This window comes from Poromitra crassiceps (assembly GCF_964638095.1).
Source record: "Poromitra crassiceps genome assembly, chromosome: 11".
Lineage (NCBI taxonomy): Eukaryota > Metazoa > Chordata > Actinopteri > Beryciformes > Melamphaidae > Poromitra > Poromitra crassiceps.
In genome coordinates, this window is record NC_139643.1 from 31,163,823 (window position 1) to 31,308,001 (window position 144,179).

Sequence of the window (144,179 nt, forward strand, 5' to 3'; positions counted from 1 at the left end):
GTTTTCACAGAATGGTCAGTCCTGCACTTTTATGTTTTGTCCCCCTTTTCTGTCCATAGCAAACACTGCAACAGGAAAGGAAGTGAGCTGGGGTTCAATTTAGAAGGTTTTTGTTGTCAAGTTAAAACCGTCTATACATTTTCAGACGTAAAAGACTACATGCAGATTTAGTTAACTGTGTTATTACTCAAGATAGACATGGCTGTGTAGAGTTACTCCAGGCCAGGGTCAGAATGACTTTTCAAAACAGCTACAGATCATTTGGGATAATGACTTACTTTAGAGGTTTAGTCTCCTCCTTCCAATCGTCTTCAGTCTCCGGTTCAGAAGAGTGTGGAGTCTTGTCATCACTAGTTGGCTGTAAATGACTAGCTGGATCTAAGTTACTGTGTGGTTCTGATACTCCACAGTCCTCTCCATCAGCTTCTGTTTTTATCTGTTCAGTTGAGCTGCTGGCCAGAGGCTCTGCCTCTCTGTTCTCCTCAGTTTGGCTTTGATGAAGCTGTGACGACTGAGGTTTCTCTTCATCATCTTCACTCTTTACAGGGACAGGAGTGAATGGGAAGTCGGTGATATCAGCCTCCTCCTGCTCTTGAAGCTGCTCTCCCTCCTCATTGGTGCAGAGTTCCTCCTGTTCCTCTTTGATGTGTGGGGGCTCTGGGTCCTCCTGGTCCAGACTGGGGCTGAACTCCTGCTGCTCAGAGGAAACCTCTTCTTTACAGACAAAGAGTTGCTGGATGGCTGGAGGGATGAATGAAATACAGACATACACACATTAAAGAAGACAAATTATGCACAACCAAGGCCTACACTACACTACATGACTGGGTGAGCAAACAAAATACTGTATATCAATGGTAGACACTTCATCAATACAACAAGAAAATAGTTTGATATGTCCCTTGATAATAGTGTGCTACGAGTGATACGCAAACAGACAATCAAACAGACAAACCATAAACTTCCCACCGGAACCGCTAAGTGGCGGACCAGACATTTCTGTTTACTCTCTACTTCGCACTTTGAGCGCACGTCACACAGGAGAGAGGGACAGAGCAGCTTAGCCCAGGCTAGCGAACATCGCTCGCCTGTCAACCCCTGGAAGAGTGTGAAGAAGTCAGCGGTTTGTTAGGCCGCCGCCTGTCCTTACAGACCGGATCGGACTTCTCTCCACTCACCACACCATTTCCCCTTATTCACCATTAAGCCCAATTTATGCTTCGTCTGCCGACACTTTTGAAATGGTCGCAGACAGAAATGAGGACTTGAGTCGACACTTTCAAGTGTCTGCGAGCAGTGTCTGCTACCTGGTGAAATGTCTAGTGTCGCTGACTACGTCACATAATGTCGCGCAAGTCTGATTGGCTATATAGACGGGCACGCGCGACTTCCTTGTTTTAGTTTTCGCTGAAATGAAATTAATGAGCGTGTCCCCGGTATTTTTATCAGCCTGTCCTTGATGTATGACTACGTGAAAATCACAAAGAACACCGTGACCAACTTCCCAGAGAGAGAGGAAGTGATTGTGTGGTTGTGTGTCGTTATATGCGGCGACGTGGGTTCACTGACAGCATTCCCTCTCTTGCCTGTCTGCACTGCACTAGTTCTCTGCCTCCCTCTGTCTCTAGCGTCACGTGACCGTTGCGCCGTGGAGAGAAGCATAAATGCAGCAACATGAGCGACACTTTATTTTTCGTCTGCGACCATGTGCTGAGCGACACTTCATAATAAGTATAAATTAAGCTTTACACTCCACTCATCGGCCTGGCCAGTGGCCGACCATTCACGGTTATTCACGGTTGCCTGCTACCTCGTCTGAACCGGAGTACAGGAGGTAACACAGCCAGACACTATTAGGTTTTCCCGCAGAAAAGTACACAGCTGCAACACTCAATTTAGGTGTTAAAAATAAATATACGGTAGGTCATTTAAAATGATAAATAATTATTGATCGACTGATTTTAAATATCTTATCCTGTACCAATACATTTTTTGTCTATAACACACCAGCCCTATGCAGTTTATTAATGCTATCTTTATGCTGTACACTGATTTGAGTTATTGAGAAAGCCCTAATGTATTATCATTGTTATAAACCTGTGACGGTCACGGTATTTTAACCTAGTACGCTTTTTACCATTACTCCATAATGTTAATGAGGTCAATGATGCTAACTTTGCAGTTACTCACAGCAGAAATGTGATGATATGTGTATGAGTCATGTGAAATACCAACCTGCTCTGTGTAACCTCACTACAGGATTTAAAATGACGAGAAGCTTTGGTAGTCGGTTGATCTCCTCTTTTGAACGAGAAGCTTCCTTCTCGTACTCTGCTCTCACTCCTTCAAACAGCCCAAATATCTCTTCAACAGCTGCAGTTAGTCGCTGGTTCATCAACTCTCTCAGGTTCTGGACTTTAGACATTTTCACACACTGACAGCTTCTGAAACATAGAAGTTCAATTCACTTACAGGTGTTTCTCCCCTCTGTCAGTTATACAGGGCCTCCACACTCACTTTTTCAACTGCTGCTGCAGTCACACATTTGCTGCTGCAACATTTTGCCATGACATCGCATATTGAATATATTATTTTGCTATGAACTACAGATTTGTTATTATAAAGTACATAGAACGGCTTTGGAAAGCAGAAATAAGGTGCAACACTTCACTCAACTATAAAGTAGGCCTATATCTTTTAAACATAAGATGCATCACAAATCAATGTGCAGAAGTCTACAGTATTTTCCTTAGAAGCCTCCCTTCCTATAGACGGTTTTCACAGAATGGTCAGTCCTGCACTTTTATGTTTTGTCCCCCTTTTCTGTCCATAGCAAACACTGCTACAGGAAAGGAAGTGAGCTGGGGTTCAATTTAGAAGGTTTTTGTTGTCAAGTTAAAACCGTCTATACGTTTTCAGACGTAAAAGACTACATGCAGATTTAGTTACCTGTGTTATTACTCAAGATAGACATGGCTGTGTAGAGTTACTCCAGGCCAGGGTCAGAATGACTTTTCAAAACAGCTACAGATCATTTGGGATAATGACTTACTTTAGAGGTTTAGTCTCCTCCTTCCAATCGTCACTGTCTTCAGTCTCCGGTTCAGAAGAGTGTGAAGTCTTGTCTTCACTAGTTGGCTGTAAATGACTAGCTGGATCTAAGTTACTGTGTGGTTCTGATACTCCACAGTCCTCTCCATCAGCTTCTGTTTTCATCTGTTCAGTTGAGTTGCTGGCCAGAGGCTCTGCCTCTCTGTTCTCCTCAGTTTGGCTTTGATGAAGCTGTGAGGACTGAGGTTTCTCTTCATCATCTTCACTCTTTACAGGGACAGGAGTGAATGGGAAGTTGGTGATATCAGCCTCCTCCTGCTCTTGAAGCTGCTCTCCCTCCTCATTGGTGCAGAGTTCCTCCTGTTCCTCTTTGATGTGTGGGGGCTCTGGGTCCTCCTGGTCCAGACTGGGGCTGAACTCCTGCTGCTCAGAGGAAACCTCTTCTTTACAGACAAAGAGTTGCTGGATGGCTGGAGGGATGAATGAAATACAGACATACACACATTAAAGAAAACAAAGACTGATAATAGTGTGCTACGAGTGACACGCAAACAGACAAACCATAAACTTCCCCCCGGAACATATTACCGCCAAGTGGCACACCAGACATTTTTGTTTACTCTCCACTTCGCACTTTGAGTGCACGTCACATAGGAGAGAGCAGCTTAGACCAGGCTAGCGAACGTCGCTAGCCTGTCAACCCCTGGAAGCGTGTCAAGAAGTCAGCGGTTTGTTAGGCCACCGCCTGTCCTTACAGACCGGATCGGACTTCAATCATGGGAGGCCAGTTGGTAGGATTTAACAAACTTTATTTAGCAATCGGCATGCATGGCAAATACTTTGGCGTATGACTCCATTGGACGGTGGCGCTCCTCTTGAGGCGAGCATCTGCATAGGCTAGGATAGGGAATCCCCCCCCCCCCCCCCCGAGGGGGATGCAATATTTTTTTTCCCATGATGGCGAAGGCTAGGCGAAGGCATGACCCGCCCCTCTCTGCCTCTGATTGGCTGACTGTACTCGACTGCTCCCACCTTCTTTCCAGGCGAGCCAGAAGTATCTCAAACGTGAGCAGCAGGTGCAAAACAATCATTAAATGAACAAGCATGAGATACTTGTAATTTTTTCTTGTCATTCCAAATTTAATCACATTGTTGCTCTGATTAAGTAGAAGTACAGTTATTAGAAACTCACGTCATATTAATATAATTCAAATACTATTCAACTTAAAAGGTCCCTTCAAAACATATTTTAAGATGCATAAAGACTATACTTTAATCTTCGACTATTAATCACTATGACCCACTAGCTCAGAGTTGGATTGCTGTCTAGCAGTTTGGTGCTTGTGGGTTTGAGCCTCAGTGACTTTTGAGGTTGTGGGTTCGATCCTCAGTCAGTTTTGAATGTCGACAGCCAGAGGAAAGAGTCATTTAAAGCACTGAGAAAACCTCATGCAATCAGTCTGACTTGGTGGCACAGAGAGTAGGCTTGATGGCAGATTGTCGGCAATATTGAGACCTCAGCCACTTTAGCGGTCGTGGGTTCGAGCCTCAGTCAGTTTTGAATGGTGACAGGCAGAGGGAAGAGACAAGAGCGCCCAGAGAAGAGCTGTCAGCGTGAAGGGCAGCTGGTGGTGTGAAGGAATAATACACACAGAGACACCGCGGCCAGAGGTTGTGGGTTCGATTCCCGCTCCGCTGCCACTACCTGGAGCAAAGGGGGCGGCAGTTCTCCCCCCCTGACCTCTGCAGAGACATGAGCTGAGGGTTATGAAACAGAGAGCTGAATTTTTACTGACATCGGAAGTACGTTTTAAGATTGTGATGTGAGTCCTGACTGCCGCTAGGCGTAAATATTACTTTTTGAAAAAAATTCTGTGGATCTGTAGGAGGCGCTGTGTCGCTATGTGTATCAGCCTGTAGGAGGCGCTACGCTGGTGATGTTAAAGACAGGGCAGTGCTGTAATGTCTCCTCCATCGGGAATCGAACCAGCAGTCTACCAGTCAAACAGGGACAGTGACACAGCCGCTCAGCCGACTGAGCTATGAGCTGTTGGCAGTTATGCTTCTGATTTCTACACACTGTATTGACACTGACAATTACACCGAGCATAAAGAGTGAGACAGGTGAGATGTGTACCAGTGAGTTGAGCTAGAGTCAGGGACTGACTAGTCTCCTTCATCAGCTTATTTCTATCAGTGTTCAAACTACTGGTGATGATAAAGAAGGATCACTGCTGCAGCTTATAATGCGAGTACTTTTTAAGAAATTGCCTGAGGCTGGGATTGAACCAACAACCTTTGCATAACACACAACATTCACATGTTTATCTGAGTGAGCTATAATCCACTTTCTCTTAAGCTCTTATCATATTTTCAGATTCAGATTCATTTATTTAAAGAATGGGACATTGCACATTGATGAACAGTACAGCCTTACAGTAAACATGCCAGGTTATAGCCCAAGGGCTAGTTTCCACCTGTAGTCCCATGGCAGGTTGATGTAATCTTAAAAAATTAATAATACAAAAGGTTAGAGAGCGTAAACCTGAGTAAAACACACAGAACATGCAACAAAACATGACAAGCGACATGTCCCTAGGAGAGACTCACATGCATATTACATTATATAAAAAGATTAAAAAAAAAGACTGAGAAAACAGTTAATACAGTTAAGAGAGCAAAGAGGACAAGAAGAAGGTTAAGTATGATCACATTGCTGGTTTGATCTGAGCCATAGTTTCAACTGGCCTTTAAAGGTGGCGAGACTAGGGCATTCTCTAATAGAGGGAGGTAGATTATTCCAGAGGGTGCTTCCCATGAAGGATAAGGTCTTCTGACTAAAGGAAGTTTTTCTAAATGGGACCTCACAGACCTTTTTCGTGATGGCCCGGGTGACGCGAGTCGAGTTGGCGGTCGAACGATATTTAATGAAGTCTGCAAGAGGAGGCGGCGCCAGTCCATGTAGAACTTTGTATATTAGACAGGCAGAGGTGAAGTTTCTAAAGTTCTCAAAGCTTAGCATGTCATATTTACGTATGATATGACAGTGGTGATGAGAGAGGGGTTTTTTATCTAGTATTTTCAGGGCTTTTTTATAAAGTAGTTCGGCTGGTTTGAGAGTGGTTACTCCTGTCAAAGACCAGCTAGTTATACAATAATTCAGATGCGAAAGGATCATCGAGTGTAAAAATAAAAACGCAGCATCTGTGGACAAACAACTCCTTATTTGTCTGAAATTACACAGGTGGAATTAATTTTTTTTGGAAATCATTTTAATATGGTTGCTGAACGTTAGGTTGGAGTCTAGCATCACGCCTAAGTATTTAAACTCATTAACCACGGATAATTCCTCCGACCCCAAGAAGACATTGGAGCGCGGAGGTGCAGTGTTTCTTTTAGAAAAGAACATACAAACTGTTTTTTTTGCATTCAGCACGAGACAAGATTTAGTTAGCCACGCCTGGATATGAGAGAGAGCTAAAGATAGGACACGTGCCGCCTCCCCTGGGTTTTTAGCCCTTGCGAAGATGACTGTGTCATCAGCATAGAGCTGAACATCTACATTAAAACAGTAATCAGGAAGATCATTAATATACAAAGAAAAGAAGATTGGCCCCAAAATTGACCCTTGGGGGACCCCTACTGGACAGCTCAGGTAAGGGGAGCTGACACCGCCAACCACAGTGCACTGTCATCCTGATTTTATTTAGTCAAGTTTTCGTCGACTACCGGTAAGTATTTTCATCTCATCTTAGTCAAAGAAAACCATAACTATTCATTAGAATTTCCAAACTTATTGTACATATATATTAATCTGTTATTCTGGAATTGTTTTAAGGTTTGAATGTGCAATACAGACACAGATGTTTAACTTCTTCTTCTCTTCTGATTGGATCTTCCCAATTCGTCCCTCCCTAACATTTTTAGTCTAGTTTTCACCAGTGAAAATAGGTAGTCGACTAACATCTTTCCTCATAGTTTTCGTCTACGAAATCAACACTGCTATGGATGCATTTCTCCACCTAGTGGTGCACTCATCTTCCAAACTCACACACACTTTTCCACAACTACACCATGTATCTGAAACAATGTTTACTTACTGTCAATCTCATCAAAGTTTCTGAAGACCATCTCCAAGTGATCCCACTCCATAAAGCTGCATTTCCCAATGAAGGGCTGGGCAAACACCACATACTGATACATATTTCAATTCAAATACATGCCACTCTTGTGTTAGAATGAGTAAATGGGCATTGACACTGTTTTTATATAACCATTGATCAATTCTCATTCATCTTTTATCTTTTCTTTTTTATTTGTCTGTAGGCTACATACGTGCACTGCCAAGAGTAGCGGCAGCATTATAAACCAGAGACCAGACTATATCAAAAACAAAAATACACAGTGGCCTCTTTCATGCATGCTAGCAAGCGAAACTGCTGTCTGTCTGACCACAGACTGTAGAAAGAGACGCAGGATAGCCAAGCGAATGTGATTGGATGAATGTTTGACGCTAGGCCAATCACAGGCAGAGAGGGTGCCTCCAGCCTTCGCCATCATCTGAAAAAAAATATCGCGTGGGGGATCCTTCAGGAGTCAAGACTCGTTGGTGGCGGACTGGGGAGGTGGGTGGGGCGAAACGACGCTTCAGAGGACGGCTTCAGCTGCCGTGAAGCCAGCTGCTGCTTTAATCTGCCAGAGAGAGTCGTATCTGACGTCATACTTGGACTTGACTGACGACAGCATAGAGCATACAGTAGCTGACGTCATACTTGAACTTGACTGACGTCACGGGCTGATCAGGTTATGCACATGTGGCCTTCTGCTTGAAATTTGGTCTGGAAACCTCACTTCTCTTCACTCACCACACCATTTCTCCTTATTCACCATTACACTCCGCTCATCGGCCTGGCCAGCGGCCGACCATTCACGGTTATTCACGGTTGCCTGCTACCTAGTCTGAACCGGAGTACAGGAGGTAACACAGCCAGACACTATTAAGTTTTCCCGCAGAAAATTACACAGCTGCAACACTCAATTTAGGTGTTAAAAATAAAAATATGGTAGGTAATTTAAAATGATAAATAATTATTGATCGACTGATATTAAATATCTTATCCTGTACCAATAAATGTTTTGTCTATAACACACTATGTTATAACAAACATATGCAGTTTATTAATGCTGTCTTTATGCTGTACACTGATTTGAGTTATTGGAAAAGCCCTAATGTATTATCATTGTTATAAACCTGTGATGGTATTTTAACCTAGTACGCTTTTTACCATTACTCCATAATGTTAATGAGGTCAATGATGCTAACTTTGCAGTTACTCACAGCAGAAATGTGATGATATGTGTATGAGTCATGTGAAATACCAACCTGCTCTGTGTAACCACACTACAGGATTTAAAACGTCAAGAAGCTTTGGTAGTCGGTTGATCTCCTCTTTTGAATGAGAAGCTTCCTTCTCGTACTCTGCTATCGCTCCTTCAAACAGCCCAAATATCTCTTCAACAGCTGCAGTTAGGTGCTGTTTCACCGCCCCTCTCAGCTTCTGGACTCCAGACATTTTCATAGTAACAGCCTCTGAAACATAGAAGTGCAATTCACTTTGTTTCTCCCCTCTGTCAGTTATACAGGGCTCCACACACACTTTCAACTGGTGGTTAAGTCACAACATTTGGTGGCACATTTTGCCATGGCATCACACTTAAGATATTATTTTGCTATGAACTGCAGTGGCCTATATATATGTAAATATATATATATAGTGTAGATTTGTTATTACAAAGTACATAGAAAGGCTTCGAAAGCAGAAATAAGGTGCAACAATTTATTTAACAATAGTGTATATTTATTTCAAACATAAGAGCATCTTGACAAGTCAATGTACAAACAGTATACAGTATTTTCTTAGAGGGGTTTTCAAAGTCTGAGACTGTGGGCCTCCCCTCAGACAAAGCTTGTGGACAAAGCCACCCACCCCCACTTACCGTGGTTTTGCTAAATTCCTGGATGCCTTTGGGATCATTATTATGTTATTTGATCCCATAGAAACTCAACAATTGAGCCAAGATAGCCTGATATTGCTGTTTGACTAAAAAATATAAAAAAAAAGTTTGTCTGGACGCATTTATTAGTTTCTGTCTCTGGGAAAGTGGGGGGAAAAACAGTAAAATTCCCCAAAGCTACTGTATCTCTGAACTATCTTTTTAACCAAATCACACACATTTCGACTGTTATCATGTGATCTCCTTTTGATAACTAATGTTATGTTTTTTCACTTCCATTCACTGAGCCTCCCCTGAAACTGTTTGGAGCCCCCCTGGGGAGGCCTGCCTCGGTGCCTCCCACTTTGAAAACCTGTGCCTTAGGCTTAGAAGATCCCTTCCTTTACATTTTCAGATAAAAGACTAAATGCAGATTAGTTAACTTTGTTTGACTCAAGATAGACATGTAGAGTTATGCAGTCTCACTCAGAATGACTTTTCAAAACAGCTACAGCTCATTTAGTAAATTATAATGACTTACATTACGTATATTGCTTTAGAGAGCAAAATAGAGCAAGTAAAAATGCAAGTAATTGGAGGTCACTATCACAGAAGAAAAACAAAACATTTGCTACTTACTGTACTGTAGCCATACCGTATCTACCACTTTATTGGTTCGTTCAAGCACACTCTACCTGCAATGTTCTGATGGCCTTATGATTATTTGAATTTGCACACACTGATTCTGATTAATGGTTACTAGCTATCTACAATAGCACATACCACTGCACTGATGCAGCCGGTTATTTTGGTGGCACTGCAAGAGAAATTGTCTAGTCTCTGGAGCCCCAATAGAAAACACAATCTGGACAATATCAAACAGCTAATTTGAGTCCCTGTCTGTAGCTAGCGTTGGCTACGCTAACGTTAGCATATCGTAGCTATGCTAACGTTAACTTTAGCGCTTTGTTGAGAGGTGAAGCGGAGGGAAAACTGATCATAAAACCCATTCAGATGGAGTTAATACACACAGTCGTTGGTTTTCATTAATGTTGGTGATATCACTTACACGGTAGGATCAGCTGTTTGTTCGTTGGTTCTGCCTTTGTGAACAGGTCCATGGTCTGTCTGGTCCAGACGAGACCAGACCTGGCGCGCAAGCACCAGTACTACTAGGTATGCTGTCAAGGCCTACGCAGTTAGACAGGCATACCTACTACAACAACCTACATAGGCAGTTAGACATACAGGCCTACAGTGTTCAGAGAACACAGGAAAAACAAAACGTGGCCTTTGAGTCAAGACAAAGATAGAGCACGTCACGGTGATGACAGGCGGCTGCGGAAAGTCATGTCAGCTCTCGCCAAAAGCACATGCTAGAATGAATCGGCAGGAGGGACATGAGGATTGAGGAGTGATGATTGGTTGGGTTTGAGGTCGGCTTTACGCATGGGGAGCGACGATTGGTTGGGGTTAGGGTCAGAGGCTGGTTTAGGCCTTCCGGCCGATCTGCCTGCATGCATCATCATTAGCAAGATTAGCATGTGGAGAGTTTGAGAAACGCTACACAAGTCCCTACATTTAGGGACAGGTGTCGTGTTCGTCTCGCTTGCTAGACTCAAGTCCCATGGGCTAGAGAGAAACGCAAACCAGAGCAATTTAGAGAGAGAGTGGCATTAGTGGAGGACCAAAATGCGTGACTCATTAGCCAATGAACAGCTAGGAAGGGGTCTCGTGCTACTTTTCAATGCTAAAATAAAGCTGATAATGTAGCTACAATTTGATTCTTATTTTTTTAGGACAGCACAAAACTGTCCATTTTGCTGCAACTCGACAGTTGCTGCTTAATCCAGGACCTTACTTCCTGGAACTCTTGAGAGTAACAAAAAAAAAAAAGGTCCATTGGAGTGAATGGAGATGTCGTGACTCTTCTACATAGCTCTGACGCAAACATATCCTGCAATGATGAGAGAAAACCACCTGTATCTTGAAGGTAGAGTAGCTTACCTCCGCCAAAGAGTTGTCTGTCTTTGTCTGTCTGTCTGTACGTTTGAACATGACCAGCAGGTGGCTCACAGTTTGCTGTGTCCACCAATTCAGTTAAAAAGTCATTTCTACAGTCAGACAAAACATAATTACCACAGAGAAATGAAATGTAGGTGAAAGCCAATACAGGTTTAATATGAATTTCGGCTTCATATTCATAGCCTCAAACCCCCAAATTCATATTCTCTATCATCTCATTCTCTACAATCTCTATCACTGTTCACCTCCATGCATAATTAGCACAAGTTATAGATCCTAACATAATGCACTGTACACACAGGTGTAGCCTACCTATTATTACGGGACTATTGAATGTTGAATTATTTTATGGAAATACGTTCAAAGAAATCGCTAAAGTTATACAGCTTTGTAACTAACTATAACAGTAACATTATTAACAACAAAAAAAACGTTTTCTAGTGGCAAATGACCCTTCTCCAGCAGTGAAAGCATGTGGCCTAATCTAATGGATAAGGTGTGTGATTTTGGATCAGGAGACTGGGGGTTCCAGTCCTTATGTGGTTGGCTGAAAACTAGAGTGCAGCAGAGTACATAGTAAACCTTGGGAAGTGCTCTGAAGGCAGTGTGCAATGCTAGATATTATTATACTATACTATCTATGCAATGACAAAACACTTCCAACCTTTGGGGTCTAATAAGCAATTTTTTCCTATTTTTGGTCGATCTTGTCTCCTTGTGTAATAATGCTTGTATAACCTCAACCCTGTAATGCACAATCAAGAGATATGCATCTCTTTTTTTCCAGGAAAACCTGGACTATCATAATATGTATGCTGCAATGATGACATGAGTGTATAAATTATTATACAACGATAAAAACAAAAGAAAAAACAAAGCAGAAGTGGAATCTCACAGAAATGTATTCAAATCACACAGAGAACAATGATAATCAAGGTTTTTGGCAATTGAAAATTGTTCTCCCAAGTCTTAGTGATCATGGGGGTGGGGGGGGGGTTAAACATTATAACTTTCACAGATCAAAAACTATTTACATTTTTCACAAAGAAGTCATTTACATTTTTTCACCCAATAAATTATTAGTCTTGAAAAGGACATTGTAGTTCAAGGATTACAAAGCTTCTGAAAGGGTTGCCATCACACTGGAGCCCTCCGGCGCAGCCCTTAGCTTTCAGAGGAAAGTGAATCGGCCATAGGATTCCAGAGACATTCCATAACATTCAGAGTATCTTTTTTTTTATGTCAGATCTGGTATCGCCAACCCCTGAAGGGCAACTTCATCATGTGTTGGTAAACTTTCAGCTGGGCAGGGCTTCATCCTTCATCATAATAACCACCTCCTTACAGCTCTCTGGAGAGTGTGTGTGGGGGTGGGACACGCCCCCATCCCCCGCAGTGGGAATGGTTGATGCAGTTACTGGCAGTGAGTGGAGAGGGAATCGAGCCAGGGTCCGCACGTTCTCAGACGAGATGATGGACTCATGAACGACTCAGGGACACACACACATACACACACACAAGGTTGCTGCCTTTTTTTTTTTTTTTTACATCATGACCATTTTCTGGAAATGGAATTGATTCAAAGACAGGAAGAACATTGTAAACGATATCCATTTATTCTATGATATTCCAGAGATAGTTTGATATAGCAGTTTATTCTGACATTGCATGTTGATGTTAACAAAGAACAACTCAAAAGCACATTTTCTCAAAACCATCTTTATTCTCAAGAGCCAATTCACATTAAGTGCAAACCTCATCAATCATGAGCATCAAAATAATTTTCTCTTTAAGTGCAACTTCTCTTGTCTTCCAGGGTCAAGCCAAAGCACTGTCCAAACCTGTAAGATGTCTTTTCTGGGCAATGTCAGTACAAAGCCGAGTGCAACATTGCAACAAAACTCAATCGTCTTTTCCTCCGCAGATTCACTCATTAACACACTCTTATCTCACTCCCTTTCTCTCCATGACAGTTTTCCAGTACGTGTTGAACAAATAAGTTGAACGAGAAGACACTCAAAACACACAAGGAGAGAAATCTGTGTCGCCAGTGGATTGTTTTTCTCATGCTGGTAATGCATCGACGAAGAAGTTGGTCTTACATGTATTCACGCTGTGTTGTTTTGTACTGACAGTAAAGTACAGCTACAGTACAGTATAATAGCTGATCCGTTATCGTAGAACTTAATGCTGCACTAACGTAAGTGTTTATGATTCGTAATGTCTTGCTCATTGTTCTTCTTTGTGCAGAAGTGGAAACAGTATTGTTTTAGTTTTTTTTGAGAGCAAGTTACTGTATTCTTAATGTTATGCAAAACAATATAATGTTCATTATGCGAACAACATCTGTAAAAAAAAAATCTGCAGTCTGAAAATATACATCCTTTTTCCTTTGTACTGTAAAATAGCTTTTCTATGTTATTGGTTTGTAACTGAGTAACCTGAAGAGTAACAACTCTTAGGAGAGATAATACCATACTGGTGCCTCTTGAGGAACAGCTAACATTTTCTGAGCCAGTGTTGAACACTGGCCATGTTTACATGCACAGAGCTATGTTGACGTTATTCGAGGAACACAACTTCAGGTCGACATGTAAAATTGGTAACTGGGCTAAAATGCCTGACATCCTCCTATACTGATCAGGTTAGTGGCATGGCTGCTTTCGGCCCTGGCGTACGAAATTACCGCATGACATCATTTGGCGAATTGTCACATCTTTTTGAGCAGCCAATAGCTAGTTTCCTTGGAGAAGAGTTGGCAACACTTGTTTAACCTTGTCGAGCTTTTGCACCCCAAGTTGTGATGAAGCCCTTGCGTGTCCAATAGAAACGCCAATTAGAGGAAAACAAAATAGGGAAAATTGATTCTAAATGAGAAGAATTTTAGATTTCGCATTACACCGAAACACCTAGTCAAGTGTATGAAGATATCCTACATCCCTATCCTATCTGAAAAAAGACCAGTAAACTCATACTCTGATTATGAGCAACCTGGGTAAGATGTCGGGCTTTCTCCCATATTAAGGCCTTTACACACCAAAGAGCGACACGGATAAAAGTTAGGAAAATTCTGAATTATTCGCACCAAATGTATTCACACCAAACCCGATGCGATTTTGCGGTGAAATCAACAAACCATCGTGGCACGAAAAATAGAGCAGCGATGACAACATGCTTTTGAGGAGAGGAGAGAGCATGGAGAGTTACACTACTTTCCACTGCCTTCAGGATGCCTGTGGGACAGTTTGAGTCTAGCACAGAGGCTAGCTGTTTGTCTGAGGTAAAATATTAGAAGCAATAACTGAAATAGGTCCAGTTTTAACACAGTACCAGCGGTGCGTATTAGGCGACCTGGGGGCATTTGGCGAGCTAAGTTGGTTAAAAATTTGTGTCTGGAGTGGGATAATGGAGCTAATATAGCGTTTTATAATTGAAGAGAGAATCACTTGGTGTAAGTCTAATTCGTAAGGTTACTCTGATGTCACGCAAGCAAGGGAGGCAGGAAGGGACCCGGAACTGGGGGTAACTCACCATTCAAATCAATGAGCGCTGATGTGAATTTTGTAAATAAACAAAACACGTACGTGGTCTGAGCTTCGGTTTTTAGCCCAAATATTACAAAAGACCCCACTGATTCATAACAGGTTTAAATTCATGTTATAGCGGTCGGGCGCACTTGGTGACAAGCAAGACAACAGTAAAACTGACAGGTTTTTGTATTGAGTTAGGCATAACCCATAAGGAAGTAACTCCAGAGTAACCTTATGAATGCGACTAGGTCGGTTACCAATACGAACAGACTAATATAAACTTTGCCGATGCATGGTTGCATTGACTGGATATAAGATCGAGAAATATTGAGGTGCGAATAAATGGCACAAATAAATCTTGGTGGGTAAGGGCCTTTAAACACGTTACTGTGACATGGAAACATCTTCACTTTTGGTTTTCGCCGTCGCAAACTCAGACTCGCACGGCCGGCATTATGGAAACATTTTGATGTCAACAACAAAAAAACATACTGGGCAGTGGGGCAGTACAGTACGGTTAGCACGATTAGTTCTTTCCCTGTAGCCTATTAGAAGTAACTTAGTCTTCAGTCAAACAAAACATACTTTTTTGTTTGGCGGACCATTTTATATGTGGACAGGATGATTGTTAACTGGTTTATTCGTGGCAACTGGGAAACTCAATCACAGGCTATCAAAAGTTCATGTAAACAGCTTGACCTGACTAAGAACTTAATGGGCGTATGGGCAATAGCTGTGCATGTAAACATAGCCAGTGTCACTTTTCTAAATGGCTCTGGCCCACATGTAAATCGGGCTGTCTGCTATTATTCTCTCTCTCTCTCTCTCTGATTGTCTGTGCATTGATTCTTTTGAGTCTGTACAGTTTGTGAGGTGTGTGTGTGTGAGGTCCTGGTCATTCAAACACTGCAGCAAGTCTATTGCTTCGACGAAAGGCATCACTTCACAGAATAAAACACAAGCTGCTTTGAGGAGTAGTGTGAAGCTTGAACGAGCGAGATATACAAAGCAAATGTTTGTCACGTCGCAAACGACAATACCATATCAACGCATGAACAAAAACAATAAACCATACCGGCTAAAATATGAGAACGGAAAGAGCGCTACATTATCACAATCTCACCAGCTTTCCCAATGTACCTCGCCGATGATTTAGTTGAATTCATTTGGGCCAGCCAACGTTTACTTGGCGTCAAAATCCCACCGACCGCTCACAGTGGTGTGGTCTGGCCCATATGTCATCCAGGCACATGCATTCGTACTCACGCAGCACTGTATTAGGAACACCTTAGTAATTCTGGGTAGATATCAGCTTTCAGCTCAGTGTCAATCGGCTACCACAGTGACCTCCACCTGAAGGTTCTACCACAGTGACCTCCACCTGAAGGTTTGACGTCTTGTGCTTGTGGACATTTTGCTACCAGTTAATAAAGTCGTTAAAACACCGGTGTTACCACTGTACATTTCATAAGAGGAGATATTTACTGGCTCAATATCTGTTTTTTTCCCCCTTCTGTTTGTGTCCGTTTCTCGCTTTCTTCCACCGTGAAAGATCATACAAGCTCCTCAGCTGTCCTGATCTTTCATTTAACTGCTCTCTGTCCAACGCAGCCGTCAGGGGAGCATGGATATTATATTTTTCACAAAAGGTTCCACATTTCCATTTCAAAGTACATTTCCACAGCGCGGCAAGCCTAACTCAACACCAACACCAACAACCAATGTCACTGAGATCACATTTCCCCCCATTCTGATGCTTGGTGTGAACATGAACTGAAGCTGCGGACCGCTATCGGCATGATCTTATGCATTGCACTGCTGCCACATGATTGGCTGCATGAATAAGCAGGTATACAGGTGTTCCTAATAAAGTGCTCGGTGAGTGTATGTATAGTGTGTGTGTGTGTGTGTGTGTGTGTGTGTGTGTGTGTTAGTGTATGCGTGCCGTCCTAAGAGTGGGGTGGTTCTGTAAAAGGAATAATTTTCATTTCTGTATGTAAAGAACAATTAAGTTCATTCAGCCATTTCCTCGTCCCTACTCACCATTAGCACCATGGCGTCAATGTTGTAACATACAGATTCCCGTGTTCGGGGAGTAAAAAATACAAAATACAAAAATGAAATTGTTTTACGGTATATGGGACTAGTGAGACTTCGTGGAGATGAAAGAATTAAACCCATACTGGTTGTTTAGTAGAAGCAGCTCTTACAAAGATGAAGACGCACGAGTCTCGGTCACGACTGCGTGCGAGCGGCATGCACTAGCAAGGACAACCAGTCACATCTAGATATCGCTAAGTAACCCCATATCGATAAGAGAGCATGTTGAGTCATTCATGATGTGGTTTTGGCACAGCATATGTGGCATTCTTACGAAGAGAACAAGTACTCTATGATTGTCTTTTCCTGACATCAGTGTCATTATGTGCTTTAGTTAGTCCTGACGAGTCTCTAGCACGAGAAACGGGCTCGTTTTCACGCTGTCGCTGTGTTCCGTTTGAAGTCGGAAGTCTGAGATCCCCTGCGCTCGTAGGTTGTACTTCCAGCTCGGAAAATCCAGGAGAGAAGCAAGTCTGTTTCTTTGCTTAAATAATATTCCCCATGCAGCAGCTAATGTCAGTGATACTCAGCAATGTTACCTAGCTAGTTAGCGCAGAACTTTGCAAATCAAATTGAGATGTTTAGCCATTTACCACACAGCTGTTCAATGCTGAGAATCAAATGCAAGTATATTTTGAGGGTTATAAACACGCTCAAAGCAATACTGTGTAGTGTTTACTGTGTTATGCCACCATACTAATGTGATGTCAGATAACTGCATCTCAGAAACCTGAAAAGGTTTTGTTATTTCCTCAGATTTTTCCTGGTAGGAAATCAGAAATTCCGACTTTCCGACATGTTTGGAACGCAACATATGGTGACTTAACGTTGTGGTGTGACTACGCAGAAACTCGCGAAGGCTTATAAGTTGGTGCCCATGCGAGTGGGTGTGGATGGTACGGGTCAGGTCACAGTAGGGCAGTACTGAACAGGTCAGACTGGATGGACGACGACATGAGATCTACTATATTAACGAGCAAATGGTGTGTTAAAGGCGAAGGTTGAGGGGGCGGGGGGAGGGAGGAAAACTTGCTAACGGATTGCAAATGTGTCTTGTTTTCTATTTAACTATCAAATCAGCAGCCATTTTGAATTTCCAATATAAAGGAAGGAAAACATTTGCATGAGTTCTAATGACTGAACAAGTGTCGACAAAATCACGAATACGCCAACTGTACAATCATCAACAACAAAAAAACAAACTATAGTAAAATCAGAGGTGAGAGGTTACATCCACAACAATGACAACAACAACAACAACAGATAATAATAAGAACAACATGCTATTCACATGTACCCGCATTGTAAGGAATGGTTCCATCCAAAACTAGACCAAAAAGCTACTCCTAAGCTATGGAATGAAGTGACACTCAGTAGTGCTAAGAGAAAGTTCATTGTGACGGCCCTTCGGCTGGTTCAACCCGAGACCACCAGGGTGCCCAGGTGCTGACATGTGCACACAAACATACACACACGCACACACACTCATACATACACACACACACACAAAGTCATATACACACACGCAAATCCGTTGGTCAGTCCTCAAAGACCTCCAGGAAGAGAGGAGGGAATAACTCGGTGGGACACTCCACCTTCATGTGAAGGAAGCGGCTGGCGTGGCACGCCCCGATCATCCGCAGGTCTGTCACCTTCATCAGCAGCTTGGGCCAGAAGTGCGCCACCTTGTGTTTGCGGTAGTTGATGTAATGTTCAAAAGCCAGCAGGAACTCCTCTTGGCAGCGCTCGATTCGGTCCACGCTGCTCAGGCCCGGGCGATCTGACGATGACAGGCAGACAGACAGGCCAGGAAGAAAGGATCAGACAGTGTGCTGTGATCTGTGTTGTTGATTTAGTATGTAACTTAGTATCTAGTCTACACCACACATGGGCAAAATACGCCCCGAGGGCCGGTCCCTGGACCATCTTAATCCAACCCACCATGTCCTCAAAGGAAAACAAAACGACACCCCAAAAAATCAATTAAAAGCCACATTATGTTAATAAATCTCAAGGCGAATGACTACAATGAGTCTGTACTGCTATTTAACCCAATTCCAACAGAAGGCGCACATATTCTCTAATTGGGATCATTTCTAGTCAATTAAGTTTGAGTGAAATACAACTTTTATTCATTTTGCTGGCAACCCCCTCAAGAACCCCTGCTGGCACCCAGACCCTACTTTGAGACCATCTTTGACCCCCTAAATTAAATATCAGTTTGCCAATATACCCAACCAATATTGATATTTTATAAAAAATAAAAAATAAAGTACCAATGACACAATGAGGGATGATTAGGTGGCCATGATGGAAGGAAGGCCTGTGTGGGAATTTAGGTAACACCAAAAATGGATTCGTAGCATATTGGATTGGATCCCTGCTCAATCTTCTTTCCCGGTTTTAATACCATAAGCCAGATATAGCAGAAGATTTACAGCAGGATGGGCATGTTTCTATATAGTTCAATGACGTTCATCATGTCTTCGTAACAATTAGACAGTTTTTGTTTTCTTGTGTTCAGACCTATAGGTTTATTAGATGTTTTTACCTTGACAGTTTCGGCGATAGCTCTCGCCTTCCTCAGAAGCAGTCTACTGACAGCTGGGTATGACGTGTCAACCAGTCGTTTTTACACGACTGGCCGGGTGCCCAGCAGAACCGCCAGGTCTGCCGCCTCGGCCACGCCCACTGTGACGTGTCGTGGCCGTACTGACAGACCCGGTGGCCCCGCCGGGCACACCGTGCGCTCCGCCGTCAGATGTCCTCTGGAGTAGAGTATCCCAGGTGCGGGAAAGCATGTAGGCCCCCTCGTCCCTGTTGATGGTGCCCTCAGCACGTCTCCTTATTTCCATGGCCTCCTGGATCCAACGTTTGTACTTGTTGTCCTCTGTTCCGATGATTTTAGCCCCATCCCAGTCCATAATGTGGTTATTTCTTTTGCAGTGGTCTGATATGGCTGATTTGAGGTTTTCTTGTTGCGCTTTTTCTTTCTGTGTTCTTGTGAGTCTTGCTGCAGTTTCTTTATCACATTCCTTTTTATGCTCTTTCTTCCTTGTGCTAAGTGACCTGCCTGTCTCCCCAATGTAAGTTTTATTGCAAGAGATGCAGGGAATCTCGTACATGACATTACATTTATTGTCTTGTGGGATTTTGTCTTTTGGATGGACTAATAGTTGCCTTAGTTTTGTGTGGGGTTTTATTGCCGTACCTATATTTTGTTTTCTCATGGCCCTCACGTCATACCCAGCTGTCAGTAGACTGCTTCTGAGGAAGGCGAGAGCTATCGCCGAAACTGTCAAGGTAAAACAACATCTAATAAACCAAGAAAACAAAAACTGGCATGTTTCTATGATTGAGTCACCACTGTTAGTTATTACTGATAATCACTTCCATCGATGGCCTGTTCAAAGACCAGTAAGAGAATGGTTTAATTTGGGATTATAGGTCTCTATCCTTCCTTTGTACAACAGCTGAGTGAATCAATGCTTCCCTGTGTACCACTCGCCTTGCCATCTCCAAGGCACCGCTTCAACTGGAGAGCATTGATCTATTCTCCTGTGCACAGATTGTGCACATTGGCTTTTTGTCATGTAATCGATGGCAAAGTACAGTTCAGTCTGCTAATCGTAATCATTTTCAGAAGCTTTGACCAGCTAGCTTGGTTTTTAGCTCCGGCACACTTTTTTCCTTGTGGCGCGCGGCATCTCGAGATCAATATTGAGGTGGGGCTACTAAGGTGGGGCTAACCTGCCCATCTGTGTTCTGTCCATGCAGTTACTGTTACAGTACGCCACTAGGGTTTGACTGTAAAAATGTATTGACTCAAGCCAATACAGTTATTTATTTTATTTATTTATTGGGGGGGGGGGGGGGGGGGTTAAAACGGCCAATAGACGATATTCAGACAATATGATTAGTTTTGTGCCAAAAACCTTCAGTATTCAGTGTTTTCCATTCTATTCTTGTCAGGCTCTGAAACAGTATTTTAGACCACAGGAAACCCCAGTAAAACTACTATAATACAATATGTTCAAACTATATTTCTCAAAGAAATCTTTGAGGGTGGCCATTATATACTATTGTATTTATAGTAATCTAATATTAATACTATACTTACTACTACTACTAATACATATTCATGCATACTTGTGTGGAATCACATTGAATTGTCTCATTAGAATCAGTTCCGGTTAAGGTCTTATCATACTGACTACTAAATCAGAGCAGTATTGATCAATTATACAGTAAATTGTATGATTAATTAGTCAAACTGCATCATATTTATCATATAATGGAAATGGATCACACAGACTGGCCGAAATATATACATTTTAAAATAAGAGGCCGATAAGCCGCTCGGCAGAATCTGGACAGCAGCTGCTTACCGGATGAAAGGAGGATGACTGCCTGTAAAAGAGCCACCTCAGAGTCGTCTAAGTTGAAGGACGACAGCGACACGCCAAGGTCAAAAATGGCGTCCGAGACCACACCCAGGCCTCCGTTCTTCAACTGGCCGCGGGTGACCGCCATCTCCCCGTTGAGCGTGAGGGTCTCGCTCTCTGGGTCGTAGCGAACGGCGGCTCTCAACGACATGATCTCCATGCAACAGCCTTTCAACAGGATGATCTGGTCTTCACAAGGCAGCTGAGTGTGACAGAGAAGAGATAAGTGTTTAGTTCACAGGATTATATGGCTAAGCTATGGATGGCATGTATGGCCTAGTCAATTGTTCAAAACGGACAGCTGGAGATTCAGATCAGTTCAAGGACTTAACTAGCAAGCTCAACATTTGCACTTAAAATTTGAAATCTAGCATTTAACTTACAGAGGGTCTCGGCCTACTACAGCAGTAAATTCAATACAATGTGAATGCAGCATTCGAAACACAACCAGCTGAGGACCTTCAATATGGCTGCCAGGGGGTATGTTACGTCACCTGAAAGCCTACTCTCTCTCAATCTAAATTTGACGAAACTTTGTAAAATCCATGGGTGCACTTACCTCACAAAACATAGGCAGTTTTTTGGCAAAGTCCACCACACGGGTGATGGCGGGGGTGATAATTTTTGTAAACTGACTGAAGGCTTCTATGTCCACTTTGTTTCCTTCAGGTGTATTTACGATGGACGCGTGACCAATGTCCTCGGGCTGAAATGACATGGAAGGACAGACATAATGACTGAACAGTCTGCCAGTACGAAAACACAGTACATTCAGTGAGGGGGGGGTTCCTAACCTTTGACTGGTAGTGTACATTTTTTATGGGCTTAATAAACAGCATTAATGATATTGGTGATAAAACACTTACTGGAAGAATTACTGTCTCACAATTTCAATAAATATTTTTGTCCACTTACCTTAGTTTCCTTCACCCCCACTGCGCTCTGGTCAGAAGTATAGAATAAATTACATGTTATTTCATTAAGTAGCATTGCATCCTCGACCTGTTGGATAATCAACAGGAATCGTGAAGTTTCAATGAAGAACCCGTGTCAGGCCAACTAAAAAGAAAACAAGTTAAACAGAGGACAGAGGAAAGAGTGTGCAGAGAGAAAACAGGTGAGCACAGAAATGCAAGATGCCGGGTTTCTATGGCGAGATATGCGGTGCAGAACCACGGCCTCAAATGGGTCCTCAGAAAACTCAAAATGACTCTGCCGCGCGTCGCAGTTCACAAACGAGGTTATGAGACTATTTAAAACAGGGTTCCCACTGTGGCCCTCGTGTAAAATTACATTACTGTTTTTAACTTTCCATAACTAAGTAGGAGTGCTTCCATGCTCTGAAAATTAATACTTCTTGGGTTTGTTTTTCTAAAGGTGTAAACAGTCTGGTTTGTTGAATGAATGTGTGAAACAAGTTTGAAACACACTTCTGTAAAGTGACCCAGAATTCCAGAATATTCTCTGACTGACCAGTGCGTACCTCTAGGGGTGACCCCAAATAGTCGACGATTCGTTCGAAGGAGCCTGATTCAACTGCCAATCTCACAGTCGAATATTCGCAAAATGTGGTAATGAAACAAGGCTCATTCCATTCTGGCTATATGGGGGTGCTGAATGTCTGATTTTAGATAGAATTGCTTGGTTTCTCCCAATTAAACAAACAAATCAAACAATCTCATATCAATGGTTTTTATTATTGCCAGATAGTCTTATTAAAAAAGGAAGAAAAAAAAGAATAGTTGAATATTCATATTGAACAGCCAAATCTGATTTGACTGACAGAATTCTGAGTCAAAGACCGCCCTAGGTACCTCGTTTACAAACTATACCCAATTAGCCCAAAACCCAGATAAAAGAAAACAAATTTGTCAGTTACACGCCTTGGGGTTCTTTATCATCTTGCCATATAAACCCGGGATAAAGTCAAGAGTATGGACTTTCAATCTGGACAGAGCAGTTAAGACTTCCAGAAAAGAAACCAAATTAGTCAAAAAAAGGTAGGACGTGAAATCAAAAGCTTCAAACTGACAGAAAGAGGAGAAAAATGAAAGCAGCACGAAAAGATCAGTTATTAGTACTGGCGATTAAGGACGTTGCTTGGCGAGAGATAAAAAGAAAAGACAAGGAAAAGATGTTCCGTTATAAATTAGTGTTGTTGCGCGGAGGAACACACTTTCTCCATCGTCCAGCTAATTCTCCCCACTCTACAAGGAGATACAAAAACAACAACACATGGACATATTAACACAGGGAACAGTGGAACAGTGGTTGTGGTGGCGGGTGGATGGAGGTTGGGGGATAGGATAAACTGGGCTGAGTGATCAGTACAGTGGAGGCTGTTGGCCAGGGAGGAGGAGACGTCTCACCAGGAACTTCCGCTTCTGCCTCCAGTGGTTGCCCTGGGCGTTGGTGGCCATGTGGGCGTCAGTCACCATGCGGATGAGGTCCCACTCGTCGTGCGTGGGCTCCAGGCGGTCCCACACCGTCTTCTGCAGCTCAGACTTCCGACGCCGCTCCCGGTTTTCCTCAATCAGCTTCCGCTTGGCCAGCCGCTTGCTGTCATCCAGCACCACTGGGGGGAGGGAGGGAGGGGAGTGGGGTGAGGGAGGGAGGGAGACAGCCAGGGGGTTGGGAGGGAGAAAGACAACAAACGCTGTAAGAAAGTTGCGATGCGCTTGAAAATACAGGGCAATGCTCACTTTACTTGAAGTGCTTTGTGATGCATTAAAGCAGATTATAAAGCCATTAGAAGCAGATGTAAACTTTTCTTACAGTAATATCAGACATGATATATGGCACCGTAAGGCATCATAAAGTGCATTATAAGCCTAATGTGAGTGCCTGATTATAATTCCATTAGCAGAGACAAACGCTTTTGACAATATAATCATCAATCAAACATCAGCAAATTATCAGCAGGATATCTCAAAAAGTTATAAAGGGATTTGCACGAAAACTTTGTAGAAAAGTAGATCATGGGCCAACTTAGAACTGGTTAACTTTTGGGGTGCCCTGGTGGCTCACCCCGGTAGAGCATGTACCACCAAGACTTACTGTAGGCCTTCCCGTGGCCAGCCCGGATTCGAATCCAACCCGTGGCCCTTTGCCGCATGTCATCCCCCCTCTCTCTCTCACCATATTTCCTGTCAAACTACTGTTCTATATAATAAAGGCAAAATCCCCCCAAAATAATAAAAAAAGGAAAAAAGGATTAACTTCCCACACCCACTTGCCAAAAAGGGGCGCCGAACTTCCAAACAGATTCACGTAACACCTCAAAGGTTGGCGGAGGTATGCACTCTACCGAGCTGCAGTGCCCTGTAGTTTAGTATCATGTCACTAACTGTAGAGTATTCAACCCTCATTGTGTTCATCATGCTTATAAAGGCATTTAAACAAATGCAAAGTATCATTCCAGGAAATGACACTCACACACCTCGACTAGGTTAATTTGTTGTACTGTCTAAAATAAGCAAAGGGCACTGACTTACAAAGACCTCAGGTTATAAGGAACATGTTTAATTATTATTCTTTAAGTTCTTATTCAGTCACTTTAAGCTGCTTTACCAATGTGTGTTGCCGCCGCGCAAACCCTAACGTTAAGTTTATGAACAGAAACTATGAAGTTCTCAGAAGCTGTCATACTAATGCCATTGCAGAAGGCTTCAGATTCACTCGGGTCGTGCACATTCTTGGCACGCAAAACTTACAATCGGTCGCCATTCCAACTGCGATGCACTTCTTGAAGCGACATTCCTGGCACTGGTTTCTGGTCACTTTGTCGATGATGCATTTCCCCTCGTACTTACAAGCATAGGTTGGGTTGAGATTCTTCTGGATCGTCCGCCTGAAGAAACCCTAGAGAGCAGACCATCACATGGTCAAAGCTGCTTTGAAAATGTTACACTACACTAGTTTGTGTAATAATAATAATAATAATAACAATAACAATAATAATAACAACAACAACAACAACAACAACAACAACAACAACAACAACAACAATAATAATAATAACAATACTACTACTACTAGTACTACTACTACTACTAATAATAATAGGAAGCCACGCTCGTGTTACCTTGCAACCCTCACAGGTAATACAGCGATAGTGATAGCCTGTAGCTTTGTCCCCGCACACTACACATAGCTCATCCTTGTCCAGGTAGCTTGGTATGTACCCTAGAGAGTCAAGGTCAATATGGTTAATATGACTTTATTTTTTATTTTTTATAAATATCACTGGAGTAGTAGAAAAACAGAAAGGTCTGAAGAAAGACATGGAGATATTTAAATTCTAAAATCAATGTATAAAAGCTTTGAAATAAAAGGTAACTGGGCCCTGTCAGCATTATAATGGAGAGAGAAAAAAACAACGCACAGTCAAGTCCTATCTCCAGCTTTGAAGCCACTATCCACATACGGGTCAACAGTGTGACACCTAATGTTAACTTAGCACCGACCTCCCGAGATACCAGTTGACCTCCCAAGTTAACTCCATCCTTTATCTGTTGTCTTTGGAGTTCAAGCTTAATGAGTTCAGTCCTTTGACCTCTCGCAGGCTGCAGGCCTGGACGTTCACAAACTGATCAATACTCTGAAGAGAGCCATCATCCAGCCTTCTGTTGCCTTGTCTGTGGGCTGCTGCCGCCATCACCATCAATCAATATGGGCCCGCCAGCTCTCCTCCCCATGAAAACACCCCAGCATACACTGCTCTGCCACTGCATGATGCATTAAATCTGGGATTTACGCTTATCAGATTAACATGAAGATCCCAGACATCATTGATTCATTGATCATGGAGGAGGATTCATCACTAATTACAAAAAAAGAAGAAGGGGAAAAAAACACCCCAAGACTAGCGGCACGCAACAGACCTCTAAGTAAGTTAGTACACATTAGGTTCCATAGAACCCCATTTGTCTCTCCGACCCAAATCGGAGAAGTGAGAACATTATTATTGTTAGATATGATTTTGTCCAGAATTCCATAACTATCTGTACTGTAGGTAGAGAGATATCAGTGAAACTATGATCAAAACAGTCATTCTTCTACAGTCTCTAATTGTGTGAACTTCTTTTTAAATGAAATAATGGTAAGGTTTCACAATTCATCAATTTGCTGGGGACCCCCTGGAACCTCCTCAAGGACCGCTGGTGGTCCCCAGAACCCACGTTGAGAACCACTGCTAAGACAATTTGTGAGGCAACCACACTAGAACAATGTGTAATTATATAATTCACAACTCAAATGTAATAATAACTAGGGGTGTCACGATACACTCAGTTCACGATACGATACGTATCACGATACTGGGTTCACGATAACGATACGATACGATACGATTTTAACAATATTTTTTTAAACTTGAATAATGACAATATATGACTGGAAAAGTAGTATTTTATTTGAAATGCACAAATACAAAACATGCTGTTGTGGGAAATTGTTATTACAATAACAACTAGAAAAAACATGAGATTGGAGATAAGGCTTATCTTGAAATAGAATGAGTTACACCGTCACTTAGATTTACTTTGAACTAAAAGGTTTCTCAGCAGTATAAATTCTCATTATGCATCTTCAGTTTTTCTTCAAACTCAAACAACAAGACTTGCATCTTCAGTTTTTCCTGTCAAGTAAACAGTTTTTCCAGAAACTCAATTGAATGGTTTCTCTCCTGTATAACTTCTCATGTGTCTCTTCAGAGACTTGTTCAACTGAACTACTTTCCACACATTGAACTTCAACAAACAAAGACGTTTCTTAGTCTATTTTTTGAAGGAAAAAAAAAAAATTTTTTTTTTTTTTTTTTTTTTTTTTTTTTTGCGATATGATATTTCATCTCAACGATACATATCGTGACGTTTTACTATCGCGAAATTTCGTGGGACGATATATTGTGACACCCCTAATAATAACATATTGCAGTTATGCACTTGAAAGTGTACAAGCATAAGGCAATTCCACCAACTTTTTTTTATCAGCTAACCAAAAAAGCAAAAACCCAAGTCTTGCACCAAGAATAAACTACAACCTAGGCCTTCTACAAAATTGTTCCCAAATGCAAAATTTCCAAGAGTCAAAGAGGAACACAAGGCAAGAAGACACCAAACCCAGGTTGGCACATTTTAACAGCAGCAAGCATTGGGAGTAGACTAATACCCAAGCTGCAACGCTGATCTGGAGGTCGTACCTTCCTTATGCTGCCCCTGCATCCACTGCAGGTGGAAGAAGTCGGACGTTGACGTTCCCTCAGAGAAATACTCTGGCTGATGGCGGAAATGACTCAGAGGGATCTCCATCTCCATGCTGCAAAAGTCACTTTTAAAAGCCGGCATGGCACCAGCGTACTCACAGGAGGAGCGCTGGCCGGGCGGCCAAGCCTGCTCCGTGCAGGGCGGGTGGTGTGTCGGCTGGGGCTCGCAATGTCCGAACCCCGGCCCTTCACCCGGGTACATGCAGTATTCCCCGCCGCCCTGCGCCATGTAGCCTCCGCCCCCACCGTGAGGCAGCTCATACAGGTCTGATATGTAGTAATTCATGACGAGGGACTACAGGAAAGTACCATCAAAAGTTAGAAAAACTCAACAACAAATTTCCTCGAGGTTGACCAAATGAACCCTTCATCCACCAAATCCCCAGACTATAGCAAGCAATTGTCCCACCCGTCTCCACCCGGCCCAATTGGGAAGCAGAGATTTATGACAGTGCAGGGCTCTAATCTGACACTGGACAAATCCTAGAAGGGCAGTAGACCAGTGGTGCTCACCAGGGGTCCTTGAGGGGGCTCCAGGGTGGTCCTTCCCCAAGCATATTTATCTATTGTTAAACCTGACCTTTATTTCATTTACAAGAAGTTAACGCAATTAGAGAATGTCGAAGAATGACTCTTTTGATCATAGTTTCTCTGTTATCTGTCTACATACAATGCAGACCGTCATGCCATTCTGTACAAATTCACATCGAACAATAAACATATTCTCAGATTTGAGTTGGAAACAAAATCTCACCAAATGGGGGTCTGTGGCCCTAATATGCACTAAATTAGGGGTCCTTCTGAAAAAGGTTGAGAATCCCTGCAGTAGACAGAGGCAAATGTCACAGATGCTTACCCCGGCCTCAAGCCATAATTGTATTTGAACATTTGTACAATAAAGAATACAAAAAAAAAGTGGTCTTTAACCTTTGCAGGTGCCTCATACAAGCACCCTTAGGTCACTTTCATTATTCCTGTCAACACTTTAGTTCAATCTGCATAAATGTTGCAACACTAAGAAGATTCCATTGTTTGTGGTTGTGACACATTTATAACCAAAACACCGGAGGTTTAGCCACCTTCATCAAAAAGAAACCAGCTTACAAAGAGCTAACACTTTTTAAATCAATACTAACCAAATTAACAAACTAATTCAGATTCAGGATTTATAGTACGTGCTTGATATTTTTAGATAGCAAGGAGAAGTTCTGTCTAAAGACAAGGACACGCATCTAAAGTGCAATAACACCGTGAACTAATTAATATTGATTATTGAAATATATTGAAATAATGGACTCGAGTTTATCCATGCATCACATGCTATACTAAGTATTAAATTGTACACAATAAAAATGAGTTATTAGTTAACATTAAACAATTTTCTATGTAGCTTTTGCAAAATCAACCCCCACCCACAGTGGAGACAGAACAAGTGACAAATGGTCTGATTTCCTTCAGATAATACACCTATTATCCTCCACACCAGCTATACTGGGTCATATGTGTCCTAATCAATAAGGATAGGCTCAGCCTTATGGCGATGCGTTTCTGTTCTGATTCGTAATGCCTTCTCTAGCTAAGTAGAGTTCTCTTCACTATAACTCCACCATAACATGTTATTCCCACTTTGCTGTAAAAAGTGACACTTATAAAATACAACTACAAATAAAGCATTTACATCTAGGCTTTATATTGAGTGCAGCTCACAGATGAAACATTCGATTATTTTCTTAGCTGTGGAATAATTCTTCTACTGACATATTTAGACTGAGAATTTTGTTTAAATGATTGACTCCATGTCCAGGCACTACTGAACCAAAGGAGCTTCAACATTTGGGGCACATTTGGGGCACGGTGGCGCAGTGGTAGTGCTGTCGCCTCACAGCTAGAAGGTCCTGGGTTCGATTCCCGGCTGGGACGTGCACAGCGTCCCCAGTGTGGGGTTTACCAGTGTGGAGTTTGCATGTTCTGCCCGTGCTCCCATGGGGTTCCAACATCGATATGGACCCGCCCCTCCCCCCCGTAAAAAAACAACATGCAGAAGATCGTCATCTAACCAGTGACGACAACATTTGAAGTTGGTCCCCGGGCGCAATATACAAGAAAGCTCCTGGCCTGCCCCCCGGAGGAAGGACAAGCCCGGATGGGATAAATGCAGAGACTGTGTTTCACCGGCCACCGTCAGCATGGGTGTGTGTGTGTGTGGCTGGCCACATGCGTGTGTTGGGTTGTCGTGTGACAAATAAAGACGGGTTTGTCCGTCCAGTTCTTCTTCATTTCCTCCTATTGCCACACTGTTTTACACTGACAATGAATCAGTGCTGCTTATTCCCCTCTCCTCACTGAGACAAACCACTACTGAGATGAAGCTGTAACACATCAATCACTCTGGCAGTCGTATTGTAGTATTCAACTCATTATGCTTTTTTTTTTTAGGTTTTAGGTTGAGATGAACCTGGACAGGATATTGTCATTGTCATTTGACAATCATTGAATAATATTGTGCTATCAACCCTGTTCTGGATTAATCTAAGGGTGTATAATAATCTAATAACTGCATTTAAGATTTTACGCTTAAGATTTTTACAATTTACAAGGCTATTTCTAAGACCCAATGACATGTAGATAAGAACATAAATCTTGTATTTGTATAGTGTACATTTTTTTGTTCTGAGGGCCAAAGCAAACATGGGAAAAAGCTTTGAGCACTTGTTCAAGTTCAGCGTGACAGATCAGTATTCTCCAAAGAGGGTAGCAGGGATGATGCATTACCTGAGTCATCATGCACAGGTCTGGCTGATTACAGATCCAAGCTCATCTGTGACACACAATGCACCCAAAACCTCTATGTGGGAAATTAGTGTCTGCATGACCAATCAACACTTCTTTAAAGTGGCAATCCGTGACATTTCCATCCAAATAAATGTCTCTCCATCTGTAACACAATAGTGACTCAACCTACAGCCAGTTCATGCAAGGACGAGAAATTATTCAAGCCTATTCACAAACAATCAGGCTTCTATAAGAAAGAGAAACTCATATGACTTTGTTGACTGAGGTGTCCCTGAATGCACCGCGGAGTCTAAAACCTGGTATGAGAGACCCCCAGACTTGTTGTTTGATATTTCCCTTGCTGTCCAATGGTCATGGAAATTTGTGCTAGCTTTATCATGTTTTCATGCTATCATAGGATGCATGGGAAGCAGAACACACAAGAACCTCGGGCATTTTTACAGACACTGACTGATTGATTAATTGACTGAGTGACTGATTGGTTAATTGACTGACTGACTGACTGATTGAGAGAGAGGTAATACATCAATCTGAAATATAATGATAGTAGAGTAGTTCCAGGCTAATTATACAATTCAATATAATGTTAATCTGCTTTGCTTGATCAGTCTCACGAACAGCTTCACACGCTTTCCACTGAATGACAAGGAAAAGCAGAGCCTGGTGGATTATCTCTGACAGAGTATGTTGCTGGAGGAAAAAGTCCCCAAAAACATGAAAAAGGAGAGAAAATGAACCAGTGGATTTCACCACATTCTCCCGAGACTCACCAAATTACCTTATCTAATCACAATGAATCCTCTCAGTTCACCAGTGTAAGTACATTGAGAGCAACGTATACTGGAGTCAAATGTCTACATACTGTACTTGGCCAATAAAGCTGATTCTGATTCCCAATTCCAACATGTAAAGCAAAATGTGTCCAAATGTGAAGCACACTGAGTCTTCTCAGCGCCCCCTACAGTTCCCCCAGACCGTGACAGAGAGGAGGAGGAAAGGCAGTGTGGAGTGGGAGGATAAATATTACCATTTTGAATGGCCTCATCTTTCCAGCGGGGGGAGCATTTGTCTCCTGGCTCTAAAATAGATGGAGAGGCACTTTAAAAAATATATATATATTATATATGTAGCTATTCTCTCGGTGAAACACACCAACATTCCGAACACAGGCTCATAAAACAGCAGCTTGAAGTGTGAAGTGTGAAGTCCTAGGAATGACAGGATCCGAAATATCACTTGGTGTGGCAGTGTGTTGTGTGCTGGTGTGGCCTTCACTGTCTTGCTCTTGAGTGAGGTGATTTGGGGTCTCATTTATAAAACGGTGCTTAGAATCTCAACTTGAAATGTTGCCTCTACAAGTGGACTGGACTGGATGTCTCAAGGTAATACATAATAATGATGCGTCTGACCCCTGAGTCAGAAAACGAGACTGCAGAACGTGTCCATGCATTTTTTTTTATTCATATCTAATTAATGTGAAATGTTGAGTGCGTGCTTGTGCTTACGTTCACTCTTTCCAAAAGCAAAAGGCACATTTATGATAGCTGGGTCACTCACTCGTCTCATCTTCCTCTCTAACGTGATGTCAGGGTTACGCTGTTTTCCTGGCACAATGCCAGGAAACACGCTTTCCCCCGGCCCCGTTACCGAGGTGTAACGTTCGTCAAACGGCCGGTGGCGTGGCTGACACACTGTTGCTGCACAGCAACCTGTATATTCAACCATTTATTTTTAGCTGCCACCACCAGCAGCTCTAAAGTCACTTAGCGGGCACAGTTTTCATCCTAGGAGGCTGAAATTTGGCATGCAGGGCAAGTGTGTGTGTTTGAAGGTGTGTGTTTGTGTTCATGCTTATTGGCTAAAAGGGGGGCGGTGGGGGAGAAAACTTTGAAATGCAGGATGACAGAGGACTGAAATTTGGCATGGAGGTCAAGTGTGTGTGTGTGTGTGTGTGTGTGTGTGTGTGTGTGTGTGTGTGTGTGTGTGTGAAGTTGTGTGTTTGTGTTCATGTCAATTGACTAAAAGGAGGCGCGATTGGGGGGGGGGGGTGCAAATTTCAAAATGCAGGATGGCAGGGGCAGAGAGGGCTGACATTTGGCATGGAGGTGAAGTGTGTGAAGGTGTGTTCATGCTAATTGGCTAAAAGGGGGCAGTGGAGGGGAGGATTTCAAAATACAGGGTGGCAGAGGCAGAGTTTTATAAAGGGGTTGGGCTCTCTGAGCTGCAGCATGAAATACTGCTGTGACATTTTGCTACTCAACAAAGTGTTTCTAGTGACGCCCGACTTGATGCCAGCGGGGAAATGTCTCTTTTCCATCTGGTGCGGCTTTGCAGGAGTTAAAGGATGGAGTAAGAGGCTCGTGCACGTGTGCAACATTTCAAGTTGAGATTCTATGCACTGTTTTACAGACTGTTTCACCAGAAATCTGTTGCTAGGGAACAGTTTGGACTCTCAAGTTTATTTCCTGTCAGTTATTGTATTAGCAGATACACACTGCAACAGGAAGTAGGGCCAATTTAGAATGTTTATGTTGTCAAGTTGAAACGGTCTATAAATGAGACCCCTGGTTCGAGCATTCAACTGTTTTGTGTTATACACTATATTGATGCAATATATCGAGGGCATATGTGCCGGGGTCGCCCGAGGTCGCCAGCTCGCCTCCTGTGCTATCTCTGCTGAGTCAACATGGGCGGAGTGCTGTGTGTTAAACGTATGGGCCCACCTGCCTGTAGAAAGCCATAAAAGCCATACAAGCATGTCTGGCATGTGGTGGTGATGACGCCTGTTCTAAAGCGGCTTCCTGTGTGTGCAGAAATGCACTTTCCTGTCCTGTTTCATTTACATATGTTTTTTTTGCGTGCGTGCGTGTGTGTGTGTGTGTGTGTGTGTGTGTGTGTGTGTGTGTATTCTTACCTGACATACTGGTGGGGTTCAGGGCCAAGACTTCATCCTCAGACCCTCTACAGACATCTGAATACCTGCCTACACAGACAGCCAAAAAAAAGAAGAAATCAATAAGTACATATACTGTATACAGTAACTACAATAACACTTGACAGATTGTTTTGCTTTGAGCTTGTCCAATCCTGCTCTGCCGTTTAAAAATAAATCACCTAAAATCACACGAATAGAGATATTGTACTAGTAATTGGTCCTCAGCTTGAGAAAATTGTCTTTGAACTGCCTGCATTTTATCCATTTGTTAGCATCTCAGGGGACGCTCAAGGACGCAATTAACACCGTTTCTTTGCCTATCAAAGGGGATTTTGCACACACATACGTGTGTGTGTGTGTGTGTGTGTGTGTGTGTGTGCGTGCGCGCACACCCACACACACACACAGGTGTGATGGCTCTCATTCAATCCCCCCCCCCCCCTCCCCTGCAGTGTGCAGGGTGACATCTAGTGGCCGATCCTCCACTTCCATTGCATTTCATAGACAGAGACAGGTGTTTTTTTTTCAAATGCCACGTCTATGTGTTTAGGGTGACCAGGTGTCCCGCTTTATGCGGCACTGCACAGCATTTATATCCCTTGCCCAGTGTCCCACATATTGAGACGATATCCCGCGTTTTGATTGGCTCTAGTTTTCAAAAGTGAAACCACTGCAGGGCAGATGCTTTTCTAAAATCTGGCTTTTATCCAATCGGCTGTGAAGAAAGCAGGGAAGGCTGTCATCACGGGGCTGCGGCACACATGGGGTCAAGTGCAGGTTAACCTGTCACCGTAGTTGCTCCCTACGGCTATGGCCAATGGGGAAAATTGCGAGTCACTATGCAGATTTTGATGGTGATGGTAACGACGACGGGAATGAAATGCAGCAGCTACAACAAAGACTGGGAAACTATGCATCAAGCGGATACAAGGCGATTCTCAGAGAGTTCTTTTTTGGGGGGAGGGGGGATAGCGTATGACGTGACGCGACACAGTACACGTGAGTCTCACAAGAAACGTGTGGATCAAAAAGAGATCGATCGATGTATGCATTCCTACTGAAACCCAAAGATGATTGCCAGACAGATAAGCTAATAGCAGCTGAAATAACTAGCGTTTACCATGATTACCACCTGAGAGAGAGAGAGAGAGAGAGAGAGAGAGGTTCAGTATGGTTCTACTAGTTGTATTCAACACTGCAACTTGAAAAGAGTTCCTATCAACTCTTCCTTCCTATATGACATATAATTGATTTGTTTGAACTATATCGCCTACATAACACAGTTGCAAAAGAACAAATACAACTCAAGCCAAAAGAAGAGCTTAATTAGGAGGTGTTGCTTCTCTGCACGCCCATGTGTGTATAAGTGTGTGTGTGTGTGTGTGTGTGTGTGTGTGTGTGTCTACAGTACTACAGTAGATCTCATATCAGCTCTCCACATGACCTTTAAACTTCACTCTGTCTTGCCCTGATTATCTGTTCAGTCAAAACGTGAACATGCGTTGCCAGTAAATCTCTTTATTATATCAGAAAATTTGCTTCGTGTAAAAATGTGCATCATCATGGATTGACAAACCGAGATCGAACACACTGGTAGTAGACATGACAAGATTCCCACAGTGACGTTGATATTATATTGCTTGCCTATTCCGTGACTTTCCATGACTAAGTCGGCGCACTTCCATGCTATAAAATTTTATAGACTATTTTATTACATCATAAAGAAATATAATAAAAAATCTAATCCAAAGCACTCTTCATTAAAAAGCTTTAATCAAAGGCTAGTCGATAAGAGAACTGACAAAATCATGCCAACATGTTTCGACCACACACGATCTTCGTCAGGGCATAACAAACGCCATACGAAGGCTGTGGTGGCATGATTTCATCTGTTCTATTATGAACTAGCCTTTGATAAAGCTTTTTAATAATATTATGGAGAGTGCCTTGGATTTGCTTTTTTTATTATTGCTATTTTTGCATTTCCCAATTTCTCGACCACAGAGCACCTTCTCACAGCTTTGTATTACCTGCCTTAGTTAGGACACCATAGCCCTCCTACTAATATCCTATTTTATGACATATTATGGCATATTTGACTATTCTGCTTTCCACTATAGTTGGGGGTGCTGGGGAGGAAAAACAGCTGAAAAACCACCAGCTGATGCATGAATGTGCGAGACAAGCTGCATAATACATCCTGCTATAGTCTAGTAATGTGTAAAATCCCCCGATATTCCCTCCACTTCCCCCGGAGACTGCATCCAACTCCCTCGCTTCACGTCTCCAATACGCCTCTGCAAATTCCACCATATTCCAGCGTGTCATCATTCATTCAGGAAACATTGCCTCGGCTTGTGTGCATCCTATTCTAGCAGCGTCACACAATCCAGGAGGGGGGGGGGGGGTGGGGGGGCGGCAGCAGGGCATCTGAGGCCACGGCAGCATAAACGCATTGAGCCGTTTGCACCACAGGGTGGCGCCCACGCAGCCGACATCCACTGCCTCCGCCTGACTCACTCTCTCTACATGACACAGAAGCATCTTGTGCCTGAGTCACATTGGCAGTGGAGCGTGGAGCCTGGCACTGTAAACGGACTCGGTGAGCTGAGAAATCAAGCAAGCTGCACTTAAGACTCTTTAAGACCTTTATAATACCAGTTACAGTGACACAAGGCCACGTTCACACGTGGGGGGGGCACAAAAAACATGAAAACTGTCAGAGTCAGATTGTAAAAGTATGTGTGACTGGACTGATTTCTCGCCAGAACATTTTTAAACACCTTAAAGGCATTTAAGACCATTTAAGGCCTTGAGTCGAGATAATTTAAGACAATGGAACAGTTTCAGGAGCTGCAGAAACCCCATAATAATGAGAAAACTGTCTAATTAATCAACGGACTTCCAACCATTCACTAGGATTTCCGTTTTGTTAATCAGCGTAGAAGTTTAAAAAAAGAATCACTGTCAGGAAGGTCGAAAAACAAAAAAAGTAAATGCAAATGATTACAGCCTTCGTAATTCCCTTCCACCGGAGAACAGCTGGCTTGAAAAGCATGACGGGCAACTCGGCTTTGGTTTCGCTGCCTTTTCCCCCCTAGTGAGCATTTAATATCCAGACAACAGCTGGGGGAAGGACCAAATCCTGCTTCATCCATACAACAGGTTTGCAAGGCTCTAACGAGGACAGAAGCTTCATCCATACAACAGGTTTCCAAGGCTCTAACGAGGACAGAAGCTTCATCCATACAACAGGTTTCAAAGGCTCTAACGAGGACAGAAGCTTCATCCATACAACAGGTGTCCAAGGGTCTAACGAGGACAGAAGCTTCATCCATACAACAGGTGTCCAAGGGTCTAACGAGGACAGAAGCTTTAAGACACTCTGGCTGAGAAAGAACGAGACGACATCAAAAACATGGTGGTATAAAGTAAATCCATAGACAGAAAAGCTCAGGGATTGCCATGAAATGTATTTAATAAATGGCGAGTAAACGAAGCCGGCGTTACATGGTGAAACTTTTTTTGCAACTAAGTTTCATTGGAGCTACACTGAAAAGTAAACTGAACTTATTGCAACTAGGTTCATGCAACAGCCAATCAAAATGCTGCTGACAATTTGCATTAGTTTTGAGTCAATTTGTCCACTGAGTTATCCATATACTCTAATATGATGTATATATTATTACAATACCTGGGTGCTACACAGAAAGTTGTATTTTCAGCTCTATTTTAAAACGTTCAGTAAATTATGTAGAGTATTGCAATATATTGCAAAATGTATCGTATCGCAATGCATCGTGATATAATTGTATCGTGAGGTCCTTGCCAGCCGTAGTAATAAGGATGTTATCACACCTCCCTGTTTGTTTTCTTTGGTCTGAACCAAAAAGTTGACTTTGTTGAATTTTTTTGGAACATGTATTTGGTTGGTTCAGGTTCACATTGGCCAATAACAAGTGAACCAGAGTTTTGGTAACAGTCATCCTGTTATGACCGTCATCTCCTGTTTCCTGTAGTTGGTTCATATTGCGTTCTCACTCCTAACAAACCGCACCACAGTTCTCTTGTTAAAGGACTGAGACTCACATTTTCAGGCATCTCAGTGTCGTTATTTGGTGGCCCCAAAGTTCAATGTTTTCACTTGGTTACCGAACTAAAGGAGGAACAGCACCACCGCTGCAAACATGCTTCGTGTGAACGCACCCCTAAGATTGCAAACAAGTGTGATTCATTGAGACAACTAGGCAGGTTACTTTCGGTAGACTGCTTTCATTCTTCATACTCCCGTCAAAACGTTTTACCGTTTGAAACGATCCGCGCAAAAACTAAAACAATTTTGTTCTCGACTTCCCTGGTGTGAAACGCAGGCGAAGACAACACCACCAGGGGTAACCCATTTTTGAGACGAAACAAAATTTGGCAGCGCACCGGGCAAAAGCCACTCCCATAGGTGCTTAGAGGGAGGCATTTCAGGTCACCCAATTCCATCAGACAGGAGGTCTCTCGTCCACAGACGACACTTTGTTTGGGAAGAAAAGAAAAGAGAATCACACAACTGAGTGCTTTGGTGGATCTCTAATTGCCATCTCTGCACATTAGTGTCCCAAGTAAACAAATAGTGACAATAACGGACTTCTCTAGGCGTAAATTAGCTAGAGAGGCCGAGAGTGGAGCTGCTCGAGTCCACCCTTTCCCCTCGTCATCATGGCTCTGGGATTTTCTTCTTCCTTGTTTGCTCCGTCTCCCTTTTTCTACTTTACTAGGCTGGACTCTTTGTGTGGCCTTGACTGGACAGCTACATAACACCACTATCCAGACACTGCGCTGTCTTCACAGTCTTTGCACTCTGACCGGTTATTTCTTTAGGCTCAGATAAAAGAGCTTGGTGCCAACTTCTATTTCAAAAACAACTGATTTAAGGATCTGGTCAGTGAAAACTTGGACGGATGATTAAAGTGTCAACGCCCGAGGTCAATGTGTTTTGACTGTGTAGTTATGTCTGGCATGAATAGAGTGAGGTGACAGCAGAAGCAAAGACCTTTAGTCTTTGATGCCTTCATTTCTTTACAATCCCTATGACAGCACTACAATGTCAATAGTTCCGGATTAGATCATATAAATGTAGGCTACAATAAGTTTTTATATAAATACACAAGATATGGATTTAGCATTGGGGGGCTTGGTGTAATACCAGACAAGGTGGCGGCAGTATCCAACATATAGTTTGGGTTTAACGCAGAGCAAGGTGAGCCAAGGTTATCATACAGCCAAAACCTCATTTATTCTCTATTCAACCAGAGCGGAGTGGAACACATAGAAAAGCTGCAGGGTTTTCTCCCCAGCCGTCTTGGAGATCAGCTCCAGGCGTGGACTGATGTGTGTCTCACATTTTCTCAGCTTGTATATTTATGCACATATTGATTTCCAGCCGAAGACCTTCTTGGAAAGGCCAAAGGGCCAAATGAAGTCAACAAAGAATGCACATATTTCTTTGATGGGAAAGCAGTGAGCCGTGATGTAAAACAAGGTAAACTGCAGCCTGGCGGCTATTATTAGTATTTCTTATTATAATTATAGTGCAAGCTGTGTGTTACCGTGTGTGTGTGTGTGTGTGTGTGTGTGTGTGTGTGTGTGTGTGTGTGTGTGTGTGTGTGTGTGTGTGTGTGTGTGTGAGCGCGTGCGCGCGCGCGCGCGTGCAGTGCATATATGTGCATGTGCTAACATGTTGACTGGCCTCACCACCACCAGCACCACAACCACACACTGGTGCCTCTGTTTATAGTTGCAGCTGGATCACATTTAGTAGTACTGTCGCTATTATTATCAACCCAGTTAGGTACTTTAAACAGCTACATCTACAGGCAGTTTCCCAAATTACATTTTTGGCTCACAAGCCAAGGGCCGGTAAGCTTTAAAAAGAAAAGAAGAAAATAAAATAAAAAGTAAAGTACCTGCCAAGAATATTTTTTTCCAGCCAAGATGATTACTGTACATTTTCCACCCTACTCATTTTCAGTGCTATTTGACAGCCGTGCACCTACTACTCTGTATGGGAATGAAGTTTCAACTAACATCAGTCACTTACCGATCCTGACAGCAGAGAAACAAGTTGCTACTGCTGCTGATTTGTGCAGGGCAGGCAGCCAATCAGAAGCCAGTTATTCTTTGGCTACCAAATATCCTGTGTAGGTGGCCCCCTGTGGCCACCACACTGCGAGCCTTCACCAACTACAAAACCAGCGAACAGTAACATTACAGTAATGTTTCTGTGAGTAATGTAGCCTACTCGTTGCCGGCTAGCTACAAAACCAGCGAACAGTAACATTATACGTTTCTGTGAGTAATGTAGCCTACTCGTTGCCGACTAGCTACAAAACCAGCGAACAGTAACATTATACGTTCTGTGAGTAATGTAGCCTACTCATTGCCGACTAGCTACCGATATGTCGGGACTAGTGAAGTAACATTAGGGTTTACAAAGCCTATAACTACTCAAACTGCTAACACGATTACAGAAGAACCAGAAAAATAAAAGGAGGACTAAAAAAAACAAAATGGCAATGAAAATGTAGAAGTTAATAGAATCAGGAGTTTAAGTGGCTAGACTATGACACATGTCAAATGCTGAGCCGGCTTTCAAAAATCAGGCGTGAGATGAACTCAAGACATGTCTTTATTTGGAGACTACAAGAAGACTATACATTAGGGGTGGGAGAAAAAATCGATTCACCTAAGTATCGCGATTTTTAATGTCACAATTTTTTGAATCGATCTTTTATTCCAGAATCGATAATCGCCAAAAAAAAAAAAAAAAAAATTGGGTGCTTGCAGTCAGGCCACTCACTGAACAGCAGGCCAGGCGCCGCCTACTGGTTTACTAGTGGTTTTATTACTTTATTAGTTAGTCTGAAGTAATAATTACACTTCAGGGTTAAAGTGGGTGCATCTCATTGTAAAATTGGACTTCAAACGGCCCAAATCTGGCTTCAAACGGCCCAAATTTCACGCGCGTCGGCCCATATCGGCCTGGCCTGCTTGGTATCTAATGCCCGGCCTGAATTATGATCCGAGTCCGCCCCTGTTTTTAACTATATCGCCCAGCCCTACTCATGATATATACAGTCTCTAGTGTATGATTCAACTTTTCCCATGTTCTAATCTAGTGTAAAAAAGCAAACTGAAAAAAGAAAAGAAAAAAATAAACAAAAATCGCAATAAATCGTAATATCGAATCACAATAATCGTAGAATCGCAATACTTAAGGCATCTAGCATGATCCAAAATATGAAGATAGACCTTTTAGTAATCCAAAATGGATATTGTCTTATTATTCTATGGCTTTCAGATTCATAACTTCTGAAAACCAAATCTCAATCTTCTCAAATGAAGCTCATTACGAATCAACAGCACGAAAAACTTTAGCTCTCTGGCTAACATAGCTCACTTCCTGTAAACAAAACACACTAGGCTCGAAGTCTCGCGGGAAGAGGAAAATTAATTCAACTTTTGTCTGTTTGTTTTTGGCTTGCTGGAGGCTGCACAGCATTCTGAAGGCTGTGGGCAGGTACTTCCTCCTCTACACCGACAACAACCTCAGTACCACATCCTGCATGACGAGAGACAGAAGAACACCATGTACTGTGCTTTACTATAAAGCTCAAAACAACATGAATGTACATGTAGCCTACACCACAGGAAAAGCATTATGCAACTGTCAATGCTAAACAACTATGCCAGTTTATTAGTAGTAGTAGTAGTTTATTTGTCATTGCATAAAAAAGATATACAACGAAATTGCAAAGCTCCCCTTCGTGCAACCATACAGTAACAAATTAAATAACAATAAATAACAATTCACCAATAATTCACCAGGCTCCACAGTAGACATCATCATAATTTAAAGAGTAGTTATATCAGTCGATATGAGGTAGCAGCAACGTGGTTAGTGCATTTTTAAAACAGCAATAATATAATAATTATAATATATATATATTATAATAATTATATCACAAATACATGGAAATATAGCCTGTAGTCTATACAGATACACAGGACATTGATGCTACAGACTTTAACCAATCAGATTGCTTCCTGCCTAGAAGTATGCATTGCACAAATCCCTAAAGGATACAAAGTGTACAGGCTTGAACTTTGAACTGTGCCTGTCTGACAGGAAGGCCAAACGATATGGTGGAGGTTCTTACTTCTTTTTCTCAACAGTGTCTGTATGTAAAACCTCCAGTGAAACCTGTGTGTGCAGATGGGCTGGAGCGTGTTGTGGTGTACTTGTGGATGTTCACTACCCACACAGGTACTTCTGGTGGAGTGATCGTTGGTGGGTGTGCTCACTGCTTAGGGTGTCCAATTCAATTAATGCAATCATTATTATCATTTCTTGCTCATTTTCCATAATTTTTTTTTTTTATCTAATTCTTATTTTTATCTGAGGTACTTTAGAATGAAAGTTCAGTGTCTCTGCGTTTTACTGTATGTAAAGCACTTTGTAAACATTGTTTTTAGAAGAGTACTATGCAAATAAAGATATTAAACCTATTATTAAGGAGTTGGTAACCCACCTCAGCACACCCTGAAAAGAATACAATTATGAGGTAACACTGCGCTTAGGGGGACCTGATGGAATCCAGTGCCGAATTTCATGTAATTCGGCATAGTGCCACCTACTGGTAAACACAAAAACTGGTTTATCTCGAGAACCACTCGTGCATACTGTACTTTCCCTCGTTTCTAGATTACAAAAAGTTATTAAAGTATTAGTGAAACAAATCTTTGCATCTACAGGCATAAAGACTGCGTCTCATAAGCACCAAGATGTCTTAGGTTTCTATAGTACCGGTAGTTTGTCCACATTAGACCAGGGCTGACCCAAAACACCATGCCATCTTTGCATTAACCGTAAGTGGACGTTCTTTACCGCGCAACAAATTATAAAACTAAACATGTCTCTAATGAGACATCAGAGCAAACACCTTCAATACACTCTTGGCTAAGGAAACTACTCTATTCAATTAAGTATCTGGCAATCTCTTGTTGTTACCCTGTACAAAGTTTTGCCAGGAAGAATTTGGCTATTGAATCTTTGAGAGGAGAAGCACAAAAGTACAATGAGAAATGTAAATGGAGAGGAAGCGGAAGACATGAAAGAAGTCGACATTCTTCTTCAAGTATAAAAGAAAGTTGATGAAAAACACATTATGCTACGTATCAACAACCCCCAGGGAAGTTTGAAAGCAGGAGGAGACTTTTCAACATCTCAAAATGATCCCACTTAGAAAATGTCTAAAAATGACTCATAGGTTTCACTCTCAGCACTGTCATCTCCCCACATAGAGTGCATACAGGTCTAGATTTTAATACCAACAATAACATGTATAAAGTCCCGCTTTACACCACACGACGCTATAAAAAGCACCACCGTATATGTTGGGAAAACAACGCCAAAGGGCATGAGTGCCTGATCTTCAAGTCTGAATGTCAGTCCTCCTCCATTTCCTTAGTCATAATCTCACTGTGCGCAATGTCTGCATGCATCATGAATCAAAAGTGCCAACCGGCGGTAAACACTAGTCACAGCCTTGACCGATGTGCATCTGATTTGAGCTGGCATTCTGATAAGAGCCAAGCTTCATCCGCCAGCCCTCTAATACTTAATTTACGAAGCTGAATCACACCATGCAATTTGATATGGGCACATCATCATGGCAACTCGCATCGCATAAAGGACAGCAGATGGTGTTTTCATTAAAGAATACAAGCTGATATAAGAATCAACCGAATGACTTTGTTTGGTAGTCTCTAGTGCACTTATCATATTACATTAAGTTCTCCAGCCCCCGGGGAAAAAACACCCTGCCATGGCCAAATAGCTCAGAATACACACGGGGGCTATCCGGTGTATTTTGGAAAGGCTTCAGTGTCGCTGTTCCACTGTTGCAAAATCAAACACATCATCTGAGATATCGCACTGGAGAGACTGAGAGCTAAACATGTTCAAATAATGCATTAAGAGTTATTAGTGTGCTAACCAATAATCCATGCACTTCTCTAATGACTGGTGGTGGGTGCAACAGGCACAGTAGGATATCAAATAGTATTAGAAAAGCAAAATGTATGTGGGGGGGGAAAAGTGTGCTACCAAACAGCGACTGTGCGCCTTTCCTCCTGTATGCATGTTTTAACAGCCGAGGAGTGGGCTGGAGAAATCCCCTCCTGGTGTACTGAAGGAAGTGCACCACATTTGCATGTGGGGTGTGAGCCATTATTGTGCAACAAACGCTACAGTACTGACTGTACTGTACAGACTGTACTGTACAGACTGTTCTGGCCAATGAAATCACAGCACTTGATGAAAACTGACACCTCACATTATATCACTGCCATACATCCGATAGTTAAATGGAAATTCTATATTGACGTCCATCTCTGCTCTGATCTGAACTCTAGATACTTTAATAACTTCAAAAGTCATAAAGCACAACAACAAGCACGTCCCAGACGGGTTCAGCACTTTTTTCTCTTCTTCTTTTTGTCCCCTGGAAACAGATTTGTTGTCATCTGTTACTTGCAGCGTGTTTCAGTATTTGGTTATGTTGTGTGTACATGTATTTGTAGCGCTTGTGTTATTGGATTGATTACAATGTTTTCTTAATTGGCTTGTGTTTTGTCTACTTGCATGTGTTTTCTTAAGTAGCAGTGTGTTGATTGTGGCAGGCATTGTGCTCTAATACAAGGGTTCCCAAACTTTTCAGCCCCCGACCCCCAAAATAAAGGTGCCCGAGGCTCGCAGCCCCCACTATCCCCGGAGGTGGTTGAAGCATACTAAAATTAGTGCGCATTTTGTAAACAAAACAAACAATTATGGTTAAAATGTGCTCTTTGTAATAATAGTTTTTCAATTGTATTTCACACATTTTGTAGTTTGCATATTCTTTAGGCCAATTTCACACATTCTGGAAATCATCTCGCGACCCACCCCGTGACCCGCTTGGGGGTCCCGACCCCCACTTTGGGAACCACTGCTCAATTATACCCACAGTGTCAGTCAAACAGTTAGATTATACCCACAGTGTCAATCAGTTAGATCATACTTTGATTGGAGTTTGCAGAGCAAAATACACACTGTTTTTCAGCTCCTTTGACATGCTGTCATTAAAAGTGAGCCTTTAGTGAAGCCAAGGCACAAATTGGCCACATTCACTCACAGACTGTCTGTTTGTGCTAAGAAGCCCACTTCTCTCCTAAGAACAGCAGGGACATGTTGCCAACCTGCTGTTGCTGCAATTTGTAATGGATCTACATCTGAGTGTGGCAGGTAGCAAGATGGTCAACATCTGGACGATGATTATTTAAAGTTTAAAGGAACGGTCAAGCCTGTGGTAACATTTGCCTGCAAAATGCCCCGTTAAACCTTCACACACAACACAAGATTTAAGACACACACACATGCAGAAACATTACATTTACCATGACCTGCAACTGCTGGAGACACTGACATGTCAGACCCATTGCCAGAATAACTTGTTGGGCAGTCGCATGCATATCAACATTTTAAATTAACTGACAAGACGCAAAAAAAACAACTTGGTTAAGGTTAGGTAACTAATACAGCTTGGTTAAGGTTAGGGGTATGGTTAATAAGAGAAAAACATTAAATGTGACTCATGGTTGAAATGTAGACTTTGGAAACCCTGGGGATCGAACACGGCTCTCCGGTGTTAAAGGCCAGAGTTTATGCCCTCCAGCCACAACACCCTTACTGGCCACCGTGCTATTTCAATAGCAGACTATATGACCTGTATAACGTTGATATACACATATCTAGAAATGTTGATATGCAACATTTCAACATATCAACGTATCCGTTACAGAAACGTAAACTGCCAACATTTTATACAGGCGACCAGGCTGGATATGTCATCATCCTTGTGTGTGTGTGTGTGTGTGTGTGTGTGTGTGTGTGTAGAGGTGTGTGTGTGTGTGTGTGTGTGTGTGTGTGTGTGTGTGTGTGTGTGTGTGTGTGTGTGTGTGTGTGTGTGTGTGTGTGTGTGTGTGTGTGTGTTCTCTCTGTGGCCACAGCAGGAAGGTCTGCTGAATTGCTGTGCATTGGCCCACTTGCCTTTGCCATGCAGCGAGCTGCTGGGCTCTGGCTGTGTGGAGTTGAGCAACTTGAAGGTCTTACCAGAGGAAGTGATGAAGTCCAACTCCAGGCAGTGCTAAGGAGCCGCACAGCTCCCCCAGAGAAACACCTACAACACACAACCAAGACCACAATCAGTTTAGCCAGTAAGTCAAAGTAAAGAAGGGCACAAAGTAAAGTGTTGTGGCATTTAAAAAAAAAAGTCCACATCCAGGCACTTACAGTATGTGGGTTTGAAAGTTTAACAGCCTTTAATAGGTGACATTCAAAAACACCTACAATTCAGGTATCGACCTATACCGCAGTTTCCCTTGAAATGCAGGAAGTCAGAATGCGCTTAAAAGGAAATGAGTACGTCACAGCGAAACGGTGACACCTCCTCAGGATGGTTCTGACACCCTTTGTGCGCCGGTCTCTGCAGGCAGGATGTAGAAACAACACAACATCCGGCCAAGATGACCCAGATGCAACCTTACGCTCAACAAAGAGGCTCCCCCGGCAGCTCAACGACGCACTTAGCCCGCTGCTTGCCACATGTGGCATTTTACGACCATAAATACTTCCGCTGGTTGCAGAAAGGGAGGCGAAAAATCCCACTGTAAATTCCCTCTCTGACCCACAGCCCTCTCATGACGGAGTCCTTTCTCGTGTGCCTCTCATGATGTGTTGCGAAGAAAACGAGCGCAGGGAAAACGCAACGTTGGGGTTGCGGCTCGCCAAAGTCGCCGTCGTGTCGGGTTCATGACGACATGTCAAAGGAGAGGATATAAAAAAAGAGAAACCAGGCGGCGTTTGATCGCCATGAGAGAGAGAGAGAGGGAAGCATTTGTTGATGCCATTAATTCAGGCAGCGGGCTGGTCATTTCTCTCCGACAGGCGGTAATCACTTGTAATCAGACTTAATGGGCACTCTGATGGGAATGGTTTTCCTGTCTCTGTCTCACTCTTTTACACACTTGGCCACACACAAACAAGCATGCACGTACACACACACACACACACACACACACACACACACACACACACACACGCACACACAAAATTGTGTAATTTGAGGAAATAACACTGCACTACACTGCACTTCCATCTGAAAGGGAATAATTGTGATGATGATGTCAATGTCAAGCCATAAGAATACAATATCATCAGGTCCATCATCAACACCATTTGGGGTCATGTCAGTAAATAAATAAAGTACAGTAATGTGCACCCCAGCAGTGGAACACCTAAATAGATTGGAAGTTGGAAACCCTAATTAACGTTTGGTTGCACCTGTGTTTTACTTCCTGCCTTTTACGGCCAAAATGGCTGCTGTGAAAAAGGCCCATCGGTTAGGGAAAATCAAATCCCCCTTCCCCACAGAAATCAGTTGGAGTGGAGGCACTGTCAGCCTGAAGGAGGAAATGGAGGCTGAGTTGATGCTATCAGGCTCCAGTCTTCTTCATTTCAATAGCAGCCTACTATCACTGATTATGATGTTGGTGTTCATATCATACAGGGAGGTTGACCAACAGGCCAGCCTGCCAAAAATGTTAATAGTCTGTAACATGTTGGAATTGCTGAATTGTCATTATAGCAATACCCTCCATTTGCTTTATTCTTATTTTACTATATCCTTATTCTTCCTTGCTGTATACTATCAGTATACAGCTATATTCTTACTTTTCATATACAGCAAAGAAAAATAAGAATATAGCTGTATACTATCAGTATACAGCTATATTCTTATTTTTCATATACAGCAAAGAAAAATAAGAATATAGCTGTATACTATCAGTATACAGCTATATTCTTATTTTTCGTATACAGCAAAGAAAAATAAGAAAATAAGAGTAAAGCAAATTCCCCACAGGGATCAGATACAGTTCCATCTCATTTCATTGTCTTGTCAGCTGTTCAAAAAAAACTATTTTCTACCAACAAGCCATTTCAGATTGTGATGGTGTTCTCCAGGTATGAATATGTGTATCTATTTAGTGAAGAACCAGACAGAGCGAGACAGATGAAGGGAAAGTGTGTGTGTGTGTGTGTGTGTGTGTGTGTGTGTGTGTGTGTGTGTGTGTGTGTGTGTGTGTGTGTGTGTGTGTGTGTGTAGTGTATGTGTGAAAGCTGTGAAAAATGCCTGCTGATACACTCTGTTATTCAGTTTCCATGGTGATTGGTTATATTTGGAAAAGTGACGCACATTTCCAGCATTCACTTTGGTGTTAGTCATATTCATCTTTGCCAGTGCAGTGTGCTAAAAGTATCAATGGCTTTTACTGAGGAAATAGTGAGATCAAATGAATACTTCACTAGAGGAGGTGTAGAGAAGTTCCAACGATATGGGTTTCTGAGGGCCATGACCAATATCTAATACAGTAGTATGGAATTGTCACGGTTGGATTGGTTATTATCCATGTCTATCACGTTTGAGCGGATCATTGGCTATGGGCCTGACTTGATAGCCTGGTAAACCAGCCCGTCACGTGAACTCACATTTCATTTCGTTCTTCGTTCCCATCTGGCCCCAAGCTTTCTCCCAGTGTATCGCAGTGGGTGGAGGTTGGGCGGGTGTACTTGCCTTGACAGACAACTCCTTCAGCCAATCAGCGTTGGATCCAGTCAAACCCAAATCCACTCGGGAGAATGGCAAAAACATATTTTCTGCCGAGAAACTCTGCGGTTGCGGCTATACTCCTGTACTTGTTTAATTGTTGTTATTGAGTCTATTTCTGCAATAACTGCACTTTATGGCTGTTTAAACTAGACGAACATTGACATTACTCCTCGAGGTGGACAGGCAGGGAGGCGGCCATTATTGTTTTGTTAGTGCAGTGCTAGTGGCGTTCCTAATTGGCCAACTTGCGCTGTCAATCACAGGGCACTGAGCGCATTCGCTGATTGGCTCTTCCGCTTTGCAGCTTCTGCTTAACTCATTGAGTGCCAGCCACTTTTGGAAAACGGATGCTCCCAGTGCCAGAGTTTCAGAGCGTTTTCAGTGATTTCTCGAGGCCCACAGAATATTGTGTGATATTACTATGTAAACACCGAACACGCCCAAAGAACGATGAGACTCTCTTCTATCATCAGCAAAAAAAAGTTTATTGATATAATTTTCCGTTCTTTAGTTATGAGCCGGAGAAGATAGGTTGATTTCAGCAAAAAGAGACGTTTCAAATTAGAAGCTGAGATAATTAGCCTTTTGTGAAATGAAGCATTTCAAGCACATGACTGACTCTGAAGCTAATATTTTTTGATGTAGTCACACCTCAAAAATAATTTCCTTCAATAAAACAGTGAAAATAAAGGAATTTTGTTTGGCAAAATAATATTTTTTAGCTGCAACCAGCAGCGCTGGCCCCTGCGTGCGCTGCTGGTTGCAGCTTCTTGCTGGTCTTGATTTACTGCTGGTGGGCATCAGATATTCTAGCTTGCGTTTGCCAATCCTGTCCTGCTGTCTGGGTCTGTCTGGGTCAGTGTTGTATGCTGCCCTGCGTGCCCCACCCCGCTCAACTGCAAACCCCACCTCCGTGGGAGTGTCTCTGGTGGCTCTCTGCTGCGGTTGCTCTGTACTGAAAAGTGCGCTACATCCAGCTTTTTTACAGCGTTCCGCGTGTATTTGTCACCGGCTCCCATGCTTCCAGTTGAGAATAATAACAACTCCACAACTAAATCATGCGGATGGGCTATCGCAGCGGACACGGAGGGGCTCAATTGTGGCAGCAGATTGGCTGCTGCAGGCACAGCTAACGTTATGCTTCATGCATATCGATGCATACGGATGCGATTTCCGTTTCCCTATGACTTCTTCTCTGTTTTTTCCTCACCTTTCTGTAATCTGGAGAGCACTGTCGCCACCTAATGGGTCTGTAAAATAGCTTTTACACATTCAACATCCACCATACTTTCACAGAAGATGGATCAGGCTTTAATCCACGTCCCACCGTCAAAAAACGCAATTGACGACTTTAGTCGTCATTGGCACTGAACGTTACTATTTGAATTGACGACTATAGTCGTCATTGGCACTCAATGAGTTAACACCCTCCCAGGCCTTGGGGCCAGACCGTCTCGCAGAACCAAATGAAATGTGAATTCACGTGACGGGCTGGTTTACCAAGCTATTGACTTGAGGGCGTGGCCGACCTCGCGCTCAAGGGTTATTCTCAGTCAGGCCCGCGGGAAGTAGGGGTGCTGCAGGTGCTGCAGCACCCCCTAGATTTTTTCCCCACATTTTTTTTTTTTTTTTTTTTTTTTTTTAACAAATGTAATTAAAAATATTTTGCAGTGCACTATGTTCCTTTCTTGTTTAAGAATGTTTCGGGAAATGAAAATGTAGCCTATTTAAATAGAATTATCAACAATAACAATCAAGGAAGTTACATGCTTGTAGGCTATAGAGAAGAAGAAGAAGCGCGCATGCACGCACATGTTGTGTTGAACCAACCAACAACCAATACGAATTGTTTAATCTGGCAATAAAGAAATGTGAACTTGACATGCTATTTTAATAGCCTACTCAAAAATGCACCTCCCACTATACAGCAAAGAGAGGAGTCAATGTTTCTTGATATATGCCATTCAGATCAGAATAATTAGTCTAGTCATTAAGTTTGCTGATAATATTTATATCATGTTAAGTCTGTGTCATGTTAACTGGTGTATTCAGAGCAAATAGGGAGATATAGAGCATTATCATCATGCTATATATCTCCCTCTTTGCTCTGAATGAGTGAGAAAAGGAGAAAATACTGAATAATTACATCACAATAGTATCCTAATGTTAATTTAAAATGAGATATTCCTCTAAATATGGCAAAAAAATGTAAAAAAAAAACGTCCAAATTTTTTTCGGCGGGGCCCCACCGAGAGTCCCTTCCTCCCAGCACCCCCTGCTTAAAATGACTTCCAGCGGCCCTGTTCTCAGTAGGAAGTAGGAAGGGAGAGAGAGTTGGGTGGCGTTGCATAGATTGGTTGCACGCCACAAGGACGCTGAGAAATTGACCTAAACCCCTTTCCAAAGACTGTCTGACTTAGGGGATGGCTTTCCCGCTTGAGCTGGCCCAGTGAACCACCCAGAGGGGCGACCAACCCCCGGGAGGAAACACAAGCGCTGAATAGAGGTATGTGCTTCGCCCTCACAACAAGTTACGGTTGCATTATGCTAACGTTCGCTCAGACAAGCGCTGTTACTAATCGTCCGGCTAACCGGCTAGGTGGCTGTTCGAGCCCTAGACAACAGACATTGAGGGAATGTTAAACTTAATAACTAACCCCTAGCAGGGGCACTGTGAGACTAATATACCGTATGTACCGAAGCTGCCAGTAGCTGAACTTAATATCTGACTATTTCCATACCAAAGCATTCTTCAGAATTTCAAGGATTCAGTGGAGGGATGCACAATGATATCGGTACGGTCAGCGGTAACGGCCCGAAACGAACATTTCTGCCGATATGACAGGCCGATAAAATGACACTTTAATTATGCCCAAATGCTTGATGCTTCACTAAATACTAAACTAAATACTTAGTTTTGTTTGAAGAAAAACAAAGTTACATAAATAAAAATATGACATGACCTAAGTTGAAGTAGGTTTATTTTGCCCAGTGAATGTGTACATTTAGAAAAGCATTGTATTTACAGTACTGTATGTCTGCTTCTGCCAGTGGGCCATTATGATAAGAGTACGCATAATAATGTGTTAATTCCACTACAGGAGAGACTTGATGCTCTCTGAAATTATGTGGAGGGGAAAAGGCCAAAAGAGTTGGAAAACATCAGATCGGATATCGTCAAAAATAATCGTGCATCCATAATTCACAATTCATTATCCATAGGCTGTCACAGTGTGCTTGGCTGCCTGGATGAAAACACAGAGATGGAGTCCAGATGAGCAGCTAATGACGGACTGGATTGGAAATGGTTCAGGAGAGGCCGTGTGGCTAGGCAGGGCAGAGCTCCTCCTCCAGGGGCGTGTCTGCTGGCCCGTGGGTGTGTCTTCTGGCCCGCGGGACATTCGACGAACGCTAAGCACATAAGCTTCTGCCTGTGATCCAGACTCGCAAGTCCCCACTCCAAGCTCCCGTGTGACTGGTACTGTTTACTTACTGTCTCCAACCTCATTATTAACTCAGAGAGACATTAGCACTCCATCTGGACGCTGCTACTGCTTTCAAAATGGTAGCAGGTTTATGTAAGCATGCAGTATGCAAGCATAACCTGCTCACGGAGAACTACATGTGGATTTAATACTACAAAACACATACATGAGTACGACTTTCCCTGTCCCATAGCAGAAAATGCCCTTTGGTGGTTGATAGGGTTGTTGATCAATATCAATAACTCAACCATTACTTGTCCAGATGCTGTAAATCATTAATACTACACCAGTGATACATTACCTCTTCACTATAAGCTTCTGTTGGATACATACTCTCGTTATCAGATAGCTGATTACTCACTACGGCTATTAAAATATCTTGAATCTTACTGTGCTCTATTGTGAAAATGTTTATTGGTTATGTCAGGTAGAAGCCACGCTGGTTCCTAACATACTCTACAAACACCCAATGACGTGAACCAATCATCTTTCAGTGTGCGTAAACCTTATTTGCCACTCTTTTCCGTGACATTTCTTCCTCTCTTCCCCCTTTTCCTGATGAATGAAAAGATTAGAAGTATTATTTCATACAGTACGCGTTAAGTTCTTTAAATTATTGTCATTAACATTTGGTAAAAATCGTACTACACATGAGACCCCAAGAAGCAAACGCATCCCACAAATATGAAATCATCACTAAAGGCTACTGGGTTTTGGCTAGTGAACCCTCCATCAGAGCATTGCTTTTGGGGGTAATGTCCTGGGTAATTGATGTGGATGATTATTTTTTGGTCCAGCAGCGCTCCTCATGAAGATGTCTATTGTTCAAGCAAAGTCCCTCTCCCCGCCAGGTCCACCTCATGTATTTGAGTTGCATTTCTGCCGGCCATGTCCTTAGATCTGCTTGGGGTCCGCACTGCGGAGGATGAACAGCAGCGAAACCACAGACATAATGTGTCGATGCAACAACACGATACGCTGCCACAGAGGACACATACCAGCACTGAAGGCTACAGCGCAGCGGGCAACATTTTGTGTGTGTGTGTGTGTGTTTGTGTGTGTGTTTGTGTGTGTGTGTGTGTGTGTGTGTTTGTGTGTGTGTGTGTGTGTGTGTGTGTGTGTGTGTGTGTGTGTGTGTGTGTGTGTGTGTGTGTGTGTGTGTGTGGATGGGGTTGCGGTGGGAGACGTACATTAGTGTTGTGAAACGATCCACCGGAAAGAAAAGAGCAGTTTGAAAGAAACTGCGTTACTTTCGCGCAACATTGGGATGTTGGGTAAAATAAACAGTGGCAAATCATCTAAAATGCATGAATCCCTTTTGGTACCCTACACCCCACCCCCCGGCCTCTACACCCCAATCCCCCCCACCCCCACCCCCCTCCATCTCCCATCCTCCGCTCCGCTCCCCCCCCCCCCCCCCCTCCCTTTCAGCTCGGCAGCCGCTGCTGCTTTTTACCTCGTATGAGTGAGCGAGTACGGGTCAAATCAGGACGATGTGCCGGCTCCCAGACTCTGTTTGCAGCAACACCAAGTTTTTTTCCTCCTCCTCCTCCTCCTCCTCCTCCTTTTTTTTTTTTTTTTTTTTTTTTGCAATCACATGGACACTATTTCAGTGGCCGACTGAAAGCAAAAGGGAGGGGAAAGAAGCTCTTTTGAAAGTGAAAGCAGCCGTGTGAGCTTGAGGGAAACGTTGAAAGGAGTATATAAATGCAGCATCATAGCGTCAGCCTGCCCCCCCCCCCCCTCCCTCCGCCCCCCCGACATGAAAAGTGTGCACCCATCCTGAGCCGACGGAGCTCCAGATCACCGCAGTGCATGCTGGGTAAGAGAGGACAACTCAGGACAAACGCAGGGACTTTAAGGATACTGCAGTAAGCTGTTCACAATGAAAAACTAAACGAGGGAAAAGAGGCAGGGGGAGCGGAGGGGGAGGGGGAGGGGGACGACACCGAAATACATTCTGCCAGTATCAGTGAGAGATGGAGGATTTCAAGTAGCATCGCATTCTGTCAGATAGGAAAAATGTTTGACGCAGCGATTCCCAGTTTGAGCCTTTTAGGCGATGCGTTGATAAACAGATAGGGGGGGGGGAGCTATTTCGCAAAAAAACACAACTGAATCCAAGAGCTTTGACAATATGAATTGGGTCATTTAAAGAAACGTTCAGTTCTTTCGTATGGTATCAGTGCTGTTTTTGCTTAAATTAAAGGTGAGTCACGCGTCTCCTGTTTCACTTGAGGAAGAAGGCGCGTTCTCTCAGTGCACCTCATGCCGCAATACTCAGTCATTCAGCTTGTTGTTGGTCGTTTGACTGGAGAGGAGGCAGTCGAGTTTGACTGTAAGTGTACAATGCTGGATAGAGTGGCCGTCTGGACACGATGAGGTGAAGGCTTGTGGTGTGTGTAACAAGAGTGCGTGTGCTAGGGATGCACCATATTGGATTATTTTGCAGATAACTGATATGCTGGTATTTTCCAACTCTTTTGGCCGATTGCTGAGTTTCAGGGAACATCAAGTCTCTCCTGTAGTGGAATTAACACATTATTATGCCTACGCTTATCGTGATGGCCCACTGGTAGATGCAGACATACATAATTCAAATGTACACATTTACTGGGCAAAATAAGAAAACTACTTAACTTATGTAAAACACGCCATATTTTATTTATGTAACATTTTCTTTCAAAGAAAACTGTACGATTCATTCATTCAAGCATTTCTCCAAGCATCGAGCATTTTGGCATAATTGAAGCATCGTTTTATCGGTCATATCGGCAGAAATGTTCATTTCAGGCGGATGCCGATATTTCATTTGAATGCGTTCTATAAAGTCATTATTGAGTAGCACAGACTGTGCAGCACTGTAAGTCCCTACAGGAATATTATAGAAACATTATAGTGATATTATAGTGGAAGTTGAACCGCAGGAGAACAATAAATATACTGTATAGACTCATTCTTCACCACTGACTCACCAAGTCCCTGCAGGAATATTAAAGGAATATTACAGTGATTTATCTTTATATTATGGTTTAGGTGGAAACTCAGGTCTCTCTCCAGTTCACCTGCCAAAAAAAATCCAACAGTGTCACTAATGTATCCTGTTTATAAATCATTATGCTGTGATATTAACCACGCACACAGATGGTAAACGGTCCGTTTCAAGATTAACCCAAACTGCCTTTTTTCGTTTCTTTTTTGCGGGAATATTTTGTACAAGCAGGTTCCTTATAAAGCAGAAAAGCTAAACATATATACATATAAAATAAGCAGGCTGCATCTGAAGAGTTTAATTATGAAATGAAAAAAACTGACGCCTCTAATCACAGAATGACAAAGCATGAAAGTAATTAAGATTATGAATTGAAGATTGTGTCATTTGGAGACAGTTCGCTGCTTGTAAAATAGCGCTGTTTACAGTAGGCAGCCTACAGAATCATCTGTGTTTTGTGAGATATTTGAATGGTGATTTTCAGCAGGCATTTTGAACAAAAGTGGACTTACTGTACGGTGTTTTGGATAGAAATCCTTCATATGGTAGGGAACGGGAGCGAGACACACTCCAGTCAAAGCCAGCGGAGTACAGCGGAGTAGCCTACAGCCTCAGTAAACGCGAAGACACACACACACAGACACACACACACATACACCGCATTTTCAATGACGTGTGACTCGCTATGACAGCGAATATGATCTGTCCAATTAGATGACAGTCACATTTTCATATATCGGATTTATATCAGGTTTTCTTCCACATATGAATGAGGCCCGAATCGGATCTGCGAATATCCGATTCCATGTGCTTTTTCCCTGATTACACATTCACAATACATATCCGATCTGTGCCACGTGTGAGCAAAAATCGGAATGCGGCCTAAGAGTGCACATAAAGAAGCAGTCATTAGTTACAAGGTAGGAAAATAAGACATTTGAATTCTTTTTTAAAGACGTACATTCGGATCTTTTTTTTCTTTTAGTTCTTCAAATAATAAGGATCTTGCAGACACCCTGGTATGGAGTGTGTGCTACGTGTCCACATGACCTTGGCCATAAGATTTCACCCTGGTTTTGACATCCAACTGTCTGATAGATACCAGGACCGCTGCCAAGCCAGTCACATAAACCACAGGATAGGAAACCTCTGTGTGTGTGTGTGTGTGTGTGTGCGTGTGTGTGTGTGTGTGTCCGTACAGCGGTATCTTAAGTGTGTTAGTGTGTGAAAAAGATCCACGTGGGTGTTGAGAGTTGGTGGACGCAGCAGACAGGGGGCGCTAAAGGGAATACATCAGCCTCCTGTGTTTCCTCCCATAGGTGACGGTGAGGTTAGCCGCATCCACCAAACCCGGTGCATGATGTGAAATGCAGTGCAGAGGCTACTAGAGGCTGGCAATCTTCCCTGACAATTGTCTTGTTTAATTGCTGTAATTTTACTAAGATATAAAAATGTATGCTGTCATGATTTATTGATGGTAATATGATACACGTAATGCCTTTAAATGCCATAGAGCCACCACAGCACACAGCCCACATAGCCAACAACACCAACGCCTAAAGGTTAATGTGCATTCAATTGTGCATAGCGGGGTTTCCATCCAAGCATGTTTATGCAAATTATGATTTATCAAATTAGATAACCTGAATGGAATCTTTTACCTATTAGCTAATTCTGGTCAAATTTAACTCAGTATTACAACAAATGCTGAATATTGAATTACTCAGTTGTGGTTGGCTAAATGTTAGTGCAATAGAATATCACCAACTGCATTTCATTAGTTTTTATCTTCAGACAGCGTGAAATATGGTCGACATGAGCTGACGCTAAAGAACTGTAACAATTGGGCCGACACCAATCAATTCTTTAAATGCTCTTTCCACTTTCTTATGTTTTTTTTATGGAAGTGTTTTCAGTTGTAGCTCCTTTATATTCTCAGGAAGCCTGTTTATTCACTTCAGAATTAGCATTTTATTTTTTTGCAACATTTCAAAAGTTTGCTTGCAATTCACTTGAGAGTCAGACGGAGACCGCTAATATGCACAGCCTGTTCCCCTATGGTGCACAACATTTGCCCAGCTGTAAACATGCAGGGCTTAATTTATGACAGATTCACTTTCATAACTTGTTTGGTTTCTGTTCCAGCATCTGTAACATTTGCCCTCCTCCTGTGGCACGAAAAATATTTGTTTCATTACCTCGAGTAATTTGAGTGGCCCTTCATTTTCCCTGGGCCTGGCGCACTTGTGAATATAGAACACACTTTTGGACTATTCTTGATTAACTGATCTTGGACCAATCACATTTTGGCAAAAAAAAAAAAAAAAGAAATCACAGCCATTTTTGTAAAAGAAATAAATTCTACCTTAGAAAAAATAAATGGTGTGAGCATTTTTAGTAAGACATGGAGATAATTCTGAGGTCCTGACAGTGAGTGCATCTACACCACACTAACGTCCTGTTAATATTTGGGATACTCAAATGTTCTTCTGAATCGGCTGTTGTAAACAACATACAGCCCATTCACACTAACCCGGATCATCTCAAAAACGCAAATTTAGTTTGGTATTCTGTTGCAGATAAAACAATTTAGAGCAATGTACAAAAGCAAAAGACATCTCACTCTAAGTCAAAAGTCCAATAGCAAAGCAGCAGGATCAGAGGCCAAAGCCTGTAAAATCTTGGCTAAACAAAGCACAGGCTGCCCCTTGTTAAGTCTGCCACAAGACCGTTCCGCTACTGCAAAACTCACCAACACACCAGCATTTTCCCTTTTCACATATTTTTTATAGAAAGATGTGTGAATGCATGCATAATGTAGTTGTGACTCTATGGAAAGAAAGCTATAACAACTCCTACAACACTGAATCATTCTCACCAAGTGTTTTAAGTGATGTGATGGCACAAAATTAGCACGGGAGCACACCCAGAACGCGTGCATGCATGCAGGAGTACTGTACTCCATTTCTGAATGGGACAGGAAGATGCATTTCAACAGCTTAACCCAGACAAGACCTCAACTGACGTATTAGTATCTATTATTCACAATACAGCATGTGTCTGTCAACACACCCGCTGTAAGCTTAATGCACATTATGCAGTATCTGAGCAATAACACAAAGTAGCATTGTATTCTAGCCTAGCATAACATTGGAGCTATCTTGTAATCCAGCACTATTATGTGGCTGTTTCAGATTATTTAGTGCAGTTACTGTCTGTATGCTTTCAAGTAATAGACTGCACCATGGAAACTGCATTGGAGGGGAGTTTGAAGTCTGACATGCTCATAAATTTCAGAAACCCCCCTTTGCACTCGAATCACTAACTTTGATCCCCCCTCGCCTTCCAATGTCTCTTGATTGACAATTCAGGCACTGTAAACCACTCACGTGTACTCTAAGAGCTCATTTCGGCGATTGAGCTAAGGCATAGTTCCATTTTTTACAAGGCAGTAATGACTATAATAAAACTGCAGACAGACACGTTACCCAGTGAGTGACTGCATCTCGGCCATACCTTAAATTAAAGGGGCAGCCTATTCATAAAAGTTACCGCACAGTAAAAGCTTGTCTTTCTAAGAACAAATGTTTTACTCGTTAGTCTCACTTGCTATTTTTCCAGCCCCCACATAAAGATAATATATAGCTTAGGGAGCAGTATCCAAATCCAGACCGTCTTTAACCACCAAAGTCCGGCTCGGGGAGGGTTCTCCTCTCGCCGGGGCACAGAGCACGGCCCAGTTCTCGACAGTAAACACTCCCATGCAGGCGCAGGAAAGGGAAGAGGCACGACCGGTACCAGCGCCAGTACCATGGCGAGAAGCTTGGATGGACAAGACGTATCTTGGCAGCCATACAGGAAGCCGAATCCAGACTGCGGCATTCCACGCAGTCAGAGAACAGAGGGCAATACAGGAAAAACAAAGAGAAACGAATCAGCAAGTAAAGTTGAATTAAGAAACTAAAGACGAGAAACTTTCCACCACTGAAAAACAAAACCACAAGTGACTCCGTGTATTATTGCAACATGTACACATCTTCTGATGTGTTCAACGGCTGCTCTGACAGTCACAGGGGTTGCAAAGAATGTCACCGCTTGCATAACGGCAAATAGGTCACCAACAGGCACCCTAGGATTTTCTGATTGGTGGCATTCCACATCTCTAGGGCTGAAACCTGGATAACACACTGACATAACCCTGCCTCGCTAGGAATCCTGCCAGACTCAAGCCACACAAGCAAAGAAGACACACATAAAGTTATTCAGTTAAAGTCCTAATATATTACAGACTGCCCTCTCTCTGGAAGGTCACAGTGCTCCGCCTACATCGAGGAAGTCAGATGACGACTTGAATTTCAGAGCCCAAGCAGACATGCATGCATTCAAGCCTATAAACATTGTGCAATAAAATCGATATATCGATCTTTTTCTCTCTCTCGCAATACTGTATCGATATTTCAGAAAAATATTGCAATATATCGCCGTATCGATTTTTTCCGCACAGCTGTGTGTGCGGTTTGTGAAAACTATACCGCCCCCATCTGGCAATGTCAGGTTAGTGTGTTCAGTGACGCAATAATACTTATGCACTTTATTTTTTTTATTTAATTGTACAGTGTGCAACTGTGCAAATACCATTCTAATAAATTGGAATGACATTTTTTTATTCAATCGTTTTGACTCAAGTTGTCCACTGAGTTATCAATATAATCTGATCTACATATTATTACACTATCTGGGTGGTACACAGCAAGTTGTATCTTCAGCTCTATTTAAAAATGTTCAGTAAATTATGTAGAGTATTGCAATATATCGCAAATTGCAATTATGTAACGTATCGCAATGTATCGTGATACAATCGTATCTTGACCCATGTATCGCGATAAGGATCGTATCGTGAGGTCCTTGCCAATACCCAGCCAGCCCTAACTGTGATTTCACATCTATCTGAAACCATGGGCCGAATTCCATGGATGCTGCATTCATAAACACTTGGCAGGCAGAGTCCACTTTTTCTGTCCCCTCTGACTATAACTGGGCTCATCTCCACCCTCCAGCTGCAGCCACTGCTCTCTGGCAGAACATTTTCTCTGACCCTGAACAGCACACTTGGGTTGTCCAGAGAACCAGGCACCATTCCAGACGGCTAAACCCGTCCAGCTAGTGCTACACTGTGCACTGCAGCTCAGTTTGAAATGAAAACTCTCCTAAAAGATCAGAATCTATTGTTGATGTTCAGAAACATTGTAATGAGAATAAGCTGTACCATCTTACAGGGAATACAACAACATACAGTAGTATGTATGTGCCTCATGTCGTGTAATGGAGCCACCTACAGTAGCATAAGAATTTCACACGTGTGTACTTGTAACAATGGAGTCCAGCTATCAGCCTAGCACAATCTGTCTGGATAGAATGTCAAATCAAGCCATCACCCAAAGTGGAGGAGATCAGGTATTGTACTGGATTGAGTAAAAACAGGAGAATTACAGTTACTACATTTCAACATATAACTTGGAAGCCTAATTCTGAGGAGAGTAGACAACATAAATAGTATGGTCAATCTGTGCTTTCATTGTCCCACATGAAAATGTCACTCATATTTCAAGTACTGACTGACAAAAGGTGGAACTACATGTACATCAGCGGGGGGGAAGGGGCAACATTGCATGTGTACTACTTGCTTGTTAAGCCTTGCTGTGCTGATGCTGTTGAGCAGCATACTCACTCTCAATGAGGAACATGTACTGTACGAGCCGGAGGCGCCACAAACCACAACAGAAAAAACTAACTGCTTGGTATGCTCCTCCCCCTGGTTGGTATGCTCCTTCCCTCAAATTTGCAAATGTGCTGTGAACCAAAAACATCAACATGGAAGAAAGTGGCGGTAACATGAGAGACTGTGTGTCATGGCTAGAAAGTCACAGGTTGAATTCAAGACGTATCCCTCTACCCTCTGACTGTATGCGCTCATCCCTCCAGTAAAGCAGAGAAAATGAATTCATACTCGTACTACAGTACATGTAGTATTTTCCAATTCATACCTTATGTTGAATATCAGAGAGTAATATTCAGCATTGAGCATCCATACCCTGTGTATTGCATTAAGAAGTGTTCACACTATTCTGCTTTTCCAAACTGCCACTGTTTTTTTTTCCATGGTTGCCAGAAGGTCCAGCAGCATCTCCACATGGTCTTACGTCTAAGAGTATTTCCATTAGGTCCTTGTTGAACTGCCATCTCTGAAGCCTGTGGTAGAAATCTTGATATCCGTATATTCTTTATATTCTATTCTGATACTTATAGACCATCTGCGGACACTCCTTCACTCTGGCTGCACTGGAATATTGATATTTCCATTTCACTTTTCTCTTCGACTGAAATTCTTTTGGAAGCATTTAGCTCGCTAGAAGAAGTTCCCTGGCCTCCTGATGAGGGAGGTTGTGTCAATTTACAACATTACATTATGTACAGTATTATTAGTCTTTGCATTTCGTTCATTGAACTTTTTGAGGAAGTAATGTCGGTGATGGTTGTGATGTGAATGAAGGATTCGTTTGGCAGTGTGAGTCCTGACTGTCAGAGTTCCATATGAAGACTTGTTTGACACAAACAAATCATTCCCGAATCTTTCATCACTAAAGGTAGTAAAGTAAGTAGATTGTAGACTGTGCGGTGGTGGTTAAGTGTATGACAGTTGTACTTAGTGCTGTTTGCTGACAGTGTGACAGCACTTTTACTAAGGAAAAGCGAAACAGTGTGAACACGCCCTTCCTGCTTGGGAAATGCAGATAGAAAAAGGCCATAGATTTTGTCTGGTCAGAAATGCCGACCAAAGTCGTAAATTCTAAACCAAAGACAGTAATGCAGAGTCCAGAAGCGACCGCAAAACAACACAATTCTCTGAAATGGTGAAAGGAGAATACAGGCCAGAGCGAGAAAACCCCCTATTGTCACGGTTTGAAAGCACAGCACACAACCATTATGCAATGTGAAAACTGTATTCTCGTGGCAATAAAATATGTGGCAAAATATATGTTACAGAAGCTCAGTCATATCACTCTCACTGCAATAACAAAGGTGAGGAAATAGACAGGAAGAGGCAACAGCATCTCTGTCCAGCCATGGCGTTAAAACAGTCTCCATCACGTTGCAGGATGATGAGAGATGAGGAGATGATTGTGCTCACCACATTACCCCTGGAAGTGGAGGGAAGCTGCAGAGAAATCTCCTTTAGGAGAGGTTGCACAAGTGCACAATCTGGCCAAAAGAGAGAGAGAGGCAGAAAATAATTCAAAATCATTTTGTGCACTCAGCAGCAGCCATTATGGGCAAGACATGCCTCGGTTAGTCGCCATATTTGTTTTGTTTTTTGTTTTGGATCACCCACAAACCAGAGGTGCATACCAAAAAAGGGGGGTTTGATTCATTCAGCCCAGTAAATAAATAAGTAAATAAATACATAAATAAATACATAAATAAAAAAAATGCATTAACCATTTCGTCAAGAGTAAAATGAAAGCAGATGAGACGCACACTGTGATTTGGCGCCCTCGCTGCATGATGAGGGAAGATATTTGGAGAATCACAGCGGTGGTATTTACAGGGCTATACACTCCTCTGCTCTTCACAACAAACACAGGGACTGCACTGTGTGTGTCTGTGTCTGTGTGTGTCTATCTGTGTGTATCTGTGTGTATCCTAACATGTGCAAGAAACTTCAAAAAGGTGAAGCATTGAGCTGAGGGCACAGTTTGATCCACATCTGGCAACAGCATATGTGCAATTCCTGAGCATTCAACCTCGGGCAGAGCACAGAAATAGGCTACGGTGCGCACAGGCTGTCTCTGTCTGTTAGCACTACAAAGCTATTCATTTTGGAGTCTGCTGACAGCACCGACACGAGCCAAATATGCAAAAAGACATGGAGACAGGATCAGGATAAGACCGAACCGAACACGACAAGGATAACATCACGTCAGGCCCGACTGAAACACAGAGGTTTAGTGGTTCGACTTTGTCCTTCGGTGATCAAAAACGTTTTAGATGGAGAGCTACAAATGGGGAACATGACCCGGTTTATATCCCTAAATGTAGGGGATACACAGAAACATGTCCTTTTGCCAGCCAGTAGGGTTAAGCTAAAACTTTCACCAGTTGCACGCACAGTGAATAAAACGCCTCAGTTTACCGTGTAAAACCCTATAATCTTGTTGCAGTTGGGGCAGCAACAGTCTCGTTGCCTCTCTGCAACACATGGCTGAATGATTCATGTGGATACATGTGCAATATATTCTCAGAACTGCTATAAAGTGTAAGCAGTAAAAGTTCTTGACATGTTTATAATGCCATGAAGCAACCGAAGTCATCAGCACCATCGCCTTTGTCTCCGCTAGATTGTTTTAAGACAAATCATGTGTGACACAACCCAGCTGGATCTTGATGTTGCCATTTCTTGGGGTAAAGCTACTGCTTGACGATATTTTGTGGTGAAATTCAGTGAGTTGAAATTTAAAAAATGTCTTTACAAGTATTCTGTATTTCCCCCGTGATTTGACTCTTGGCAGGGTTCAAAAAAGAATCTGTGGAAAACGTACAACTGCTCCGGATTCTATGATTCAAAAAGAACCAAAGGAAGGAAAAAGGCTCAATATTAACAGCCAATGCCTGTCCCACAGGATTCCATAATACAGTATAGTCAACAATAAATACAACAATGATATTGCATGCATAATCAATAAGTAATCATTATATTAATGTCTATGGGCCCTGAGGAGGCTTTTTTGAAAGTTACTGAATATACTGTATGTTTATGCTACTGTAGTATGAAATTGAAATCTGATCAAAATGTTGCATTAGCATCAACTCAGGTTAAGGGCTTCCCACAGATAACCAGTGCCGTATTGAGCAATTCCACAATAAATATGCAATCAATCAATCAATCAATCAATCAATCAATCAATCAATCAAACAAACAAACAAACCTTCAAACAAACAATCAAACAAACAAACAAAGTGTATCATCATATCAGGGGTGGACCATACTGACTGGATCAGATCAGATAAAAAAAAAGGCCAATTTGTGTCCAACATATCAGCAAACTGAAATATCAGTCAAACCCTAATTAAAGTACCTTGGCTTGAAGGCGCACAAAGAAGCGTTTCCTTTCTCTTGAACAGCTCCCACCTGTGGCCATTCCGCGTCCCTCCTAGTAAGCATGAAACTTTCTGTAGGGATCCAAAACGACGCGAGTAAACGTGTGAAAGTAGTCTGTCTGTCAGGCAGCTACAAAAAGAAGGCAAAAAGGCCCAGCCAGCAATGAGCATGAGCGAAAGTCAGCCAGCAGCAGCACCACATTTACAACCGCTTGACTGAACAGCCACATAAAAAAAGGGGGAAAAGAGAGGGTGAAAACAGTGCCAGAGTCCCAAATGAAAAGCATGAAACCAAAATAGAAAAAGACTCATGTTGAAAATCAATGGGCTCTAACTTGTTATTAGAAAGCTTCCTCTCCGTCTCTGCCCATGGCTTAATTGAAAGGGAATGACAACCAAAGCCACGGTACCCCCCGCCTGCTCTCGACAACCAAAGCCACGGTACCCCCCGCCTGCCCTCGACAACCAACGTCGCGTTACCCCCCGCCTGCCCTCCAGGCCTACACAACATGTGCAGACTTGGTTTGTGTGACGCTGTGGCCACCGGGATCCCGCTGTTCGTCAAATACGTTCACAACACGCCTTTCTCTCCCTCTCTCCCTTATTCACTCCTTACTTCCTTCATTCCCTCCCCCCTCTTTATCTGCTGTGCTTGAAGGCAGTCCAACTTTAAAGCAGCACACATTTTTTGGCAATGCTTTTCCTCCCCCCCCCCCCAAGTACTGTATCCACATTGGACTCTTTTCTTTTTTCTTCGGTTTTTTTGCACTGCTTTTGTTTTTGAGACAACCCTTGGCATTAGCAGACAGAGTGAGGGAGGTGGGTTGGGGGGGCGGGGCTTGGCATTAGCAGACAGAGTGAGGGAGGTGGGTTGGGGGGGGGGGCGGGGCTTGGCATTAGCAGACAGAGTGAGGGAGGTGGGTTGGGGGGGCGGGGCTTGGCATTAGCAGACAGAGTGAGGGAGGTGGGTTGGGGGGGCGGGGCTTGGCATTAGCAGACAGAGTGAGGGAGGTGGGTTGGGGGGGCGGGGCTTGGCATTAGCAGACAGAGTGAGGGAGGTGGGTTGGGGGGGCGGGGCTTGGCATTAGCAGACAGAGTGAGGGAGGTGGGTTGGGGGGTGGGGGGGACTTTGTGAAGTTCTTTTGCAAAAGTGTAACTCAGTAACTGTTCCAGACAACTGTTTCAAAACAGGCAGGGCAAATTCCATTCTGATCTGTATCACATATGAGGATATGAGTGACAAAATCTGATCCTGAGCCATGAGCCCTACATGTCACTTGTACCTATTTGAAAGCTAAAATTGGAGACTGTCAGGGTTGCCATGACAATAAGTACATCTTACGTCTTTCACCTGAGACAGTTGTCATTGTCATGATTTCGTCACCATGACATCTTAGCTGGAGGACAAAAATACAACAATGGGGGGAAAAGAAAGAGAATGAGCCACTTGATTGATAGCCTACTTGGACACATGGCTACTGTAAATTCAGTCAAAAGTCTGAGCCAAAACAAGTAGGGAAAGCATACTGTAGGTACAAAGAAGGATGTGGCATCTTCTGCTAATACCTGTCTTTTGGACATAGACAGGATATCAGATCTGCATTACATCCTCAAAAGATGAACAGTCATCCAAAAACAATCAGATATGAGAAATAATTCAGCATTGAGCGTGAAGGCCTAGTCATACAGTGCCACGACATCCTCAAAATATGAACAGTCATCCAAAAACAATCAGATATGAGAAATAATTCAGCATTGAGCGTGAAGGCCTAGTCATACAGTGCCACGTCAAATATTCAAAGCAAAAACTGTCAAAACAACAGACGAGCACGACAGAAGAGTTCAAAGGAGCTGAGCTCCAAACAGACCTCCAGACAGAGCAGCAGATGGCTGACTTGGTTTGCTCTTCATTCCTGGAAATCTTACCTCATGTGCTTTCACCAGGATCATCATCATTGTACTGAGCTATTCCCAATCCTGACTAAGAGTTCATAATGATAAAATAAGAGCTTCCAGCCCCAGGGAGGAGAGATTTTACGTACTAGAAAAGACTGAGCACATTCAGATTATTGTCATCCATGATTTAAGACTTGAAAAAGAAATCTATAGACCTATCATTATTGTAACTTATTGTATTCACTTCACTTCACGTTGACTGCACTCTAAGCACATTCTGCAGACAAAGCAGCAGACAGATGCATCAAATCAGCTCGCTGCATGTCAAAAGGTTAAAGTCAGCCCCATCTTAGATGTAAGCTCATATCACAAATGCTTTACGGCCTTCTGAAGTGATAGCTGATGTTTTGTGCCAATATTCAATAAGTTTAAAATTTAACATTTTCACACAAATGCAATGACTTATCCCAATTTTATTGTTGTTTTGTTTTATTCTCATCTTTTATTCTCTTAAACATTTACACCATAGTACACTTGAAATCTTGGATATAGTCGTAATCTCCATCATCATGCATGTATGGAATCTGATCAAAATGCTTCATTAGAATCACTTCAGGTTTACATAGACTGTTATTAGGGGTGTGCCATATTGTATCATTATCGATATATCATCACACTTCATATTCGTATTGTCAAAAATTAATATTGTGATATTGTGATGATGGCAATTTTCCGGCTTGTTGATGTACAGTGTGACGTATGCACAGCAACAAGCATGGCTGAAAGCAGCTCCACGGGGGAGGAGTTAATTCCAAAAAGGGGAGTGACTTCAGTAGTGTGGAAGTGATTTGGTTACAAATATTTGAAGGCAAACACTTATTTTGTTGCAATTGTATGCACTTGAAATTAATCATAAAATACTTTTCAGTATTTTATCATATCGTCAATAATATTGTTATCGCAGAAATATTGTGATATTATTTTTTAGCCGTATCACCCACCCCTAGTATTGATCAATTTCACAATAAACATGTAATAATCAATCAAACAGCCTCATATCCATCATATCAGAGGTGAACCACACTGCCTGAGTCAGAATTAGAATTTTAATAAAAGCCCAATATCAGCTCCAGATATCAGCCTAACTTGATCTAAAACTATTCACCAAAAAACACAATGACATGGACCCAGCTTCTTCCATAGTTTATTTATCTGTCCGGTTTCAGTTTCAGTTCCCGGGCAGGCGTCTGGGCACACGCAACTCACTCTGTCCCTGCTCTCGTACCGCATAGCCATGATAAGGAAATCCTAACCTCCTTAGCACTAGCTGACTTTTCACGCCTCGGATATCCGCTGACAAAATAAACCTGTGTCAATACAAAGTCCTGTTACCAATGTGATAAGTCCTTGGCAGTCAAATAACAGGTTGCTCCAGAAACCTCTCTGTGTGTTGACACAGAAGTCTGCAGGGATTTCCTCTGGTCTGACGCATGTTAACACCAGCTAGCCAAAAGTGATATCGTATTTAAAGAGAATCAGAGATCCGCTTTTAGTAACACTTTTTTTGTTGTAACACTTATATTACGGTACATACAGTATATTCACCATTAACTAGTTGCATACATGCAGTAACTGTTGGCGGGTTATTAGTCATTATAATGAACGTATTAATGCCTTTATTCTGCATGATCATATTCTACTACTACTAGGCCACTAGAGTTTTCCACCAATTACTACTACTACTTACTGAATTACTAGTTACTGATAGTAGTAGCAGTAACTGGGGCTGGGCGATATAGACAAAAATAAATATCACAATAGTTTTTTTAATCAAATACATCGATATCGATAAATGATATTGCAACGATATTCTAAGGATAACTATTGGTGCTTTCACAAATTATTTACACAATGTGATTTTTGATAAATAATCATCAGCAGGCTAATGTGGATATAATGACTAAATGGTAAATAATAGAACAGCTAGTACCATCTGGTAAGTTCAGAAAATTACATCACTTTACTGTAATGCAGCCTTTAAAAACCAGGAAACGGCAATACCTATGCTATATCACGATATTTAGATGAATATGTAATAAAATTTAGATTGTTATATGTTTAGAATAATGATTATAATGATTGGATTATTACATTTGTGAGCTAAAAAATACTATTGGTCCATTGATCCCATTTAAGACTACTAGAAATAGATTTCTAGGGTGGAGAGTCTGGAGATGATGCGCCGTGGGCGAAGTTATGGAAATGTTTGTATGAGTACAGGATTACAGCAGCTCCTTATAGACGATGCTGTCTGTTATTCCCTCCTCATCACCTTCAATAAGTACTTTCTGCTGGCTTGCTTTGCCCTGGAGAAGGCTGTGTAGAGCTGGCCATGAGCAAACACTGGCTGAGGTAGGTACTGTAGATGCCAACTCGGTCATTCTCTTGCCCTTTGACCTTTGTTGATGGTAAAGGAGAAAGCCAATCTGATTGAACTGCCGTCTGACAAAGGTGTCATTATTTCTGTCATACTGAGGAATTCTTGGCAGGAAGATCCTTTCACCTGTTTGTCCCTAGAAAAATCTCACATTCAAGCACCTTGTCATCATCTGCACCACCACCAGCATACTGTATATATAAGGGTTTCCTCTATATACATTTGATATAGTAATAAAACAGTACTGTACTTTTGGCAGCACCAACCTTTCATCTCCCCTTCAGGAATTGCTCTTGAGGGAAAATGTCATGTAATTGTCTCCCCCCAAAGATCTTCGACCCTGCATTCAGCACACCTGGGTAAGGGGGCGTGTCGACAGGAAGCATTATCTTCAGGTCGTAGTGCTTCGGAAATCATGTCCAGAGCGCTTCCAACGTGCACAGACACTGTGCTTATTTGTGACTGGTGAAAAAAGTGACATTGATAAGCAGTTCGTGTCTCCAAAAAAGTTGAACTTTTCTCTGCTTGAGGCGCCCAGAGCGCTCCGCCCCCAAAAACATTAGCTGTCGAGAGCGCTTACAGTAAACGGCAGGTTGCGGTGCTGGGAAGAGCAGCGTTCCTTGCGCTTCCTTACCATCGAGAATGAATTGCAGAAAGGCACTAGCAGCTCAATTAAACACTTCCTGTCCCTAAGAGCAGGTTTGGATGGTTAAGTACGTGCATCTGGAGTTGACTTTTTTACAGAAAATGAAGAGAAAATATAAGATTTAATTTATCTTATATTTAGAGAATGTTGCTGCATGAGGCCTGTTTGGCCCGCTGATGCCCGTGCACCCTGAGTGCTCTCTCTCTCTCTCTCTCTCTGGAGGGCACCGAGTCCAGCTGAAGCCTCAGGCACAGCTGTGCAACTAGAATAGGGCCTTTGTGTCCGGATACATTCATGCGCCCTGAAGAGACATCAAATCTGAAGTGACTATAAGAAAGCCACTGGTACATGGAGCTGTCTGGGAGGCATTCTGGACTCAGCTGCAGCTGAGCACAAAGCTCTCCACTGCTGCTGTTGTTGCTTCACATGAAAAAGATACGACCCAAAAATGTCACACACAGCAAGCAGCACAAGCAACAAGTCATCAGAAGTCAAATTAATTTCCAATATCGCCGAGCGACCAGGGAAACTCGGCTCATATGCAGACGGACAACAAAGCTCGTCGGTTAAGGAATGCATTTTTTACATTCATCGGACAGCAACAGCCAATCAGATTCGCCCCTTGTTTTCCTACTGACTCACTCACTCACTGAGAATTTGCATTCTTATTATAGTTGTGATTGTGATACGAGCACACAATCACTGGCCATTTAGTCAGGCCTCGCTCACATTGTTGGAGTTGGCATGCAGACTCTCATCTCTCTGCCAGACTCTCTCCCAGAGGGGTTTCATAGTTCACTTCGCCGGCTGATTGCAACTCCGCTCAGGTGTGATCCCCCACTAAGGTGAGCTCCATCAGTAGCTACTGTAACTAAAGGAGCTTTCCATCCATGGTGCTGAACCTGTGTTGACTCATTTGGCCACTAATTAACCAGGTTTGCCCATTTATTTGGCCTAAATTACCTCATTCAAAAATCCGGCTCTGTCCCGGTGGCTCACCTGGTAGAGCGCGTGACACAAAGGCTTAGTCCTTCACGCAGCCGACCCGGGTTCAAGTCCGACCCGCGGTCCTTTGCCGCATGTCATCCCCTCTCTCTCGCCCCACCTTTCCTTGTCTGCCTACTGTCCTATCAAATAAAGGCAAAATTCACCCAAAAAGAAAAATAAGAAAAGAAAGAGTACAGGAATAAATGTCTCAGAAACCATTCTTGGGAATGGTTGTATCCATCAGTGGGGTCGATGCGGAAGTTCCAATGGCATCGTTAGGCCTGGGCGTCCGAGGCTACAGCTCTAAATGCTTTATGAATAGGAACTCAAAAATCCCCCCCCCCCCCCCCCATTACTGTAAAGCCCTACAAGTACATTTGGGGTCCTCTGTATCTCAGCACTCCTTCTCTACTCTTATCTCCTTCACACTACTTAGCACCATTGACTAATATACGTCGATGCTCGGCACGCACGCATTCTGTGTGAGCGAAAGATAGAGCAAAAGAAAAGAGCGGGCCGGCTAATGGGCTTGTCATTGTTGGCTAGTCCATTCACTAAGACACGACCTGAAGGTTACGGATATAAGAAGCTTTTTCAAAAAAGAAAAAAGGGTGAACGCGACGAGGCGCAGCCTAGGCTAGTCTCCTGTTGTATCAGCAGCATGAGCCAGGATATGACAGTACCACTGCCTCCTCTTAGGGAGAGCGAGAGAGAGAAATTGATGTACATCTGTTGCGGCATTGAATATTGGCCTGTACTGTAGCTGGCATCCAATAGTGTTGCTGTGTTGCGTTTGTGTTGCGTTACTGACAGCCCATATGGAATAATTGATGACTATTTATCTTGTATGGGATGGAACAGTGCATTAATGGTTTGCTTTTGTATAATCTGTTATTGGTTGATGTGTTCAAATAATTGGTTGTCTATAAAATAATATTGACGTGTTTATGATCTAATTAAAAAAAATCGAGATTTGGTTAGATTTTGGTTGCCAGATAGCATCCCTTTCAGAGAGGAGCAGAGAAGAGGAGAGGGCAGAGAAGATGTGGAAAGGGCAGAGAAGAGGAGAGGGCAGAGGAGAAGAGGAGAGGGCAGAGAAGATGTGGAAAGGGCAGAGAAGAGGAGAGGGCAGAGGAGAGGGCAGAGGAGATGAGGGGCAGAGAAGAGGAGAGGGCAGAGGAGGTGAGGAGCAGAGAAGAGGAGAGGGCACAGGAGATGAGGAGAGGGCAGAGGAGATGAGGAGCAGAGAAGAGGAGAGGGCAGAGGAGATGAGGAGAGGGCAGAGGAGATGAGGGGCAGAGAGGAGGAGAGGGCAGAGGAGATGAGGAGCAGAGAAGAGGAGAGGGCAGAGGAGATGAGGAGCAGAGAAGAGGAGAGGGCAGAGGAGATGAGGAGAGGGCAGAGGAGATGAGGAGCAGAGAAGAGGAGAGGGCAGAGGAGATGAGGGGCAGAGAAGAGGAGAGGGCAGAGGAGATGAGGAGCAGAGAGGGTAGAGGAGGTGAGGAGCAGAGAAGAGGAGAGGGCAGAGGAGATGAGGGGCAGAGAAGAGGAGAGGGCAGAGGAGATGAGGGACAGAGAAGAGGAGATGGCAGAGGAGATGAGGAGAGGACAGAGGAGATGAGGAGTGCGACAGACTAATGAGACACCAACATAGAGAGCTACTGGAGAGATGAAGAAGAAGAAGACACTAATTTGTCACAGTTCAAAAGATAGTTCGTTAGGATTTAAGATAGTTCACTCACTTTCAAGGATTTCACTCCTTGTGAAATAACCTGAAAGTGGTGCAATTAATTATTGTGTGAAAATGTAAAGATTTCTGGGCTGGGCTAAAGCCCCAATGTTTCAGGATCCAACAACCCCTCTGGTGTCAAAGAATGGTTGAATAGTTCCCAGCCAATTTCAAATAGTATTTTTTGCTAGAAATGCCCATCCCCAGCCTCTGGTAAGTTCTGAAGTAGGTGTTCTGTTTATTTCAAATGAATGCTGCCTAAGTAATTACTGCTTGCTAAGTAGCTATGTTAACTCAGCAGAATAATGTAATGTTAAGGAAGGCAAAGCAGCAAAAAAAACAAAAAGATATCTCATTTTGCCTTACAGCTTAAGCTGCCTTCAGATGATAAGAAATCTGGCCCTTTTCCTTGCAATGGTCCGAGCGACGAGTTGACAAATTCCAAGAAGCGAGAACTTGAATCAAGAGCTTGAAAATCACCACGTCTGAATGTCCTCTTGTTGTGATATAGAATCAGAAAAGGACATGGCTTAAAATGCTTAGTTTTCCTTCATTTTACACTTTACTTTGTGTTGCATTACAAGCAGTTTATAAGACCATTAGAAAGCACATTAACTTTTCTTACAATATAATAATCATCAAAGAAACATCCAAAACCAACATTAAATTTAATATCATGCCTTTAACCATAGAGTAGCTCCCTAAAATATTCAACTTCATAACTTTTTGGGGGATTAAGTTTGTCATCCTCTGATTGTAATAATTATCATGCACGAATGCTCTTTTTATAATGTGCTTATGCTTCCAATCCTTACAATGCCTTTTGAGCACCACGTAAAATAAAATGTTACTGATTGTCCCAATAAGAATGGAAATTCAAGAATTTTTGTTATCAGTAATAGTCTAAATGTTATTTATTATAACATATGATGATGATGCCAAAACCAAATAGGCTATGCCAAAAAATAACAACCAGCCCTACTTTCAAAAATCCAAAGCAAATTCAAATAAAAATAATAATAAAAAGCATTAAAAAGTAACTATTCTTCCTTATCCACCAAGCTCGCCTCACAGCCTCGTGTTGGACAGACTCTCGGTAGGGACAGAATGGCCCAGAAGGGGATAAAATAAAAACAAAAATGGCACAATAAGACCATGGGAGAGAGCTATTTCAGCACATTATAATTTCAGAGAGCGGAGTGAGTCAGCAAAAGTCAGCGAGCAGATGAGGAAAAGCCAAAGAGGGTTTAGAAGAGGGGGAATATCAGGGTAGGGTGACAGATGGTCAGTGTGAAGGAGAGAGAGAAGAGGAGAGAGTGAATTAGTTCGGCTGTGCTGCTACAAAAAACAATCTCCAGAGTGCAGAAGGTCCTCTGAAACGGAGGGGCAGTGAAAAGTCTTTGTTGGCATTGGGACCGGGCAGGGGGCCACGCTGCAGCCAAAGCCTTACATAACAGGCCACACTGCTGGAGGCTTCCATTCCAGCACTCCTTAAAGGATAAGTTCACCCAAAAATGTAAGTGCAGTCACCCCCATGCCGATGGAAGGACGCGTCAAGTTTTTTAGTCCACAAAACATTTGTGGAGATTCACAGCAAAATACTGTTGCAGAATTCTCCTAAACAATTGAAGTGGCTGGGGTCTAACTTTCAAACATAAAAATCAACAACAGTTCATACATGTAAATGACCATAACATTTCTCCAAACAGCATAATCCAGGTGTTTTGAAGCCAAATGTGATTCCAAAAGTCCAATATTTACCTCATTATCTGCTACAGTAGATTTCCTCACTTGCTCTGCACTGTGACATGCGTCACTACTGAAAGCAAATGTTGCCTTCAGCATTTGAAGGCAACATTTGTCAGGGAATATTGTCATTAGAGGCAGAATGACCTAATGACCTAATAAAGTGGTAAATACAAATGGGAAAGTTGAATTTTACATGATACCCAAGATGCCAAGATAACAATACTTTCAGCCAATAAACGTACTAAAATATAAAAATATACTACTTACTAAAATATCAATACAAAAACGAATTAATATAACTAGTTTGAATATTCTCAGCAGCAAGATTCTTCCACCAGATCCTTGTAGGTGGGTGACTAGAGCTCCGTGATTGGAGAAAATCTTAAAAACAAACAAATAAATAAATAAATAGTTGAACATTTGGACCCACAATGTAATAATTTGGCTTCAGAACATTTGGATTACTAGGCACTCGATTCCTAGGCTCGCCCGCTGCACGGCCTCGCCCGCCCTGCAGCTCGTCAAGCTGGCCCTGCAGCTCACCTGCTCTTATGACATCACTGATGATCAGCTCGACCGCTGTGCGGGTTTACTTGCTCTTATAACATCAGTGATGAATGGCATCACTGATGATGTCACAACTTCACATCTTATGACATCACTGATGGCATCATCAGTGATGTCACCATGACATCATCAGTTGGACAAAAATTGAGAGAGAAACAGAGAGAGCCCACATTGCCAAATTTATAGATACAGACAGACAGATAGATAGATAGATAGATAGATAGATAGATAGATAGATAGATAGATAGATAGATAGATAGATAGATAGATAGATAGATAGATAGATAGATAGATAGCCTTTGCAGGGACTTCGGCAACTCAAAAAAATGATCTTGATGGATAAATAGCACTATAGCACAGGTAAGAGGAAAAATATGCATTTTTGATTTGGGCATGAACCGTCTTTTAGGTGTTCCTGCTCCATGAGGTAGACACGGTTCATCAGCGGTTGACATAGTTAGATGAATTACACATTCATCTGAACTTTGTGGAACATTTCTTTGTGGATAAAACATGAGGCTTGGAATAATTTAGACAGCTGTCATCCGTGCTCGAGCAGCCACACTTCAGACATCACTTCAATATGGTGCCTTCAAGGACCGCCCAATTGACAGGACGCAACAGGAGGAGACGCAAGGCACGGAGGTGAGGAGAAATGGTTATGTAACGGAATGCACCCAAGATGTCTTGTGGCTGCATTGCATTGTGGTGTATTGAGGCTACTGCTTGCTACTGTTGGTGGAGAGATTGTCTCTCACTGTCTCGCTTCTATGACGGTGATTGTTGAACATCACGTGGCTTCTTACCCCGACTGACCCCATCACTGAGAGTGCACCACAGAGTGGCACAGCTAGGGGCAGAAGAGTGAAGATTATACAGCTCCTCTCTCTAGTTCTTGTTCTCTCTCTCTCTCTCTCTCTCTCTCTCTCTCTCTATCTCATGAATAATTCAAGCCCATCCAAGCCTTAGAGTGTTTCTCAGACTTTCCCTGAAGCACGAAAACACGGCACAGCTCCACTCCACACTACCGGGGGGTTCATAAGCTCCTCATACCCAACATAAATCCACTCCAGATTATAACATGATCACATTAGGGCCACACAGCTAGCAGTATCGCTGAAGGCAAAGGCAGGTCCCTATATCAATATTCATATATGCTATGGAAACATGAGGTTTAGGCAAAATTGCTGTGGAAATAGTTTTTATCGTGGAAAGATAAAAAGAGACCTATTCCATTATCGCAACATGTACTGTAATGTGGGGTGTGTGTGTGTGTATATATTTGCATCAATCAATGATATGTAAAATTACGCCCCCAAACACACACACACACACATGCACGCAAGTGCACGCACGCACGCACGCACGCACGCACGCACACACACACACACTGTCTATTGCTGTAACAGAGACAACATACCTGGGAGTACAATTATTTTTGCGTGTAAAAACACTTACACTAGGTAGTTACAGGAAAACATGGAGGGAATTTGGGGTAAAGTTCAGAGAATCCAACACCCACACTTTGAATGAAAAGAGAGCCAGACTTACCTGCAGACAGTGGTGTCAGTGGTTGGTTGTGGTGACCCGGTCACATGAAAGAGAAAGACAGTGATTGTTGAACATCGGTGTAAAATAGCAGCTCTTCTGAGGGGCTGACCAGGGTTGCCAATTAGCACAGGCCATCAGCCAAATGCCTGTGAATTTGTGAAGTGGCCTGTGTATTTGATCAGGTCTCGACCAATCACAGTAAGGTTCGGGCCACTGACCGCGAATTTGATTGGACGTGAAATTCAAATTCAAACTAGCGTTTAGTCTGCCGTAAATTAGAATCACAATAAGAAGAAAGAAATCTGACGGACTAACGTTATTTAAACAACAATGTGGCATTACATTCCAAGGAGAGCGGCTGATGTAAGTACCGTAAATTCCGGACTATAAGACGCACCGGTCTATAAGCCGCACCTTCAAAGGTGACTATTTTTTTCTTCTATAAGCCGCACCGGACTATAAGCCGCGGGTGTTTTGATGTTTAATTACCATATGTAAGGCTTCGTGCACAGAGGGGATTGTCGGGAAATAGATGGCTGTTTGGGGAAGCTCCCATTTATTAACATTTCAACAAAACAAAAGTCAGGTCACTAATCCCCAGACAAAATCACACATTGTGGTATTTTTTGTTTTTTTTACAGTGCACACAGTGTCCGCGGTGTGGTGAAAAGAGGGCAAGAGAGGAAATTAAAACAGAAGTGGATTTATAGTTAGAAAGAGTGCTAAAGAAGAGAGAATTCCGTTTTTTATTTTTTTATTTTAGTTACTCACAGTACTATTGACCAGTCCAACTCAAAAGATATTCGGCAGTTTCACTTTGAGCTCTTGTTCCGCCGCTGTCCATCAATGGTTATGACGAGTCTCGCTGGGTACAGTACGCCAAAGCGATATCCATTGACTCGATGATGCTGTTGTATGTTGCGCGTTTCTGTTGCACCAACGCGGACGGTGAGGGGCTTCTTCCCCGCAGCCTGGAGGATGAGTTGACGGTCGGGCCAGCGGAGTAGGCAGATGAAGATGGCCCTCGGTGGCAGGCCGGGGTCTGGACGTGGCCGAGGCGCCCGGTGTGCGGGAGAAAGGAGGAGGAGGAGAAACCGCCACCTCCACAGCCAGCCACCTCACACACCCCAACTGTTTAATAGTGCCCGGCTCGCATGCCTCTCGGTCGGCTGGCCGGACAATATGCACCCCGCTGCAGCAGGCAGCAGCAGCTTCGGGAGGTTTTCTCACTGTGTTCGGGACTTCGGCTCTAACTCGGCCAGATGGCTGGACACGAGTGAAACTCTTCACGGTTGCATTATTTTCTTTAGTGAGTGAGTGGATGGACTTCTGCACGTTTTCAAACTTGTTTTCAAGCTGCTCAAAACCTCTGAGCGATGTCGGACTTAATCGATAGTGTTTCACGGAGTAAAAGTTTAGCCCAAGCGGTGTATCTCCAGCCTCCAGCAGGTGAGTCATTTCCTCATTCATGGCGTGATTGCTTCGTCTTTTTCTTTCTGCTTACCTGTGTTGTGTTATGTTATGTTATGTTATGTTGTTAAAAGAGGGCAAGAGAGGAAATTAAAACAGAAGTGGATTTATAGTTAGAAAGAGTGCTAAAAAAGAGAGATTTTTTTTTTTTGGGGGAAAAAATCCATAGATAAGACGCACCGTTATATAAGCCGCAGGGGGCAAAAAAGGCCAAAAAACGGGAAAAAAGCCGCGGCTTATAGTCCGGAATTTACGGTACACCTGTTGGATCTTTCAGCAACAGTGACAGAGCAGAGAGCGGAGAGCAGAGAGAGAGAGAGAGAAGAGAGAAGAGAGAAGAGAGAAGAGAGAGAAGAGAGAGAGAGAAGAGAGAAGAGAGAAGAGAGAGAGAGAAGAGAGAGAGAGAAGAGAGAGAAGAGAGCGGAGAGCAGAGAGAGAGAGAGAGAAGAGAGAGAGAGAAGAGAGAGAAAAGAGAAGAGAGAAGAGAGGAGAGAGAAGAGAGAGAGAGAGAAGAGAGAGAGAGAGAGAAGAGAGAGAGAAGCACTCAGCAGAGGGAGGTGGGCTGTATGCCCACTGCCAAGCCTGTGTGACACAGTAGCCAGGAGCATAAAACATGCGTACCGGGTAAGACAAATGTTACACAAAAGTGTGATTACAAAATGGTAGCTGGTAAAAACCATCAAACAGAAATGCAGGGTACATTATAATTGGCTATTTTTCACTACTAATTTAGGATGGATTTTCTGTTCAAGTGAGGTCCTTTTCACACCTGCCTTGTTTGGTTCGGTTGAATCGAACTAGAGTTCGTTTTCCCCCTTGGTGCGGTTCATTTGAGCAGGTGTGAACACAGCAATCGCACTCAGGTGCGCACCAAAAGCGGACCAAACAACCGGACCGAGATCTCCTTGAAGATGTGGTCTCAGTCCGGTTTCAAATGAACTGTGGTGAGAACGTGATCCGACCCAAATGCAGGAAGCATTGCACATTGGATTAAACCAGCTCGTGTAGCCAGCTGCACTGTGCATATCATAATGGGCTGAAGAGGAGTATTTTATTTGTTAAAACCAACATCTTCATTCTTCACATCCTGTTTGGATTACTGGTGAAACTGCGTGGATCAACTTTTTGAATCATGAGGGGCAATCATGATTGCAGTTTGGACTGGTCCAGTTTGGACTGGACCAATTTACCTCACTGGTCTCATATGGCAAATGCAAGCTGTTCATACAGTATGTTTCTCCATGATAGTAGCCTAACACTAGGGGTGGGAATCACCAGATGCCCACGATACGATACTGAAACGATACTTGAGTCACGATACGATAGTATTGCGATACTGCGATATTTTCGATATTGCGATATATCGATATTGCGATATATTGAATATTGCGATATTTCGATATTTTGCGATTTCTTACTTTTTCAACTGCAAATGATGTCCCCAAAGGAAAACTTTGTCAACATCTGGTTTATATAAGAACAATTTTTCAGTCTGTACATCTGACTTCAACCATTTTATTGCAGCAACATTGTCAAGTAGACAGACCAACAACTTTCATAAAGTCATGTCATAGTTGCATGCACCTGACAAACTGAACTGTTTGTTACAGTCTACTTACAGTCCACCTTAACTGGATGTGTGTGTGTGGACTACTGTACTTATGTAGTTTTTGAACAATGCAACTTCACTTCACTTGCACAAAACACCTTGTGCAGCCCATTCAGTAACTGGGGAATTTGTAAATGACTGTTATGACAAAACTGTTACTGTTAAAACAAAATGAAAATATGCTACCGTTTGTTTACTGCTGGCCTTGGAACTAAAGTTTATAGTAGCCCGGTGGCCTGGCATGAGTTGCAAAAAAAAAAAAAAAATTTTTTTTTTTTTTTTTTTTTTTTTTTTTGCAATATCGATACTTGGCGTCCAAATATCGATACAATATCGTCAGGCAAAATATCGCGATACTGTGGTGTATCGATTTTTTCCCCCACCCCTACCTAACACCCAATGTACACCAGATGCGGTACGGCTCGGTGCGGATCCGGTAAAACTGCCGGATTAGACTCTCACCCATGTTAATAGATGGGCAATACATGCGGTACGGAAAGATTACGCACATGTTCTATTTTTGTCGGATCCCGCATACGTCTGACAGATTACATGAGTGTGAATCTGTTCTCAGCCATACCGGAGCTGTACCGCATCTGTTCCAGAGCTGGTGGACATGAGCCCTAAGCCTACTATAGGCAGAAGTTACGAGGGTTTTGTTTTATTTTTACCAAATTACTGGAGCCAAATTACCGCTGGTTAATGACACACAGCAGAACCTTGCATTTCAGGTTGTGACCTCTGACTGATAGGTGATAGATGCATGGTTGGCACAGGGAATTGATGGTCGGGACTTTGTGGATAGAGGAGATTTGATTGATGGAAATCGGTTAAGAATTGGCGATCACTGAGGAGTTTAGTGCAGGTCTGTTCAGATATGTATTCTGGACTTCACTGCTGTGGCACCCGCTCTCTCTTTCACACACACACACACACACACACACACACACACACACACACACACACACACACACACACACACACACACACACACACACACACACACACACACACACACACACACACACACACACACACAATGCCAAAATACGCAGATGACGCACCCGGTCCTAACCATAGACTGTAATATATATATATACGGTATATAGCAAACGGTCCAGATGGCTGCCAACCCTCCCAGATTGGCTAGGAGACTCTGGTATTCTCCTGGGATAGAAAAAAGAAATTCCCACAGATTTTTATATATATATATATATATATATATATATATATATATATATATATATATATATATATACAGTATAATATAATATACAGTGTATATATATATATATATATATACAGTATAATATAATATACAGTGTATATATATATACAGTATATATATATATATACTGTATATATATATATATATTCATATATATATTTATACCTACAACATACCCTACAAACAAACACACATTCTTATAATTCCAGCCGCCAAAAAATCTGTGGGAATTTATGTTTTCTATCCCAGGAGAATAGCAGAGTCTCCTAGCCAATCTGGGAGGGTTGGCAGCCATCTGGACCGTTTGGTTTTTGGCTGGTGTGGAAGCGAACCAAACCAGCTGAAAAAGGAAACAATCCTTCTCGTGCCTCTGGTCCAAATCAAGGAACCGCAGCATGCAGGTCTGAAATAAACGCCCCCTAAATAGTCTTTCATTTGCATTTGGCTTCTCAAAGATAAGAGCGATAGCAGCCTCGATAACAGCCAATATGTATTCTAAGCAGGTAACCTGAAACTCGGCAGGTAGAATAATGGAACTCCAATAAAGTTCCGCATTACTTGCAAAGATGGGGAAATGGTTCTTATTTTGTTTCATAATGCAATCTCTTAACCATGTCCTTTTTCAAAGCAATCCAGCAGATTTCCCACCAAATCTGACATACTGCCTCACAATGTGAAATGCAGTGCCGAGGCCGATAATCTCCACAGTGATTGACTTATTCTAATGTTTCAAAATGAAATGTGGTAATAATTTATTGATGTTAAAATGATGCACATAATGATACACAGAATTCCTATAGCGAACCAAAATGTATCAACCCAAACTAGCCACTTTTCCTTCATCAGTTATTAGACTTTCTTCTGGGGTAAAACATGTCTGTAACCCCATAATTCATTGCATGTTTAATGCAACGTGCTTCCTGTAGCTGGCTGGGATCATGACTGAATAACAATCTCCCCTCCAAATGAAACTCCATGGTTGGTTTGCAAAAGAACTGGGAAAGCTCCCTCGCTCTCAACAAGGTCTCTGTCCAACCGCCATGTTCGTATCTGGCCAAGCAGACCAGAACTAAATAGGAAACCACAGTTGGGTTCAAAAATAACTGCTCTACACTGACCAGGTCTGCATGAGAGATTGCAAAGAAAAGTCAAGATCTCTGCTGCTCCCATTTTAAACCGATGACCAGAGTCTCTCTGATGTGTGCAGCTGACACAACGACCAGACGTTACATCATTATCGGATTTCAGAATTACTGTAAGAATTCCAATGACCGCTCATCTGCAGCTTACAGGTAAGAAGTGCCACCTATCAGTCTCTCTTCATGGCCCTCAGCATTACAAAGTTAGAACTTATCACCGTATTGTACAATCTGTCGACAGCAGAGAGAGACAAATGTACAAGTTGACCTGACCAACATGGTGATCTATGGGTCAACAAAAATACAGAACAGATGTTTAGATATAGATCGCTGACATCCGAAAAATGTGCGGTTTGGATGGGAAGCTACAGTACAAGCGCCAGGCGGGGGGGGGGGGGGGGGGGGGGGGATTCATGCAGCTAGTTAGCATTTCCTTCCCACGCCCTATTCCCCTCTTAGCCCCTCTGCGTGTGGCATCTATAGGATGAGGGGCTATTTTGACAGCGGGATCACGTGTCTTCTTACCCCGACTGACCCCATCACTGCGAGTGCACCACAGAGCGACACAGCCAGGTGAGGGCAGAGAAGTGAAGATGAAGGCTTTTGCAACTCCTGTCTCTCTCTGTCTCTCTCTCTCTCTCTCTCTCTGAATAATTCAACCCCATCCAGGCCTGAGTGTTTCTCAGACTTTCCCTGAAGCATGAAAACACAGCACAGCTCCGGGGGGGTTCATAAGCTCCTCATACCTAACATAAATCCACTGCAGATTATAACATGATCACATTAGGCCACACAGCTAGCGGCATCACTGGAGGCACAGCCATACTGTACTGTAGGTACCTATGTATTAACCCACACAGCAGCCTGTGTTTTCCGCCTTGCTGAAACTGCCCTGAATCGTGGAATGTGGAGTACATGTATATCCGATACAATGTATATCAATGTGTATCCGATACAATGGATATCAATGTACATCCGATACAATGTATGCTAAATACTGCAATTTAATGTGAAAAATCTACATTCCACACTGTTACGGATGTTAATTTTACTAACTGAAACTAAATGCACCTTACTCTTTTACTAGCATTACTATTATTATTACTCTCACTGCTGTATATAATATAATATTATGTACTTCACATATTCTCACTTCTTACTCAATAGTACTTTGATAAGTATTCTATGGGAAAAGGACATGTTTTTGACACTTAATTGTACAGTATATACCTAAGTTCTATTTTATTTTTCAGAATTCTGAAAATAAAGTTAGAATTCTGAGGTTAATGTCAGAATTCTGAAGAAGAAAAAAAGAGTCAGAATTCTGAGAAAAGTCAAAAGACTTCTAAGATTAAAGTAAGAATTCTGAGTTTAATGTCAGACTTTTGAGAAAAAATCCAGAATTCTGAGATTAAAGTCAGAAGTTTAATATTAGAATTCTGAGAATTCTCAGATTAAAGTCTGAATTCTGAGGAAAAAAGTCAGCATACTGTTACATGTGACATCACTGATGATGTCACTGATGATATTACCGATCTACCGAAATTTGTCACAAGCCAAAAAGAGGTTGGGAACCCCTGATCTAACTATAAATGCAGGACCGTCTGTGTGTTTATCGCATATCTCGAGAACCGTTCATTTGATCGACTTCATACTTGGTGAGTGTGTTGCTGGGAACCTGAGGAAGTGCAGTGTCCAATTTGGTGCAATTTGGACACGCGACACATTCAATATTAATAAAGTTTGAATGCAGCGGAGAACAGCGCTCTGTGCAGCAGTGGGGCCAACAGTCAGGCACTGCGTAAAATTACCCCCCCCCCCCAACTCCCCACCCCCTCCACCCACAGTGTGTGTGTGTATGTGTGTGTGTGTGTGCGCGCGTGCGTGCGTGTGCGTGCGCTCGTGCATGAATCTTTATCTGACATTGATTACAAAATAATATTTAGGCCCATAATATCAGTGCTCACTATGATTAATGATAGCACTGAATGATCCAAATGTGGCATACAGAGATGTCTATTACTGTAACTGAGACAACACACCTGGGAGTACAAGCATTATCGCGTGTAAAAACCCTTAGGTAATGATTCTGGCAAAGGTTACATGAAAACCATCGAGGCAATTTGGGGAAAACAACTGATTTCGGAGAATCCAACACCCACACAACGAATGAGAGGAGAGCCAGACTTACCTGTAGTGGTGTCAGCAGTTGATTGTCGTGATTCAGTCACATAAAAGAGAATGAGAGGGCATAACATCAGTTTGAAGCATTTGTTACACTGTGTAGATCAGGGGTGGGCAACTATTTTTTATGGGGGGCCACATGAGAAACCCAGATTGTTGCCGGGGGCCGAACATTGATGATAGAGAGGGCCACCAAAAAAATGTCCTCGCTACCAGATTTTGCTGAGGGCTGAACGGCGCCAGCGCGAAAAAGTTGGGGCATTTGAAGCCAGGTTTAGAGGAATAACTCATTTTAAATTAACAATTGTGATGTCATCATTCAGTCTTAACCACCAATATTTGATCCTTTTCCTCACTCACTATGTCACCACCTGCTCTCCCTGCAGGGCTTGAAATTAACTTTTTTCACCACCTGCCAATATGGCTGCTAGATTTTAAAGTTACCAGCCAATTAGAATTTCCACTAGCCAAAATGTTTTTCTTGAAATAAACCAGAATATGAGTGGGTTAATTTAAGCATAAGTATCAGTAAGTGGCCCGGGATTCTCAAAGCCTGTATTGAGGGTCACACAAGAACAAAAATGCACTCTTGAAGCTAAATAAATCCAAAACCAACAAGTTAATTATTTAAATTTCTACTTCAATGTACAGTCATTTCTTACACATGAGATTACTTTTAGCCTTTTAGTCATAAATATTATTGAAAGATATTCCATATTCCAGACTGAAATGCTATAACAGAAGAGTATTGCCTAGAATGACATGAACATTTGGACACTTATTCAGCGGGTATATTGCATGTTGCGTTCAAGTGCACTGTAAAAAAAAAAAAAAAAAAAATGCAATTCCATCACGGGCCACACAGGGGGCGCCCGCAGGCCGCATACGGCCCGCGGGCCGTATGTTGCCCATGTATGGTGTAGATCATTATATACTGCATCCCCAGCAGGTCAACTGGAATCATAACCGCATACGCTGTGAGTTCAATCCAAACCATACAGACTTGAGTTATTTATTTCTGAGAAGGGTGAACTGTGTTCAAAAAGGCCAGGCTCAGGCTGCCCTTCTTGCCATCCGGTTCAGGCGGTCTGGATGTGAAAGTGCACTGGTTATTCTACAGTAAATGAAGCTTTACTTGCCCTTGAAGGCCTCCCTGCACAGCTGGTGTCTTGGGTTAAAACACAACCATAGGGTGAATGGCTGATATATCCGTGTTGAAATGTGCTGCCGCTGATGCTCAATAAGGCAGGTACAGTAGGGGGAAGCGACATGCCAGCAGAAAGATGGCAGACAACAGTATGTTTTTCCAATACACGTTACATTAGGTAATATCCAAAATGTTATATTGCGATACCGTCTCACCAAAATATTGCGATATGCGATATTATCGCCGCTCACAGGAGTTGTGGTATTTTATTTTACTTGTCATGAATAATTAATAAAAAATATATTGAAATATTCACAATAAAATGACAAATGTCTGTGAATGAGAGAACATTGCTCATTTGCTCCTGTCCTTTAAAGTCGAGGTGAACCCGTTCGTCACGTGCATCTGAGTACGTTTCAGACTGAAAACAAATTGAGAGGCGGACCTATACAGTGTCGATGAATTGATTTGAGAATTCTGTCGACTGGCTTTGGCATCGGCCAATCCTGGCGTGTTCCACCCCCAAATCGCGTGGGATTCAGCGTGTTGTCGTGCTACGCGAGTGGGATCCGCGGAGTACCAGGCAGCCACCGGCTTCGTGCGGAACGAGCGGACAATCCGAAGCATGGGTGCTGCACGCCCGCCTGGAATCTCCGAGAGACGACCCCTGACAGCCAGGGAGGCTGTCAGGCTCGGAGGCGCGCGCCATTATCGTTATAAATGTAAATAATATTCCTGGAATGCGTGTTTTAACGAGCCAGTTACATTTCTTTGCATTCTTAGACATTAAGGTTTGATTTAGTTTGCATAATTGCTCAAGTTAGTAGTTAGTTTATGGGCTAGAAACTCTGCCAGATGACAGGCACTAGGCGCCATTTTCCCCTTCATTTGGAAGAGAAAATTATCCTGAAATGAAGATTTGATTGACAGCTGCATGTCGTGAAATGATTGGTTGAAATGGGGTAGAAATGTGATAGTACTAGCCTAGGTGACGTCAGCAAACTGTACATTACTGTTATCAATGAAATCTTGAAAAATGAATTTTTGATGTGAAAAAGTGTGAAAAACTAAATAAATTAGAGTTTTGTGATTTCTTTTGCATACATTATTAAATAGGTGCACTGCATACCCAGGTATTTGAACTAAAAGAAAATAAAAGTCATTTTTGGGTTCAGCTCGACTTTAAAGTTGAGCTGAAACGGCATTTCGAGAGACTATAGTAACTTCCTTATCGTGACGTATTTCCGTGTGACACAGCGTTGGGAGGAATTTGATTTAACCGTTGAAAAGTCGGCGTGTCTGGGATGAGGGACTGCGACAGCGAGTGCGCTGCAGTGCCTACAGAGTGGATAGGGAGACACAGGAGTCCGCTAAAGAATTGATTTTACTGGACAAATCTAAAACTTACCAGTCACGTTTCAATCAAGAAAACAGTCTATGTTTGTTACAAACACAATATAATGTCAACAATACAGCGCTGGGGACTGCATGCTCGCTGGCTGGCTAGATGCCTGTTTGCACGGAGAGAGCGCCGTGAAACCAGCCACGAGTCACGCCCGGGACATCGTGAATAGCGATATTCCTGGAATGCCTGTTATACGAGTCAAATACATGTCCCTTCGCATCTACATTAAACTAAGATATACATTTTTTACATGCTTATTTACAAAGTTATATTAACATTTATGGGCTAGCAATGTTAGCCCATGTAGCCATGTTGCAAAGCATTCTTGGAATTTTCTTCTATTCCTGAAGAAGGGTGGATGTCATATTATTGGTTGAAATTGTTAAGTGTCCTGCTGATGTAAGCACACTGCATATTTTTGTTTTACAGGAAGAAAACAATGTATTTTTAATAATCGGTAACGGTAATGATCAATCAATCAATTAATTATAATTAAAATTACGAATTGCCCAAACAATACCTAATGCGTTTTTTGCATAATCAAACGCTTTATTTCCACAGCAGCAACATATTTCATATTCTCACAGCATTGTATGGCCTATGAAACATAAAAACGTTAGAAGCCTAGATATATTATATACATTTGTGTCGGCTTTAATCCGCGGGCACTGCATATAATAGGTGGCTACAACTCACTTTAAACTGTGCGTCGCAGCTCTTCCTCACAAACAGTGGACCTATTGACTATCTATGATTCTCCTCCCTCTGCCACCAATCTACTTTGGCTTTTCCAAGTCACAACATTATGTCTATATTGATCATTCTGATCTGCGGACATCAAATAAATAATTCAAGATCATCATGGAAATAGGAAATCGTGGAAATGGAGTGGAAAACAAACCTACTAATCAAGATCAAGCTTTTGCCAAAAAAGAAAAAAGAAAAAGCCTTTTGATCAGATTGAAAGCAGGTTAGATATTAGAACCTAGGCTATATAAAGCCATTAAAATATGATAACCGCCCCTTTGGGAAGCACTAGGCTGTTATCAGAAAGTGGCAGTGGCAGCTACTGGATCTCTCCGGGGTAAAACCAGGCACATCAAGCACATTATGCAAAGCAGCGGAAACCAATGATGCAAATAACAAGAACTGCATGAACGATGATGCTGGAACAACCGCGGCTGCTTTTAGTGGCGGCACGGCTATCGTGATGACAGGGGAAAAGCAACAAGTGTTGGGAGACAGGCTGCTAATGTTGAGGTCAAGATCATGAGATCAGGGTGATATAGAGAACGGTCTCAATCACACGTTTCAAGATGAGAGAAACGGATAACAGATCAGAACACGAAAAGTTCAACTCGGTACGGAGAGAAGAAACCGAAAAATCTGACAAGACTTCATATTGGTTTAACACACATTTTGGCTGCCACCATTTCTTTTTCTTTTTCTGGGAACCGATTCAGTGAACTTTCCATTTGTATGCTCACTGTGCCCACTGTTTCTTCTTCTCCAATCCACAGGGGGGCTTTCCCTCCCTCGAAAAATGTCAAAGGACAATCCAGAGCTTTTCAGCCAAACACAACTTGCATTCGTTCCAGGCTGTTTTGCTGAAAAACCAATTAAAAGTGGTCAGCTTCTGGAAGCGAGATATCGTTTGGTGCACTGTTGAACTTTCAAATAAAGCGGCCAGCTTCTGGAAGCGAGATATCGTTTGGTGCGCAACTTTTAAATATACGACTCGGGCCTGGCTCGCACTTGAAGCTCTGACGGAGGCTCATTCGTTTCAGATTAGAGTACATCCATCACGCTGAAGCTTTTGTTTGCAGGTGCTTGCAGGGTGATGGAGGGAGGCATCCCATGCTTTGGATGTCTTGTACTATTGCCATTTTGCTTTTTGTTTTTCACTTTGCTCTCTGTGAAGTTTTCATGCTGAAGATATTTGGTTGGTGAATCGGAGCCAAATGGGAAATCTGTGCTGTAATGCTGCAGCTGATTAGCACGTCTAATCCGTCTCTTCTCAACATGTTTGGGATCCTGACACATTCTCAGAAAACCAGACGTTCTTTGTCCCAAATCTTTGTGTTCTAAAACAACAGAGATTTTTGATTTAGGCTTTGATTTTCTTCTTCTTTCCAACAAAGCAAATATTTCAACAAAGGGTTTAGACGACGCAAATCCACAATAGGCTTTAGGAGGCTTTAATCGCAGAGAAAAGGTGAGGAACGAGACTAAATCACTCTGTCCTCAGGCCCACATCCAGGGCTGTTTGGGTGTGTTGTGGCCCTCTAAAGACCAAAGCCATGGTTTCTTCTCCTCCAGATCAGGGTGTATCGTTTGACTGCTTAAAAGTCTAATTATCTTAATGTGTCATGGCTGAAAATCTTATTCTGAGACCACTGTTGTGCTCGCAGGAGCTGGTTTGGTTATGAAATATGATTATTAATAATTATGAATTATTAATATTCATAAATTTATTAGATTTGACAGAAAATATTGTATTCTCTGTAAGATTCGGGGCACCACTGTAGTTAAGGCTACAGACCTGTCTAAAAGTCAGTTATGACTAGATTAGACACCAAACCAAATTGTCATATCAGTCTCATAGTGATATAGTGTACATTGTACAGTTAATTGAAGGTCAAAGTTCGTAAGCTTCTGTCACAGATTTCCACAGATAAAATACCTCATGAATAACCACCAAGATTCATAGCATTATGTAATAAAAAGATTTAATAAATCACAATATCAATTGACATTAACATAATGATTAAAATATCAGTTCATCACATTTACTTTTATGACTAATACTCTACCACATCTATAGCTAATACCTAATGTGAACAAACATTATCAATTGTGTGTGTGTGTGTGTGTGTGTGTGTGTGTGTGTGTGTGTGCTTTAAGTCTGCCTGGCTGGCAGGCCTGGGTGTGTGGGTATGTGAGTATGTGGGTGTTAATTAGCACTTGTGTGTGTGTGTGTGTGTGTGTGTGTGTGTATGTGAGAGAGAGAGGAGGAGGTAGGAGAAAGTGGAGTGTCTTATGTCACCCCAGGATTGGCTGAGGGGCGGTCTGGTCGTGTGAAGACCGCCTCCTTTTCAAAATGGCGGTTTTGTCAATTTGGTGGAAGGAGAGAGAGGGGGATCGACGGGGGGAGAGAGAGAGGGAGAGCAGGGGAGAGAGAGAACACGCTGGTGGCCTCAATTCTCACAGATCGCTAACAGTCAGATACAGGATACTGTAATCAACACATATGATAATGCATTTTAACCCCTAACTCTGCCCAGAACCATTAAACCATAAACTCTCACGCGGATTCACTCTGCTAAGTGAATCGTTCCGTTGTTGGCACGGCTGTCCTGTGCGCTGTAGGTTTGGTTGAGTTGAGGAGGAGGTTCGAGGTTTGGCTGAGTTGACGTCGGGGCCGACGTGCGATCTGGCCTGGGCAAGCATGCAGCGGACGTCTGATGGGGGTCGACGATGCCGGGGGTGGACGTGCAGTCTCTCTGCTGGTTGAGTCGAAGGAGTGCTGCGGCTGTGGTTGGATGCCAGCCACGGTGGGTCTTCTGCGTCCTTCGTCGGCTGTGGGTTCTGCGACTGGGGCCACGGTGTGTCTTTCTGCAGCCGTTGGTTTGCCCTGCTGCGGTGTGGCGTTCTTCTTCTTCTCCTGCACGTGCGGTGCGCGGGGAGGGTCGTCAGTCAGGCGTTCTTGCCTGGAAGCTTGGTCAACAGCTGGCGTTATGCCAGGCTGTGGTAAGTCTGGAAGCGTAAGGAGGTTTTTCCCTGCGACTTATAACGCTAAACCGACTTAAATTAACTGAGATTAAGTATAACTATCTCAGTGTAAGCATGCTATGTCTCGTGGGACTTCCGGCTGGCTTTCCAGCCGATTTCCGGTGCTGCTGTGTGCTCAGAGTCCTCTGGGCCCTGGTCAGGCTGCAGGGCTCGGTCCCTCTGGGCCTGGTCGCCTGCCGGGGGTGCAGAGAGCGGGGGAGGGGAGCCGGCTTCCTGGCCCCTCCAACCCTTGGTTCCGCTGCGTGCGATAGCTTACTGTAGACTCCAAGTTAAAACTGCCTTTCCAACAGTTTTGTCTCACTGTATGGGGAAGTCACAAAGGGTTCTCATTGGCTTGTCATGTGTCTTTTGTGATGGTTCTGGCCAATGATAGTGCTCTGTGAGCTGGACTGTGCCCATTCTGTAAGGTGAAGCAAGGGAGAGGGGGGTTTTATGGCTTGAGTACCCTTAGAGATAAAACAATGGCCGGAATCCTTTGAGGCTCTGAGAGGTGTGAAACGTCCTGGGGCAACCACAAAAGCCATTTGTCTCCTCTCAATAGAGGTGTCTTAGCTAGAGAGGAAAACATGTTAAATCATGATATGTTCATTCATATTTCTCATGATACAGTACAGTCCATAATGTGTCGATCACAACATCCCCCCTCCTCGTCTGTGGACTGCTGTCGACCTGCGGTCCGCGGGCGAGGATGAAGGGCTGTACAATCAGTTTGTGGTAACTTTTGGTCACCATGTCCATCTGCTCTGTGGGATCAAAGTGTCATACTCAGGCCGTTCATAGTTCAGGTTTGGTTCTGGCTTGGTTCTGGGCAGACTCCTAACCATACCTAGACTCATTACCATATAGATAATACAACCTTAAGGTCACATACACAACATCATTTCAAAATCAACAGGGTAAACCAGGGAAGGGCAGGAGGAGGGAAGGAGAGAGAGAGAGGGTGACAGGGTGTAATTTTGAATGTGTGCTGCATTCCAGCAGTGTTTGTGCATGTGTCTATGTAGCTATGTGCCAAGCTTTGTCCTATTTTGATGTGGACTGCCTGCCGTAAAGGTGTTATGTTTCACAGCACAGCGTTGACAATGCCTCTAGCCTACATAGAGATAAGGGTGAGAGCCGAGTGACAGGTGACTGTCAGGGGTGACAGGATGGCTGCAGCCAGTCACCCGCCCTTCACCGAGTTTGATGTCACTTCCTCTGGTGGAAATGACATCCTCTGGTGTCTTGAATGCCGACCCTGCCCGTCAGGCGTCTGGCGCCCGTTCGGAGGTCTAATTGGGTGGAGGGCCTAGTGTGCTGAGGAGACTCACGCCGTTCGCGCCCTGTGGCGCGACTGTGATGTCTCTTTGGGCAGCAGCTACCCCCCTTGGCTCTGTCCGGCAGAACCAGGTGGTCTGGCCTGCGTGGTGAGCGTGTGTGTGGTACCGTCTCTGGGTCCACACACACGCGGTTGGTGGGTTGAAACTGGCCATTTCTGCTTTTTGCTTCGGTTTCCACCTCCCACGCTATTGAGGCAGTTTTGAGAACCGTGCGCATGTTTCGGTCATACCAACGTGCGTCTAGGGCTACGGATGGGCGCACCGAGTCATGCAGACCATCTAGGTAAAGTTCCTTGAGACGTGGCACGTCTCCTTGATCCGGGCCATTTCTACCTTGATTATAAATTATTTTCAAACGTCTGAAGTAATCCCTAGGATGTTCCTGGTAATTCTGTTTGACGTGTAAAGCCGCGTTCCTCCCCGCCGCTGACGACTGGGTAAGGATGTACTCTTCGCCCAAGGCTTCGCGAAGCTTGTCAAAGTCATCTCTGATATGGGAAGGTTGCGTTTGGATAAACGCACGCACGTGCTTTGAGCTCGTGCTCCATATCAGTTGAGCTTTCTCTCGCGGCGAGGCGTGTGGTAGAGCCTGCGAACCACGTTCGACTTCGTTGAGATAATCTGTCAAGTGTACCTCGTGACTGGCGGGATCGAACAAGTCAATGTCGTTTGCGATTGACTTCAGTAAGTGATAGCGTGACTCTGCTTCTTGGAGAGAGAGTCCTGACTCACTCTGTTTTGGCAGTGGAGACTGCAAGAAGGAGTGGCCGTTTGCCCGATTGGGCACCAAAGAGCGACTAATGTCATCAAGCCCGGGGTCCCCCCTTTCGGGGGGAGGGGTGGAAGAGCTGACTTCCTGTTTCCTTGGTGGACAGGAGCTAGAAAATGAGTGAGGCTGGATAGCCTCTGGTGAAAAAGACCTAGCAGGATCCTCTCTGAATGACAGGTTAGCATAACTGGGCAGTTGGTCTGTGTCCAGCTGGGAATGCTGTTTGTTTCCCCTGCTCATCATAGTCACGCTCTCTGTTTGGGAAGCGGAGTGGATCTGCCGGAACTTAGTGACTGGATCTGACTCATCAGCGCACCCGCTGGTGGCCTGAGCAAATGACGGTTTATAACGCACAGGGCGGTAGTCGATCGGCTCGCCCCGGGCGTGATAAATGGAAAGCCGGTAAGACACACGTTCCTCCCTGCAGGGGGTTGCAGTGTGGATCGTTTTGTCATAACCGGAAATGGCGCTGTCAAGTCGTTTGACTGTCAGCGGTTTGTGCTCTGAGGTGGAAGTCAGAGCTGGATGAAAGCGTGAATAACGTCTGATTCTACACGTAGGTTGCTCGGATGAATGACTGACTGGTATGTCAAAAGCATGGAAGTCGAGCTCGGAATCGGATGACGACTGCTGGGCTGAATAGCCTGAATCAGTTTGCTCGCTGTGAGAGCGGTCTCCCCCCTTTCGCGGTGTGGTGTCGCGATGTCTAGCAGCGCGGCTGCTTGCCAGCGCGGGCGCTAAGTAGTGTGCGGGGGTCTGATTCAAGTCAAGGGTTGGTCTAGCCCTAGGAGGCGTGTCGGCCTCCGGTGCCAGCGGGGCTAAGGCCTTCTGGTGCTCTCGCTGCTTGGAAGCCTTGGCTGTTTGCCGTGCTATTACCGCTCGGGTGGTCACCGACACCATGGGTGGCTCAAGAGGGATGTAGGTCGTTGGACCCACCTGATCTGCCAGTGTTTCCTGGCGTCCCGGTTCTGGTGGTGGAGCCGGGGGTCCGGTCTGCACGCCTTTTTGGCTCTGTTGCAGCCGGGAAACTTCTGTACGCAGTCGGGCTAATTCTGTTTGGCAGACCTGGGCTTGTCGATGCAGACCCAGGTTGGCCTGCAGCGTAGCTTGACAGCTGTTGCGCAGTCTGCCTATCTGCGTCTGGTAGACAGTGGTCTGCCGCTGATGCGCAGCGTCCTGCACCTGGAATCTGCGATTTTGCAGAAAGAAAATAATTCCCAATGGAATTATTAGGACCGCTAGTGTTAGCATTACAATGCTAAATTCATCTGCTCCTCCTGTAGGCGGGCAGATGAGAGAGGCGGTTACCGCTTGCAAGTCGGTGGCGGCCGTCTTAAAGAAAGCTTCAGCGCTGACCATCTTGTGGCAGCGCCGACTCATGGTGATGAGTCAAGCAGCTGTTTTACTGCTGTCAATTTTAAGCAAAAGGTGTGTGCACTCACCGTGTTGCTATGGCATCAATGCCGTCAATGCTTACTAGTCCTAATTAAAGAATGGCCCAAATGTGACAGTCTCTCTGTGAGTTAGCTGCCAATTGCATGCAGTTAGCTTGATGACTGTCGGCTGTCACTGTCATGTCAGCTGTCAGTGTCATCAGGTGCGGGGTGTCTGCCTGTCTTTCGCATGCAAATTCACTGTGACTGGTGGTCACAGGCTTTGTTTACACTTTGTCTCTGGCTGTTGAGAGCCAGGGTGAATGTTTTGGAATGCTAATGTGAGGGGGGGGCAGCCTGACTTCCCCCCACCCTTTGCCAGTGTGGCTTTCAAATTAGCATCAAAGGTTCCACTTAAAAATGCGCAGCGTTGTCTATTTACTCTCTGATAGATGGAAAAATCGCTATCTCTCATAATTTTAGGTTGAAGGCACAGTGGAAAACAGTTTGTTAACTGTGGTTTCTAACATAAAAATGGAATCAAGGATTTTAAACTGAGCTGTTGTCTTTGGGACGGTTTTGCTCAGAAATATTCAATACAAATCCTAACTTGTGTTAAGATTATGGGAAGATTCCATATTTTATGATTAGAGTTCCTTTAGTGTCTTCTGACGCATGTGATTTGCTTGGCAAAGCGCTATAGAAAACCTGATTTTGGAAAAATTTGAAAATTTTCGATTTTTCAAAAATTTATGAATTTTTATTATTCATGCATATCATATCTGTGGAAATACTGATATTAGAAGCCTCAAACGGGGCGTCATTTATGTTGTGCTCGCAGGAGCTGGTTTGGTTATGAAATATGATTATTAATAATTATGAATTATTAATATTCATAAATTTATTAGATTTGACAGAAAATATTGTATTCTCTGTAAGATTCGGGGCACCACTGTAGTTAAGGCTACAGACCTGTCTAAAAGTCAGTTATGACTAGATTAGACACCAAACCAAATTGTCATATCAGTCTCATAGTGATATAGTGTACATTGTACAGTTAATTGAAGGTCAAAGTTCGTAAGCTTCTGTCACAGATTTCCACAGATAAAATACCTCATGAATAACCACCAAGATTCATAGCATTATGTAATAAAAAGATTTAATAAATCACAATATCAATTGACATTAACATAATGATTAAAATATCAGTTCATCACATTTACTTTTATGACTAATACTCTACCACATCTATAGCTAATACCTAATGTGAACAAACATTATCAATTGTGTGTGTGTGTGTGTGTGTGTGTGTGTGTGTGTGTGTGTGCTTTAAGTCTGCCTGGCTGGCAGGCCTGGGTGTGTGGGTATGTGAGTATGTGGGTGTTAATTAGCACTTGTGTGTGTGTGTGTGTGTGTGTGTGTGTGTATGTGAGAGAGAGAGGAGGAGGTAGGAGAAAGTGGAGTGTCTTATGTCACCCCAGGATTGGCTGAGGGGCGGTCTGGTCGTGTGAAGACCGCCTCCTTTTCAAAATGGCGGTTTTGTCAATTTGGTGGAAGGAGAGAGAGGGGGATCGACGGGGGGAGAGAGAGAGGGAGAGCAGGGGAGAGAGAGAACACGCTGGTGGCCTCAATTCTCACAGATCGCTAACAGTCAGATACAGGATACTGTAATCAACACATATGATAATGCATTTTAACCCCTAACTCTGCCCAGAACCATTAAACCATAAACTCTCACGCGGATTCACTCTGCTAAGTGAATCGTTCCGTTGTTGGCACGGCTGTCCTGTGCGCTGTAGGTTTGGTTGAGTTGAGGAGGAGGTTCGAGGTTTGGCTGAGTTGACGTCGGGGCCGACGTGCGATCTGGCCTGGGCAAGCATGCAGCGGACGTCTGATGGGGGTCGACGATGCCGGGGGTGGACGTGCAGTCTCTCTGCTGGTTGAGTCGAAGGAGTGCTGCGGCTGTGGTTGGATGCCAGCCACGGTGGGTCTTCTGCGTCCTTCGTCGGCTGTGGGTTCTGCGACTGGGGCCACGGTGTGTCTTTCTGCAGCCGTTGGTTTGCCCTGCTGCGGTGTGGCGTTCTTCTTCTTCTCCTGCACGTGCGGTGCGCGGGGAGGGTCGTCAGTCAGGCGTTCTTGCCTGGAAGCTTGGTCAACAGCTGGCGTTATGCCAGGCTGTGGTAAGTCTGGAAGCGTAAGGAGGTTTTTCCCTGCGACTTATAACGCTAAACCGACTTAAATTAACTGAGATTAAGTATAACTATCTCAGTGTAAGCATGCTATGTCTCGTGGGACTTCCGGCTGGCTTTCCAGCCGATTTCCGGTGCTGCTGTGTGCTCAGAGTCCTCTGGGCCCTGGTCAGGCTGCAGGGCTCGGTCCCTCTGGGCCTGGTCGCCTGCCGGGGGTGCAGAGAGCGGGGGAGGGGAGCCGGCTTCCTGGCCCCTCCAACCCTTGGTTCCGCTGCGTGCGATAGCTTACTGTAGACTCCAAGTTAAAACTGCCTTTCCAACAGTTTTGTCTCACTGTATGGGGAAGTCACAAAGGGTTCTCATTGGCTTGTCATGTGTCTTTTGTGATGGTTCTGGCCAATGATAGTGCTCTGTGAGCTGGACTGTGCCCATTCTGTAAGGTGAAGCAAGGGAGAGGGGGGTTTTATGGCTTGAGTACCCTTAGAGATAAAACAATGGCCGGAATCCTTTGAGGCTCTGAGAGGTGTGAAACGTCCTGGGGCAACCACAAAAGCCATTTGTCTCCTCTCAATAGAGGTGTCTTAGCTAGAGAGGAAAACATGTTAAATCATGATATGTTCATTCATATTTCTCATGATACAGTACAGTCCATAATGTGTCGATCACAACACCACATACATAAAGCATCTCAGCAGTCTGATAGCTAAACAAGTCGGCAATCCCCCTGTCTCATAGTCTCAGAACAAGACTACACTCTCACGTGTCAAACAGAATGCGTATTTGTGGTCTTTAAAAGCCATTTTCAAAGTTGAGGTATAACCGGCTTTAATGATAACCGTGATACAATTCCTTACGATAACGATTACCATATGAAAAACATGGTAAATACTGTTCATCATCAACCAAAGTTGACAACAGTCTCCCAGATGCAGACGCGCAGCCTTGGAGACATTATTTCAGTGAGTGTATCAATCCTATTTGGGTTTGAGTTTTCAATATAAAACTTGGTGAAATTATTTCTGTGAGTGTATTAGTGCTTTTTGAAAATGTTCAGCACATTTTAACAATACCGTGATAATACTGATAACCGTGATAATTTTCGTCACTATAATTGTGATATGAAATTTTCATATCATTTCATCTCTAATTGCAAGTGTGACTGAATGTTTCTTGCCTCTGCAGGTAGGTTTCCGTCTTATTCCCTCGTACTTTTTGAAATAATTCAACAAACCACTATGTGGACCTATTTGATATACGAATCAATACAAAATAACGAAGCCTACAAAATAAATAATAATGCATCGCTCTTGCATGCAGCCTTCCTCACCAGAATGAAATGATTTGCAGCCTTCCTCTTTCATGATGAATGCACACACCCACAAGTACACCCACGCGCGCGCACGCCACCTATAGAAAGCCACATACGGTACAGGGAAAACAAAAAACAAACAAACAAAGAGGTGTCACAGGAAGGACGCGTGTCAATCGCACACCTCCTGGCAACGGATGGCGGACTGGCCGACCTGTGCGACACGCAGTCTCAGATACACGCCCACAAGAGAGTGTGCGTGCCGTGCAACACGACAAAGCCAAAGGAGAGAATAAGCGAAACGCTGCATGAGGCACCCAGAACACAGGCTGCCAGCTTCTGTTTTGCCTAGCTATTGTGTTTCACTTCCTCCTGTCTAAAAGGAAACTCCAGTCTGGCTTTGTGATTGGCTGAGGGAGAGATGAGAGTAAAGTGAGCAACTGTGACCGGTGACTGGGCTCTGGAAAAACAGCACTCCTGTCATTACAGATCTAGAGATACAGATAGCAGTGTAATTAGACAGTAATTAGACAGATAATCGTAATTGTCACAGGGACAGTTTCTACCCAACTGCCATCCGCCTCTTTAGCGAGACCCGAGAGCCCCCACAAATAAGGACTTTATTACTACCCCCCCACCACCACCTCCACCACCTCCACCCCCACCCGAGCACGGCTGCTTTAGTAACGGGCCGGGATCTCCCTCCACGGACATTATCCTTCCTACCTCCGCCCCATCATATGTCACTTTAAAGGCCTTTATATTTTGCACTTTATAATTTGTGATTGTTTTTCTGTATTGCTTTGTCTTTTACTATTGATGTGACCGCTGCGCTGCATACTTGCACAAAGTCAAATTCCTGATTTGTAATCTGAATTAGGATGAAGAAGAATGTTATCGATACAAATTCAATTCTACAACATTTACTGTGGCTATCTTTGGCTTAATCTTGAATCTTGAACTTTTTCCCCCCAAGACAGCCGTGGCCCCTATCCCAATATTAATAATATTAACATTCTAATATATTGTATGCCAGGGTTCAAGGTGTCATATTACATACTGTGTGATATAATTTGTGTTTCCTATCATATAAAATAACACATTATGTTTGCTATTATTAGCGCTTGTGTATAACAGCATGACTAGTCGTTGCCGCTGGAGTGCAAATTACACCGTTCTTCCCTTCAGGCAACTGACTTTGCAACAGCCACTGTGAGGGCAAGGTGAGGGTACTGAAAGAGAAACCCTACTGCTGCTTCAGGCTCAAGTGGAATAACAGGAGCAAAAGTCGGCTGATTTGAGCTAAATTAAAGTTGCCATGAGTATGATTTTCTTTTTAACTGTCCTATACATGCAGGACGAATCAGCGTGACATCACGACAACAAAAAGGCCCTTCCGGGTGCAACTATACACCACATCGCTTATATTTTGACATTCTGAGTGAGTGAGTGTGAGTGTGAGTGTGCGTGTGAGTGTGTGCTGGGGGGAGATAGAGTTGTTGATCACTATCATTGACTCAACCATTACTTTGCCAGCTGCTGAGAACAGTGCACATTTTGTTCTGGAGCCAAAAAAAGCAAATGACTCCAGTGTTTTTGGATGCCGATATATTAGGTTTCTGTTGGCTCTCTGTTCTGATTAGCTACAGTAGCTCACGCTTCTCTATTGGGAATATTAGACAGCTTACTTTGATGGACACATATGGCAATATGGAAAACCGTGGTCAAAATAAAATAGGAGCTTCTTGTCCATTTTTTGGCTTCTTGCAACAGTCTAAAATACAATCTCATCTCATCTTGTTATGACAAGAAAACGTATTTTACGTTGTGGTAATAAAAAAAGAATTGTCGTTAGGAAGAGAAAACGTTTGTTTTGTCATTATACTATAATTAAGTCGTTATCTTATATTATGACAAAAGAGAGAGAAAAAAAAGTACCGTATGGACTTCCATATAATGTATGTGCAACATACTGACATACCGACTCAGCCAAAGCCCCATTAAATTTGGGCCAAACTGATACAGCCCAACCCTATAGGACAGTGTAGAGTGAAGAGTGAAGGGTGAAGCGAAGGCCAGGTCAGATAGGGCACAATGTCATGAATACATAATACAGGTCTGGATGTGCCCAGTGCTTACATGGTGTTTTCATGAATAAAACACACGGCAGGAAAGCCAGCCATCCATCCATCCATCCATCCAGCATTGACCATTGTTGAACCAAAGTGATGTATGTAAGCCATGGGGGCAATTGTTTCACAGCTGCAGGCACATCCAGCCAGACAAACGTCATAAAGCAGCCTTGTTTGTCAGAGTCCGATGTCAGGGGGAGTTCTGTCTCATCGTCAGCAGCGGTTTCCACTAAGCTCGCAGTAGCAGCATGTGCCAAGATGATGTGTGCCACTGAGACATCTCAAAGCAAAATGCATGCTACATGATTCTTTAGCGAGCACCGCTCACGGCCCAACCCCCCCGGTTCTGAAAAAATGAGGCCAACACGGAAATACCACAAACTGAAGTTCCCCGAATGGCCACTTGAGGCTGGCTCCAAAAGGGAGTCATTCCCCATTCACCCCATGGTAAAACACCCCGACTTTACAGTAGAAATAAACGTGTGTACTGTACAGCGGCAGCCAGGTTCGAAAAACGGTTTTCGTGTCTATAGTTAATTTCACCGTTCATAACTGTACCGGGGTTGATTTTTTATATAACTTTTATATTTATATTTGTATATATATTTTATATTTTTTATATAATTAACTGACTTCTCACTTGATTTATTACCCGAGTAAACATTTTCCTAGTGAATTTATGATCTCAATCGCTGGTTTGAAGTCTTCTTCAATACAGCATGGTGTTCATTTAGTAACTGATGGTCCCATTTAGAGAAAACGACGATAAAGCTTTAGTGCGTGATTGACACAGGTCGCATGTCCAGTGATCGCACAGCTCGTCGATCACGGACCAATAGCAGTCAGCTCTGCATCTCTTCTCGTCAAAATATGATCACTTCTGGCTGAAAGAAAACCAAGATGGTGACAGTCACAATGCGAAACTCGAGGCTTCAAATCGGGAGTCCAGATTCCATGATTGGAATTTGGAAACCCTCATTAGTGTTTTGCTTGCACCTGTGTTTACCCTGGCTTCTCGACACAAAATGGCCCCCGTGAGAAGGGTCTATGACGCCAGCCATTGGGACCACCTCTAGTTTCAAGGAAACGTCCAAACATGCGAGAATCATTTTCAGTCAAGCGCTGTCTCTAGTCATCTCCGCTTGGCCTTGTGATGAACAAGTTTGGCCGAAGGCACTGGCAGAAACAGATAAACAGCAAATACTTGGCTATTAAAGCAGCACAAGGATTACATTATGCATTAATTATTCAACTTTGTCCGACCTCACACCACCTTCACCCATCCACAGGACAGCCACGAGGAAAACTATTCTGCTCATCAAGAGGAAAAGACGTCTGACTTATTGTCTTAGTTTGGACATATCAAAACGCGTCCTCTCCCTTTATGCCCATCTGTGAGTGACAAATGTCTCAAATCATCTGGGTGATGAGCTGCGGGAAGACAAATGTCTCAAATCATCTGGGTGATGAGCTGCGGGAAGACAGGATCACGAATCACAGTCTGGAGAAAGAAAGGCAGATGCTCCAAGACAGAGAGACTGCTTGCCATGCGGCAGGCGGCCTTATCCATGACCAGAAAGACATAGAAGGCTTCAGATACGCTCCTGACACACTGGGCTGACCATGGTAGGGGGGATGGGGGTTCCCATGGAGGCCATAATAATAATAATAATAATAATAATAATAATAATAATAATAATAATAATAATAATAATAATAATAATATCGAAAATTTTATTTATTTAATAATATCGAAAATTGTATTTATTTTCATTCAGATCTTGAGAGGTCAAGCCTATATTTGGAGTGTTATTTAGCCCCCTTCCGCACAAGCTAGCATGACATGGTTGGTACCAATGTATGCCCAAGGTCACCTAGTTTCATATGATACCAGAGACTTCACTCTGGCTTTCAAACTAAGCCTGCTACAGCCATTTGATTTGTATTATTATGCAATCAAGTGATTAACAGGATAAATTAGGAATCGGATGCACAGCGGGAGAAAGGGTTAAAATAGGGAGACTCCTGTGAAAATCAGGGGGTGTTGACAGGTATGAAAGTACACTCTGGGCAGCCAGTGAGGGCGAGTCACAGTATGTGATTGTGATGGGACCAAACAGTGTTACCCGCCGCCTAGCTCACCACGTGAGAAATCACGTGCTGATTTAAATCAATGCACATGCGTTGATAATGAGTAAAGCAGATTTGGGGAGGGCCCGTTCACTGGAGCTTTTGCCATTTCAGTGCCACACAACAAGCGCACATTTCTCAGTTGTCAGGCACGGCCACCTTGGTGTGCAGTTCTGTTTGGACTTGGTGCCATTTGCTGCACCAGTAAGAAATCTGACAGCTCCAGTCGAGCAAAAACCAATAGCCATTAAATCAAGTTTAATTTGTTGTTTTGTTTGTTGACTTTGCCAAGCCGTGACAGTCTGTTCTCTATCCTAAAACACTTGGCCACAGAAGGAGACAGGTCCTTCTCATCTGTGTGGGAGAGAAACTAGAGTGATTCAGGCCTTCTGGGCTGTTCCCTGGGCTCATCGTTACATGCCATGAAGCTCATACCTGTAGCGGCCTGCTAACCATCTGCTCAATCTATTTCTGCTGCATCATTCATAAAAAATACCCTGCAGGCACACTTAAAACCACAAGGACTTTTGGCCCATAAGCGGTAAGTCAATTAAACTTTCCAGTATTCGTCGTTCCACAAAGAGATGTCTCAAAATGGTTTCATGAGGAGTGAATACTGGCTGCAAAATACAGTCATTCAGTGAATATCTATGGCTATCCGGGGAATAAATAGATTACACAAGCCAAGAGGAGGCAGACTACTTCATAAACTGTCATGGCTCCATTTGGAAAGGCTTTCATAAACGTATTTTGGTTCGCATTTAAGATTAAAGATGAAACAAAAAGGAAGATGAGAGCCGCACACTCTTGCTCCACTGCATCATTCAATGATCAAACACTGATGTTTTTTTCAAGGTGAATGATGACTTAACCGTAATCGTTTCTTTTGATAAAGCCAAAATTAATTTATATATGAGCTTATGCAAAGACGATGACATTCTGACAAGGATAAACGGGAGAGGAGCTTCTGTTAACATAGGACTTAAAAGTGTGTGTGTGTGTGTGTGTGTGTGTGTGTGTGTGTGTGTGTGTGTGTGTGTGTGTGTGTGTTTTGAAGTGAGATTAAATACACTTTGTTAAGTGTACTGTAGTTTCATGCTCCTTAAGGAGGTCCATACAGGTTTATCTCAACCTGAAGTGCAGTGCCAATCACTCAGATTTACTTAAGAGAAACATTATAAGGTAAGAGCTACTTTGGGTTGGTGAAGAAAATAAAACAGAGAGGGGAGTAAGTAATTATTACTTACAAACTGTTCACCCTATAGATATTTACTCTATGCAAAAAAGAGGTGCCTTCTTTCTTTCTTATTCTCATTCTTGGTTTATACTGAAATTAAATAAAAGGCGTAACACCTTCACAGGTTCGTTTTGATTGCCTGTATGAGAACTATAAAATAATAACTGACGAGCGGTTAATTAATCTTTCAAACTAGATGATCCGATCAAAATTGTTCTTAATAAAGCTGAAGATGAGAAAATGGCAGCTTAATTTTGGACACGAAAGAATGGGGGAAAGTTTCTTAAATAACTTAATAACATTCCGTAAAGGGGAAATTAGTAGGGTTTTTACTGTCCCATAGCTTAAAATGACCATTATACTGTATAATGTATCTTGAAAGGGTTGATCAATACAATGACAACAACAATTCACCTCCCATTGGAGTTTGAAGAGACTGAAAACATGCAGTAACTAGATGGAGTATTGGGATATAGCGCTTGTTCACTCCAGATATCTTTGCTCAACATCGTTCTCTGCTTTGACGGTGCTGCTTAGGGCTGCACAATTAATCAAAATACTATCTAAATCACAAGGAAGATGGCCAAGTGCGATATCCAAATTGTAGAAGTTGCATTTTTTATTTCATTTTTTGATAAAGGTAAAATGTGTCACTTAAATGAAGCATTACAGAGATGCCGCGGCCTACAAATCACACTAAAATCATGACTCATATCACAATATCTGTCAATAGAATCGCTTTTTTTCATATTGTGCCCTATAGTGCTGCTGCTGCTGTTGTATGTGTTACTGTGAATGAATAACATGTACATCATTTCAGGGAAGTCCTTTCAAAGAGCTGTTTTAATTCACTGTACGTGCGTCTTTGTTTTGCAGAGAGGCAACTCTGCAGAGAATCTTGAGATAATCGCACAAAGCCAGTTGGACCACGGCATTGTTGAGCATTCCTGGAAAGAGAAGAGGCAGCTCTATACTGAAATAAATACATGATTCAGAGCTTTTGACTCTCAAGGTTACCACTGTTCACTCAGCACAAGCAGCCAATAAAATAGCACTCAACACACAATCACAACTGATTGGACACAAGTTGTTTCATAGATCCAAAGATCCACTAACTGCATAGGAGAAGGAGAAGGTTTGCACTTATGGATGATATAGCTATAATAACGACTTGCAATGTTGGCTCCATTAAAGCCTTACACCTTTAACAATGCATTATGTAATAACTGGAGAAAATGTAATACATTTTCGCTACACCTGCATTTTAGAATAAACAGCCTGAAAGCAATATGTACATTTCCATGCATTTTGTAATAAATCATTACATGATGCAATAGTTATTAGAAAATACAGGAGTTACACTTTTTTTTTAATTAAAATGTAATTATATGGCGCATTATGTACTGTACAGTAATAACCAACCAAAAAGGATGTCTTCATTCATAAAAATTGTTATAACATTATAACAACAATGTCTATTTTATGCATTCTCGCATGAAATCATACAGACTCAAAATTGATTTTAAAAGGATAGTATTAGTTCAGTAGATTAGTATCTTTCATTGGTCAAAACTACATTAAGTGTGAGTGTATTCCTTAGCTTAATAGAAACTGTACTTCAGTGTTCACATAGAAAGTGCACGACACTGAGTGCTACACTGACACAAACATCTAAGTACACATTGCGTTCAGGCTGTGTAAAGTGCAGCAGATTATTACAAAATGTGGGTGTTATTACATAACGGCGTGAAAATGTATTACATTTTGTACTTGTTATTACTGTTAAAGAAGATACTCGCACATCCAAGTGTCTCTGGTGCAGGTGCGTTGGAGAGTATCACATGAGATTGAGAAAAAGAACATCCCGCACACTGCTCTTGCAAGGCATCACCATTTATTGGAACAACGTTTCGGTCCCACTGGACCTTTGTCAAGTGTCTACTTGTACTACTCGTACTTGTTATTACAAAATGCATTGTTACAAGGCCTAATCAGAAGAATGGAAATGGCAAGAATAGTAGAGTAATGTTATTGTATCATAAAATGCCACCATCATAACAGTAAGTAAGTATTATCATTTTTTGTACCATGTATCTTGATTGTTTAGACACTAGGATTTTCTTTTATTTCTGTATTTGATATGTACTATGTGCGCACAGGACTCTGTGCGCCCAGGGACTACAGATGCAAATTAGCTCTTAGCTATCTCTGGTGCAATATGTTTATTGTGTACTGTCCCTGTTCAAATAAACAATAAAGATAAAGATAATACACACCGTAGATTTGAAAGTCCACTCAACAGTTCAATGAACACTAAGCTCACTATCAAACTGAAGCCAAACGGGCGTCTAATTCAGAAATAAGGGCAAGAACGAGTTAATGCTTATGAAGATTATATTTCAGGTATAGGGCATGTCAATAATATTTCCTCGGTTGAGTTCAAATACTTTAATCTCGACCTCAGAACAGTCGACCTCAAGTCCATAGTGTGAGATCACTATTATGTTAGTATGGATTTATAGAAAGGTTCCTAAGCTGTCTACCTACAGTACATCTGTTCCTACTAGCAAGGCCCTTTGGCTAGACTTATATGCAGATTAATAACAAGTATCGCTCACCTACAAACAAACCTTCATTACAACTAACGTGAAGTTACAACAGAAGCTGAAGTTACGTGTGAAGATCCATTATGTTTCCTGTGACAGTGAAGGTTATGTTCAGAACTACAAACAAGCCTATACAAATTGGCTACTGTATGCAAACATGAAGACAGACTGTTTGCGTGTCATTGAACGGCTTTAAGCCTATCAGGGAAATGCCACTCAAATTCATTCGTTTCATTACCCAGCATGCATTATGACAGACGATGATGTGCAAGAGGTGGTCAAGATCAACGTCAACTCAAACAAGTGCATTCTTTTCCACTACAATTTCCTATAAACCCCTTTAAAAGTTACTGGCCTTTTATTCAATATTTTATCAAATCTCATGAGTGAAAACTTTAAAATGTGTGAGATTTTCTCAGATGAAAATTGACAGATTTTAAAATATTGAAACGAAAATATCACTTATTGGCTGCTTCAACCAAAAATAGGCCTTCAAAATACAATACTGGTCCAACATCTCATATGAAGAGGAGAAGGGGGGAACGGCACAACACATGGCCACCATATACATACACACACACACACACACACACACACACACACACACACATACACACGCACTGATGCTCGGTACTGCTATGACAAGGGTAAGGCTATCCTACACTTGCTACATTCAATATAAATGAGTTATGGCTTATGGCTTATGGCTCATGCTCAAGCATCAGAACAAGAAGCTAAATAATACATAACACTGACCAAGGTGTTACTTTGATAATACATAACACTGACCAAGATGTTACTTTGATAATACATAACACTGACCAATATGTTACTTTGATAATACATAACACTGACCAAGGTGTTTCTTTGATAATACATAACACTGACCAAGATGTTACTTTGATAATACATAACACTGACCAAGGTGTTTCTTTGATAATACATAACACTGACCAAGGTGTTTCTTTGATAATACATAACACTGACCAAGATGTTACTTTGATAATACATAACACTGACCAAGATGTTACTTTGTTAATACATAACACTGACCAAGGTGTTTCTTTGATAATACATAACACTGACCAAGGTGTTACTTTGTTAATACATAACACTGACCAAGATGTTACTTTGATAATACATAACCACACTGACCAAGGTGTTTCTTTGATAATACATAACACTGACCAAGGTGTTACTTTGATAATACATAACACTGACCAAGGTGTTACTTTGTTAATACATAACACTGACCAAGGTGTTTCTTTGTTAATACATAACACTGACCAAGGTGTTACTTTGTTAATACATAACACTGACCAAGGTGTTACTTTGATAATACATAACACTGACCAAGATGTTACTTTGATAATACATAACACTGACCAAGGTGTTACTTTGATAATACATAACACTGACCAAGATGTTACTTTGATAATACATAACACTGACCAAGGTGTTACTTTGATAATACATAACACTGACCAAGGTGTTACTTTGATAATACATAACACTGACCAAGGTGTTACTTTGTTAATACATAACACTGACCAAGGTGTTTCTTTGATAATACATAACACTGACCAAGATGTTTCTTTGATAATACATAACACTGACCAAGGTGTTACTTTGTTAATACATAACACTGACCAAGGTGTTTCTTTGATAATACATAACACTGACCAAGATGTTACTTTGATAATACATAACACTGACCAAGGTGTTACTTTGATAATACATAACACTGACCAAGGTGTTACTTTGATAATACATAACACTGACCAAGGTGTTTCTTTGATAATACATAACACTGACCAAGGTGTTACTTTGATAATACATAACACTGACCAAGGTGTTTCTTTGATAATACATAACACTGACCAAGGTGTTACTTTGATAATACATAACACTGACCAAGGTGTTACTTTGATAATACATAACACTGACCAAGGTGTTACTTTGATAATACATAACACTGACCAAGATGTTACTTTGATAATACATAACACTGACCAAGGTGTTACTTTGATAATACATAACACTGACCAAGGTGTTACTTTGATAATACATAACACTGACCAAGATGTTACTTTGATAATACATAACACTGACCAAGGTGTTTCTTTGATAATACATAACACTGACCAAGGTGTTACTTTGTTAATACATAACACTGACCAAGGTGTTTCTTTGATAATACATAACACTGACCAAGGTGTTACTTTGATAATACATAACACTGACCAAGATGTTACTTTGATAATACATAACACTGACCAAGGTGTTTCTTTGATAATACATAACACTGACCAAGGTGTTACTTTGTTAATACATAACACTGACCAAGGTGTTTCTTTGATAATACATAACACTGACCAAGGTGTTACTTTGATAATACATAACACTGACCAAGGTGTTACTTTGATAATACATAACACTGACCAAGATGTTACTTTGATAATACATAACACTGACCAAGGTGTTACTTTGTTAATACATAACACTGACCAAGGTGTTTCTTTGATGGTTTTTGAAGTTCAACATCATGTAATAATGGCCCACAAAAAATGGCTCTGAAAATAAATTGCATTTTCTTTTTGGGAAGTGTCAAGCTATTTCTGCGTCCTGGGCGATACACAAGTCTTAGAACGTACTGCACAAAGGACAAGGTTAGGAACATATGACTCGACTGTTTCCAGCGCACCCACTGAGAAATCATTCATGCCCTAAGAACCAGCTGTAGCTACACAAGGCAGTTCACAATGTAGGTGGAGGGGTAGGAAGCGGCCTACATAAATCGCAAACAGCAGAAATACATCAGCGTTCTGGCCTGGCAGCTGAAAACCTTGAACTGTCATGTCATCAGTAGTAGACTACAGCACACAATGACTCAGCTTGGCAGACTTTTCTTTACTCATAGCTGCTGCTGTCGGTCTGATACCTAGAATAACCTGAGGATGATGAAACTGTTATTTGTGACTGTAACAGTGTTGGAAATTAGCTTTTTTCAACCAGCCACGGGCGCGCACACTCTCTCACACACACACACACACACACACACACACACACACACACACACACACACACACACACACACACACACACACACACACACACACACACACACACACACACACACACGCCAAGTAACTGACAATGGTGCATTGGCTGTTTTATGGTTATAAGACAAACAGATAGTGTCAGGACAAAAATGACATCATAGAGACAGAAGTGTCGTCCGACAGTGTCTCTTGCACCTGTGGAAGTTTGTAAGGTTAGGTCGCAGGCGCTGTCATTGATTTGTCTTACGTTTTAATTGGTTGGTTGGACCGAGCGTTCTATCGTTGCCATGGAGATGGAAACACCTGTCTAACGAATTGCTTCGAAACTAGTTAAAAGTAGCAGTCTAGTAGGTAGAAGTAGTAAAACGAATAGGTTAATGGACAGTTTGGAGGAGAAACAGGTGAGGAGGAGAGACAGGTGAGGAGGAGACAGGTGAGGAGGAGAGTCAGGTGAGGAGGAGAGGCAGGTGGAGGAGAGACAGGTGAGGAGGAGACAGGTGAGGAGGAGAGACAGGTGAGGAGGAGAGACAGGTGAGGAGGAGACAGGTGAGGAGGAGACAGGTGAGGAGGAGAGACAGGTGAGGAGGAGAGACAGGTGAGGAGGAGACAGGTGAGGAGGAGAGCCAGGTGAGGAGGAGAGGCAGGTGGAGGAGAGACAGGTGAGGAGGAGACAGGTGAGGAGGAGAGACAGGTGAGGAGGAGAGACAGGTGAGGAGGAGACAGGTGAGGAGGAGACAGGTGAGGAGGAGAGACAGGTGAGGAGGAGAGACAGGTGAGGAGGAGACAGGTGAGGAGGAGAGACAGGTGAGGAGGAGACAGGTGAGGAGGAGAGACAGGTGGAGGAGAGACAGGTGAAGAAACATCCTCACATGTAGCCCACAACTCGTCACAGAGGGATTTATTTTAAAGATGCACAAGAACAATGAACTGAGGGAAACTGCTGCAGCTCTTGGTGCAGAAACGTTGGCAGCAAAACAGAGATAGAGAAGTCTTTAGTCTTTAGTTTGTACGTGTGTGTGTGTGTGTGTGTGTGTGTGTGTGTGTGTGTGTGTGTGTGTGTGTGTGTGCGTGCGTGTGTGTGTGTGTGTGTGTGTGTGTGTGCATGCGTGCGTGTGTATTTGAGACAGCTTGTGCAGATGTCTCCCATTGTTTGAGCATAAACGGCTCAGTCTCGCCCGACACTCTTTGTAAGACACCTGTGTCGACACTTGTCTTGTTATAACCATAAAACAGCCACTCGGATTGGTCGAGACTCAACATACAGGAGAAGTAGCTAGCCAGCCACCGTGGCTGGTAGCTTGATCAAATTCACCGGCCACTTCACAAACTCACTGGCATTTGGCCAGTGGCCAGTGCTCATTTCCCACCCTGAACACTATGAGCAACAGGATCAACAAGTCACCGGAAATCCAAGTCCAAGTTCAACGAGACGGGGATCCTTTCTGCTCGAATACAACTGAAGATTCCAAAATGCAGCATCAGCAGAACATAGAAGATGTCTGAAGATGATGACGCCCCGATCAAACAATTGCAAACTCTGGCGATTCGGGGAAACTGCACAGAATTCAATCGCACAATTTCAAATTCATTTATTTTCTGATGAACTGTGCAGCCCCTAACAGCTGCCTACAATTTCATGTAATAGTTGGTTATGAATGAATGACGCTTGCGAACGGACTGTCATGGCCTGGAGAAAAATGTTAGTCCCAGGTGCCTCAGCGGGCTTGACTCATTTACAGTGCACAGCCAAATGTACCTCCTGTTGATAGGTAGTGATTCATATATTACCATATGCCTGTATGCACTGCAGCCACAGGAACCCTATCTCTCACCAATGCAGCAGAACTGGACGAGTGAGGAGAACTTGCTATGTGTATATTAACAACGATCATTTCCATGGTAAATATCTGTTTGACCTCAACACAAGATGCTTCTCTGGTTCACACTTGTACTTTGCACCTCACAAAGCCAAGAAGCAAAATCCCACCTCCCCCGAATGATCAGATATACCCAAATAAAGTGAGTCTCCCTTTCAGGTTATCCAGTCATTCAATGAATCGAACAGCTGGGCTAACTGAATAGTCGACATTAGAGGGAATGACAGAGTCTGGGCATGCTCATAAATAATCACGATTAATCGCATCTTAAATTATTCGGGGGAGTAGGATGGTTGAGTGGCACACACACAACGGAACATGTGTCCACTTGAAAATGGCATCACAAGTGAGAGCGATAACCACACACATTATTATAATGGATGCAACGTTTTATTGCTCCGTTTGTTGTGGAGTATGAAATAGACTAGATGTGTGAAAGATTCACTGCTCAGCTCACGGCTCTACTGTGCCGTTTGAAGCATCAGCTACCACACCTCCTCACATAAGATATCCTATATACAATTAGCCTTCCCTGCTGATGAGGTAAGCCTGGCAGAACAGACTATGGATCACTGAAACGGAAATACTGGTATAGTCACCTGAGAGGAGTCCCAATCAAGCCCTTCAGTACTAGCGTCATCAGGTCTGACTACCCACATTAGCTGGCTCCCATTCACCCTGTCCCTATGGGACCTCCTGGTGGCCCTATTGCTGATATGCACACACAGCTGGCTAACTTTCTCCAGCACCCATTGGATGAGACCAGGTGCCTGCCTGGACACATCATTCATCTCCCCCAGCAGTGAACTGGTCCAGCACGTTGAAAGACTATGGCAACTTGATATTTTGCCATACAGACCAAAGAAAGAGGTGACATGATCCAATAGGACCAGATAGCCCTGCAAACACTAGAAAGGTGGACCATTACTGCCACAGTAGATGGAGTGGCCCGTTACACTACTCCATAATAAGAAATCTGCTCCCTGGCTACAGGCCCCTCTTGCAGCTGTGATGCCACTCCTGAGAGCTACTGAACGGCGACTGGCTAGTATGCACAGGAGATTCACAAGTCGGAGAAATCTGGCTATGTGATCAAATTTGATAGTGAGGAGGCCAGCTGAACTGATGAGCCATAGCACGTCTCCCATCATATCGTACATCATAGAGGCAAGCCTAGAGTAGTATTCAACTGCTATTCTGCTATCATCAGATAGCCCATAATGACACTCTCCTGGACCTCCTCTTCGCCCACCATTACTGGGCGTAGTCTCCTCCACTTCAGAGAGCATGCAGTTGCCATCAGCGGTGACGTTCGTGGTATGCTCCACCAAGTTCGACGGTTTGTGGCACATGCTGACCCGGTTGGTTACATTCAATTCCAATAAAGCTCCCCATTAGTTTTGACATTTGTCTAAAAAATTTAGTAGCTATAGGAGTGTCTATGTAAAAAATATATGTTAATTTGAACAAAACGTTTTTCAAAGGTTTAAAATTGTTTAGAATTTAATCATATTCAAGGGCATATTAATGGCATTCCACCATTGCCGCAATGAGTTGTGAAGATTTTGTCTACCTATATATAGGCACAGCACATTAAAAAGTACAGCATAACAAGTTTGAGCTGAGCTGCCTTCCTCCACGCTGAATGACTGAAATTAAATAGTCAGATATAATATTTATTGGTTCATTTAACAATAAGCAAAACATGGATCTATAAATGTTGAAGCAAAACATGGACCTATAAATTTTGAAGCAAAATATGGACCTATAAATTTGGACAACTGTCATTCTTGGGGTGGGGCATGGCTCGAATTGAAAGCAGGCGAGCGAACAAGTTTCAACAACGACATCCAAAGGGAACTCCGTGCAACTACTGAGCAATTCCATCGATTCGCTCAAAGCTTCTGAATGTTGCTGCTGTTGGCATGCAAATTACATCATTTTATAAACCTTGGCTGCACGGTTACAAACCTACCCTTTCCCATGCATTGACGAGTTCCACAGAACCTGGCGCACGGACTTCATTATCACACAACATACGAGCGGCGTAGGCAGACAGATGACCTGAAATACCCTCAGCAGCGAACCAATGCTGCCTTCAGGTGCTCCTTGTAAAGTCCCCCATCCGACTTCCCAACATGTAATTAGATCATAGATAGATATGACTCGACGCGGATTCTGGTACATGTGGGTCTATAATATTAATAATAACAAAATTAGCCCTGTTGCGAAATATTTCTTTAGTTGCCGATATATTAATTTAGAAATCACTGCTGTAGCAACAGAAACGGAAATTGCTTTCATTTTTAGAGAGAGCGAGAGAGAAACGTGCGATACACATGTTCCACCCCTCAACTTCGCAACTCTCGGCTATCAGTATCAGAGAAAATCCCCACTCATGATTATAGCAGTCGTATTACACATCGTTGGGTTGTTTATGTGCGGTTTAACCACCGACTGTAAAAGTTGTCATTACTCCACATATGAAGGCATCATTTGATCCACATACAAGTATCATGTCACCTGTCTACGGCACGGCATAAAGGACAATTAATTATCTGCAAAATATGTCTAAACAAATATTTCAATGTGATTGTAAGCAGCCAGCATGTAGTGCACATTCAAACACATAATTTGCCCGAGCTATAATGACATGTCAGCTCATGCATCACTTTTAGATAAGCAAACGACACAAATTATGTCTGAAATATCAGTGATGGACTATGAATATAATAGCCTATGTATAAGTCCTACCTGAGGTTGATGTAGCCTACTGGAAGAGGTTTGCTTATTTAGCATGCCCGATGTCGAGCGCTTAATTGGTGAAGTTCATATTGCCAAAGTGAGAGGAAATGTTACATCAGAAGTAGCATGGTGTGGCAGATTTTCTACTATTTTAGAGACCATTCAAGTAAAAATGCACCAAACCTGCCACTGTTGCCATTATCCTATCATTACGCTAACGTTATAGGCTATGAGTGAGACGATAACTTGGGCCCATAAACCAACTGCAAAGTCTTCATAAAAAGCTCAGATGTGCGTTTTCTCATGGAGAGAGAGATTTGCGCCAAGTTCAATAAAAAAAATCGGTCAACTCCATGTGGCCTAATTGCTTCTAATTAAAATACGTAACGTTAAATCATAAAACACAACTCAAGACCTTTTATGGGTCGTTAGGAGCCATTCTTTAATTCGGCACAAATCTAATACAACAAAGATCACTTATTGGAATATAATTGTAACTTTTAGAAGCGATTTGCCTTTTATTCCAGCTATCTAATTCCACCAAGATAACAACTTGGAGGGCAGTAGCGAGCAATATGAACAATTTCTAAAGTTGCAATGTTACTCAATAAGATGCTGCTTGATGGATAACCGCTAAGCCGAATTTACCAAAAGACCAAAATCATTTGCCCGAGGTCTTTACTCGTGTTCTACGAAGTACGCAACGTGTGCCGGGTAAGCAAGGCAGTATTACATTGCGTTTTTTTAAATGCATTTCGGCTTTGCTTGTTCCCTCCATAGGAGAATGGAACATTTTGGGGGCGACATAAAAACATGAACATTTTAACCTGGAACTGCACGGTCACTATAGTGCCAGCTGCTTTTTGGCGAGGCTGTCATTACACTACTATGTTGTCAAAAATAACAACAAAAATGGAACATACCGCATATGCAATTCGAAGCTGGTGTCCAAATATTATTGTGAGTCCCCGTGCCCGTGCATTCCTTCTCAACTGGAACCAGTGTTGATCTCCGTCGGCTAAACTACACGGGACGCAGCGCCAGGCTTTAACCTGAAATGACCCGAGCAGGCGAACAGGCGCTGTGTGTGTGTGCGTATGTGCGCGCCTGTGCGTGTAGGTGTAATATACTGCACGCTGCTACAAGAGTCTCTGGTGTGCAAGCAAAAACTTCAACATGGAGCCAAAAACAAACAAACAAAGAAACAAACAAAAAACAACACTAACGAACTGGCAGTTGCAGCGCACGGACTGATCGCTATGGGGTATCAGAGAGCTGACTCTAGCAGGAACCAAGGGGGGAAAAGCCTCGCCCTTTACTATAAACTCTCCCGTTTTTCTATGGTGGTTTTTAGCTGTTTTTACAGTAGGCTACGCTCAGTCAGCCAGCAGACACTACTGTTGCGCGCGCTCGCGTGTGTGGGCGTGTACACGCAATCATGCGTGCGGGGGGGAAATGTTTGTGAGTAGCCTGATCAATCAATCACGTTTGATGTTCAGGATTTTATAATAATCATATTAGTACAATATTAGTCATTATTATATGACAATGTTATTATTAAAAAATAGGCTAATATGTAATTTGTATATTCTAATATTTTGTATTCTTATTAATGATATATCAATAGAATAATTTTCACATTCATTCACATTTACAATTGCTGCAGAATGTCATTTTACTGTTTATTTATTTATTTTATTTTTCTCCCTGGGGATTGTTTTCGATATGGCTTCTTGCTTTTTTACTCTCAATTAGGCTATTTATCATGATAAAAACTTTAATGGATCGAATGGATTCACTTATAGGTCAAGATGGAGTGTCACACCTTGCAATACCCAAATGACCACCGTGTTACTTTCCTATTTCAAAATAAATAAATAAGACTAACTCATTTCACATTCATACATTTTGCATGATTACATGTATTAGGTTATCTGGCATCACATAGAAGCAAATTGTTCTTAACTGGTTCCTAAAGGCTGTGTGGTTCCACAAATAAACATCATCACCTATGAACGCTTCATGTTCCTCATGTGGTTCTTTGGGATATTAAAAGGTCATTGAGCTAATTGAGTTATTGAATGGTGGGTGATGGCATACATTTGGAAAATGAGCACACCCTGCAGAAGACCGTTGATCTGAAATGGTTCTTATGGCATCACTCCAAAGAACCATTTTTGGTTCCAGGTGGCACCCTTATTTTTCTGTGTATAACGTGTCACTGGCATTCCACCTGCTATGTCTCGTGTCTCGTCATAGCCGCGTGGTCAATGGGTCAGCGTGGGGGAAATCCTCCCATTTTCCCCCACGGCCCCACACACACGCACACATTATCAGAAGTAACATGACCGACTGTATCTATCAATCATACGGCTGAATACCGCCAGAACTGCCTGAATATCCAACATGTTTCTAGATTATGCAACAAGTGTCAGGTATTATTTAAAGTAATAATCTGACTGTGACGTCTTCATGTAAATAAATGACAGTGTAACACAATAGTGATTCAACCATACTGTATCCGGGGAAGCTTTTATTTGCTGTTCTAAACACTGGTGTTAGGTAAAAATCCTCTGCGACGAGTCCGTTTCCGGTTTGTAATAAACAGAAGAAGAACTGTAGCTATAGCGTGACAGCCACCAATAGCTGCACAGACAAAGAAAAGACAAACTCAAACGGCATCAACAGAAAATCCAACACATCAAGGTCACATTGATAAACATCGGTCATTTCACCGTGGAAATCGACCAATGTTGTCGTTTTCCGTGTGAGGATGGGCTGCGATTACCACTAATTTGTATTACAGGGAATGTGCCCAGTAGGCATGCTCTTGTTGTTTTTCAGCAACACCCTACTCTACATGCATTCATACACTTTGCACGCAGTCACACCTACAGCACAACCACAGCCTTTACTATTGGCTACTGAGCAGCTCTATGGAGCACCTGGCCAGCAGGGGTTAAGTCTTACTCAAGGCACCTCATGTTACTCATTCACGAGTTCCCCAGCCTGGTCCAAGGCTTCAAAAACTGGTGACCCTTGAGTCACAAGCCTCCCTCTGTAATATATTAGCCGAGGTGGTGTTACAGTTTCTCTCTTGGCACAGTCACAACTCCCCAGTAAATTATTAGTGCTTCTTTCAACATCTTCTGGCAGCGGGTTGTGTATTCTATCATGCACATCTTGCATGGAGCTGATCGGGTGGTTTAGGGCCAACTCTCCTGTATATCAACTTTGCTTTCTGTGTTTGACTTGGTAGTGCTCCAAATGTGCAGGCAGCAATGCAGTCCTTCAACTCTTCTCCCACACACTCCCAGTCTGTGTGTGCATCGGTTCATCAAACATTAATGTACATGACAGTATGTGTCTGTAAGGTTGCGCGCTAACGTGTCTGGGGAAGCTAGATTTCCTAAGGAATTTCACTGCAGCAGAAATAGGAGAACGATGGAAAGCCCCACGTTTTTAACTCCAATTGAGAAATCTAAGAGAGAAAGCTCCAAGTTGGACTAGTTCTTTTGTGATGAAATGTTACAATTGACTCTTTCTGTGTCCCCACTTTCCCTCAAACTGCCTCATCTATTTCTACCGTTAGTGATTTCCTACGTTACCAAAATGCCTTTCAACAATGCCCAGAGAAGGGGCTTGGTCTTGTTGCTTTCAAAGTCATTTACAATCTGCTGCTGCATTGCATTCTGGTCTATTGAGGCTTGTCGGTGGAAAAATTAGGATGGATTTCTTCCTGTATGATTGTTGCACGTCTCTTGAAAGAAGCCCTTTGATTCTGAGGAATGTCACCAAAACACCAAAACCTGAGACCTGTTCTGATATCAATTACTGTAAACGAGGGATCAGCCGAGCAGCATTTTGGTAAACAAACCGCGTCACTGGGTGGCAACGGCAATGGAACCCTATGGAGCCCAAGTGGCGCGAGGCTTGTGTGTCTGACTCTAGCCAGCTAACTCTGTTTACATTTTAAAAACTGTGACAGTTCACACAACTTTAACACGACATGCATATTATACATCAAACTCTTGAGCTACTTCTGCTCTCACTCAGAATGTCAAAATATAAGCGATGTCATGTATAGTTTTTGAGATATTAAGGTTTGTTTGGCACAACTCATACTATTAACTGCCGCGGGGTTCTGCATTTCTGGGTGTCAAGTGACGTCACGCTGATTCGTCCTATAAGAGCATCATGAGTTTGATATCTATAACCAATCTCAACAAATCTCATCACTTTCAATCTAAGTCATTTACACAAACACAAGATCTTTTGTTAAGACTTAAGAAACCTTTTCAAGTCATCAACGTGCAAGTCAAAGTCAAGTCAAGTCTGAAGCAATTAAAATTGTGACTTGAGAGTAACTTGAGCAAGTCATGGGATTCTTCATTTAAAGGTGAATTTCGTGTTTTTTTTTTTACAACCTGGATGATATTTTCAGCTTAGTTTATGTTAAACTAGTCACCCAGAACAGACATTTCTCAGATTGATGCAGTATTGAGAATAGAACGTGCCACACAACGGCGTGGGACAGAGGTCTTGTAAAACGGTCTTGTTTACGTCTTATTTTCTGCCACGCACGGGCTCATATCCTTATCCTTGCCACCAGCAAGCATGTGAAGTACTTCAGCTGCCTTGAAAGCGCTATATAAATGCAATCAATTATTAAAAGCTTTGAATGTTAGATTTTTCAGAACAGCATGCTTTACCAGTGACACTGTAATCTCACACTATTAGTCCATGGGCCAAGGCAAAAATCGGTACCACCTGAGGTGACCGCACGATTTTGTTATTTTTGTCTTCCTACATGTCTCTAGTTTATATTTTGGTATGATAACCCTGCCGATTTGGTAGCTTAAGGATAGTTATCACTCTGTAAACAAACCTACCCCCATATAAATGACAAAACCCTGATTTCTGTGTATTAGTCCAGATGATATGTGAAAATGATGTTCCCTTTTTCGTAAAAGCATGAAACTTGGTACGCTTATAGTTTGGGGCCCTGTACAGTTTCAGAAATTGAGCCATCGCAGAAATGCCTTGTGGCGGCCATTTTAATTCTGCCATAAGCAAATTATGTAGTTTGCATCATATCTCCTGAACCACACATGCTAACACTGAAAAGGAGATGTCTATCCCAATGTTTTCATGGTCAAGGATTACAATGATACCATATAGAACATCATAAACTGTTAAAGTGACTAATCAATGGTGATTTTGATGACGTTGTGAGAAGGAAATGACCGTATCTGATAACCGATGCTATAACTTCAAAGCCATGACCATTCTCTGGCTAAGATGTTTTGATGAGTGATTTGACTTATATAGACCTTTTGTTAAAATAGCGCCCAGGTCCCTCCTAAAGAACCTGGGATTTTCCTTGCCAGATGGCCAGATCCAAGATGGCCACTGCCGCCATGTTAAAAAATTGACTTTTGACCCAGAGCACATAGAATAATGTATGAAGACACTTTTCGGTGTAAGTCAACCACGAGGAATCCGATTCTGACATCAGTTTGACATTATGGCATAGTTTTGACCCAGAATTCCAAGATGGCTGCCATCCAGTATTGTGGAAATGTAACTTTTGAATGGGAAGGTATACTGTGCGTTTGGGGTTTTACCACAAGGAAGGAGATTAACAATGGTGGATGTTTTGAGAGTAATTTCAGAATTATGTTCACTGAAAAGATGTTAATGTCAACACCCATTTTACCTTGGTACTGCTGTACCAACTACCCCCAGGATTTCTTGCATTAAAATATTTAATGAATGTAAATAACTAAAATAAGCTCTTTTTATTAACACGATTTCACGATTTCAGACGGACAAGCCCGTCTTTTATTGTCACACGATCACACATCAACACATGCATGGCCACAAACACACTCATGCTGACGGTGGCCGGTGAAATTTGTCCTCTGCATTTGACCCATCCTGGCTTGTCCTTTCCTCCGGGGGGCAGGCCAGGAGCAGTGGTCGCTTTCTCGGACAGCGCCCGGGGACCAACTTCGGATGTTGTCGTCACTGGTCGGATGACGATGATGATCTGATCTTCTGCATGTTTTTAATGGGGGGGTTATGTACGGAGGAACCCCCTGGGGGGAGCACGGGGAGAACATGCAAACTCCACACAGACAGAAAGGCCCTTACGACGAGATACCCCACCTGGGCAGTGGGCACTGAAGATATGGGGGGGAACACAACCACAGCGCCCACAGTGTCCCAGGCGAGAATCGAACTCAGGACCTTCTGACTGTGAGGCGACAGCTCTACCACTGAGCCACCGTGCTGTAGCTGTAGCTATAGATTCTGAATCATCAGATTCCGCTCATCATCTTTAGCCAAGTATGCTGTGTCATACCGGTCGATCACACAGATGATATGTCAACATCACCATGCCGGGCAAGGATGATGGATGACACCTTGTGGACATAGTCCGACCACTTGTATGGGGTGCCATCTTGTGTCTACCGATCCAATTGCTGATGCAGTTGCCATCCTCTAGATCATGCCCATGTCAACGAGAGTGATGTAGGGTTCTTGCAGCCCTACAGATTGGAGATAGAGCTTCTAGATGCGCTTGCTCTTCTGTGTCTTCCTGTATGTGATGTTGGAGTTGAATAAGGCCACACATTCATCAAAAACACAATGTTCCAGCAACTCGTGGAGGTTTACAAGTTGACCACAACCAGGTCAATCACTGCCTTGGAGCGCTCCACTCCATTTCAGCAGCTCCTACCTTGAGTTCCTCCCCGGGTAGTCTCGCTTGCCAGACTCCCTCCCTACAATGGCAGAGTCTGGCTGCTAATACCTCCACCCTGGTATAGGGGAAAAAGGCTCCGTTCACCTTTACAACTATCCACCACAAGTATCAAGCAGGCCTGCTTTATTGCACAATCCAGATCCAACCGTTTTCAGCATGTAGCAACGAGCTAGCATTGTTGATGTTGTTTCACAGTGGCACAGGCATTTGAGATAGACAGATTCGACACGGAGGGAGTGGAAACGAAATCCATAAATGGTCGCCACCAGTCAGTCAGAGCGGGTTGGAGCATGCATGCAGGGAGGAGGGTGGAAGATAATTGTGATGGTGCAGACGCAAAGTGCCGCTCTGTGTAAATTCAGCTTGGACCCTGGCCATTCACACCAGACGCACTGCTTTGCTCCGCGCCGGTGACAACTTGTACTGACTTCCTATCTGGCTTCACACAATCACTCGCGGGTCTCAAACAAAAATAGATCAGATGCCGAAACAATCTCTGCATGGGGCGAGCTGGCCGCATCACGGCTGGTCTGACTAGACGGTCTAATGTGCTAACAAATGCGCCAAAATGAAACTGGCTGCGCTTCCAGACGCTTCATCACTTCAGCGTCTGGTGTGTTTGCACCTTTTCGCATCCATTTTGAGCCATGCCTGCATGCATGAGTTCAACTCCTTCCCGTTTGACCTGGCCTCCCCAACCCTCCGCACCCTACAGTCTGCCTGCCTCTGATGAACTCATTGCAGACTTAAAATCAGCCCATGCTGCAGGAGAGGAGAAATTGACCAGATTCTTGCAAGTCCTGGGGGCCCTATCTTCGCAAAAGTGGTACGCCGCGCGCAATGCAAATTGGGGGCGTGCACAAGCGCATGCCTGTTATAATTTTACTGGACATAGGCGTGCCACAATCAGGCGTTTCTGCACAGAATACGGGGCAGCACCTCTTACCCGCAAAAAAAAAAGCACCTTTGCGCTAAATACTCCGCTGCGCTTGAGCTCACCATAATCTCTATAGCCTACTGTGCAGCGCAGCGCAGAGTAAAATTCCTTTTGGATATGTCATTAGACACGGACATGCCATGCCAGGACATCAAATTCTGCTGCTAAAATTGGATATTAGCAGATAATTCAGTGAGGCAATCAACTATAACTCACTGAGAAACTTTTATCACATCGCAAAGAGGGAAATTAATTGAGAAAACTTGTTGGACAATGGACATAGGCTATTCACCTTCACCTATCCCATAGTCTCGCTGGCCAGCCTCCCCTCCCACGCAGGTCTCTATAGTGGGATTGCGATGGGCGGCGCTTAGCGGCAGTGCCCTTGGAAAATAGTTTCCAACAATCCAACTTGCCCTTTTCAGCGTGTAGCAACGAGCTCGCGTGTAGGTTTCTGCCGTTAGCTTGCTAGCTAGTTAGCGTTGTTGTTTTCACTGAGGCGGCAGGGCACTATTTACAGCGACACACAGGGAGGAGGGAGCGGAAGCTGCTCTGATTGACGTGGTCGGAGCCAATGACAGAGTTTGTAATAAGCCGGGAGCAGACATCCGGCAGCCACTGAAACAGTCGCTCCAATGGGGAGCAGGTGTAGAGCAGGGGAGGGCTTATCCCAGTTGCCTGTTTCTGTGGTGCCAGACTCCTCTCCTGGTAGGGAGGGGAGGCTGGCCAGCGAGACTAACATAATTATGAAATTACCCTCAAAACACAATAATTGTCATTACTAAACCATGTTTGGTAGGCATGGATTTGCAATTAAAATAGCTATAATTCACCATTGTTAATCTCCGTCCTTACTCTAAAAATGGTAAACCCCAAACACCACATACGTATATGTTGCCATTCAAAAGTTAAGTTTTCACGCTACTGGATGGCAGCCATCTTGGAATTCTGGGTCAAATGATGTCAGAATGTTAAACTGATGTCAGAATCAGATACTTTGTGGTTGACTTACACTGAAAAGTGTCTTCATACATTATTCTAGGTGCTCTGGTTCAAAAGTAAATTTTTCAAGATTGTACCAGTGGCCATCTTGGATTTGGCCGTCTGGCAGAAAGTCGCATGATGTTTGGGAGGGGCCTGGGGGCTATTTTAACAAAAGGCCCATAGAAGTAACCCTAACCCAAATTACTCATCAAAAAATGTTAGCCAGAGAGTGGTCATGGAATTGAGGTTATAGCATCAGTTATCAGAAACTGTGATTTCCTTCTCACGTCATTAAATTCACCATTGATTAGTTACTTTAACAGTTTATGATGTTCTATATGGTATCATTGTAATCCTTGACCATGAAAACATAGGGATAGACATCACCTTTTCTGTGTTATCATGTGTGGTTCAGGAGATATGATGCAAACTACATAATTCACTTATGGCGGAATTAAAATGGCCACCACGAGGCATTTTTGTGATGGCTTAATTTCTGAAGATTTACGGGGCCCCAAACTATATGCGTACCAAGTTTCATGCTTTTATGAAAAAGTGAACATGATTTTCACATATCATCTGGACTAATACACAGAAATCAGGGTTTTGTCATTTATATGGGAGAAGGTTTTTTACAGAGTGATAACTATCAATAAGCTACCAGATTGGCAGGGTTATCATACCAAAATATAAACTAAAGACATGTAGGAAGACAAAAATACAAAAATTGCGCGGTCCCCTTAGGTGGTACCGATTTCACCATTGGCCCATGGACTAATTGCATTGTATCCTTCTCAAAACACCACTGAATTCACCAAAACACCACTGAATTCACCATTAACTATTCATGTGAACAGTTTATGATGTTGTATAGGGTGTCATTGTAATCCCTGACCATGAAAACATAGGGGTAGACATCACATTTTCTGCGTTATCATGTGTGGTTCAGGAGATATGATGAAATCAGGGTTTTGTCATTTTTTGGGGGTAGGTTTGTTTACAGAGTGATAACTATCCTTAAGCTACCAAATCGGAAGGGTTATCATACCAAAATATAAACTAGAGACATGTAGGAAGACAAAAATAACAAAATCGTGCGGTCACCTCAGGTGGTACCGATATGTCAAAATTTCAGCCTTGGCCCATGGACTATATGAAGACCTTTGAGAGGCAGAGAGCTCTGTGTATGTTTTCATTCCAGGCTAACAACCATGGCTGATAGCATCTGATACCTGCTCCACAGGGCTCATTCCACCGACGAGTCCTGGAAGAAGGATGAGAATCATGTCCTCCTTTGATTCCTCCAGTGCTCTCAACTCTATCTAGACCCTCCTGCCGGGAGAAGCTCAGAGCGATGCAGGTTGGCAACATCATGGTTTCTTGAATTACACGTTATGCAGGTTTACATATATTTCCAGTAGGCAGAGCTGCTTTGGAGGCAGAAATAATCTCACCTGTTGAGTAAGACTGTGAACACATGACACGGCATCTTATTTTAGTTTTGCATCTCCAACCTATATGCTTCTAATAATGTTTGGATCATAGCGCCTTTCAGAGTGCTGTAACCAAGTAGAACATGTCTCTACTTTACCATGTTGAGTCATGTCATTTCATTTTACCATCAAAAGGAAAGAAAGAAAAAAGAACAGCAGTGCCCAGAGGGATATATTAAATTAAAATCACAGTTGGAGCTGCCCCCATCCACCAATAATCCAATCAGAGGACATAGACTGATCTGACTGATGAGTACCTTGAGGTGATTACAAAGCAGGTCATCATCAGTCAGGAAAAAAAGCATCACAAATTACAACATCGACAGAATGGTCAAAACATCTTGAGCAAAGCCCCTGGAAACCCAAAATAAATGTGCAGTGTAGACTGACTGGGTAGAGCAGTGGTTCTCACATTTTTTCACATGAAGGACCCTTTAACTGACAAAAATTAGACCACGGACCCCCATTTGATAGGATTCTGTCCCACGGACCCCGATATGATAATAAGATTGATGCTTTTAGATGTTTTATTACAGAAAGTGTATAAAACCCATGACCAAAATAGTCATTGTGTTACTTATGAATGGAATTATAGCTAAAATAAATTACCCCCCTTTTGGCTGGGGACCCCCTGGAACCCCCTCAAGGACCCCTGGTGGTCCCCGGACCCCCATTTGAGAACCACTGGGGTAGAGGCACTTCTGCCTGATTGGTTCGCAGAGCTTATTGTGTAATAATACCGCATTCATGACAACTCGGACCGCCGGAGGTTTCATCTCGGAACCTCCGCCCCTGGCATATTTGTGTAAACCCAAGGAGGGTTCTGGGAAGTGGAGGCGGTAATGCAACATTTTGGATGAGATGTGTGGATATGACGTCAACTCGGACAAAGCGGAGCTCTGAATGATACCCGAATTTCCGAGCTGTAATTCCGGCCTGGACGAACATTAAATTAGCTTTTTACAGGTCGGAACCCATTTTTTCCGGTGGGCCGAGTTGTCTTGAACGGGGTATAAGTCTCGAGCATAACCACGCCCAATTGAAACCCAGTATCAGGAAACTTCGACTTTGGATTGAAACTAATTTGCTTAGATTGCTTAATATTATGTACAGAACCTGAATTACAAAATGAGAAAAGAATGAATCAGGACAAAATCCCCAGTGTTGTCGGATATTGAATTACTTATACAAAAAGGTTATAAAAAAAAGTATAGATTATTAGGAGGACCAAAACACTTCACAAACCTTTAGAAAGTCATTGCATGTTAACGTAGGATAATAAGGCATGAATGCTGACGCATCGGTGAATTTACATCCATATAATGTAAATAATTTGACATGATCATTACAGGTTTTGAAAGCTCAGTATTAAAGAGCAATTGTAAAAATGGCATCTTCCATGAAAACATGGCTGTGAATGTGAAACGAAATAAATATGGCTTGTGAGAGAATTACTACATGTTGTTACTACATACAGGATACACATACTTTCACATACTAGCATGTTTTTTTGTTTTGTTTTTGCCTAGTTAAGCCAGGAGTGCCTCCAATCACATTACTCGACCGGAACTAATGTAAATGTTATATAATTAAAATAAAGAATGTTAAATAATTTAAATAATATAAATAATGTATTACTGCTATTAGGGCGGCTAGTATAACTCCATAAAATCCTGCAGATCCCAGAGCAGCTGTGAGAAGGCCAGCAGCCCCCAGCACCATTGCCCCCATCATCGCCAAACCAAGAGCAGCAAAACTCAGCACAGCCTCCAGTGAAAGAGTCACTCTATTGACACTTCTCTGTCCGCTTGTAGTCTCTGCACCAGTTGACAGCACCAGAATTAGCATAGATAGCGTATACACGGCTAAAACCGTAGACACGTAAAACTCATAAAAGGCCCCAGACGCCACTACAAATACCAGGGCTGCAAGTGGCCAAAGTGAAGCCGGTTTTCCTGTTGACCCGGCTGCCAATCCTAGGGAGATCCCAGAAGCTCCGGCGAGGCCCAACAGCAATCCGACTTTTCCTCCTGCACCGAGACACCATTCAGTCAGATCAGGAAGTCCTACGTCTTGCAGCACAGCTGCAGGGATAGATATCCACAAAGACAAGCTGTCTGCCTCTATGAAGATGACTGATGCTGCCCCCAGAACAGCACCAACCACTCCGGTTAACAACTCTACTATATACACCACCGAGCGAACTGTGAAAAACGTTTCATAAAAAGTTGCTCGAGAATGATATCCGGTTCCTACTCCCAACAGGAGTCCGGTCACCGCTACCAGCCACCCAAAACTCCCTCCACTGCGTTTCCCAAAGATGTTCTCAGCCAAAGCGCTCACCACACATGCTGCTGGGAGCAAAACAGTTACAGAAAAGAATGCGGGACAGACAGGATCAATGACCATGTATCCAGCCATTGCCATTCCTACACAGACTCCGAAGAGCATCGTCATGAACGTCAGGGCCAGAAAGGAGAGCAACTCTGTGGCAGTGGCTACACTTGTTTTCTGTTGCTTGCTTATGGCGAGTAAGCCGACGGTGAGGGTGACCACTGTCACAAAGACACCTTTCAGTGCCAAAACCATAAGAGTTCCAAGGACCGCTCCTCCAAGTCCACATCCCAGCAATATTGTTAGCCCAGTGAAGCCAGGTTATCTCCACAGCCTCTGCTGCTTTTCATATTGCCAGGTGCAGGGAAAAGCAAGCAACGCTCATGTTCAGTAGCGCTTGCAAAGTTGACGTGGTGAGAAAGAGAGGAAACACGAATCAATAGTAGATACATCTACATCTACTCTCAGTAGGCCTAAACCAGGGCTTCTCAAACTCCATACTGAGGTCTGGATCTGGACCGAACTACAAATCAATCTGGACCGGACCTTGTGTCACATTAGTGTCTGTTGTGTGATTGAAAATGTATTTACTTGTGTGTGTGAGGCCGCGAGCGCATGTGTGAGTGACACACACTGCAGAGCGCAAGTTAAGCATCCTTGATTTTTACTTGTGTGTGGTTTTGTGTGCAGCGTGCCCGTCGGCTCAAAATGCCACTATTTTCCTATGGAAGGGCTGCAGATTCCGCGTTCAGCACCGCCAGCTGCGCAGAGGATCACATATTTTTCTGCAGCGGTTGGTCGTGCAAAAAAGTTTAAAATAGTTCAACTTGAGTGGCTAAAATCAGCACATCACTGAACAACTCAGTGCTACTTTGGTTGCCTGGCAACAAACAACACATTACCACTCCACTTCGTTTCTGCCACTTTTTTTTAAGCGAGGCGGGTCGCCAATTGCGTTACTGCAGCAAATGTTCCCCACCATCCTTCAGAAGGCGGCCACGCCGGCCAGTCATGTGCTCGCCATGTTTGGTTCATATCGATGTGAATCTGGATTTTCCTTGCCTGGATGCGGTCCAGACCTTTGATCCTACTCCACTGAGTTGACTAGCTTCGGGCATGGCATCGTGAAATGCAACAGCAGTTTCTCGGGTTGAAAAGTGTTCGGTCCAATGAGCTCTGGGGGGGGACTACTGATTAGCCAATCAGTGCAATGGGCAGGACTAACGCCATTGTCAAGCTGTGCCGCAGACCAAGGATGTTTTAAATCAATTACCATCTGAAAAGGACTCTGCTTTGAAGGCATTTGTTCAAAGTGGATATGTTTTTTGCATTCTCCCCACTGGATTATATTCAGGCAGATATGCTGTTGGTCTCTCGTGATTGGTTAGGGAAAATAGAATCCCCTTCCCCCATAGAAATCATTAGAGTGGAGGCAATGTCAGATTGGAGTGTAATAACGAGTTGACAATTCAAGGTTAGGATTTTCCACGATGAACACTGTTAAAAACTCCTACAGCAGCAATTGACCAGTGAACAAAAGTGCCCAGGTGCAAGGCATAGTTATAGGCAAACATTTCTCCACTGATTCAAGCCACTATACTTTATTGAATGTCTGTACTTAAAGTTATGTTTATGGACACATTATGGACATTGATTTATGTTTCACTAGTATTGTTTCTGACTTTTGAACTTGTGTAAAATTCATAAGTGGACCTTCAATAAACTAGTACCCCTGGCCTACTGTAAATCTTTCAGTCTATTCTCCCCCCACTCAGCCCAAAGTAACTTACCCATTGTTGCGACTGCTTGTTGGTCCTCAGTTAAAAACAAAAGTAAAACACAAAGTGCACTGGTAAGGTAAGGTAAGGTAATTCCCAGTAAGGGTGTGGCAGAGTGGAAAAGAAACAGTCACAGTAAATGCATTTCTTTTGCTATGCCAGCTATTTTAAAGGGGCATGGAGCATATGAGCATGATGAAAGGTTTGTGTAAAGCGCCCGGCATGGTTCTGCGCAACCTCGACTTGGCGCCCTGTCGCCGAATGGCGGCGACAGTGAGACTGTGCATACTCGAACGTTAACTCAGCCCGTTGGCTGGGGTACATGTTCAAAACGTTATCGTGTCGTTTACCAAGAACTTGCAATCATGTCGGTGGGGGGACATTTATTGTCCCTCCATTTCAAAACTCATTCCGGTGAGCCTGCAGAAGGCTTTGCTAGATGAGGGACAAGCACTGTTAAATGAGGAAATGGCATTTCCTCATTCCTCGCAACAAGGAGTTGACGCCGCAGAGTCACATTTTCGAGGAGCTGCATGCCCCCTCCGCCGAGCTGCACCAATAGGACGCTCAGCTGCGGCGACCCCCTCGGCGCAGTCAGCGCCGGCGATTTTGCTCAAGCATAATTTGCGCTTTATATACACATTTGTACGTGGTATAATACTGTACATGTTATATAGCCTACCTTGATTAACTATTTTCTCAGACAGCATTAGACAGAGTCATATTCTCAAGGTGTATGGTCATTGGTCACAAATGGTGGTATTTATTATTTTTTTCATTCACAAAAACATAATCTACATAACTACCAATAATAATGCACGTTTTGTTGAAATACAGAAATATTTAAAAGCGCTAGCCTACCACTGCGAGGACTCAGGTTCAAATCCTGGCAGTGGTATTTCCGGCTTGGTCAGACACACAGACACTGGTGCACTGGGGAGGCACTAATTGCAACTCCTTCACTTCATTTCTTATTTTGGAATTCTTCAAAAGGTGGGTTATCATTCATTTATTTCAGCATAATAGGCTATAGTTTTCTCTTGCAGTTTTCACTGCTTTTGTAATGGGGTACAGGGGGTACTTGGCTTCAGAAATCAGGGAAAGGGGTTACTGAAGCCAAAAAAGTTTGGTACCCACTGTTCTACTACATTAATTATGTGGTCTATTAGTGCAGGGTAAGCCTGCCTTAACTCATTTTGCCCACATTTCTATTCACAGAAATAGTTCATAAATCCTTATGAGGTAGGTTCTTAGTATAAATGTATGTAGTGTCAAACCGATCTAAGTTGCATGATGGAATCTTCTAAGAAAAGGTATAAAGCATAAAAGCATAAATTAATGTTTTAAAATAGAATATTGGTGGTTGTTTGGCTTGTGACTAGATGTTTACCCACCTTTTATTTACCGTTACTTTACTGGATAGAACTGCTGTTATTGCTGTTTAACTATGAGTGGATGATGGAGTGGAGGATAATCAAGTGAAAGTTATGGTGGTTTATTTTTGTGGTTTGGTTTGTGGTTTAGACCAAGTCAACTTCGCTTGAGTTGGCTGGTCTCACGGCTCGGAGCACAGGTCTCAAGTCAAGTCCCAAGTCTAAATATGGATTACCAAGTCAAGTCCATGTCATCAATGTCAAGTCTAAAGGTCCGAGACCTCCACTGGCTCCCCATCCTGTTACGCATCAAATTCAAGACCCTGGTCCTTGCCTACAGAGCTGTCCACTCAACACCCCCCCAATACCTTCAACCCATGGTCAAGTTCCAAACCTCTCATCGCTCCCTCCGCCCCTCCACTAGCATAGGCCGTCTCGCCCCCCCCCCCCCTTGCTTCACGGGCTCAAGGGTCGCTCAAAATCCAGACTTTTTTCCTACCTCGCCCCCAAATGGTGGAATGAGCTCCCCCCCATGGTCAGGACGGCAGAGTCACTCCCTATTTTCCGCAATAGGCTAAAAACACATCTTTTTTCTCTCCACTTTACTCTCCCCTAACCCTACCTTCTTCCTTCCTTATCTGCTCCTCATGGACTTGATTTTAATAATTTCACCTGATTCTTGCACTTTTACTGTCATTTCTACCTGGTGTGGCATCAATGTTAACCTTGTTTTTATTTATTATCCCTTTTTACTATTGCTGGCATCAATGTTCACCTTGGTTGTATTACTATCTTTATTATTATTGCTGACTACAATGTCTGTTTACCTGATTCTATGTTTATTCCTCTGTACGTCGCTTTGGAGAAAGGCGTCTGCTAAATGAAATAAAGTAAAGTAAAGTAAAGTAAATGAAGAGCAGCAAAAGTCAAGTCGGATCAAATCAAGAGTCCAGTACCAATTTAATATCTGAAAGAAAACTAAATATGTGGAACTTTTCAATTCAATATGGTTTTAATAGAAATGTGGTAAGACCACCATGAGTTGATTTCTATAAGTTTCAACCTGAATAAATTAAATCATTCTATACAAATTCAGAAAACAGAATTCAGTTGTCTGCTGGAACAAAATGTCATCACTTTCAATCAAAGTAATTTACACAAATACAAGATCTCAAGTTAATACAAAGTCAAGTCCCAACTAAGTCATGTGACCAGAACCCAAGTCAAGTCAAGGCCCAACAAACTCAAGTCTCAAGCCATTCAAATGGACTCAAATCTGCCTCAAGTCCAAGTCCAAGTGTGTCTGTGGTTTGGTTTGCATGATGATGATGATGATCACCAACTGGAGGTCTGTTAAATGACATCTTGATTTGCCACTACATCACTGGATATAATGCAATGTAATCGACAATTAAGTCTGTGCATGCTGCATACATACAAATAGCACCTATGACTTTATAATACACTGTAGTGCTGCCTAGATATGCAAATATAGGGATTTGATACAGTATGAATCAGACATGACTTTTCATGTTCAGTGGAGAAACATGGAAACTTGTTCTGTTTCCAAACTGTCAAGTTCAAAGCACGGCTGGAAGTCCTCCTCTTTGCCTTCTTTTCGGGTGTGGCTGATGGACATGATTTCTGTTCTACAGATGGAGAGGTAAAGTAAAAGGTAAAGTCCCACTGATTGTCACACAATGTGTGAAATTTGTTCTCCGCATTTGACCCATCCCCTGGGGGAGCGGTGAGCGGCAGCGTGCGCCGCGCTCGGGAATCACATGGTGATTTAACCCCCCAATTCCAACCCTTTGATGCTGAGTGCCAAGCAGGGAGGCAAATGGGTCCCATTTTTATAGTCTTTGGTATGACTCGGCCGGGGATCGAACTCACGACCTCCCAGTCTCAGGGCGGACACTCAGACCACAAGGCCACTGAGCTGGAGAGACTCAGGTCCCTGAGAACCAACGCACTTAAAAGGTTCTCAAATATCTGGGACCCGTTTTTGACCTACTTTGACGAGGTTAAGAATGAAAAGTGACTGGGGTTGGGGATGATGGATGGCTCGCCCGGCTGGTATCCCATGGACCCCTTAGGCGGGATCCCAGGTACACGATACCTTTTATAAACACATAAGCACCTTATGCGGCTGATAGCATATTGTATTGTTGAATGTTAATGGTATGTATTTTTTTTTTCTTTCTTTTCCTGTGTCTGAGCCTGTTTGTCTTGTTTCGTATATTGTTCTATAAAAAATTGAAAATAAAGTATTAAAAAAAAAAGAGTTCAAAGCACGGCGCAGCTCACCCTAAAAACACTTGACTTTATGAGTGTACTGTACACTGCGTAAGACTGAAGACAGTCTTCAGTGTTGGTTTCAGGTCACGCTGAGTCACATCCATCCCATCAGACTGGAGAACAGTGAAGGCCCTGCACTGCTGTGACTGCAGAGAACAGTGGAGGCCCTGCACTGCTGTGACTGCAGAGAACAGTGGAGGCCCTGCACTGCTGTGACTGCAGAGAACAGTGGAGGACCAGCACTGCTGTGACTGCAGAGAACAGTGGAGGCCCTGCACTGCTGTGACTGCAGAGAACAGTGGAGGCCCTGCACTGCTGTGACTGCAGAGAACATTGGAGGCCCTATACTGCTGTGACTGCAGAGAACAGTGGAGGCCCTACACTGCTGTGACTGCAGAGAACAGTGGAGGCCCTGCACTGCTGTGACTGCAGAGAACAGTGGAGGCCCTGCACTGCTGTGACTGCAGAGAACAGTGGAGGCCCTGCACTGCTGTGACTGCAGAGAACAGTGGAGGCCCTGCACTGCTGTGACTGCAGAGAACAGTGGAGGCCCTGTACTGCTGTGACTGCAGAGAACAGTGGAGGACCTGCACTGCTGTGACTGCAGAGAACAGTGGAGGCCCTGCACTGCTGTGACTGCAGAGGCAAAATGAGACACACTCCAAGTCTGTAATCCCAACAGCTGGCCAGAGTTTAAACTCATGTCACTCTCCCACAAATCCAAACATTTCATTGGGAAATCCTGCCATTTCCCTTCACTGTGGCTTCGATAGGAGCTTTTCACTGCTTCTATAAGCATGATGAAGCTGTACGGACTACGGAGCAACACTTCATGAGATATTTGGTCTAGAGTCGTGATAACTTCACTATCTTACCGGATTGGCACTGGCAGAAAGAAGTTCTGGTGCCAAGCCAAATTATATAACACGAACAACACAGCCCTCTGCTGCCATCAAGTGGTTATATGTATGGATTTAGAGTATATTTTCATCAAGTGATAATTCAGAACACTGTTTCCAATATCAGTGTTTATAATGATGCATTATTGAGATACAATTTGAAACAACTGAATGAACCTTTTTCTTCAGCAGACACTTTGCAATCAGCATTGCATTTTAAGCACAAGTATGCAAGTATTTGAAACTCTGAACTAGTGTTTAAGCGATTATGATTTAGTAGAAGATTAGATCAGATGAGATAAGACTAGACGACTGATTAGAAAAGAGAAGTCTGCAGCTTTAGTTTACAACCACAAGCGGTTTCCATATCAACCACAGTTTGAGCATCAACCCTTTCTGCCAGTGCCGTTCCTGACCTCCCTGGGGCCCTAAGCAAAATGTTGCTAAGGGGCCATCCCTATCGCCACACAGTCACACCTGACACCCCAGTGCTCCCAATCCTCCCTCCTTTAAAGAGCCGGTCTGCCTGATACACTTACTACGCAACTTGTGTAGAGCCGCGTGCCCGGCAAATTAGGCAAAGGCCCCGCCTCCACCTCCCCTTGCATTGGGTGATGTGTGAATGTTGACAAGTCAAGTTCGCTGAGAGGATAAAAGATGAAAGGATGAAACACTAGGAATAACCGCCTTGCGGTTGTATGCCTCCACCAACAATTCATGTTGCAGTCTACATCCATGTCTGTCCAGACTCATACAAGCACAAATACCTTGAAGCCCACGGCACAGTGGTGTGACCGTTCAGCCTTATGGCACTTTAGGCAATGTTTGGGGGTGCCTCAACAACACGGCTAATGATTTTCAACATGGAAAATGGTCCTACCCCTAAAACCACCCACGGCACATCCCCACAGCCACTGCCCCTACTCAACTCTCGAACCCAGACTCTCTACGACAGTGGTGCCTAACCAGTCGATCGCGGTCTACTGGTCGACCGCGATCTATCACTAACCCTAACCCTTTTATTTTAAAAGTAGCCACACAGTGAGAAAAAAGAAAGTGAGAAAAAATAAATCATGTATTGGGGAAAAAAAGTGATGCATCGATTTAAGATGCATCGAGATGCATCGATAATCGTAATCGAATTGAATCGTAGCCCTCTGAATCGTAATCGAATCGAATCATGAGGCCAGTGAAGATTCACAGCCCTAATGTCAAGTGGTTGTGGCACAACGAGAAAGTGTTGTGAGGTTAGTTACTGCAGGCTGGAAACGATGTGTGTGCGTTTGCGATGTTGAAACTGGACTGGTAGATCTCGGGAGGCTGGCTACTTGAAAAGTAGATCGTCGGTCAAAAAAGGTTGGGCACCCCTGCTCTACGACCTCCCTATCCCTAGCTATGGCCCCTTTCCCATAGCCCCACCCCTTCCCTCACCACCCCCTTCCACCAACCACATCCCCCTAGCCACTCCTCCAACCCACCCCTTGAATCTCGACTCTATACGACATTCCCATCCTTAGCTATGGCCTTTTCCTCCAGCCCCTCCCACTTCCTTGACCCCCACACCCACTCCCACATCCCCCTAGCCACTCTCTCTACCCACGCCTCGAACCCCGATGCTCTACGACCTTCCTATCCCTAACTATTGCCCCTTTCTCATAGCCCCACCCCTTTCCCTCACCACACCCCTCCCACACACACACCCTAGCCACACCCCCTACCAAACCCTCAAATCACAACTGTCTATGACCTTCCTTTCCCTAGCTACCTATGGCCCCTTTTAGCTAGCCCCGCCCCCTTCCTCGATGGAATGGGCAGACATGCGGTCACAGTGACCTTGAACTTTGACCTTTGTCTACCAAAATCTAATCAGTTCATCCTTAAGTCCAAGTGGATGTTTGAGCCAAAGTTGAAGAAATTCTGTCAAGGGTTCCTGAAATATCATGTTAACGAGCATGAAACAGAGGGACATGCGGTCACAGTGAACTTTTAGCTTTGACCACCAAAATCTAATCAGTTCATCCTCGAATCAAAGTGGATGTTTGAGCCAAATTTGAATAAATTCCCTCAAGGCATCCATGAGATATTGTGTTAATGAGCATGGAACGGACAGTCGTAAGGTCACAGTGACCTTGACCTTTGACCACCAAAATCAAATCAGTTCATCCTTGAGTCCAAGTGGAAGTTTGAGCAAAATTTGAAGAAATTCCATAAAAGGTGTTCCTGAGATATCATGTCAGGCCCGGTTCTACGGGGGTGCAAAAGCATGCATTGCACCCTTATTTTAATTGTCTGCATGCTCAGTTGAAAAGTAAAAAAAAAAAAAAAAAAAAAAAAATTTTTTTTTTTTTTTTTTTTAATAAATGCTACAGCTGCATACTTACTGTTTAAACTTGAATTATCGTTGTTGTTTTTCTTTGTTCTTTGATGTGATTTTATGGCTTTTTGGCACCTATATGTAACCTTTTAAGGTTGAGATAATTGTATTATCATTATATGGTCCAAATATTTCAGTAAAGCACTTGAAACACTTGAAATATTCTTGCTTGGGTGGTATCATTCTACTTGAAATGATGGTCAAATGCATTATTTTTAGTAAAATAACATGTCAAATTTTTCGGGCGGCCGGCCTTTGGCCGGCCACCCGAGTGGGCCCGGCCTTCGGCCGGGCATCTGCACCCCTTCCTATCTTGGATGCACCCTTAGTCATCTGGTTCTGGAACCGGCCCTGTATCATGTTAATGAACATCAGACAGACGTACGTATGTACAGTATGGACAGATGGAGAAGCTGAAAACATAATGCCTCCGGCCATGGCTATCGCCGTCGAGGTTAGGTTAAGAGATGGGTTTGGTACACCCTCCATCATTCACGTTTTTAAATATCCTTATTTGCTACTGACCAATGATGATGTTGATTGGTAGAGTTCCTTCTCAGCACAATCCATGCTGTTCCTCATAGTAGCTCTGGAAAGTTGGGCAAAAACAAATGCAAGGTCAATGGGGTCACGCTCCTGTACTGTACAGTATGTACAAGCTGACTGAGGCTGGCCTACATAATTATATTTGATCACAATTGTACTTGAGTGAGAGTAAAAGGCATTTATTATAAACAAAACTCAAGTACATGTAACTGAGTAAACGTACTTGAGTAGCCTACTACCCACCTCTGGTAAAAGTATACATTTTTATTTAGGAAATGTAGTGGAGTAAACGTGAAAGTTGACAGAAATATAAATACTCGAGTAAAATACAGATCCTCCCAAAAAATACGTAAGTACTGTAACAAAGTATTATTACTTTGTTCAATTACACCACTGCACCTCTGTCTCAGTCTTGGGATATGCCACTACCCTGGTGAATAATATGCATAGACAGTGTTCCCTCACTAGGGGGAGTCCTTGTTTCTCATATCACTGCATCACAACATTCTCCAACATATGATATCCTTGATGATAAGACAGCCATTTTCCGCCGAGTGTATTGCACTGTCATTATCTGCTGCGTGTTATTGTTTCCCGCGCTGCCCCCCGTTTGACCCCTGCTGCAGTTCCCCCCCGAGCCACGCTGCAAACTCAGATGGATGGAGGGTGTCCCGTGAGGCCCGGAGAGCCCCTGCACCAGCGCACTGCATGGTGACAGAGATAAGAAATCAAACGCTGTGGGGGCCAACATGGCCTGTCATCCATCTGCAATGAGAGGTGTTGTTCTCAGCAAAAGAAGCTTTGAACAATATCATTTAACTACAGCAGAAACATCCGTTTAGGAGGGTAGGGTGTGAAATCCAGGAGGAGGAAGACGGATGCACTCGTGGGGTTTTCTGGAGTTGGGACTACTAGATGATAAATGTGGCTTCCACTGTCTCGCCTCTTGATGATGCGTTCATGTCTTTTGTCATGCATTGGAGGCTCGCTCCGCTGGGCGTGGATGGCACTAGTGTGGGCCCTTCTTTCTTGATTGCTCCTCTCTGCTTTTCCTCCAGAGACTCTGCAAGATCAAATTATGTTGGCCAGACCTTGATGAAATCATGCCGCAAAGCGATCAGTCACGCTGTCCAATTTCCAATGATTTTTCTCCATCATATTCGGGACATCCATGTGATGTAATCAAGACTCTCTGATCAGGAGTGAATGGTAAAAGAGTAAGCGCTGTACCTACACATTTAGGGTTGGACCGATATATTGGACCGATAGGTCGATAGCGATATTTTTGGATTGATGCTGCTGATACTGCAGGTGATATTCAATATCTCTAAATGAAGTATTCACTGTTCCCCCAAAGTCTTAAGCTCCTGACACACCGGTGTGACGGTCGGCCGTCGGTTGACGTTGGGACGCTGGTTAAGCGAATCAGTGCACGAGAAGAGAGGGCAAAATGTTCTTCAAATTTCTCAACTTCATTTCTTCTGACAATTCCAGTGCACAAATATTTTCACCATGACATGGCCTTTGGGAAAGCCCCTTGAGCCTGTCGGTGCAGGATATCACCCACTTAGTGCGGTTTCTCCTAATTTTTCACCTGAAACCTTTCCTTTCTTCTTCTTTAAGTTGAAGTCCTGAGCGAGAGTGGTGTGAAAATGGTAGGCAAACGCTGCTTTGTTTCATAGATCTGGTTTGTATATCCGCAGCCCTGGTCTCATGCAGGCACAGAACGTTACATACGTGCTAGTTGCAACAGTCGGCCTTGGTTGCCGCTAGTTCTTTGGCATCGGTCTGGTGTGTCCGGGCCCTTATTCTTGTCAGGGTGGAAAAGCCTCTGAAGCAGCATCTCGACCATCATGGGACACTAAAACGGTCCCTTGATATTGATGATATTCATGCATTTCTGTATGGAATCGGATCAAAATCAATTCCCCGTCATATCGAAGGGACAGATATATCTGATATAAGAGCCAACCTATCCAAAAACAAGTTATTTTGAAAATAGAATTTGAACTAAATTGAAGAGCCATTTAGCTTTGGATAAATCCCCCCGGCTGTGTTGCTGTCACCTCCATGTCTCGGTATGGCCGGGACACTGTGTTATCAGCGGGCATCTCTCCAGTACAGTATAGATGTTCACTAAGCCAGGATGAGCCACAGTTTATCCTCTCACATGGGGTCAATAATTATTTATTTGGCCCTGCCGGAGGCTTGGCAGCTCTCCCTCCGTCAAATCAATGGCAGGTGAGAGCCCTCAGAGCGCCGTGACAAAGTGGGCATTGATCTGTGCGGAGTGCGTCTGAGGCAAACGCGTTAATAACACGTAAATCCCTCGCCGTGGCCCGCGCTGAAGGAGCGCCAGATCCTGCGGCGTCAATCAGAGTGGGCGCCGCCGGCCGAGGCGGGAAGATGATGGAGGCCAGCTGCTTGCCATTCATCTTGATGTGGACAGTGCCACCCTGTGCTGTGTAACACCTCGTTAAATAATAGGGCGTGTGCACAGAGAAACTAGGGTTAGATAGACCGATATATGGGGTTGATCTGGGCCTTTCATCAAACACGAGACAATCAATGTGGTCCGCCTCTGATATGATGGATGATGCAGTTTGATTGATTACATATTTATATTGTAAAATTGATCAATACGACACTGTTTGACTCTAATGAGACATTTTGGTCAGATTCCACACAAGTATGCATGAATATGGTTTTATTATTATCATCCTGGATTTCAGTGGAGAGGTTTACTGTCCCATGCTGGTGTAGCAGGCTTTTTCCACCCGGATGAGAATAAAAATATGGGGGATGTGCTGAATACGTGTCATTTCTATGCCTCCGCCGGCGACAGCCGTGGCCCGGAGGCATCATGTTTTTCGGGTTGTCCATACGTCCGTCCCATGCTCGTTAACATGATACCTCAGGAACGCTTTGAGGGAATTTCTTTAAATTTGGCACAAATTTAAACTTGGACTCAAGGATGAACTGATTAGATTTTGGTGTCAAAAGTAAAAGTTCAAGGTCAATGTGACCTTATGTCTGTCCCATTCTTTATGAACGTGATATCTCAGGAAAGCCTTGAAGGAATTTCTTCAAATTTGGAACAGACGTCCACTTGGACTCAAGGATGAACTGAACTCCTTCAAAGTCTTCACTACATATATCGTATGAGTCTGGACAGACATGGATGTAAATGGCAACTTGACTTGTTGGCGGAGGCATACAACCGTGAGGCGGTTATTTCTATTTTGGGGTATATGAAAATGGTAAAATTTAAAGAAATTGAAATATCCACTTATACAGTATATTGGTCGTCAAAAATATCAGTCAAACCCTAGCCTAGTCTTAATTATATAATTTACTGTAGTTACTGCTAATGCAAAACAACTGTGCTGACCATAGAGGCTTGACTACATCACATGGATGTAGGCCTATTGAATATGATGGAGAAAAAACATTTGATATCTGACAGTGTCATTGATCAACTTTGTGCCATGATTTCATCACGGTCTGGCCAATATGATTTGATCGTCTAGACTCGCTGGAGGAAAAGCAGAACAGCAAATATTGGTAGGCCTTCAAAAGCCCCCATCAGTCAAACTCAGCAGACACACACACACACACACACACACGCACACACACACACACACACACACACACACACACACACACACACAACATACACACTGAAGTTCTGAATTTAATGTAAACACGGCATATAACCCCTGATTAAAAACAGTTGAGGGTCTTTATTTTTTATTTTATTTTTTTTTGGGGGGGGGGGGGGGGGGGGGGGAAGCATCGGCGGTCTGGAGGAAAAGCATCTCCTCAAGGTGTAGACATCCCCCTGAGCATCGCTGTGTCTGCAGGAACCAAGCCGCCCACAATAATCAAAAACTCTTTGAGAGGAGTGTGCGCCATGCCATCCATGCCCATCACGCTGAAATATGAAAGCCATTAGGCCTAGCTTGCTGACTGCACATTCTGGAGGAAAAAAAAGAGGTGATACTCTAAATATGTGCTGTGGTAAGAAGAAAAAAAGGACAGAGGAATTTAACGGTGAAAAACAGATGAGCTGACAGTGACAGGTAAGTGTTTCAAACTCATATTTGCCAAATGGGGGAGGGGGGTCCTCCATGCATGGACATTGATCAAAAGCAGAGCTGTGGCAAATCCTCCCCGGCAAATAGACTTTTGTAATTATGTTGGTGATTGGAGCGGTGCAGCCCGCGGCGAAGGGACATTCATCGTCTCCGCTCCTGTGAAACACACCAAAGTTGTCTTCTCCACTTTCCCTGTGAGTCAATAGATGGACAAATGACAGCATTTGCTGTCAAACACTCTACATGAATAGCAGCCTTGTCTCTCTCAGCCCAGAGAAGATATAATCTTACAGTACCGGTTGAATTGAGCTTGAAATCACCAATGGACCTACCACCAACACGGTAAGGATAGTGATCTTGATGCTTTATTTGAGAAGGTCAGGTGAGGCTCTTAATGTAGCTGATCCAGACTCACTACAGATGTAATTTGGTGTTTAGAGGCGCTGGAATAAGATTGTCAGGCAGGAAGGAGTGCAGCCCATAATGGTGGGTAACACGGTTTTCAATTGTCTTCCCGTAAATAACTGACGATTACCCAGCAACAGCAAGTGGCGAGATAATCTATCTGCTTTGGATCCAACATGAATCTGCATACTGATTTTTCATGACCTATTTGTTGCCTACTTTGACATTTCATTCAGAAATAATCTCATTGGTTGAGTTAAACATCAGTGGGTTTAGCCCAAGCACCACAGTTTTTCTGGCTAAGTAACATTATTTTGCCTTACATTTGCATTGGGCACTAGGAATATCCCGGTTGAGTGACGTCCCACCCAAGTTGACTGCTTTCCAGTAAAACATTCGGGAAACCTGCAGCCAGGGTTAGCTCTAGCCAGGTTAGACAATGTTCGCAAATAACAGTTGATAACAACGCATTGCGCACTATTTTGTGCATACATACAAACACGTAGCAACATATCCACACATGGAAGTTAGACAGTACTGTGTATACACATACAAATGATTTAATGAGACACAATAAGACAGAAGTGCTATAAACAGTGTATACTTACAGGGTGAAGTGTGGAGACTCCATCTTGGATTTTGAGGTCGGGGCTGAAGCTCCCCCGAGATCAGGCTAGGAAATCCAGGGTCAGGAGATGTCACAAGGGGTGTTTCCAGCACTTTGGTTCGTCATGGGAAAAGGATATGGGGTTTTAGAATGGGATTTCCCTTAAATGCATGAAATAATGTCTATGGTTAACAAAAGTTTATGGGAGTGGTAATTTGTGTTCAGCAGTATAATCTTCACAAACGTGGACCACTTTTATGACTTTTGAAGCGAAAATGCGTTTTTTTTATGCGATTTTCAGAAAACGTTTAAAGAAGGAAGAACGAAACGAAAGAATGAAAGGAACGAAACGAAAGTAGGAAGAAGGAACTGCCCCATTATCAGTCATTTGACTGGGGTAACTTTCACCCCCTGGCCCCCTGTGTTAAGGGTCATGGATAACTGACCTAGGTCCCCAGCCTTGACTGTGATGATTAATTACCATATTCATCCACACAGTCCATGGCAAGATCAAACTAAAACACTGAAGCACTTAGACACACATTTTTCCTGTCTTTCACAGTGCACAAAAAAAATCCTCATCTCAGCAGATATCAGAGAGGGTTTTTTCTTTAAACACAGGCAAGCTTCAATGTGTTACTATGGGTCAAGTCATGTGCGTTTGGAATGGAGCGGTGAGTATTTGCGTGTGCTGCTGTGGGTCCCCACCAGCGGTGAGCCCTGACAGAGCAAGTGGGTGTGGGAGACTAATTGAGTGTCGAGGCTGTGTGCATAAAGCCACTCTGGTAATTGTCTGGCTCAGCAGCGAATGGCAACGATAAGGAGCGGTGAGTTGATACGGTGTCAAAAAGAGGAGTTTCCCACCTCTCCGCTGCTATCACTCTCCCCTTTCTCTGGCTGTCTGCAGGGGAAGGCAGAGACAATATCTTCGAGAAGAGGAATGCACACTCAGCCCTTAGCGCTGATAACAACATCATCTTTTGCCACTGAATGGGCTGCAGCGGTGGGGGCATGGACTACATTAAGAAGTCAATGGCTGGCGAGCGAGCGCTCCAATATCTCAGCTGCTCTGTACAGCTGTAGTAGCAGCATGAGGCTCAGTGCACACAAGGACCACAAGCCTATATATATATCACGGTAAATGTAAAAAGGAAAATGTATAGATTGGGAAATATGTAGACCGGTACGCTGTAGGCCTGACTGCACACGGCGCATGTTCCTCATGGCAAACGAGGAAGTAACTTTGGTTACTCTTTGTTAGTTCTCGAGTGTGGATTTATTTCGAAAATGATTATTTCACGTAACTTTGGATTATTGTTTCATTGAGTGGTGAATACATGAGTCCCAACATGTACATGTGTTTCTGGAATGTGTATTTTGGGCGACTGAACGGGGATAGGCAGTTGTACCATATACTGCCATTGTAGTGCTAAGCTATTAGCAGTTAGCGGTGTACCGCTGTTGGTACTGCACATACATTGAAGATAAAGGCATCCACATTCTACATTCAATATCTGCAATATGTTGATGGATATGACCTCAGTTGTTAAGGACTAACTCACTTAAGAGATTTTTGGCTATCTGGGACCCGTTTCTGGCCTACCTTGACGAGGCTATAGAGGCGACAGGTGACTCGCACGGCTGGTTTCTCACGGTTCCCTTGCGTGGGATCGTATGTACAATGTATCTCGCAAGCATAAGCACTTCACGCGGCTGGTAGCATCACGTGGCAGTGTAATATATACTGTATGTATTTTCTTTTCTTTTCTCCTTTCCCTGTGTCTGAGACTGTTCAGTTTGTTCTTTGTGTTCTGAAAAACATTGAAAAATAAAATATTTGGAAAAAAATATCGGCAATATATGGCAGAAAGGGAGTAAGTGGGTTCTGCGCGTCCGACATGTACACATCTGTTGCTGTGATTGACAGGTGGGTAAACAATTACATCGGAATTTTGTGCTGTATATTCGCATCGTTCTTGGTGTAATACCTTTACACTCAAGCAATTGTGATGTCACTGATGACATCACTGATGATGTCATAGACATTGTGACATCATCGTCTATGACATCATCATCTAAGACACATGTAAGATGTGACAATGACATCATCAGTGATGTTTCAAAATACATCAGGATCATCAACTCGAGCTCCTGAGATGTCATCAGTCAATGATGTCATCAGTAATGCGAAGTTGAGCAATTGTGCCCTGCGCATGCCAATAGTGCAGGCGAGGCCACACAGCAGCTGAGGTGCAGGCGAGACCACGCAGCAAGCCTAGGAATTGAGCGCGCGGGATGCCTACTATGGCAAATAGGCGAATGTCCAAAAATGTTGCTGTGTCCCTAAAGGCATTTTTGATGCAATAACTTCACGACTGCGCTCCTATTTGATATAAAGACAAGAGATAATAGTAAAATGACAGTTATTGAGAGTTGATTTGAGTTAAGCTGTAGACCAGTGATGTCATTTGTGCATGAATGACATCACTGGTCCACAACTTAGTTAACTCAATTCACCTTCCAAACTGTCAAACTAAATTAATGAATTCAAAACGGTTTATTTTTCTACTAGGCTACTGATGTTGTAATGATACAAAGCTGTTTGAAAATCGGCAGTCTTCCTTTAAGACGTTTTATAGTAGATGTTTAGGATCCACTCTTCAATTCGGCATACACCTAATAGAGCAGGCAAGAGTTATTTAATCAAAATATCAACTTTTAGAATGTGTTCACCTTGTATTTCGGTTACTCCCACTCCCACAATCGTTCTTTTCACCAAAACACACGTGGTGGGCGTTAGCACGCAGTAGCCTATGAACCGTGTGAACCAATAAATTGGGAGCCAGCTTTATCAATGGCGAACTTCGGAACAGCACCGAACAGCACCCTTGAACTGTCAAGAGTCAAGTTGTCGGTTTTTATCTTTGCCGAAGCAAAGCAGAATGAAAAAACACCAGCTTTTTAAACAGAGTTCGGCTTGACGACGTCCTACCAGTGCCAGAGAAGAGAGAACGTATCGGGGCTGGGGATGTCGCCTTCTGAAGTCATCGGTGGGGATGAACTACAGTGTGTTGATAAGCGCCTCCTAAACGCTCATGTCATGTGGTTAACAGTGTCAGTTTAACAAGCGCTCCCACCACGCTAGGTTAGACCCCGTCGTGCCATGTTGCGGTAGCGCGTCTGCAATAAAGCGCTCCTGTCTGTCTGAGCCCCGCTGGAAAAAAAGACTATACGGTAACCAAAAAGGACTTCACCTCCCCAAGGAACAACCCGGAACACCGACACTTTTACCCTCTGCTCGCCGTTTTGGGGCAAAGGTTAGAGCCCCGAGGGCGAGGAGCTGCTGAAAAAAAGCTTTACGGGCAGGAGGTGGGATACAAAGATGTCAAGAGCGACTCCTGGATGCGGGTAAGTTTATCTATAACCCGTTTCTCTCCCATGCTGGATTTGAGGCACTCTGTGCAGCTGCACGAATAGAAAATGGGACGTATTTTGATGTGAGTGGCAATTGGAAAAGTTACTTAGGCAGTGACATGACAGGATGAAGTCTGTCAGTGCTGTCAGGTGAATGGAGCGTTGTGGACGGTGAAGTAGGTCAGGCTGGCAGGGTGCAGGTAATGACCCCCAGGGTGGCTGCACCTGTTTTCATTCATACAGTAGTACTGTAATAACTGTATACACCTGGGTGGCTTGTTTTGGTGCGTGGGACAGAGAGGCAGAGCTTTGGATAACAAATCCAGTTATTGTAGGCTACCCCGGCTTACGTTTCATGCTACTGTATCTTGATTCTTTCCATCTGTTGTTGCTTTCCACCCCTCCCCCTTTTCTTCTTCTTTCAAATGTTTTGAATAGCGTGCTATTTTGGTGGTGGTAATGATGATGATGATGATGATGGTGGTGGTGGTGGTGGTGGTGATGACGAGGATGATGAAGATGATGATGATGGTGGTAGTGATGTGATGCTGATGATGCTGATGGTGGTGGTGGTGGTGATCACGATGATGATGAGGAAGACGAGGATGGTGGTGATGATGATGATGGTGGTGGTGGTGGGTGGTGGGTGTGGTGGTGGCACCTGTACGTGACCACTGCAAAATGCACATCAGGCCAGTAAAGTGCACTGATGCAGTAGAGTAGACTGTTGCTGTAGCCTACTTTATATTTGGCTACAGCTTCCACACACATGAAATAACAAGTAGGCTAGTCTTTCTACTTTGATTATCAATATTATACCTAAATAATAACGGCAAGTGCTTTGGAAGTGCAGGTTCTGATGTTAATGAATTCTTTTTTTGATATAGGCTAATGATTTCTCTCTCTCTCTCTCTATTATGTATATACCGTATACACACACACACACACACACACACACACACACACACACACACACACACACACACACACACACACACACACACACACACACACACATATATATACATATATCTAAAATAAAATGTCAACTGACGGGTGGCTGTGTGAGAGAGGAGATTTTCTTATTTTATTTTTTATATACAGACAGACACTGCTGGGAAATTCATGAGACCAAGGCAAGAGCGAGGGAAAGAGAGACAGAAAACTGCACAAAGGGGGTATGAGAGTGCATATACATGTAGGTTGATTTATCAGTAGAGCGGTAGGATGATAAAAAAGGTGTTTTCTCTCTGTTTTCCCTCCCTCCATCTCTTTCTCTCTCTCTCTCTCTCTCTCTCTCTCTCTCTCTATCTCTCTCTCTCTCTCTCTCCCTCCCTCTCTCCTTCCTTCTGATCCTCTCCTCACCCACTCCCCTCCTCCAGCCGGTTGGGTGTAACGGCTCCATTGGTAGGCAGCACTACCTGAGTGTGTCAGCGAGAGGCTCTTCTCCCCTCGCAGGCTTGGCAATGCGTTTCCTTTTGAAGGCTCATTTCCCATGCCTTTCATGCCTGCAGTTTAAACCCTTTGATGTTTCTCACACTGAACCCTGCACATTGGAAGCGCCTCCCCGAGTATGTTAATGCTCTCTGATTGACTTATGAATCTTTTAATTAACCCACTTGTATGCACACCGCAGCATTGTCCTCTGTGAAATGCCATCAGGGAGAAGAAGGCATGACAGACTGACGTGCTGTCACTAGTGGGAATTGCAATTTGCACTTTGGTGGAGGAGATGATTGTTGGTCTGATATTGTCTTCAACTTATTTTTAAAACCTCCCCTGGAAACAAGTAGTGCATTATACACTGGTGAATCTGGCGACTAAGACTTCAGCTACACTATGCAAGTATGCAATATTAATGACTTTGGAAGATATCAAAGGATGAACCTCGGAGTATGCAATAGCCTGAAGTAAGCCAAGTACATTAACAATGTTGTTAATTCCATCAGCGATTCAAGTGCTTCTTCTCCAGCACTTTCATGTCGAGCCTTGTGCCCAAAATCAAAGCTTTTTAATTATTCCATACATTTTCGTTTTATCAGACATTATTCAAATGTGCT

At 43.1% G+C, this 144,179-nt stretch overlaps 1 protein-coding gene across 3 annotated transcripts; it reads right to left on the reverse strand.

Annotated features, from left to right (window-relative positions):
• Nucleotides 1-12,782: 12,782 nt before the first annotated feature.
• Nucleotides 12,783-112,825, reverse strand: thrb (thyroid hormone receptor beta). 3 transcript variants are annotated; one of them, XM_083646773.1, is made up of 11 exons: nucleotides 112,735-112,825; nucleotides 45,338-45,404; nucleotides 33,118-33,186; nucleotides 31,231-31,281; nucleotides 25,230-25,330; nucleotides 24,859-25,006; nucleotides 23,515-23,720; nucleotides 22,061-22,087; nucleotides 21,705-21,851; nucleotides 21,089-21,347; nucleotides 12,783-18,480 (listed from the first exon to the last, which is right to left on the reverse strand). In XM_083646773.1, the coding sequence occupies exons 3-11, from the start codon at nucleotides 33,122-33,124 to the stop codon at nucleotides 18,239-18,241; spliced, it is 1,188 nt and encodes a 395-aa protein (XP_083502899.1). In that variant the 5' UTR covers nucleotides 33,125-33,186; nucleotides 45,338-45,404; nucleotides 112,735-112,825; the 3' UTR covers nucleotides 12,783-18,238. The 3 variants fall into 3 exon arrangements, with proteins under 3 accessions (XP_083502899.1, XP_083502898.1, XP_083502900.1); XM_083646772.1 differs by having other exon boundaries at nucleotides 33,118-33,182; nucleotides 45,271-45,404; XM_083646774.1 differs by lacking the exon at nucleotides 22,061-22,087 and having other exon boundaries at nucleotides 33,118-33,182; nucleotides 45,271-45,404.
• Between the last annotated feature and the right edge of the window lie 31,354 nt (nucleotides 112,826-144,179).

Bases quoted from the DNA above. Each gene is read 5' to 3' on its own strand.
- thrb (XM_083646773.1), bottom strand. The intron at 25,331-31,230 runs GTAATATTTATC...TTGACTCTCTAG, and splicing joins AGATGAGGCCATTCAAAATG to GGTACATACCAAGCTACCTG. The intron at 21,348-21,704 runs GTAAGTGCACCC...TGTCACACTCAG, and splicing joins AACTGCCTATGTTTTGTGAG to CTGCCTTGTGAAGACCAGAT.